General features: G+C 35.4%; 1 protein-coding gene across 1 annotated transcript; it reads left to right on the forward strand.

Moving 5' to 3' along the window:
• Positions 1 to 29,688: 29,688 nt before the first annotated feature.
• On the forward strand, positions 29,689 to 121,683 carry LOC307187651 (sodium channel protein type 2 subunit alpha). The gene is made up of 27 exons (XM_079924027.1): positions 29,689 to 29,890; positions 31,583 to 31,900; positions 32,778 to 32,896; positions 43,434 to 43,523; positions 44,255 to 44,383; positions 44,772 to 44,863; positions 45,934 to 46,206; positions 49,159 to 49,222; positions 50,782 to 50,923; positions 51,065 to 51,271; positions 53,054 to 53,341; positions 58,285 to 58,632; positions 64,380 to 64,512; positions 68,766 to 69,004; positions 74,879 to 75,052; positions 76,961 to 77,317; positions 82,873 to 83,352; positions 93,032 to 93,152; positions 101,474 to 101,628; positions 103,219 to 103,392; positions 107,112 to 107,234; positions 108,232 to 108,513; positions 109,811 to 109,864; positions 112,870 to 113,011; positions 113,376 to 113,473; positions 118,235 to 118,505; positions 120,241 to 121,683. Exons 2-27 carry the CDS (start codon positions 31,634 to 31,636, stop codon positions 121,434 to 121,436), a joined length of 6,018 nt encoding a protein of 2,005 aa, XP_079780153.1. The 5' UTR covers positions 29,689 to 29,890; positions 31,583 to 31,633; the 3' UTR covers positions 121,437 to 121,683.
• Positions 121,684 to 138,749: the final 17,066 nt, after the last annotated feature.

Here is a 138,749-nt window from a genome sequence, read left to right on the forward strand (position 1 = left end):
TGCTTTTGTTGCTTGTGCTTTTAGTGTCATACTGCCTAAAAATTGTTGCCAAGATGACTATCAGAAAGATTTTTCCTATTTTTTTCTAGGAATTTTACAGTTTCAGATCTTTTTAAAAATTTATTTATTTAATTTATTTATTTTTGGCTGCATTGGGTCTGTGGTGCTGCACACAGTCTTTCTCTAGTTGCAGCAAGCAGGAGCTCCTGTTCATTGCGGTGTGTGGGCTTCTCATTGCGGTGGCTTCTCTTGTTGCAGAGCACGGGCTCTATGCATGCTGGCTTCAGTAGTTGTGGCACACAGGCTGAGTAGTTGTGGCTCGCAGGCTCTAGAGCGCAGGCTCAGTAGTTGTGACTCACGGGCTTAGTTGCTCTGCAGCATGTGGGACCTTCCCGGACCAGGGCTTGAACTTGTGTCTCCTGCATTGGAAGGTGGATTCTTAACCACTGCACCACCAGGGAAGCCCACAGTTTCAGATCTTATGTTTAACTCTTCAGTCCATTTCAAGTTAATTTTTGTGTGTGGTGTAAGATAGGGGTTCAATATCTTCTTCTGCATCTGATCATCCAGTTTTCCCAGCACCATTTATTGAAGAGACTATCCTTTTCTCACTGAGTGTTCTTGAGTTTTTTGTCAAATATTAGTTGGCCTTATATGTGAAAGCTTATTCCTGGGCTCTCAATTCTGTTACAGTGGTCTAGTGTGTATTTTTATGCCAGTGTCATACTGTTTTGACCATTGTAGCTTTGTAGTATAGTTTGAAATCAGGAGATGTAATTCTTCAGCTTTATTCTTCTTTCTCAGGGTTGTTTTAGCTATTCTGGGTCTTTGGCATATGGTGCTTCCAGAGAGGTACTTTTGTTTTTGGATAGATGCAAAATTATTTTTGTTGTGGGGGAAGGGAAATACAAGGGACATCTTATGCTGACATGTTGCTGATGGGGCTTCATTAAACCAGTAGGATTTAATTGAAATTACCCAGTTTAGCTCTCCTAAAGTGTCTTCATGCATGTATTCTAAATCTCAGCTTAGGTATTTGTTTTTGTTAAATGCCTAGTATATGTCTTTATTACTTTATTTATAGAAAATTCTAACATAAATATGCCAAATTTCTATTAGAAAATGTATGTTTTTCCACTTAATCATACTGAAAAATATTTCCACTGAATATATTTCTGTCCTCAATAGATTCCAGGTTTCCATTGAAAAAAACAAATTTATAATATTCCATGCTTCAGAAGATATATGTGAACTCTTGTCCTAATTAGATCTAACTCAAATGTCACTTCCTTTATAATGCTGTCTCTGATGTTTTCACATACAGCGTCACATTTTCTTCTGTACTTCCACTGCATCCTGCAGCTATCTTTACACTTGTCATAATGTGGACTAGCCAGATATATGTGCACCTGGGTCATCTCTCATGTAAAATTGTTTACTGTTTAAGGACAGACATGTGTATTATTGATCTTCCTCACACCATGAGGGGTTCCTGCTATCAGCATGACTTGTTACTGATGATGGAAACCTTGATCACTTGGATAAGGTTCAGCCAATAAATTTAATCTCTGGTTCCATGTAGTTTATCATTTTTCCATGAGCTTCTGCTTTCTCAGATTCCTGACCTTGGTTAAGTCTTCAGGAAAATTCTGGTCATTACTAAAGACCAGAAAGAGTTATAAATGAAATAAAATATGATTTAATAAATCAATATAATACATTTTACAACTCGAAACATTCTAAGAAGATTTGAGTTGATTTAGGCTATATTTCAGTAAATACCATCTTAGTTTTTATGACAGTGTTTCTAGCAAATCAAGTGTTCTTTACAACAAGTAACAGAAAAAGACTAACAAAAATGTTAGCAAGGGGAAAAAAGGGAATGTATTGGCTAAGTATAGGGTAGTTCACAGACATAGCATAAGAAAGGACACATACTGGGATGTTCCAATATATAGATGGTAAGAATCAGTGGAACATTAGTAATTCTGGAAGGGGGTAGCAATGGCTCCGGACGTGCAGGCTTAGCGGCCGTGGCTCACGGGCGCAGCCGCTCCGCGGCATGTGGGATCCTCCCGCACCGGGGCACGAACCCGTGTCCCCTGCATCGGCAGGCGGACTCTCAACCACTGCGCCACCAGGGAAGCCCAGGATGTGTATTTTTACATTTAGATTTTCAAAGAAAGCATGACATTTTGTCTCAGGAATTTTATGCAAAGTGCTGCATGTGTTGGAATGTTTGGTGTCTTCCACCCCAGTGATTCTCTTACCTTGCATTGCGTAAATTAATCCATGACCTCATAGCTTAGGAAATGAAAATTGATCTAGATTGAATAGAGAGATTAACTTCTCTAATGCATTTTTTGAGTTATAATATAAATTAATATGTTATTTTTACAGTTAGTGGTTCCTGGAGAAAAGAGGGCAGATTAAAAGGAGAGAGAGACAACTTGAAAAGTCCATGGTTTCTAGTATGTGATTTTCAGTTTGTAAGCTACGAACTTTCATAGCCTTTTATGGTACACTGTATAATGACTCCAAAGGTATCCATGTCCTAATCTCAGGATTCTATAAATGTTACCTTATATGGCAAAAGGGATTGCGGATGTGATTAAATTAAGGATCTTGAGGTGGGAAGATTATCCTGAATTTTCTGGATGGACCCTAAATATAATCACAAGAGTTCTTATAAGAGAGAGGCAAAGGGAGATTTGCGTACAGAAGAAGTAGGAGATGTGGGAATAATGCAAGGTAGAGTTCATAGAACCAGGAATGTAGGTGGCCTCCAGAATCTAGAAAAACCTCTGGAGAAAGTGTGGCCCTCCCAGCACCTTGGTGTCAGCCAGGTAAAACTCATATCTGACTTCTGACCTTTAGAACAGTAAAGGTGTAAATTTATGTTGTTTCAAGCCACCAAGTTTGTGGTAATTTGTTACAGCAGCCATAGAAAACTAATACACTTTATTATTAAGTATGAAATGACTAGGGCATTCAGTAGATTAGAATCTTTAATGCCAATAACCTGTATTTTTTTTTTCTATGTGAGTCAATTTTTGATGATATAAAGGAGGGGAATACATCAAATATTACCAGAGAGCATCTGTTATTTATTCCTTAAGGGCTAATTTGAGATGCATGTTGTCAACTTTATAGACAAAGGAAGACTAATTTTCAACTTTATCAATGGCTATCAGGTGAACTGAAGGCATAGGTTGGGTTATTCATAATCGACTTTCTTACTGTCAAGAAGTAAATTTGGGGCATTTGTGGTTTGCAGTGGCAAATAGACATGGTAATGATAAGTCATAGTCACACTTCTAAACAAAAAAGATTGCTTGAAAAATGATGATGGGATAGTTGCTGTGCTGGATACATATCATTTGTTCCTCTACTCTTCTAAACCATGCTTTGAGACCTGGGAGGTTCTTTGCTGGCACTGTATCAAGAGGCACACTTGGCCTGTGGCTTCTGGCAGGGATGGCCAAAGATGGGCACCAGCAGGGATTGGAGAGTTGGAAGAAAATGAAGTTAGGGTGTTTATTTCTCACATATCTCCCTGTCAGATTGCCATGGTAGAATATGAAGGCCATAGCTCTTGCCAAGAGGCCCCTACTCCCTCTTGATTGCAGGAATCACTTCCTTCTCTTGCTTCCTACTGCCCCTAGCCCTGCGGTGGTGACCATTGCTTTGTTGGTTTTCCTTAACCCTAACATGCCTTTGTGAATAGTCATTTTTTGTTTTAATCTCTTCAATTAAATTCTCTTATGCCATCTATTATTCTGTCAAGAACACAGGCATACCTCAGAGATATTGTGACTTTGGTTCCAGACCACCATAATAAAGTGAACATTGCAGTAAGGAAGTCACATGAATTGTTTGGTTTCCCAGTGCACTTACAAGTTATGTTTACACTACATTGCATTCTACTAAGTGTACAATAGCATTATGTCTAAAAAATGTACATAATTAAAAGCAACTTTATTGCTGAAGAATGCTAACCATCATCTGAGCCTTCAGTGAGTCAAAATGTTTTTGCTGGTTTAGGTCTTGCCTCAGTATTAATGGCTGCTGACTGATCAGGGTGGTTGTTGCTGAAGGCTGGGGTGCCTGTGGCAATTTTTAAAAATAGAGACAAGTTTGCCACAGTGATTGACTCTTCCTTTCACAGCTGACTTCTCTGTAGTAGGCAATGCTGTGTGATAGCTTTTTACTCACAGTAGAACTTCTTTCAAAATGGCAGTCAGTCCTTTCAAACCTTGTTGCTGCTTTATCAATTAAGTTTATGTGATACTCTAAATCCTTTGTTGTCATTGCAACAGTCTTCATAACATCTTTACCAGGAGTAAATTCCATCTCAAGCAACCACTTTCTTTGCTCATCCATAAGAAGCAACTCCTCGTCCACTAAAGTTTTATCATGAGACTGAAGCAATACAGTCACATCTTCAAGCTCCACATTTATTTCTAGTTCTCTGGCTATTTTCACCACACCAGCAGTTATTTTCTCCACTGAAGTGTTGAATCCCTCCAAGTCATCATGTGGCGTGAAATCAACTTCTTCCAAACTCTTGGTTATGTTGATATTTTGGCCTCTTCCCATGAATCAGGGATGTTCTTAATGGTATCTAGAATAGTGAATCCTTTCCAGGTTTTCAATTTAGTTTGCTCAGATCCATCAAAGGAATCACTATCTATGGAAGCTGTAGCCTTACAAAATGTATTTCTTAAATAATACGACTTGAAAGTCTAAATTACTGCTTGAGCCATAGGCTGCAGAATGGATTTTGTGTTAGCAGGCATGAAAACCACATTAATCTCATTGTATATCTCCATCAGAGCTCCTGGGTCACCAGATACATTGTCAAAGAGCAGTAATATTTTGAAAATAATCTTTTTTTCTGAGCAGTAATTCTCAAAAGTGGACTTAAAATATTCAGTAAACCATGTTGTAAGCAGATGTGCTGTCATCCAGGCTTTATTGTTCCATTTCTGGAGCACAGACAGTAAATTTAGCATAATTTTTAAGGGCCCTAGAATTTTTTAAATGGTGAATGAGCATTGGCTTAAAGTCACCAGCTGTATTAGCCCGTAACAAGAGAGTCAGCCTGTCCTTTGAAGCTTTGAAGCCAGGCATTGACTTCTCTTCTCTAACTATGAAAGTCTTAGATGTCCTCTTCTTCCAACAGAAGGCTGTTTCGTCCACTTTGAAAATCTGTTGTTTAGTGTAGCCACCTTCATTAATAATCTTAGCTAGATCTTCGGGATAACTTTCTGCTTCATCTTGTAATTTGATGTTGTGATTATAACTTCTTTCCTTAAACCTCATGAATCAACCTTTGCTAGCTTCAGTCTTCTCTTCAGCAGCTTTCTCACCTCTCTCAGCCTTCATAGAATTGAAGAGAGTTAGGACCTTGCTCTGGATTAGGCTTTGGTTTAAGGGACTATTGTGACTGGTTTGATCTATTCAGACCACTAAAACTTTCATCATATCAGAAATAAGGCTGTTTCACTTTCTTGTCATTTGTATATTCACTGAAAAAAAAAACCTTTTAATTTCCTTCAAGAACTTTTCTTCTGCATTTGCGACTTGGCTAGTTGGCACAAGAGGCCTAGCTTTTGGCCTGTCCTGGCTATCAACATGCCTTCCTCACTAAGCTTACTTATTTTTAGCTTTTGTTTAAAGTGAGAAACGTGATTCTTCCTTTCACTTGAACACTTAGAAGCCATTGTAGAGTTATTAACTGGCTTCATCTCAATATTGTTCTGTCCCAGGGAATAAGGAGGCCTGAGGAGAGGGAGAGAGACAGGGAACCATCGATTGGTGGAGCAGTCAGAATACACACAACATTTATCGATTTAATTCATCATCCTATATGGGCGTGTTTCTTGGTGCCCCTAAAAAATTACAATAATAACAGCAAAGATCTCTCATCACAGATCACCTTAACAAATATAATAATAAGGAGACAATTTGAAATATTGCAAGAATTACCAAAATGTGACACAGTGGCACAAAGTGCTGTTGGAAAAATGGTGTCAATAGACTTGTTCAACACAGGGTTGCCACAAACATTCAATTTTTGTAAAAAATGCAATATTTGTGAAGCTCAACACAGCAAAGCATAATAAAATGGGGTATGCTGTATTTACTATAATATAGGCACTAGTGAAACAATTCACATAAATCAGATTATTTTATTCTCACAATGATCCTGTGAGTTAGGCACTATTATGACCACATTTAAAATATAAGGATTCTGAAAAACATAGAGTTTAAAAAACTTGATGGTCACATAGATAAGAAATGTGTAAACCAAAATTGAATCTAGGAAATTTGACTCCATAGTTGAACTTAGATGTGGTAGTAAATTAATATGCTTTAAAAGATAATCTCGTATATTTGGTATCTATATAAATCCCATAAACAAGAATAAGTACAGAAAAAAATAGAATAAATAGAAACAAGACAGGAGATTTAGTTCATAGGTAATAAAACTAAACACATAAGACACAGAGATATGGATTTAGAAATAGTCTGAACACGCTCTGCATATCTGAATGCTTCAGGATGTTATTCAGTATCTTAATTTTTTTGAAGAATGGAACTGGGAAGGACAGCCTTTTTTACAGTACACAAAGAAAACCTTTTATTAATATAAGTGTATCATAAAATTAATTGAAATAATGTATTTGCTGTCTGATTATTTTTTCAGTGATCAAAAACAGATGAATTAAAGGTGAAAAAAACTACTTAAGTCCCTAAATATTTGTAAATGTAAAATCAGTAAATGCATTTAACTTATTATCTCCCCAAATTCACACTCCCTGTTTATATATACATATACATTTATTTATTTTATTTTATTTTAATTTTTTTTAATTGACATAGCCTCTGACAGTGCTGTCTGATCCGCATAATACTTATCTGAGTGATTTGTGGTAATACCACTGATAGTCCACTTATAACCTATATCAGGGGTCAGCAAACTATGGCCTTTTATAGCCTCTTTTGTTTAAAACAGTTGGGAAATAGAGAAGAATATTTTGTGATATGTAAAAATGATATGAAATTTGAAGTTTAGTGTCCATTAATAAAATTTTATTGGAATGTCCATGCTTATTTCTTTATATATTTTCCATGGCTGTTTTTCATGCTACAAAGACAGAGTTGCATAGTTGCAGCAGAGACCACATGACCCACAAAGCCTGAAGCATTTACTAAATGGCCCTTATAGGATCTGAGCTGCAGACCTCTTGGCCTATATACTCACATTGCCGTCCAATTGCAAAGTGTAGGTGTTTGATAGTATTTAAACTTTTGGATGAATGATCTTATACAGTGAAATGTGTTGGTATACCTGTATTACAGATATAACCTACTAATTTTACCATTTTTACAGTTGCTTCTTTTAGCCTAAGTATATAATTTTGTCTGTAAATAATTATGATAATTATATCTACTCTTTTCCAATACTTCTAATCAATGGTTGCTCTATTTAATTCTAAATATTGTTTTCTTCTAATTACTATTGGCAGATTATCCTGGCAAAAATTAATAGTGAAAATTTCTAGCTTTTTCCTTACTTTGAAATAAATATTTATAATATTTCATCACTAAAATATATTGACATCAGTATCCATAGTGATGTAATTGTATTGATGCAATTTTGATTTGAGACAGATAGACATTATCATGTAAGGATGTTTATTTCTCTGACAAAAAGAATTTATAATAATTTACAAGTAAATGTGAGACATTAAATGCCATTTTAGCATCTGGATATAGTTCATATTCTTTATTGATCCCCTGACATAATATATTTCATGAATATATTTTCTTATATTATTTTTAATTGCTATTTTTGATGTTGTTTTTTGGTGTGTTATTAAGTAGCTGATGAATTTTATTTAAGATTTTTATATCTGTATTCATTAGTGGTGTTGGTTGTAGATTGCATTTTTGGTAAAGTTTTACTATCAAGCTTATATTTGTTTCTTAAATCTTTTGAGTAATTTACTGCTTTTCTATGCTTTGAGTCAATTTAAAAATGTGGAAATAAAATGTTTCTAGATACTGTCAATATTTATTTTCTAGAGGATATCAATAACTCTTCTGTAAAACAACACCTTAATTGTTATTTTAAAGTAGTTTTACATATCTGTTCAATTAATTCCTTTACAATTTGCCTGGTCAAGTTTTCTACTTCTTACCTTATACTATTTTGACAATTTCATTTTCATACATGATAAACATTTCGTAGAGGATTTTAACTATTTATAAATTTTAAAATAAGTTTTAAAAGTTTAATGTACTGTAGTCAAGGAATGTCGGTTAGGTCCACAAATTCTACCTTCTAGAGTTTGTTAAGGTCAGATATTTTGGCTTGTATAGTTGCTTGTTTGTTTTTTGTTGCTTTGTTGCTGTGCAACTGATCAGTTTAGGAAATTATAAAAGAAATTTTTCTCTGTACAGTACAAGGTTTGGTACCTAGTTATTAAAATAATTATTTTATTCAAATCTTCAATGCCTTTATCTTGCTTTTATACTTGATCTCTCAAAAACTGAGAAATGAATTGATGTCTTCTAAAATTGTGTTGAATTATGTTGAATTTCTAACAGTTCTGCATAATAACGTACTACTATTAACTTTACAAATTTATGACTAGTATAACTTTATTGGAAGATTTACCTTTATAAATATAAAATTACCTTATTTATCCATTTAAGTTATTTTTGCCTTGAAATATATTTTGTCTCAAATAACATTGTAAAACCTACATTTTTGTTTGTATTTGCCTGATATATTTTTGCCTATTTTTTAGTTTTAATTTTGGCAATTTCTTCTATGCTTCTTTTAAATAAACAGCATCTGTTCAGCTTTTGCTTTGTGATCTAATTTGGTTCTTTTTGTTATTTAATATGAATAAACCAATTCACAACTTACTATCAAAGTTTTAGGTATATTTGGTCTTTCTTCTGATAACTTGTTTTGTGATTTCTACTCTTATTCTTTAATATTTTTCCTGATTTGTCTTTTGGACTGTATCAGCTATCATTTTTACTTTTTTCTTTTTTTCTCCCTCTTGTTTTTTTTCTAGTTATTTGGAATGTATACATGGCCTTGTTTTCATTCCATTATTTTAAAAGAAATTGCCAGCATCATGAATGAAACAGTATCTATTAGTTACTTCCCTGTATGATAAAAATATTTATTTTTCCTTCCCTGTACAACTATTTCCTAGTGTGTTTTTTAAAGTTAATCTGGTATTTTATACAAATTTACAGAAATGTTCTTAATAAGTGTATTGTTTTATATCCATGTTGACATGGATATACATATAGTGATTTACATATAGCCCTGTGGTTTAACTCTGTGTCCTAACTGAGAGTTCTTTTATACACAATTTTGACATATTTTTCGCATCATCTTCTGTAGAGCTGAAGTGTATCTTAAAATCATCTTTTCATGAAGGATACATTGATGATATATTTTCTTACCTCTCGACGTGTGAGACTGTTTCTCATATAGGCATGACAATTTCAGTTGGTATACAAATATTTTTCCCTATAATATCTTGTTCTTTTATTCTCTGACATCTAATGTGGGGAAGATAAGATACAGCCAGAATTTTGCTAGTGTTTTTCCTCTTCTTGCAAATTAACCATTTTTTCCTACCAGAAATTTGAAAGATTTGTATCTGTATCTTTTAACCTTCTCTAGCCTAACAGAATATGTCTAAATTTGGGTTTATTTTCATTAATGTATGTGTTATTTGCTGGTCCCTTTTAATGTTCGGACGCTTTTTGATATAAAATTTTCATTCTTTCTTGAGATTAGAAATCGTTGCAACTACCATGTTTGCTTTAGTTTCTCCTTCTGAATTGCTAGCTTTAATTATATCATCTTCTGGGCTTTTGTCTTGTACATTTTTTATATTTTTAATAATCATTTCTATCTCATTTTCTCCTCGCTCTTAAATCTGTGGAAATTTTTTGAGTTTGTCTTTTATTTAGTGGATTTAATTTTCAGCATTTTCAAATCTCTTGTTTATTATTCATATTATACATATAAATTTAGCTATTTTTGGAAGTATCCTTGCAGTCTCCAATTGGACTCTCTTGTTGTTGGCTTTACTTTCATATTTAAATTGTCCTCTTAATTATGGCTAATATTCCATTGTATATATGTACCACATCTTCTTTATCCATTCATCTATTATTGGACATATAGGTTGTTTCCATGTCCTGGCTATTGTAAATAGTTCTGCAATGAACATTGGGGTACATGTGTCCTTTTGACTTATTGTTTTCCAGGGTATATGCCCAGTAGTGGGATTGCTGGGTCATATGTTAATTCTGTTTTTAGTTTTTTAAGGAACCTCCATACTGTTCTCCATAGTGGGTGTTTCAATTTACATTCCCACCAACAGCGCAAGAGGGTCCCCTTTTCTCCACACCCTCTCCAGCATTTATTGTTTGTAGATTTTTTGGTGATGGCCATTCTGACTGGTGTGAGGTGATACCTCATTATAGTTTTGATTTGCATTTCTCTAATGATTAGTGATGTTGAGCATCCTTTCATGTGTTTGTTGGCCATCTGTACATCTTCTTTGGAGAAATGTCTATTCATATATTCTGCCCATTTTTAGATTGGGTTGTTTGTTTTTTTGATATTGAGCTGCATGACCTGCTTGTGTATTTTGGAGATTAACCCTTTGTCAGTTGCTTCATTTGAAAATATTTTCTCCCAGTCTGAGGGTTGTCTTTTCATCTTGTTTACGATTTCCTTTGCTGTGCAAAAGCTTTTAAGTTTCATTAGGTCCCATTTGTTTATTTTTGTTTTTATTTCCATTTCTCTAGGAGATGGGTTAAAAAGGATCTTGCTGTGATTTATGTCACAGAGTGTTTTTCCTATGTTTTCCACTAAGAGTTTTATAGTGTCCAGTCTTACATTTAGGTCTTTAATCCATTTTGAGTTTATTTTTGTGTATGGTGTTAGGAAGTGTTCTAATTTCATTCTTTGACATGTAGCTGTCCAGTTCTCCCAGCACCACTTATTGAAGAGGCTGTCTTTTCTCCATTGTACATTCTTGCCTCCTTTATCAAAGATAAGGTAACCATATGTGCGTGAGTTTATCTCTGGGCTTTCTATTCTGTTCCATTGATCTATATTTCTGTTTTTGTGCCTGTACTATACTGTCTTGATTACTGTAGCTTTGTAGTATAGTCTGAAGTCAGGGAACCTGATTCCTCCAGCTCCATTTTTCTTTCTCAAGATTACATTGGCTATACAGGGTCTTTTGTGTTTCCATACAAATTGTGAAATTTTTTGTTCTAGTTCTGTGAAAAATGCCATTGGTAGTTTGATAGGGATTGTATTGAATCTGTAGATTGCTTTGGGTAGAAGAGTCATTTTCACAATGTTCATTCTTCCAATCCAAGAACATGGTATATCTCGCCATCTATTTGTATCATCTTTAATTTCTTTCATCAGTGTCTTATAGTTTTCTGCATACAGTTCTTTTTTCTTCTTAGGTAGGTTTATTCCTAGGTATTTTATTCTTTTTGTTGCAATGGTAAATGGGAGTGTTTCCTTAATTTCACTTTCAGATTTTTCATCATTAGTGTATAGGAATGCAAGAGATTTCTGTGCATTAATTTTGTATCCTGCTACTTTACCAGATTTGTTGATTAGCTCTAGTAGTTTTCTGGTGGCATCTTTAGGGTTCTCTATGTACAGTATCATGTCATCTGCCAACAGTGACAGTTTTACTTCTTTTCCAATTTGGATTCCTTTTATTTCTTTGTCTCCTCTGACTGTCATGGCTAGGACTTCCAAAACTGTGCTGAATAAGAGTGGCAAGAATGGGCATCCTTGTCTTGTTCCTGATCTTGATGGAATATTACTCAGCCATGAAAAGGAACGAGCTTGGGTCATTTATAGAGATGTGGATGGACCTAGAGTCTGTCATACAGAGTGAAGTAAGCCAGAAAGAGAAAAACAAATATTGTATATTAATGCACATATGTGGAAACTTGAAAAATGATACAGATGAACTTATTTGTAGGGCAGGAATAGAGACGTAGACATAGAGAACAGACATGTGGACACAGCAGGGGAAGGGGAACGTGGGGTGAATTGGTAGATTAGGTTTGACATAAATACACTACAATGTGTAAAATAGATAGCTAGTGGGAACCTACTGTATAGCACAGGGAGCTCAGCTCGATGCTCTATGATGACCTAGATGGGTGGGATGGGGGTGGGGTGGGAGGGATGTCCAAGAGGGAGGGGATATAGGTTTACATGTAGCTGATTCACTTCATCGTACAGCAGAAACTAACACAACATTGTAAAGCAATTTTACTCCAATAAAAAAAAATTTGTCCTCTTAATCTTAGAGTATATTTCAACATTAGCATATCCTCTTTTGTAGTAATTTTGTTTCATAAGGAGGTATCTGCACCGATTATTACAAACATACACCTTACTTTAAACAATTATATGTCTGGAGATTTTTCTCTGTTCATTCATCCTTACAGAGAAAATTCTATGCTGTATAGTATTGGAATTTGTGATGGTTCTATCAAGTATTATTGGTTTCCTCTAATTATCTAGAGATCCTTTAGGCAGAAGAGAAAGCTTTAAATTCCCAGTTGTTTTAACTTTGCCATTTGAACGGTCCAGTGGCCCAAGGAAAACAAGAGCTAATCACAGCAGGGACAGTGTAAGCTTGGCAGCCAGGATCGAATCTTGGGAAATAAAGCATTATTTCCTGAATTCAGTTGTCTTCATGGGGAGCAGTATTCCTGTTATTTGTCTGGCATGGCTGCCTGCACCTGTTGTAAGCTGTGCAGAGACTTTGCCATCCAGTGAACATCCCAGAAATATTGGTGAACTCTGCAGTGTCCTATGATTGCTACAAAACCTACTCTTCCTCCAACCTTTGCCACAGGCTCCAGCAGTGATGATGCTGTTCTATGGACACATTTTTCATTTATTTCTGAGTGAAAACTGATCTATCTTATGCCTGCAGTTCTGCATATGTTTGGCTTTCCTTCAGTCTGCTGCTGGTGGTCTATATCTAGAAAGACACTTATGGCATGTGCAGATCTGTCTTCCTAGTTTCCAGAAATGATACACATTTTCCCTCTTCAACTCGTCTCAGAGTGTGCAACGCTCTTTTCACTTGCATCTGACATTTGAGAGGGTGGTGCATTGAAAGGAGAGGAATTCTGTGTCTGTGATTGAGAGACTGTTTCACCCAAAGTAAGTGCCTTCAAAACCTAAGATTAGTCATGAATAAAGGAAAGAGATATAGTAGAAGTATTCACTGACTCTAATAAATATGTATAGTTTCATTAATAGAAAACAATTCCCATTTTTATTATTCAGTTCAAATAACTTTTGTTCCTTTTCTTTTTAAAAATCTCATAGCTTGTTTCTCTTCTTTAGAGATAACAAATCATTACCAGTGAAAAGAGGACTGGACTGGGAATCAGAAAAACAGAGCTCTGGGCCAGATCTGATACTAACTACCTATACTCTTAAATTCTATAAGCTTCAATTTTACCACCATTAAAGTGAAAAAAAAAATGGACTACATTCTCTCTGAAGTGCTCCATAGTTCTTCTAGTTCATATTAATAGAACCATTGATGATGACATGTTCAAAAAACTATAGAGTTATAGGTGGACAAGGTTATTTCTTGTTTAGAAGACACGAGGTTCCTCTCAACTCCACGTCTGGAATACTAGTAAAACAGAAGTTATGCAGTAGGTAAACAGAGTGCTGTAAATGATTTATACTTGGCTTTCCCCTACTAACTTTCTCGGTCCTATTGATTTTGTATCACTTGCAAAAATAAAGTATGCTGAATTACCTGAAGTAGGGGTACATCTTTGAGGTGAGAGTGATTCGGGGGATACCTCATATGGACCTTTTTTTTGCTGCAAATTATCCTTAATAGAGAATATTGCTATGGTTCCTTCTTCACATGCTTGAGCATCCCATCATTTTATCACTCTGCGTCACTGCGTATGATGTTGAATGTGTTTTAGCTGTTTGAAAAAGAGAAAAGTTATGATCTTTCCATCTTACTAAAGTGTTGATTTGTAATAAATTGTAATTTACTATCACTAATACTGTTTCTTTGGGTATTGCTTAATCTGTACAATGAAAAGTGGCTTTTGAGTACTATAGTTATCTCTCAAATGGAATGGCTTCTGTTTTTTTTTTTTTTGCGGTACGCGGGCCTCTCACTGTTGTGGCCTCTTCCGTTGCGGAGCACAGGCTCCGGACACGCAGGCTCAGCGGCCATGGCTCACGGGCCCAGCCGCTCCACGGCATGTGGGATCTTCCCGGATCGGGGCATGAACCCGTGTCCCCTGCATCGGCAGGCGGACTCTCAACCACTGCACCACCAGGGAACCCCGGCTTCTATTTTTTTTAACTGATAACGAAAAATATTGCAAGCGAAAAAAAAAAGTTGCAGTTCAAAGTCTTAAAGTCAACTAGTGTTTTATCCAGATGGCTATCCTGTTTGGAAATGGTAAAAATGTACAGACTACGGTTCACAAAATACTGAGGTCTGGATGTTTTGCTTTTCTGTGTGTATGTCTTTTATGTTCATCTCTAATAATGATTGGTACTCTTTTAGCATGCTCTTCCACCTTATCCCTTAATGATGAAGCTGCATTTTGTTGAATTTTTAAGTATTGGTGGCTTTTTTCTGTTTCATTATTGGCCTCTTTGGTGAAGCTTTAACTCAACTTTCCTTTAAATGAAAATTCCTTTATTCACTTTTTATCTTGATTGACTGTTTAAAATATTCTTTCTTAATTCTTTCTTAATATTCTTTCTTAATACTATTTTCATGTTCAGCCAGGCTAACAAAATTCAAATAAAGGAAAAGGTTATTTTTTTACTTTTTTGTTACATTTCATTCTACTATAATAATTTTTTCAATATTTTATATTAGTAAAAGATAAATCTAATTTTTCAACTCCTTTTTCTGGAAGACTATTGTTTTTTTCCTTATTATAGAAAAAACAGTCTATGATAATCTAATGAACTGTGGAAATATCCACTTACTCTTAAAAAACATATGTATCTTATATTAATAAAGGTTATGTTTATTAATCATTCAAACTTCACTCAGTTTTTTTTCTTTTATGAAATAATAAGAAATATTCATTCTTCACAGTTCAATATCCAGCTGACTTGGATTTCTTCCTGCAAAAGATTCCGCACTAGTATCCTTGATTTTACTCTTCCTCTTTCTCCAATATCTCAAAGCTGAATAATTTTTCTTTAATAAAGCTTCCATTCTTTTTCCTCTATAAATTTGGGATGGCTTCACGTGCAATTAGACTTTAAAGATGAAGATTAGTGAGGGCTGGGAAAACCAGAGAAGTTGTCTACCTCCTGTGCATCAAGTCCCCTGGACAAGAACCCTGGAGTCATTTTGAGCTTCTGCAGTTCTCCTCCACCAATGTGAAAACTTAAAGCTTTGCTGAAGTAACCTCAGAAATGCTCAGATCATCTCCTCCTGATCCCATCGCTTCTGCCTCATTTTGACATTCGTTTTCTTTCATCTGGGCGCTTACAATAGGCTTTTGTCTTACCTTGCGCCCTAAAAGGCTTCACACTCCAGACCTCTTCCACACTATCAGAATAATATCTAAGAAACAAACCTGGTTGGGTTGCTTTTCTGAATAATGTTCCCCAAGAATTCCTGTGCCCTTAGTATAAAGTCCAGATTGCTTAACTTGCACTTGAACTCCACCCCATGGACTTTATACTCCAGTCCATATACATCCAGTTCTACTGGATACAAAGCCTGGGGAGATGGCAATGGTCACAGTCTGACCTGGTATAGTAGACCTAAAATAAAATTTTGAAATCTTAACACTGTAGCACGAAATAGAGCCATGGCTAACATTTTACAGTTTATATAGATGATTTTAGTCAGCGTGCATGGTTAAGAACTTGGACTCAGACATTAGGTTGCCCCAGTCTAAATTCTGACTTTTCTAGTTAGTCATCTGTTCTTGGGCAAGAAATAAACCTCTTTGGACTTCCTTGTGTGAAATAGTTGTTCCTACCCCATAGGTTATTGTGAAGATTGAATTAAATAATACAGTGAACATGTAAAACATTTAGAACAGTACTTGTCCTTAGTAAGATTTCAACAAGTATTAGCCTTTTTTGACTAATTTTTTTAAATGTTGGTTATTATGATGTTCTATTGTGTTACATTTCTGGAGAAATCAGATAGTAAATTTTTCCTAATTTTAAGCTTAAATTCATCTCACACAAGGACATCATATCCTCTTTTATTCAAATGGGGAAAAATGCTAATATAATAATGACACTATATATGTATGAATTATTATCTAAATTTATGTTTTTTAAAAGTCTCCTCCATTTCTCTATTTTTATTATTATATCTTATTTCTTTTGTAAACAACCAAAAAATCTGCTTCTTATCAGTGATAATTTAAATGACCTTATTATTCTTCCCTGTATTTTCCAATCCAAATCTTTTCTTCTTTTTTTAAAATCAATATCTGCACAGGACTTTACTCAGAAGATTGAGGTGATCAGATGAATTTGATCTTCTCTGTTGTCAATCTTAATTTAACTGTATTTTCATCCATTTAATTGGACTTTTCCCCATACTTAATGTTATTCTTCTTGATTTCAAAGCTTAATGATTTATTCTTTGTTCTTGACCCTGTCCTATCCTCATATTCCAAGAGAAAGTCCCCTTAAGCAAGTACTCTCTCCATATCTTTAATTTCCTATTCTTCATTAACTCCTTTTGTTCTGCCTTCGAGCAAGCATAGCTCTCTCTTACATTGAAAAATGATGTGCTCTTTGGTTCTATTTTGTCCCTGTTTTTCTTCCCTTGAAAGTGAATTTCTTAAACAAGTTTTGTGTACCAATTTCCTTTATTTCTTTATAACATACTTGTTGCTTATCTACTCTCACTACTGTACTAAAATTGTAATCTTACATGTGTATTAGTTTAGTATTTTCATATTAATATTTTATAATATTTAAGATATTTTATAATACACACTTTTCTTCTTAATATTTCATTTTCCTTCTTAAAAACTTCAGCAAATTGCACTGACCTTTGACATTCTATTTGACACCTTCCCCACTGTCGCCTCTAATATCCTTCCCTGATTAGATCTGCAATTTGATCTAGGCAAGACCTTCCACTTCAGTTCAATTGATCTTTTCATTTGCTATTGCCCTGACCTGTCTTGTTTTCTCTTGTAGGTCAGAGCCAAGCCCTGCTTAGGGCTGAGCCTTTGATTATGATTTCCCTTCCCATAGGAATGTCCTCTTCTTCTGGTACAGCTTTTAAAGCTTAGCCTAAGTTCCACCTCATCTAAGAAGCTTTTGTTGATCACTTCAGCCCTCAATGTCTTTAACCTCTTATAAACAGAGAGGGATATAAAATGAATTCTTTTGGGGGGAGAGTCAAAATATGTAAGTTGCACTCTTGCATCTGTTGTGTATTTGCTGTGGCCAGTGACATAGCTGACTAAAAACTTTAGCTTCTTCATCTATTAGATGAAGTTATTCATACGTCCCTGATCTACCACCTAGGGTTTTTGTAAGTGATAAATACATAACATATATACAAACATTTTGTTAAATTAAAAAAAATCTGTCACAAACAAATCAACTTGTTAGCTGTATTGTTTTTGTACATTTTTCTCTTATACTGTTACTGTACTCAGTACTGTCATTTAAATTTCCATGTGTTTATTTGGACTAAATTAGGTTTCAAATTCTTTGGGCGGGGCTGGGGGGGCAAGGAAGATTGATAGTGATATGATCAAAGACCAAAAAGAGCCAACTCCCAATGATCTTAGAGCTAATTATCTTAGGTGCATAATTGGCTTGTACTTCCCTTTAAAGTGTGAATCCATGTCAGAGGAGCTTATAGTCTTATCTCGACCACATGGAGAGAGTAAATTGAAGATACCTGATAGAAACACTCTATCAACTGAAAGAGGGTCAACAAGAGAGTGAACAAAGATAGTTAGCTTGCCTCAGCTCACCCAGATCTGGCTTGGTGTAGTCACACAGACTTACTGGAAAACAGGAGGTAGAAGAAAGGCAGTAGAACTTGGGCTCATCCCATTTTCTTTAGTTGAAGTATAATTTGCATAAAATAAGATATGAATTAGTTCAAGTCTTGACAAATGTATTCCTTGTGTAACCACCATCTTGATCAAGATGTAGAACATCTCTATGCCCAGAACATCCCCAATGCCCTTTCCTGGTCAATTCCTTCTGCCTCCAGAGACAAACACTGTTCTGATTTCTATCACCATATCTTAGTTTTGCCTGCTCAAAAACTTTACATAAATGAAACCGTGAAGTATGTGGTGTTTTTTTCTTGGCTTCTTTCACGCAACACAGTGTTTTTTTAGATTCAGACATTTTGTTGCATATATAAGTAGTTCATAACATTTTGTCAAGTGGTACTCCATTGGATAAATACACCTTTATTTATTTTTCATTAACCTATTGATGGATATTTGAGTTGTTTCTTAGTTTTAGCTATTATGAAAAAGGTGCTATGAACATTCCTGTATAGGTTTTTTTCACTTCTCTTGAGATTCTCAGCAGACTGGATAAAAAACAAGATCCAATGATATGCTGTTTTTAAGAGACACATTTTAAGTATAAAAATACAGACGGGTTGAAAGTAAAAGAATGGCAAAAGATATAGCCTTTAAACACTAAGCAAAAGAAAGCTGAAATGCCTATATTAATATCAAATAAAGTAGACTTCAAGACAAGGAATATTAATACAGATAAAAATGGTCATTTCATTGGGATAAAAGGTCAGATTTGTAACGAGACATAGCATTCTTAAATGTGTATGACAAAATCATAACATTCTAAAACAGAAGAAAAAAATGACAGAACTAAAGTGAGAAATAGACAAATGCACAATTATTTTTAGAGATTTTAACAATCTTCTTTCAGTAATTGATAAAACAAGTAGAAAAAAACCTGTAAGGACATAGGAGACAAATAGTATAATCAATTACCAAACATGAGGCTCAAATTGACAGTTATAGAATATTACAGTCAACTACAGAATATACATTCTTTTCAAGTGCACATGGAACTTTCACCAAAGATCATATGCTGGGCCATAAAATAAGTCTCAATCTATTTGATTATTTGGCTACAGTGGAATTAAGTTAGAAACCAATAACAATAAGACATCTAGAAAAAGTCCTTTTTTTTGAAAAATTAATCAACTCACTTTTAAGTCAATCCATGAATCAAAGAAATCATAAGGAAAATTAGGAAGTGTTCTATACTGAATGACAGACTACAACATGTTAAAAGTCTGTGTGTTTATGTCTTTTAACTATAATGTTGTCTCAGGAACTGATTAATCAAATTTACATTTTCTTCAGAAGAATTGGGGAAGAGAATGGGCAGAAAAGCAGACTAAAGGCTTAGAATTATAGGGATCAACCCACCATCAGCCAGTGGTTTTTTTTACTACAGTTGTTATTGAGTCACTGTACCTTGATTGAACTAATAGGTAATATCCTTTCAGTGTCAATAAAAAGAATGCTAAATAAATGTTTTGGCAATTTCACCCTGATAAATCCCATACTGAGATGTGTATGGTGCTTCCATTTCCATCCAATGAAACACTAGCAGAAATAGTCTGGATAGCGTTAATATTAACAGATTATAACTAAAGAGTAAGTTAGATGGTGATTAAAGAGTTGAATAGACAACCAAGGAAAATTGAGAAATCTCTGTTCTGAGATCTGAGACAAAGCCATCTGTCTCTGATTTTAGTTCAATCCTTAATGAATATAAGTAGTCTGACTAAATGATCTCTTGGGAGGCCCCCTTCCAAACACAAAACCTATGATTTTAATTAGCATTGGTTATGGTGCCAATACAAGGAAAAGAATTTGCTCAGTGCCATAAAGAAAGTAGGGGTTTAATTCTAAATATAAATCATATCTTCTAATTTGCAAATTCTTTTATTTGGAAGAACATTTTCTTTATAGAACTCAAACCATTCTCTCTCTCTCTCTCTCTCTCTCTCTCTGTATCTTTTATGAGAAACCAAAAGAACATTCAGTTTGCAATTTGTGATCATGATTCGAACTTTTAAAAAAATGTGTGTCATTTCTTGCCCTTTGATAATTTCCAAGTGATGAGGCTGCTTTTACCAATCGGTCCTTGCTTTTAATGATTTCAGTATATTTTGGTTGGGAGTGAGAAAAATAAATGGGAAATGTCATTCATGAATATGAGCCTGGAAGTGAATATGTAGAAGGCAAATGATCACTTTATTGGGGAGAGGCTGTATGTTTTCCTGAGGCTTTTGCCCTTTTCCCTTTTTAAGCCTGCTATTTTTCCTGTTTTAGTTTGCAGATGAAACTGGTACAGCAATATGGTGGGAGGGAAATCATGTGACCTGACATATGTGGGCTTCTGCATCTATGTGCATGGATAGAGAGCTGTTCAAAATCTAACCATCTTATGAGTTCTAACCATACTTTTATAATTCACATACATGGAGTTATATAGGGAAACTTTTAAACATAGAACGTAAGTGGTCATTTCTTTTTGTTTAAAATACCCTTTCTCCATTCATTTCTACAGGCAAATTTAATGTTTTAATAATATGAAGAAAAATAATAAAATGAGTAAACAATGTTATAGGGCTCTACAGTTCAAAAAATGGTTTACTTTAAATAATCTAATTTCATCCCAACAGCAACCTTATGGATTTGATCAGGACAGGAATTATCCTTGTTCTAAAGAGAGGGGGAAAAGAAAGAAGAAATAGAAATAAAGAAAGAGAGAGAGAGAAGGGAGGGAGGGAGAGAGGCAGGAAGGAGCCCTTAAGGCTTGAGGGAGGAGTGGCTAATTCTCTATTTGTTCTCTCTAAAATGTATTAGGAGTGATTAGAAGCCAGGGAATATGCTAATGAAGATAGCTGCCACCATGTTGAGTAGACAAATGCATTAGCAGCACACTTTTCATACATAAAAACAAACAAACAAAAAGTTTTGTAAGCAATACCTGTTTCACAGCTGTGATTTTAATTGGTGCTATATCTTTTCATTGGTCTATTTTAAAACTGCATCACAGTCCCAAAGGAATATCCCTTTTCTAATCTTTTAAAATTTCAACAAATATTTCTAGGCATTAAGGATAGGCAGCATTTTGCTTTGCCTGCTTCTCTGATGTTGAGCTGTTTCTAGCTGCTAAATTTGGCTCCTGTATACTGCGTTTCTATCCATAAGGCGGTTCTTGGGTCCACTCTGCAGACGGCCATCCAGGTTTAGATTTTTCTCAGGCACCGGGCATGGCTATCCTGCTTTTAACATCCCCATTTTGTGCTCAGGCTAAGGACATTGAGTGGCAGTGAGCTTTCCTTCATTTCTGGTATGATTGTTGCTTCTCAGGTTCTGGCTTGGGCTCTGATCTTGACATTTATGTCACAGGTGTCCCCGGTGAAACTGCTGGGAAAGCAGATGGCAGGCCTAACTGAGGTTGGCAGCATCTGCTGCTATGCTCACTGTCCCTGCTACCTGCTCCACTTTCTTCTTCCTGTTGATATGTGTTGCTTTGCATGGTCATTTCATTCCTTCAATGTTATTTACCTTTCTTTAGGCCTTTCCAAACCTGAATACCTTTTTGCAACTCTCGATGCATTTGCTTTGCTTGCGACCCTGTCGTCCAGGAAGGCTCATGACATGGCTGGCTTCTGTGAGTCCTTCAGGGATTTTGCTTGAATGTTACTTCCTCAGCAAGACTTTCCTTGACCACTCTATTTCAAATTACAACACACCCTTCTTCTCCCTCACTCTCTACCCTGTCTTTTTTTTTCTCTCTCTCTCTCTTTCCTACGTTATCTTTTTCCATAGCAATTACCACCACCTGCTATATTCTATAATTAATTTTCTTGTACATAATCTGTAGTACTAGGATACATAAAATATAAGCTTCATGAGGGCAGAGATTTGTCTGTAAGCATCTGGAAGAATGCTGGGTTTTAGTGAGCGCTTAAAAATTTTTTTGGTAAATGATAAACTGGATTGTAAATAGCAAAAGATCAGACTTCTAGCTTTATATTTAGTCTTATTTATTCTGCTTCATACGGTGTTATTTGTAAGAACTTGAAGGGGTCCTAGCGTCTGTCATACAGAGTGAAGTAAGTCAGAAAGAGAAAAACAAATACCGTATGCTAACACATATATATGGAATCTAAAAAAAAAAAAAAAGGTTCTGAAGAACCTAGGGGTAGGACAGGAATAAGGACGCAGACGTAAGGAATGGACTTAAGGACACGGGGAGGGGAAAGAGTAAGCTGGGACAAAGTGAGAGAGTGGCATGGACATATATACACTACCAAAAGTAAAATAGATAGCTAGTGGGAAGCAGCAGCATAGCACAGGGAGATCAGCTTCGTGCTCTGTGACCACCTAGAGGGGTGGGATAGGGAGGGTGGGAGGGAGATGCAAGAGGGCAGGGATATGGGAATATATGTACACATATAGCTGATTCACTTTGTTATACAGCAGAAACTAATACAACATTGTAAAGCAATTATACTCCAATCAAGATGTTACAAAAAAAAAAAAAAAAGAACTTGAAGGGTATAGGAAAAAAATGGAATAAGTAGCATCTTCTGTGTGTGCTGGGTAATTTACTTATCATCTTCAATCCTCATTATAATTCAAGTACTTTGTTCAAAGAACCACAGCTAGAAAGTAGCAGAGTAAGGATGCAAACTAGTTCTGTCTGGCTCCAAAGTTACTGCCTTTTCTTCAGAAGCCTGGTGTACACCAAATAATAGTAAGTCAGTTAGAGCTCCTCAAAATGAGTGATGTTGCATAAATCAAGAAGGTGAGTGCCAAAAAAGTTTGGTGGGAAAAAAAAGAACCTTAAATTAGCTCCCTAGAAAATAAGCAACAACCCCAAAAGAAGGAAATCCCAAACTATTTAGAGCCATAACCCTCTTGGCTTAAGTGCCTGGACCTCCAAGGTAACTAATTTTTAAAAGGAAGACATGTATCTGGACACATATTTGCTGAAAATATATTTTTTACCATGTGAACTCAACAAAGACAAATAGATTCATTCTTTATCCTAAAAAGAGGCAAGAAAAACTTCTACCATTGCTTTTCAGTGTTTTCTTATTGCATTCCAAGAAGCAGTAATTGATTGTATTTTTAAAACAAGCCAGATTTTATGTTAAGATCCTTTTTTACTGTGTCTTCTTTCTGACCTCTTTTGGTCTAGTTATGCAAATGCAAATTAAGTCTCATTTTTAATTCAGTTCCACATATTTATGGAGAAACCACATGATGCAATAAGCACTGGAGAAGAAAGTGGTTAGCAGGTCCAGACAAGTTCCCTGCCCTCATGCTGCTTATTACCAAGCAGCGGCAACCACTGATCGGGGAGACAAAATGTTTTTATCACCATCTTCTGGATATTGTTATCTCTAATCCAGAATTTATGTAAAATACCATAATAACTAATTTAATTTTGTCTCCATTTTTCTTACTTTAGTAAAAGATAATTTGATGCTCTGGTTTTTAGGCAATCATACAATCTGGAGGTTGGAAATATTTTTGGAATTGTTTATTCCAATTATTTGCCCAGACAAGCATCCTTTCTACAGTATCAGCTTGAATATCTCTGGTAACTGAGAATTACTTCTTATTAAAGAGTAGCTGTTTTGCTTTATGCAGGTCTAAGAATTTGAACATTATTATTTATATCGAATCAGTTTTTTTCCTATGACATTCACATGCATCTTAGATCTGTTCTCTTGAGTCACAAGAGCCTGTTGTACATCCAGGCCCCCTTCAACATCACAGCTTGTTCAATACTGTCTCTTTGAGATCTTTTGTTATTCATTTCTTTTATTGGGTATCTACTTTGTGCAAGGTATTGCTTTATGAACTTCAAGAGTTACAAAGAGGAGGACATCATCCACTTATCTCAAGGCAGTTACATAAATACAACAAATAGTGTGTAAAAAACAAGTGTTATTTAGCTCAAAAAAGTGAAGAACATAACAGGATGGAAGGATGTGGAAGTATTTATGGAAAATGCAGTATTTGAGATTTAAAACTGCTATTGTCTCATCAGGTTGAATTGGTAATATAGTGAATGTCAGGTCGTGCAAACGGCATAATCAATTGCTTGGAAGTGAAGGTACAGAGATCACAGTGCAAGTTTAGGAAAACTTGAACAAATTATTTTGTCTTTATGACAGGTAGGGGTAGGGGTTGACAGGATGTAAGACTGGAAAGAAAATTTGGAGCGTCCTTTAAATGTCAGGCAGGGGAATTTGTACTTTATGTGGATGGTAATGGAGAACCCTTGACGATACTTGGATGAGGATGACAAATGTAAGGCTCTAGTTTCATTAAAACTGACCTAGAAATAGTAATTTAGGGACAAATTAAAGCAAAGGAAAATGTATGTAGAGGTATGCATTAAGAAGTAAATACTGCACTGTTTTTCTACCATAAATATAATGGAAATTCAGAAAATGAAGAAGAAATTTCTTAACGTTTTCCAGAACAATGGCCCGTGAAGAATTGATAAGATTGTGAAAAGCAAATACATGAATGTTGAACTTCCTGGGCTGATGAAATAAGCTAGAGAAACAGAAACAAACATATCTGTGTATATGTGCACAAGTGTGTGGTGTGTGCATGTGTGATGGAGAGGAGAGGCAGTGACGATAGTAGTCTGACTTTAGGTTAAGGGCACATATTAGGAAAGGTGAGGTCAGCTCAAACTATAGAGGTGCCATAAATATATGCGGTCACGTATAAAGTTCTATATAACTGAAACAACGACCACAAAATCAGAAACCTAGAATTAGTTGGTGTCATGACACATAAATTATCCCCAAAAGGAAAGAAAGTGTACTCAGTAAAAAGACCAAGAAAGCTCCTGAATAAATATAGGGTTACAACTGTTAATTCGTCAGTGATTTACTGAACGGTTTATCTCAGGTGAGTACTATGCTGGACACTGGAAACCACAAACAAAAATGGGATAAGATAAGGAAGATGGGATAATGGAGAGAGAAGCTTTACAGAAATAACTTTAATAAAAATTTCAAATGACAAACAACAGCACTAAGGTATCTCTGAAAAAAGGAAAAGAAGCCAGCATTTACTAAGCATCTGCTATGTCCCAGTCATAGTGCTTAGTTTGTTCTTATAAATTTATTTCATAAAACTCAAAATGAGCCTTCATGTCTACTGATGAGAACACTGAGGTTCAGAGTTTAAAGCTTATTCCAGCGGAAGTCAAGCGAACCCCACAATAGCAAGATTATGAAGGGGAAACTGAATTACCCTAGTGGGTCACCAGTTTGTTTAATAGCAGTGAGCTTAGTGTACCCTACAAACATCTTAGCTATAGATGGGGATCCAGTGACTTAAAAAAATCAGACTTATTTCACATTACCCTTTTCAATTTGTGTATCAATGGTACATTTCTCACTCCTGAGGCAAAATGGGACAATGAAGTATATTTGAATTTGAAATCAGACACATGTGAGTTTAAATGCTGGCTCTGTGTGACCATGTCAGGTCACACAGCCTATGTAAGCCTGGATCACCATCACATTAGAAAAGTGACCCAATACTACTTCCTTAACAAAATATTACAAGAATTAAATGTGGCAACTAATAGCAAGAACCAGGTAGAGTGCCAGAATTTAGGTCATGCTAACATGATGTGAAGAAACAAATCCATGGTCTCTTACGCACTCATTCTCATTTCCAGTTCTTTGTCTCTCTGAGGCACACACATGTGCGCGCGCACACACACACACACACACACACACACACAGGCATGCACAAATTTTGTATATAGGACACTTTGGAATGTAGCTATCTTTTGAGTATCGTTTTTCATTCCAAAGACCTGCTCCTGGATCTGCCTGATTGTTCTCTCCTGGGGAAGATGCCCAGACATTCAGATTTACTATCCCACTTACGAGGTTAGAGGCCACTTTTTTCTCCCCTATAAAAAAGGATGAGGGCTGAGGGGGACAGTTTTAGGTAGCAATCCTCAGTGAAACAGAAGGAAGGAAGAAAACTGAGCTGGAAATATTCAAGCCTATGGAGAACATGGAACTGTCTCACTCTCATGGGGAGGACAATACCTTAGGAAATTTCCTTCTTTAGTTGACTCTTAAGATCCAGAAGTAGAATTCAATGATTCTAGTATGATCGATCCATCAAAAACAAACTAGTATGTAATCAGATTAGAGGTGAACTTCCAGTTGATAAGTCATTTTGGCAGGGTTGAAGTATTTCACGGATGTGAACATGCATTTAATATATGTGAAGATAAAGAAAGGATGTAGAAACAAGTTGCCACCCTACCTGCAATAAAATGAAAATGCTTGTATAAAAATGGAGGCATGTTTTCATATATAATTTATTTTTTCCCAGGAAATTTGATGAAAGTGATTATTGTTACCTTGAATGATATTTCCCAGGGATCACGATAGCACTGGAGTACATCTCTGTTAAAGAAAAACAAAATGTGTTTAAAAAGATAACAGTCATTTAAAGGAATATCTATACTTCTATAAAGAGTGTTGCTCAACAAATATCATATGATTATAAAATATTGAAAATAAGGTTTTTAAAAAGTGTTGTAACTAAAACTAGCATTTAAAGAAAAATGACATTTTATCTGAACAGTACGTACTGAGCATATGTCTTTTATTTTCTGTTATGCTCTTTTTCTAATCTGTAGTGAGAAAACATGTAAGTCTGGTAGTTCAGAACTTTCTCACTCTTACGGAAATTGTTAGTTATGGAAATGAGCTAGTGGATCAAGGTTAAAGGAAGAAGGATATGCAAAAACACAGTAAGTGACAATCAAAAAGTTCATGAGAAAATAGAGTCAAACCTATAGATTAAGGAAACTAGAAAATACAGAAAATTAATCTCCAGGTAATACTTAGCAAATCTTTCCTTAGCTTATGTTTCCAGTATTACTTTAATGTGCTGAAGAAAATTAAAAATTACAATTGTAAAATAGGATTAAAAGATCACTTTCAGAAAAAGATATTCCTTAGTCTTTCTCAACTTTCTTAACTCTTAGGTACAAAATCGTCTAAGGTTTTTGAGCACTTATCCACAATCATCAATTATAAACTATTTTATAGTTATTTCCTTATCCATAAAATGTAATAAGCCACTAATTTTCTTAGTATAAATTTAATTTTAGAGTACTTATTAATATAAATGTGAATCTTTGTGGAAAGGAATTGAGTCATATACTATTATTTCTTTGTTTTGTTATTGCTCTTTCATATCACTGTAATACACCTTTTTGTAGATATCAGCATGTGTAATAATATCGTTAATTTTTCTTTTATATTTTAATTTAGAAAATTAATGTTCCTCTTTTATAAGTGAGACAAATTTTAAAAACAAGACATCGAAAGGAAAACAGAAATGTCATTGGAATTTAGAAATCCAATTCTTAATATTCTTTCTAACCACTTAAAATTATATTGCTTGCCTTTCCCATTATTTATGGGTCTTCCAAATATAGTGTCTGGCCTTAAAAGTTGTAATACAAAATCTTCTGTCTGAAAAGTAGTACAACTGAATGAAATTTAAAAACCATGTAACATATGTCATTTAGCATTCTCATAAAATGTCAGCATGATGTTAACAAGGGTCAGGGCAAATGCAAGAAAAACTAATATGTTGACTTCTGAAAATGTCATCCTGGGAAATCAGAAACAAGAGACCATGATTCTTATCTATATTTTACAAAAGACATTTTGAGACGGAAAAAATAGTCAGGTGTTGTTCATCGTATGTCTTGGATGTTTTGGTAAAATATTTTGTGTTCACCATTTTAAATATCCTAAGACACATTCACTGGCTAGGATCAATGGGAGAGAAAAGGGTAACCCTACAATTAATGTAAATGCACATAGCTTGGTGTGTTCCTGTTACTGAGTGATTCCATGATTCCACAACCCTGACTGTTCATAGGTTTCAAGTAGGATTTCCTCCCTAGTCCAGGATGAGGCATTGACTTAGGAGAAGCCAATCAAAGCACAAAGCATTGCATCACCCTGCACAGCCTGATTACTTCAGAATGAGCATGTGACCCAACTGAAGCCAGTGAGATGCGCTGAGAGTTTTTCTGGGTCTTTGTTCCGATTGGATTTAAATCTGGGAGATTGGGAGGCCAGAGATGCTATAGCATCTTACTACAATGAGGAATGAAAAGCTATCACCATAGAAGTCAGAGCCAAAGGATGCAGTATGATTAGGTGCTGGTAACATCAATTGGGCATGCCTATAGCTAGCCCTAAACAATAAACCTTGACAATGAATTCCCACGTTGCTTTCCTTTCTTTCTTTTTTTTTTTTCCTTCCTCCCTTCCTCCTTTTCTTTTTCTTTCTTTCTTCCTTTCTTTTCTTCCTTTCTTCCTTCCTTTCTTTCTTCCTTCCCTCCTTCCTTCCTTCCTTCCTTCCTTCCTTTCTTTCTTTCTCTCTCTCTCTCTCTTTCTTTCTTTCTTCCTTTCTTCCTTTCTCTTACCTAAGCCACTTTGGATCATTCTTTTGCTTCTATAACCAAAACAGACATGCTAGAATGAATTAAAAAATTCTTTTTGGCTATATCTTATTCTTGCTTGTTTCAATCAAATACCTTTTCTAATGAAAATGGTGAAGCTAGAAAATATGTAATAAATATATTGACTTAATCATTATGACTGTTTCTGATTATAATTGATGCCACTTACTGATTTTTATTTAATCTTTATTTTAGGATTTAGTTCCATGAGGAGTTTTCATTCTTTGTTTTTGTTTTTATTTTGTTTATGGCTGAATAAAGCTCACAGATTTTAAGTTTGAATCCTGCCTGTGTGATCTTAGGTAACTTTTCCTAACCTCAGTGTACTTCCTTTCTTCAGTTTTCAAATAAGGATCATGAAAGCCTTTATCTGATGGAGTTACAGGGATGATTAAATGATATAGTGCATACAGACTCAGCCCGGTCAGTGACAGGCACATAGTTAGCCTGCAAATCTTAACTATGTTATTAAACTAAGTATTGGCATCTAGTATCTCACTGGCTTTCATTTTTTTCTGGTTTCTTTTCAGCCACTTAAATTAGAGATAAAATAATATTGGTGTCCCATTAGTTTAGTTTTATTTCTAGAGAAAGTTAACTTAGATAGCACAAAGGCCACCTCTTTGTTGAACTATCAAAGCCCTTTATTAGATTTCAGATACTCTGGGGCTGAGGCTAATGTTAAAGTTCATGTATGTAAGACTTTCATTAATATAATTGCTGTGTTATGAGTTTTTATTTTTAACCCTTCTTTATTTACTTTCTTTTTACTTTGAGTTATTTGTGTCGATTCAGTTTGGCTTAGCAAATAAAAAGCATGAATGGAAGCATTATCAGTTAACAAAATTAGTAATTCAAACCAGCTAAGTCTTAATGTTCTGTTCTAAGAAAAGCTTGTAGAAGATTAGAGCTCCATTACTGAGAGCTTTGGGCTGCTTCAAACATGCTTCTGTGTGTACACTGAGGGGTTTCTCTTCACAGTTCCCCGCCCTCTAGTGGTAGTTATAATAATGCCATTTTGTAGTCCCCGCACAGGAAATGCCTGTTCTTACTTCAGTTACCAGAATCCTTTCACAGGAAGTTAGGTGTGGTCTTTGAAGGAGAATTAAAAAAAAATGAAAAAAAGAAAAAAAGCATGATGGAATTTTAGCTGCAGTCTTCATGGTGCCAGCTTATCAATCCTAAACTCTGGGTGTAAAAGATTCTGCAGGGGTAATGTTTTAATATTCTTATTATGCTTATTCTCTGTGATGCTTCTTTACCTTTACAGTAGAATCCTTGGGGGAATCTGCAGAGGACCACTTTCATTTTGAAGCTGCTGTCTGCATGTTTTAGCATGTCTCTTCTATTAGAGCATCCAGGCATGGCAGGTTCCTCCTTGAAATGTGCAGGGACCTTCTTCATGCCTATGCCTGTCACTAGGCCTAAGGGTCTCTGGGGATGGGTGAGGAAAATGAGGGAGGTATTGGAGGCTCTGTGATACTGAGAGGGCAGTCTTCTAGCTGGTGGCTGAAAGGTCCTGGTCTACTTCAAAAAAAAAATGTGGAAATGGTACAATAACTTATGTTATTTTAGATTTCCCTGTTTGATCTAGCATATCTACAGAAATGATCTGGATGTGAATGAATTTTACTTTTAGAAAATGCACCTCATGTAATTAAATGGTAATTCTCATTCCTGTAGGGTAAGGGTTAAAATGGATTGATATTTTAAAAGAAGGAAAAACAGATAAGTGATTGTATATAGATGGCATTCTGGAGTCAAGATTTTGGTTGTATTATTTCAAAAAGCATAGAAACTCTTGCCACTGATTCAGAGATAACGTTTGAAATGATTGGTGTGCTCTCTTGAGCTATATATGTTAGCCCAGTAAAATATGATTAGAATACAGTAAAACTCCATTTATGTTATCACAAAGACCAGCATAATAGGAGTTCATGTAAAAGATAAACTATCTTAAACTTACTATTTTTTTCAAGTCCAAATCTGCTACGTGGATTCTTAAGAAATGGTCACTGTTTGAGAAAATGAGCTATCTCTACAGTATTTCCTAAGGTACTGCAAATTTGTTAATCTAAGAAGCAATTACACTAGCTAGCAGCAGGTTGCTAAACCAGGGGGTCCAAGCTCCAGACCTCTTGACGTGGGTGACTTCCTGCCTGGTTTGGCAGGAGCTGGGTCCCTTCCTGTGCAGCTTCCGAGCAGTTCCAAATGCAATCCGGCATTCCCTGCTCCTTCCCGCTCCCTTGCTTTCAAGCAGTATCTACCTATGTTTCCACAGCCTGGCATTTCAGGATTTCCAGAGCTCTTTACCAGGTGCGTTGATTTTGAATAAGCTCTTTGAGGTGGAAAAGTAGGCCAAAGGGAACATGGAAAAAAATGGAGAGATACATGCAAGATCTTTGCACAGCCCAGGTTCTGCAATTTTTGATAATTATTCATCTCTTGTTATGGATCTCGGATATTTTTTTCAGAAGGGATGCTGAAAAAGATGGCTGCCAAAATATTCACACAAGTGAAACAGCAAGCACAAACCAGTATTCTCCATTTCTGAGCTCTGAGTTGGATATTTTCACTTAAAACATTTTGGGAGTGGGAGATTAGATTACCTCATAGACACCTACTGAATGTGAAAGATAGATCTCCATGCAAGCAGATGAATGCATGCAGGAGAATCCCCCGAGTGCCAAGTGCAGCTTCCTTAGTAAAATATTACAGATAGCTTGGTTTATATATTTTATCTCAGTATCATGTAATTGGCCACAGTCACATTTTATCCTAATGACCGTTGCTTTTTTTCCCTTTCTCTGTCTCTCTCTCTGTCTCTCTCTCTGTCTCTCTCTCTCTCCCTCTCTCTCTGTCTCTCTCTCTCTCTCTCTCTCTATCTCTCTCTCGTTTCCATAGCACTTTCTTATGCAAGGAGCTAAACAGTGATTAAAGGAGCAGGATGAAAAGATGGCACAATCAGTGCTGGTACCGCCAGGACCTGACAGCTTCCGCTTCTTTACCAGGGAATCCCTTGCTGCTATTGAGCAACGCATTGCAGAAGAGAAAGCTAAGAGACCCAAACAAGAACGCAAGGATGAAGATGATGAAAATGGCCCAAAGCCAAATAGTGACTTGGAAGCAGGAAAATCCCTTCCATTTATTTATGGAGACATTCCTCCAGAGATGGTGTCAGAGCCCCTGGAGGACCTGGACCCCTACTATATCAATAAGAAAGTGAGTTCTTAGTCAAGTTGCCTTTACTTCCCCTACTTCCTAATTGCTTCCGGGCTAGGGCCAGGGATGTCAGGTGAAGAATGTTGCGCCTCCTCCCCTCTGTCTGAAGTATCATTAGGGTACTAGGTAGGCTTGACCATGTAATGGCCCCATTACCCTAGAAGCCTTTTGGAAGCACTCATTTGAACCCATGTCCAGGACAGGCAGAGAACTGAAGGGGCATGCTGCAGTGGGGGAAATGAGGAAGGGCAAAAGTCTGTTTACCTTACAGTGTGGTGAAGCAGAAAGTTAAGACAAGGAGTATATTTTTTTATGCATTAAAAATATTTCCAGGAGTAGTATCCAAATTCCTCTTTACAATATCTAGCTCTACATAAGGTACTTTGATCTTCAGCAGGTTTATTCCTTCACACCATAAACTTTGCCCATTCCATGGCTCCCCCCAGAAGAAATAAAAGCAGGTGGCTTTTAAGTGCCCAAAAAAGAGTGTGATCAAACAACACCTCTGGAAAACCCTGAAGTTCCTCTGAGAAAATATTTATCTAACTGAAAAACGAATCAAAGCCTCATTTTTGAGCTCTTTGTGGATTATAATTACAGTTTTAAAATACTGATATTAAAACTTGATAAGGATGCTAAGTATTCCTATGGCAGTGACTACAGATTTTCTTTATGTTCTTAAATCCTCATATCACTTATGAAATTTAGGAGAGTTTATAGAGAAAGTACACAGCATCATGTCATATGTTGGTAATTAGTATATTATTATTTTATAAGACAATATTTCTAAAAAGTTGTCTCACTTTTTTCTTAAAATATTCTTAATTTTAATACTAAGATTCTAAATTCTGTTTTATGTGTTTGTTTTCTTTTTCAGACGTTTATAGTATTGAATAAAGGGAAAGCAATCTCTCGGTTCAGTGCCACCCCTGCCCTGTACATTTTAACTCCCTTCAACCCTATTAGAAAATTAGCTATTAAGATTTTGGTACATTCATATCCTTTTTTCAAATAGTCATTTAATATGATTTTGCTCTTTGACTGACTTATTGAGTTGGGAATTTTTCAGAAATATGCGTGATTGGCAATGTTATGTGCTCTTTCTTTCTTTTTCCCTCTTACTCAACAGTTCGCATTATTGCAAAATGGGATCATAGGTAAGTGAAACACTTTGCCCCATCTTCCAAGTATTTCTTCTTTCCCTGACTTACTACTTCTTTCTTTCTTCTTTCCTCCTCTTCTCCCTCTGAATTACCTACTACATCCAAGACTTCTTCATTAATTTTGACAGTATTACCAGGCTCTCCTTTTATAAGTCTTCAAATTTTACAAGGTTATCTATATAATGGGTAAATTCTGTGAGTTAATTTTCTTCACTACTTTACATTTGGAAAATATATGCATAATCTGAATTATACAATTTTATATCTTTTTCATCTGAATTTTACTACTTTCTGCTTTTCATTTTAGCATTTGAAAGCTTTGAGTTATAAATGTTTATAATTGTGATGGAATACACATTAGCCTTTCAAATGTCACTTTTTTGGGTCACTTGTTCCTATGTTTTATTCAAGTCTCAGGTCCTGCTACAATTATCTCTTTCCAAAGGTTTAATTTCTATTTATACATATACATCCTCATTTCATGCTTCATTCTCCTCATGAAGTATCTACTTCCTAGAGATGGGATTGATGACGCCTTGGTGGGAGATGGTGATTTGATTTACTCCTGAAGGTAAATAGAGTAGTTGTGAATGAGAAGTTTTATTCCAGGCCAGGGACAGTGATCTGGCTGACAGCCAGCCCTGCAACAACCAAGGAAGCAAAGGTTTGCAAGACTGGCTGTGCTACGCAGAGGCATTTACAGGAAGCGCACAGAAGCCTTGGGATGAGGAACTGATATATATCAGGACCTAGAGGTAAGGAAGGGGAAACTGAAAGTTAAGCAAAGTCTCAGGTAGGACAACTTTAAATTTTGTTTCCTAATTAGAAAGAGTCATTGCCTGCAATTTACAACATGGTCAGCCCAGGGCTTGGCTTTAAGGCTTACAAAGTAAAAACTTAACTTCCTCTAGCAGGCCCAGAAAATATTTGAATTAGATATGGTAGGGAATTAGAAAAGATAAGGAATTCAAGAGATGGGATAAGCTTGGTACAGGGAAGTCATCTAATTTCTGGGTGGAGGGGCTGTAAAGCATGTCCCCAGACTTGCCTGGCATTGTGGCAAATGATGTCTTTAGAAGCGTGGCATTCTGGAATTAAGTTTCCTTTTAACCTCTAGGTCATTCCTTTTCCACCCCCGCCCCCAGTTTTGCATAGACATCAACATATTTTAATTTCATACGTTAATTTCATGTTTTAACATTTAATAATTTCTTGTGAGTTTTTTTTAAGCAATAATGATTCCTTACTTCTGTTTTTCAAGTAAGAGAACCCAGTTGTACAGGGAGAAAAAATGCTTTGAGTTAGCTTTAGGAATGAATAATGAAATTGAGATTCAGATTTGAGTCTCTTGAAGTATAAATTATGGTCCATTATTATGTTTGAGTATTTATAATCTGGGCACTGAATAAATCTTTCCATAAATTATTTATTATATTTGAAAATAATTGTACATCCCTATATAATCACAATTTATACATGAAATTATGTGGAAAATTCAGACTTAGCCCAATGCTCTGTTCATAGTAAATACTGAGAGAGTACATATTGAATAAATAAGTGACAAATGAGTCAAGAGGTTAAATAATTAGATGCAAAACAAGTGACAAAATGGAAGGTTTGAAGAGGTCAGAAAAATCTGTTTTTCTTGAAACTGAATGATGAAATAAAATTAAGAATGCCCAATGTTAAAGGAAAAGGCAGGATTTTTTGTTGTTTTAAAACTTTTGTGGAGAGATGGTATTTTTTTTGAAAATCTATAATCTCCACTCCAAAAAATTCTATATTAGGAGACCCAGGAGCCCTAACTTAATGCCGTTTGGGAAAAGAGACTTCCAGTGGTAGAGGATGAGAGCAGTTTTAGAAGTTCTGATCAGAGACTCTGGGCATTGAGGACCAAGTTTATGGTGGTGGCTATTCAGGAATCAAGATACAATTTAATTTGAAGGTTTGCACTTGCTTCCCAGTAAAAAAGAAAACCTCCAAGGGGCAAAGTTGTTAGGAGGCCTGCAGTGGTGCAAGTTGAAATGTGAAGGCAGCCAGGTAAATCTAAGATTTGCCAAACTGAACGGTTGACTCTCCCAGAACCTTACAAATGGCATATAGTTACAGATTTCTTCCAACGTAGAAAAAGTAGATTCTTAAAAATCTCTGATTGCCTGAATTAAAATACTATATTTCAGATATCTCACCTTGGAGTAGAGATATGAGAAAAGGCAGGTAGACTGATAGACACATTCTTCAGTCTTTTGGTGATAAGGCACATTTGCCTAGAGATCCTAGTAAACTTTGATGTAAATAATACTGTACAGTTTGCAGGTGATTTTCCCAGTGATTTTGTCTTATTCCTCACAACGCAAATCCTAAGCTCAAATCCTGGTTTTCTGACTTCAAGTGTCTTTTGCTATAAGATAACAATGCTTGGGGTTGGTAATGGTGGGTCTTGGGCAGAGTTAAGAGGTTGTTGTGTATTTATTATCATTAGTTTATAATCCAGAATATGGCCAGTCACAATCAAGAAATTTGTATTTTAAACCTAGATTGGTATCTCTATTTCCACCGAAAATCCTGACTTATTTCTTAAAGAGTTGTTATCTTCATTAGGAGCTGTTGCATATCAAATTAGCTTTGTTTCTTGATTTTGGCAGAAAAATCTTAGCTTACTATATTTTTGTCAGGGTATATTTTGAAAACTGAAAATGCTGTTGATGTGCCCATTACCTTGTTTCAATAGTTAAATAAAATATGGTTATATTTTCTAGATAGTAAACAAGTAAAAAATAATCCATATTCCTAAAATTCCCTATCAGAATTTTCATTGTGTTTCATGTCAGTTTTTATTATTTTACTTTAATAAGCACACTTTCCTTTACTTTGCATTTGTTACTCATTCATTTGTTCATTTGCAAATATTTACTAAGTACCTACTTTGTGGCAGATGTTCTTCTAGACACTGAGATGCAACATAGAGCCACACCTAGTCCCTGCTCGCATGTGGTTACATTCATGTGTATGTGTGTGTTTGAGAGGAGAGAGATAATAAAAATAAATCAGCTAGTGATAAGTGCTATTAAGAAAACTAAAGCAGTGTAAAAAGAGAAGAGTGGCAAGGTCCTGTTTTAAATCATATGATCAGGGAAGTCCTCTCTGAAAAAAATAGCATTTGAATAGAGAGCCAAAGGAAGTGAGGGAGTGAGACATGGAAATCTGAGGGGAAAAGGGAATAGCAAATATGAAGGCAAAGGATAAAAGTGGAAGTGTACCTGGTGTGCTCTAGAATCAGCCATGAGCCCAGAGTGCCTGGAGGAGAGTGGGAAAGGCAGAGAGTAGGAGAGGATGAGGTCAGTGAGAGTGAAGGTCGGAGCTGAAGTTGTAGGCTGTGGTGAAGACACCAAATTTATGCTGCATGAGATGGGGAGAGATGACTGGAGGGTTTTCAGCAGAAGAGTGTCATCACCTGACTCAAATTTGAGAAAGATCACTCTGGCTGCTGCGTGGAGAACAGGCTGCCTGGGGGGAAAGAATGGAAGCAAGAAGATAGATTGGGGGCTTACTGCCATTATGAAGGCAGGGGACACCAGTGGCTTGGCCTTTGGTGGAAACAATAAGGGTAGCAGATGTCATCAAATTCAGATGTGTTTTTCAGAAGAGCTGAACGGGATATGCTGAGCAGTTGGACATGGGGTGTGAGGGAATGAGCAGAGCTAAGGAAGACTCCAAGTGTTTAGTCTGGTCAAGAAAGAAAAATGTAGTTACTTGAGCTTGGGACAACATTAGGTGGAGGGATATGCTGGGTAAAATCAAAAGTGTGGATTTGAACATATATTTTTTTTTTTGAGGGGTCTATTAGACATTCAGTGGAGGAGTTGAGAAGTTAAATGGAAATACAAGTCTGGAGTTCAGAAAAGGGTTGGGCTGGAGGTATAACTAGAGATGTCAGTGTATGGATGGTATTTAAAGTGATGGCAAAGACCTGAAACACTCCAAATCACACAATAATGCAGAACTACCTATCATTCATAAAGGGTAGGAAAATACACAGCTTTTGGTTTCAGAAAACCTGGATTCAACCCCCACCTCTGAGATTTACTTACTGGCTCCATGACCTTGGGCCAAGTTACTCCAACTGTTTTGAATCTCAGTTTCTCCATCTATAAAACTGCAATCGTTATTTATACATCAGTAATAATAACTACATAAGTACCTGACACCATGACTAACACTTGGTAGGAACATGATAACTGGTAGCCAGGACAGCTATTGTTGGTAGTAGTAGCTACAATTCTAGGAGCAGCTGCTGCAAGATTAGCAAAGGAGCACTCTCATATTGTTTAAGGAATTCCACAAAGAATTCTGTACAAATCTCTACTGTCTTGAGGCTTGATTTTGCAAACAAAATGTTTATACAGCACCAGAGTTAGGAGCTGTTAATCGACCAAAACATAATGGGGTCAGTTCCAGCCTTCTCATTTTGCAGATGAGTTCATTGAAGCCCACACATGTTTAGTCTTTTTCTAAGACTACATTTTATATAAGTGGCAGAGCTAAAATTTCAGGTTAGGTCTTTTGCAATTTCCATCTAACAGAAGAAAACTGATTTCTGAACCCTCGGGTATAAATAATGTACTAGGGGCATTGCCAGTATCTCTGTCTCTGTGTATTTCAAAGGTTATTTTCAGTGGCTCCAACTTACTATTTCATTAAATAGGAAGCGAGCTTTTTAGCTCATCCCAAAATTATATGGTATCTATGTAGAAATTAAAAAATCATGGTTTTCATCTATGTAGAAATCAAAACCCCAAAATTATATAGGTCTAAGGGAAAGGAGGGTAAACAGCTTATGATTTCTATTTTTCCTGCTTTAATGCTCAAAAGTTATCACATAGTTAGGAATTTGTTAATAACAAAATTAACTCAAGAGTTAACATTATGTGTGTGTCACATATATATGTGACATTTAGTCAGTATTTCTGCTGTCTCACAAATACGCATCAATATGTAGAAAGGCCTGTCTTACTTTGCTTTGAATTCTCCATTTTTATGTTAGAAAACCTCTTACATAAAACTATCTTCTACCTCTAGTTCGTATATATTTTAAGTTGAAAATTTCTCTGCAACTTCTCTGGATATCATGTATTATTACAAAGCCCCTGGACAGAACAAACGATGTCTTCTCCTTAAGAATAACAAAGAAAAAAAAGAATAACAAAGAAACGCCCTACATTTTTATGTTAAATAAACAAATGATTAATAGTAATAAAAATGACTGTATCCTCTAAGAAAAGTATTAGTACTCTTATCTGCATTTACACAAGAAAAATGAGCCTTAAAGAATTAACTTGCTGAAGCCCATGTGTTTGGTAAAGGATGCATCTGATCCACAGTTCATCACTTTAAAACTCATGCTGCTTCATCCTACCTACATGGATATAGGGGTGGACATCTAGTTTCCATGTCAAAAGTTACATAAACCATTTTCAGTATAAACTTGAAGTCTTTCCTCATCTTACACACATAGGAAATATTTTAGACTTGCCAACTGACGGGTTAGTATCAATCAAAAGGTTAACACATTTTTATTAATACCTGGTATAGAGAAATTAATAGATTTTAAAATCCTTTTTTTCCTGATATTATATGAGGTTAACTACCTCTATTTTATTTTATATACAAAGTCTCTTAAGGAAATACTATTCTAGGATTCATTGTTCTTTCGAAAAATGTACTTTAGTTGATGTCATGGAATATATATTTAGAAAATAAATATATGCATTTTGTTACTAGTTCTAACCCCTTGAAATCTACCTTGACATGGAGTTTCTATACTTTTTCAATGTATGGTATCACCAATACCATGTCTACATTTTTTTCCATATTTGTATATTTGTTATCATTATCTGAAATCCTACTATTTCAATCACTCACAAACTCGGAGAATCTTAAAGATATGTGACTGATAAAATACATTTATAGTGATTTTAAAAAGTAATGGGTTTTGAAACTCTCTATTTAGAGATTATCTATTAAACTAATAGCATAAAAACCTGACTCTAGTTATCTCTTATTTGGTTTAAAAGCAAAATAGTTTTATTTGCTTTCCTTTTTGAGCATCTGTCAGGATCTTTAACTTAAGCATATTTTTATTATTAAAATGATAGTCATACAATGTGAAAAACATGAGTTTGAGTGTAATGATTTATTAATTTTGACTTACTGGGTAATATTCACTCTTTCTATTATTTATTAATATTTGAATATATTTTTTACGTTATTATATGTACTTAATTTTTACCTATAAGGAGTAAATATTTTTAAGGGTCATAAAACCATGGCTTAGTCTGTTATGTGACATAAATCTCATGAGGCTATCAATTTCCACTTTATATTTATCCAGTGTTCTCTCTTTCAAAAAAAGTGTAGAAACTTGTGAACTTGATATATGTGAAAACAAATTTCATGCTGTATTTCTGATCCATATTAATAAATATATCATTAAAAAGGGAAAATTTACTTCACTTAGTAATAAACAATCTTCCGAACTGACATCATTCAATAGTCAACGGACACTGCAAAATGGCAAGGGTATGGTGGTGAACAATAGAGACATGGCCCTCGTGAAGTTGACTGCCTAGCAGAAAAAAAATCAGTGTTAAAATTAGTCATTGGAGGAATGGTATCAGGTGCTACAAGTATGTATTACTGATAGACCTAATCAGGAAATGTGCTATTGTGCACAGCATTTCACTGAAAATAACTTTTAATCTGAGTGCTGGAGAAAAAGTTGGAATTGGCTAGGTGAAGTAGAGAGCATGTCCAGGGAAAAGAGGTGATATTTGCTAAGATCCTGACTTGAAAAAGAGCTTATTTAATTCCATGACCTAAAACAATTGCAATAATATTGGACTGAGGAGAGTGGAATGAAGAGTAAAGAAGCTGAAATTGGAGAAGTAGAGAGGAGTTAGATCTCCTAGACCCTTCACTCTTTGTAAGATATTTGATCGCCATCCTAAGGTTGTGGAAAGCTATTGAAATTACATTTACAAAGGTCATTTGGTACAGTATGCAGAAAGGATTGAAAGGAGTCAAACATGGATTCAGAAAGACCAGTTTAGATGAAATTGCAGTAATCTAGGTTAGATTTGATGGACACCTGGGCTATGTAGTGATATGAGGATTGGGGGAAAAGTTCACTGAATCCAGGCATAGCAGGTAGAATTGACAATATTTGGTGTTAAGTTGAATGTGGAGGTTTAAGGAAGAGAAAAATGCAAGATCACTCTTAGGTTCCTGGCTGGATCGTGAGCCATTTTCTGTGATACAGAGATGTCAAAGGGGCAGTATTTTAGAGGAGCAGAGGAATAGGATGGAAAGATTTTTAGTTTAGTTTTAGAACTGAAAAAATTTGAAGTGTCAATGAAATGAGTAAACATAAATGCAGATGTAATATGTACAGTTGGGTACCATGGACAGTTGAGTTCAGAAGAGAGGGCTAGTCTGGAGAGAAATACTTGAGATCAGTGGGCATGTAAATGTACTTGGAGCTATGTATGTTGATGAGCTTTACTAGGATAAATATAGCAGGAGAGGGAAAAATGGCTTGGATATCCGATGTCCTTTTCAAAAAGGGAAATATAACATTTCAAAGGTTACAAAAAAATTGTCCATGAGACATGAAAAATCAAGGGATTGGGACTTCATGAAAGCAAAAATAAGAGAACATAATGAAAGGGGGAAGAATCATGCTTGTCAAATGCTGCTGAGAGAGCAAGTCAAATAAGAGCTCAAAATTATCCTTTTGTTTTCAGGGACAAAACATGAAGATGTTTGTCTTATTTAGAAAGAAAACTGGTAGGCTAAGGAAGTGATAGATAAATGAGGGAAAGTAAAGATAAACATCTCTTCCAAGAAGTTTGGCTGTGAAATGGAAAAGAGAAGTAGTTAGTAGTAAGTAGTTAGAGGATTGTGGGTTATAGGAAAGTATTTTCTTTTTTTCCTCCAAGATGAGAGAGACTTAAGCAAGTTTGTGCTGATAGGAAGAGGTAGATAGAGTGGGAAGTGTTAAAGGTAAGAGAAGGAAGAGATAAGAGATTTCTGAAGTGTTCTGGAAAGGTAGAAGGTGTCCAGAGTATGAGTAGAGGGATTGAAAACTCCCCCCATTGAAACAAGAAGGAGGAAAGGATCTTATTACAGAGAGGTTTGTCAATTTGGGGGTGGGAAGTAAAGATATGGCATTCTGATCCTATCTCTTCTCTCAGTGAAGTAGGAAATAAGGTCATGAGTTTGAAACGGGGAGGGAAGGAAGAAGATTGGAGATCAGAGAAGAGTGGAGAATATTTGGAATTGTCTTTGCAGAGTAGGAGGTGCAGTGAAGTGGAGAAATATTTAGACTGTGTTGAGTGTGGGTGAGGCTGGGAACCATGTATTTTGAATGGCGCCAACCGACCAAGGGGAGTCATTTTCTCCAGTAGAGCTTAGCAGCCTAACAGACACAGAGGATCCTCTAGTTTTATATACTAATAGCAAGTCATCTTTAATTTTGTCTTACTCTTTGTTTCTTTGTAGCAATAAAGGAAAAATGTTTCTTCTTTGAAATGGTGTTTTTCTGTGTTCTCTAGGTTGTAGTGCCCTCATGTGGCTGATCCACACCATTCACTTATGACTGTTTTCATGTGGATGCATTTTAACAAGCTGAGAATCAAGCATGTGCCTTGCATCACTGCCAGTCAAAATGAAAACTCAATGATTGCTTTGACTAAAGTCAGTTGCGGGTGCAAAGAAGCTTCCTTTATAGATTAACACATAATACATAACACAACATATAGATAACACAACACTATTCTATTTTACTACACTTAAAATCGTGCTGATATTTTACTATGTGTAAGTAATGTGAAGATTTATAATAAAAATAAAGAGTGAGGGCTTCCCTGGTGGCGCAGTGGTTGAGAGTCCGCCTGCCGATGCAGGGGACACAGGTTCGTGCTCCGGTCCGGGAGGATCCCACATGCCGCGGAGCGGCTGTGCCCGTGAGCCGTGGCCGCTGAGCCTGCGCGTCCGGAGCCTGTTGCTCCGCAACGGGAGAGGCCACAACAGTGAGAGGCCCGCGTACCACAAAAAAAATAAATAAATAAAAATAAAAATAAAGAGTGAGAAGTGATATTAATAGCATTTATTCACTGGAATTTTTATACAGTTTCTAAATCTATATTGATAAAGCTCTTGTTTTGCATAAGTACAGCTGAATCCTTCTTGTGCTTTTTATTAACTATGAAAGAAAGTTATTTCAAGTATTACTACTGAAAGTTTTCTTAAAGAGCTTTTGTTGCTGTTTTTCAGTATAAAGGAGAGTGAACTGCATTGGCTATGTCTACACAGGCAAAGTGGGGTAGAGTGAAACAAACCACATGTTTCTTATAAGTAGTGTTCTCTATGATTTAGGAAATTATGAAAGTAATTTATTGAGTATCTACCATGTACAAGGCACATTAAGTTGTAGGAGGTTTAATATATTTTAACTAATTTGATCCTGACAGCAATCCTGTGGAATGGTTATTCTTTCTCCCTTTTATAGCAAAGTGAACCAAGGCTTAGGGAAATTATAAGTAATTTGGCCACAGTTACAAACCCAAGAAATGTCAGTACTAACACCAGCCATCTTCTCTTACTATTCAGAATTTAACGAGCAATCACTGTATATTATATATTCCACTTAGAAAGAATTTTATTGAAGATATTCCACTCAGATGACCCTTAGGATGGAGTTATAATGCATTCAGTTACAGTCGGCCCTCCCCATCCATGGGTTTCATATCCATGGGTTCTACATTCGCAGATTCAACCAACAGTAGGTGGTGTACAGTGTTCAGGATCCATGGTTCCTTGAATCTGAGGATGCAGAAACCATGGATACAGAGGGCCCACTATGGGACTTGAGCATCCGTGGATTCTGGTATCCGCTGCAGGTCCTGGAACCAATCCCCCACGCATACTGTGGGACGACTGTAATTATTGGTATTCTCTTGTTGAATTTTTGTCAGAGTTTTCATACATGCTGAGCTTGCACTTCAGTCGTTGAGTCTGTCGTTAAAGAAAGAAAAAAACTTAAATTGATAAATTACTTACCAATGAGCTAATTTCTTTCATTTAATCTTTTTCATTACTAAAATCACATAGGTAGCCTCCAAATAATTGATGGCTTGGCCTGACATGACTTGGTTATGGAGTTGTTAAAATTACAGAAATGGAAAAAGCAAACTCAATAATAAAATAATAAGGGCATAAAAGTTCTAAACTTCATGGTGGTGAAAGACATAATGGTGTATGAAAGTGAAATTTTCCACTGAATTTTGTCTTCCTTGACGGTATTCTTCTACTTTATTCAATGTGCTCATTATGTGCACTATTCTTACCAACTGTGTGTTTATGACCATGAGTAATCCTCCAGACTGGACAAAGAATGTGGAGTAAGTAGAAGATTTTTAAAAAATCTTGCAATATTGTTGTCCCTTTATGTGCATTTAACATCTTGAGACCTCATCAGTTTCTTTAGCAAATCATACTAGCTACTACAAACCAGTTAGACAGTGATTCAAGTTCATTTCAACCACTGATTTTCTGTAGGACAAAGCTTGCACTGGCTCATTAAGTTGCTCCAATTACTGCACTGATTTGACTGCCAATATTTGTAGCTCTTTATCTTCCTTATGAGTCTCACACTCTTTCAAAGGTAATCAGTGATTACTAATATCTGATGATAAAAATTATACCTAGTTTGTATGTTCTTTTCCTCATGGCTATCACCTTTCTATGTTTTATTAGTATATATTTCATTGCTGTTAATGATGCACATTTTATTAGACAAAAAAATCTTCATTTATTTTTGTTAATAACTATTTCCTTAAATTTGACCAAAACTAGTGTATTTCGGGTAATATTTTCATATAGAACCATATTATTTGGGCTTTCAGATGAATTAGTGTAGCAAGTACAATACTCATTTATAGTCAATGAGAACGTCTTTCAGAAGGTAATGTTTCTTTCTTCCTTAAGTACTACCTAAGGTCTACATTATAGGGAGACCAATATAGAACTATATGGAAGCCTCTAATTTGTATTTGTTGTTTTTCTCCTTTAAGATATGTACATGTAAATTACCTACTAGATCTTTAATGTGGGCTTGGCTATTTTCTCTCAGGTACACCTTTACAGGAATTTACACTTTTGAATCACTTATAAAAATACTTGCAAGGGGCTTTTGTTTAGAAGATTTCACATTTCTACGGGATCCGTGGAATTGGTTGGATTTCACAGTCATTACTTTTGCGTAAGTATCTTAATACATTTCCTATCCGGGAAGAGTAAATCATTAGTGGGAGCCTATACTGTATTTCTCCTTGGTGGTTTCCCTTAACAGATCAAGCATTTTTCTTGGTTATTATGTGAATTTAGGATATTTTTCTTCCAATCAGATTGTGCACTTTGGAGAAATTAGGGACTATCATAGTAAATTACATGGCTTTGATTTCAATTAGTGCTGTAAAGCAATAAAATAAATTTCCCAAGTAACAGAGATTATGATTGATGACAGTGCCATTTTTCTCTTAATTGGGAAATCTGATGGCAACACTCATTGAAGCTGAAAGATCTTGATGAAAGACCAACTTAGACTTAGATTTCCCTAAATTCTGAATAACTCTGATTTAATTCTACAGGTATGTAACAGAATTTGTAAACCTAGGCAATGTTTCAGCTCTTCGAACTTTCAGAGTCTTGAGAGCTTTGAAAACTATTTCTGTAATTCCAGGTAAGAAGAAACTGGTATAAGGTGGTAGGCCCCTTATATCTCCAACTGTTTCTTGTGTTCTGTTATTGTGTTTGTGTGTGAACTCCCTATTACAGATATGTGACAGAGTTTGTGGACCTGGGCAATGTCTCAGCGTTGAGAACATTCAGAGTTCTCCGAGCACTGAAAACAATTTCAGTCATTCCAGGTGAGAGCTAGGTTAAACACCGAGGCTGACTTTAGCAGCATTGGTGCTACAATCACAGCTTTTGTGCGTAAGCCTTGTTGCTTCTCACCTATTGCAAATAAATTTGTAAAAAAGCAAGAATCAGTACATCATATTTTGGGTGGATTTGATTCTTTGCTTTTACTAGTTGCTTTCTTTAAAATGATCTGTTCTAAATCAGCCTTTGAGTTTAACAAGTTTTTGCATGAGGCATTTGCAGTAACAGGCTACATGGTTTGTGTCCTGTAACATCAAGCTTTCTGCATAGAAGCTAAACTGTAAGGCATTCAAACTGCTGCAGATTTGACCAGTTAGGTCTAAAACTGGTAATTTTCTTAACTTCAGATAAATGAAAGAGCAAGGGATAGCATGAGTGCTGCATGGGGCTCAGTTTTCAGATGTCTTCCTTTTTTAACCCATACTCAAGCTTGCAGAATTCACAAATATATAACCTCATAACTCAGTGACTTCAAGATTTCTTACTACTTTATTCATATAGATTTTTATAAAATCAATAAGAGGTTAGGGAGTAAGACATCTGCAAATAAAGGCAAAAAATTTATACAAGGTTGATGTTTAAGCATGAATAACAAAACCATTTCTTTTGCTCTAAGGAGTATTTGGAAATACACTTTTGGTTTATTTCCATTCACGGTTTTCTAATGAACGTACAAATTCTGCTTTCATTCATTTTCACCGGCTAGCAGGCTTTTCATGAAAATGTTATTCGATCACAAACATTAAACTAATATTGTTGGCATTCTGCATGACATCTTTATTTTCCAGGACAAGCTCATGATGTTTTTGTCTGTGAAGTAGCTGTCGAATAGTATATTTAAATTCCTCCCTTTGATTTTATGTGTAGGCCTGAAGACCATCGTGGGCGCCCTAATCCAGTCAGTGAAGAAGCTCTCAGATGTAATGATCCTGACTGTGTTCTGTCTGAGCGTGTTTGCACTAATAGGATTACAGCTGTTTATGGGCAACCTGCGAAACAAATGTTTGCAATGGCCCCCAGATAATTCTTCCTTTGAAATAAACATCACTTCCTTCTTTAATAACTCATTGGATGGGAATGGTACCACTTTCAATAGGACAGTGAGCATGTTTAACTGGGATGAATATATTGAAGATAAAAGTAAGATATACTCTTTTGACCATTAAGCTGTTTAGTCCTTTAAATATTAAAATATATATATAGTGAAAATTGTCTCAATTTTGATGTGAACCAAATTACTTAGACCAATTTAAGATAATATATATGATACAGAAATCAAATGGTATCTTACTCCTTTTTCCTTATCTTTCAATCAACGCGATAAAAGTTACCATTTGAAGATGTGTTCTTTTCCTAAACCAGTCTTGACAGCAATACAGTATAATGCTTTATAAACAAAAATATTCATTTGTTGGGGATTGATCAGGAGTTTTCAGTCATCTTAATAAATAAATCAGTAGTTTGAACTATTCAATGTATTTTGCTGAAATGGATTATTAAGAAGACTGAGGAAAAAATAATCTGGCCCTATTTGGTTTGACTCAATGTATGTATTGAGTGCATATGATGTATCTGGAAATGGAGAAACTAAGATGAAATCTGAATTTGTGTACTCATCAGAAAGTTAAGCAACCTCAGTCCAGCAAGTTACTTATTGATGAGAAAGTGTAAACCCAAAGCCTACCTTTATAATATTCTTATTCCAGTTTATCTCTTTGGTATTAATCATTGTGTTAGAGTTGTTTATCAATACAGTTTGATTTTATTTTATAGATGGACATCAGAATATACTTATGATTTAGTATAACTTCTTATCATTGAAGCCTGCCCCTCTGTCATTGGAATGTCCAAGTCCCTCCCTCTCTTTTTTTTTTTTTTAAATTAATTTATTTTATTTATTTATTTTTGGCTGCGTTGGGTCTTCGCCGCTGTGCGGGGCTTTCTCTAATTGTGGAGCACGGGCCCCAGGTATGTGGGCTTCAGTAGTTGTGGCACATAGGCTCAGTAGTTGTGGCTCACGGACTCCAGAGCACAGGCTCAGCAATTGTGGCATATGGACTTAGTTGCTCCGCAGCATGTGGGATCTTCCCAGACCAGGGCCCGATCCCATGTCTCCTGCATTGGTAGGCGGACTCCCAACCACTGTGTCACCAGGAAAGCCCCCCTCCTTCTCCTTGTGCAATTAGCTAGCCTACTTCCATTGATCTCTTGATTATCAATACTCCATTGGGATACTTAGTCTGAGGTATCCTTCATGGTTTTTAGAACCATGTGAAATTTTATCACTTCTCACATTATATTAATGTTTTATGAATTAGTATTCTCATGAAGATTTTTACTGAAGAGATTAACATTCTTTGGACAAGTGAATAAATAAAACAAATGATTTCATTATTTATGAAATTTCCCATTTATTAATGTTATAATAACAGCACAGTGACAATCTTTGCACATAAATCTTTTCTCTATTTCTGATTGTTTCCTTCAGATAGATTTCTATTAGTAGAATTTTGGGGGGTTAAAGGGTATGACGACATTAAGGCTAGGGAGACATAGTGTCATATTGCTCTCCAAAGAGGTCAGACCACTATATACCTCCTATAGCAGTGGCCATCTTACTGAATTCTCATTAATATTGATTATTACCATATTTTAACATCTTCTGATAGAAGGAAAAGTGTATCCTCTTTTTAATTATTAATGTAGTAGAATCTAAAATTGTTTATTAGTATCATTAGCAAGTTATATATTTAATGTAATGTGAATTATCTGTTGACATTTTTACCTGTTATTCTATCAGGTGATAGTATATTTTGGGAAATTCATAAGATCTCTATAATTTATCAAGTATGTTAACATTTTGACTTTTTTTGGCGAATATATTCTCCAGCTTGTTTTTTCTTCTTATTGTTTGTTTTTGATCCCTAAGTGATTCTAATTTTTAGGCAATCAAGTCATCAAATTTGTTTTCTTTTTTTCTATAGTTAATATTATAAAATGCTTCTGGATTCAGAAATAATAAAAATTTTCACCTAGATATTCTGCATGTAAAACAGCCACCTATATATTCTGCATTTAAACAGCCACCTGTATAGTCTAGATTGAAAAGAAAACCTACATATTTTTATATTATATTAATGGACTTGTCTTTAAATCTTTAATCCCTAAATATCTAGAATGATTTTTTGATATATGTTATGAGGTAAGGATCTAAAATTTTTTGTGAAACTATGACCCAGATTGACCTACATAATATATTAGGGTATTCCTTGAATATAGGCTTTTAAGTATTCCTGAAAACTATAGTAAAATTTTTTTGTGGGGGTTATGTGTGTGTGTGTTTTTTTAATATATATGTGTCTGTATGTTTTTGTATGTGAATATGTAAATATGTATGTTTATATATGTGTATGTTTCCTGAGATCATCTTTGCAACTTATTAAATTTATATATAAGGTATTCCTTAAGAATAAAAAAAGTATACTTAGAAAATACATATCTCCAAAGAAGCAAATTTATCTTGAAAGACAGTATTCAAGCCAAAACTCAAAGCAAAACACTTACTTACAGTATCATGGAAAGAGCAAACAGCTCAGTCCACTTTTCACAAGAAATTAAGTTAAAATTGGTAGGGAAAACAAAGGTCTGAATCTAGTTTGGGTCCAGGCAAAGCATAGTTGTAAAATAAAATGTTATTTCATGGCAGCATTTAGAAGCAACAGGGCTTTCCTATCTCTCACTTTTTGTGCCAAACAGCCTTAATTTGACAGCTATTTTTTGAATTATCCCAAGCAATTTGAGTTTATATTTGCAATAAATTCTGATAGAGAAATGCTATAATAGTTATTCCTTACCAAAAAATTTTTCTAAATCAATTTTCTAAACATTTGTTTAATCAAAAATGTTTTTTGATATTTGTTTAATATTCAATTATTATTAAAATATTTTCATTTAGCCCTATATGCATTTATCATTTTATCAATTTCATCATGGTTTAAGAAAAGGTAAGCTTTGTTACCTAGGCACAATGGCTGAAGTGTTTTGAGGTGTTTTTTTTTAATGATTCTTTCTATTCTTTGCTCTTTTAAATAGGTCACTTCTATTTTTTGGAAGGGCAAAATGATGCTCTGCTTTGTGGCAACAGCTCAGATGCAGGGTAAGTGATGTTTTGTGTTGAGTCTCAGTCCACACTGTTGCATCGGCCTTAATAACCTGCTACCTTCCACCCATCCAGCCCCCGCTTGCTCCTCATTCAAAGCCCTGCGTAAATTCCACTTCACGCTGACTCTCATAATAGCTGGGATAAGTGTGGATTCTCACCTCCTTCACACACTCACTCATACGCAGCAATTATTTTTCCATACTAGGTCACAGCTAATCTTGCAAATTAGTTCAATGGAAAATATAGGGAAAAGCAGTACATATACATAAGAAGCTTAAGTTAATAGAATTCATAAGCATGTTCTTTTATAAGTGTGATATTCTATATAAGCTAATGTGGTCTCCATGGCATAAAATGTAAGATATCTGAAGATAATGTCAATATCTGAGGTGTGGTGAGTACATGTTTAGCATATTTCAGCAAAGCGGTTAACAGCATAGACTGGAGAGTTTACATGAATTCAAACCCAGACTTCATCATATAATGTCACCTCTCCTTGCCTTGATTTCCCCATGTGATAAATAGGAATAATTATAGGGTGGCTGTGAGAATTAAATGGATTAATGAATGTTTAGCTATTACAGCATTCAATAAGTACTTTTAATTATTATGATTGGCATCATGTGAATGCTTATTATTAAGAAGTATTGTACCTGGAGCTAAAGCAAGGAGGAAAATTCAGAGAAATAGTTACCTTTCTCTAGTTGACAAGATTTTAGAATCATAGACAGAAATCTAATGTTCTTTCTGTGGAAGATGATATTGTGGACATTAGTAGCTAATACCTGTAGCAAAATTCCCAATGGTATCAGCATCAGGCTTTTTATTTGGCTCATGTGATAAAGATTGTGCTGCCTTTATCTCCAGATCTTATAAGTAAAACAGACTGATTTTAACTCTTTCTCTGTACTATATTAAATGTTTTACATATGATATCATATTCAATGATTGTAAGTTTGGGAGGCAGGTTCTGTTATTAGCCCTTTCTTACATATGAGGGTTCTCCAAGACTAGCAAGTGTGGGAAACTTGCCCAAAGTCTCACAGCCCAGAAGTGTCAGGCACAATATTGAGGCCAGGTCAGCTTGATCATTAAGGTCATACTATGAAATCTTCACTCTGCAGACTCATTCATTCCTCTCAATGTGCCCCCACCATCTTTTCTTTAGCCCTCTTGCCTACCTCCACATTCAGCACACTTCTGCCTCTAGATATCTTCAGTGAAAATCAAATTTTTCCCTGTAGACTTATTTTTCTGCTCATGTTCACAAATCCCAGAAGATAGTAATCATAATATGATTGCTTTTATATGGAGACATGATAAATATAATAATGACAATCATGAATCACAGAGGAATCCACAAATAGATTTAGCGGATTCTGTTGTTATGTAAATCAGTCCACTTAAGTGCTGGGTTGAGCACTGGCTAAAGTGAGAGAAATCTGCTTTCCCTGGTGTCTCATAAAATGGATATTGGCGTCTATAAAAACAGGAAAGCCAGCCATCCACCTTATAGTTACTGACTTCCTTTCTTTCCTTTAACCTAATAACAGCCAGTGTCCAGAAGGATACATCTGTGTGAAGGCTGGTAGAAACCCCAACTATGGCTACACAAGCTTCGACACCTTTAGCTGGGCTTTCTTGTCCTTATTTCGTCTTATGACTCAAGACTTCTGGGAAAACCTTTATCAACTGGTGAGAACAGATAAAATGATTCTTCTGGGAAGCATGAAATACTGAGATCAAGAGAATTGCTATAATATACTTTATTACTTAGAGTGTGAGCTCATAACATCCTGTATAAAATTTAACAAAATATCTCTTCCATTTTTGCAGACATTACGTGCTGCTGGGAAAACATACATGATATTTTTTGTGCTAGTCATTTTCTTGGGCTCATTCTACCTTATAAATTTAATCCTGGCTGTGGTGGCCATGGCCTATGAGGAACAGAATCAGGCAACGCTGGAAGAGGCTGAACAGAAGGAAGCTGAATTTCAGCAGATGCTTGAACAATTAAAAAAGCAACAAGAAGAAGCTCAGGTATAGTAGCAAACTTCGAGCCTTTTTGTGTTTGTTTATCTCAGCTCTCTGACCACACTGTCGAGATCAGAGTCATTTAACACACAAAATCAGCAGTGGTAACTGATGTTCGAAACAAGTCATATGTATTTGGTAAGTGTTAGGAGCCTGTTTGGTTATTAGGAGATTATTATTTTGTTTTGATGATTATTTACGGTCAATAGTAATGGCATCCAAACATGATGAATTATAATGAACTTTGTTGACCTTTTTTTCTCCCTTGTGACCTTTTATTCACTCAAGCTCACAAAGTAGTTATACCTACATGCCTTCAGTCGAAGTATTAATCTTCTGAGGAAGCAGAATTCAGTTATAATTGCTTCTTCGTTAGTGTTGCTAGAGGTGGGAAAGGTCAGAAAACCAGGGTCAAACTGAGAAGATTATTTCATAGAGTCTGGAAGAAAGACAAAGACCTATTTAATATTTATTTTCTATTTCAAGTGTTTAAATGCAAGTTTGTGGATTGCATAAGGAAAACACTGGTACATAAACATACTAAATCATTACATTCTTTGCCTACCACTCTGTAAATCCTATAATTTGGACTGTTGAGGCTTCAAAATAAGGCAAGAATTTCTCTAGTTATGTTTGTTTGACTTAATGTCACTAATCCAATTGCCTATATTCGTCTTTTCTTGAATGTAGAGTACAGTTCCCTTTTAACACAGAATATCCTGAATATCAATATGTAATAAAGATCAGATAAATAAAATATACGGGGCTAGCAGCAACAATACTGAGCACTTTATCTTTCCAATAACTGAACTGTTGAAATTTACAATATCAATATGTAATAAAGATCAGATAAAATATACTGGGGTAGCAGCAACAACATTGAGCACTTTTTCTGTCCAGTAACTGTATTGTTGAAATTTACAAATTCATTCAGATGCCATGATCTGGGATTTTCTTATATACAATCTATAATCTGCTTTTGTTGTGCATTTCTTAGTGAAATAATCATTTTAAGTCAAAGAGAAAAAAGGTTTATTGAAACGAAATACTTGACTGAATTAAATTTAATAATTTAGACTGGCACTAAAAGTCATTGTCAAGTGGAAGTGTGATGGATCAGGTTAAAATAGGAAACCTTTAGGGCTTCCCTGGTGGTGCAGTGGTTGAGAATCCGCCTGCCAATGCAGGAGACACGGGTTCGAGCCCTGATCTGGGAAGATCGCACATGCCGCGGAGCAACTGGCCCCGTGTGCCACAACTACTGAGCCTGCGCTCTAGAGCCTGTGCTCCGCAACAAGAGAGGCCGCGATAGTGAGGCCCGCACACCGCGATGAAGAGTGGCCCCCGCTCGCCGCAACTATAGAAAGCCCTCGCACAGAAACGAAGAGCCAACACAGCCATAGATTAATAAATTAATAAATAAATACAATTAAAAAAAAAGGAAACCTTTAGTTCTTAAATTCTTTCCTTATGATATTGTTTAAATCACAGAAAAAATCATTATGATATTTGAGTATCGTATTTATCTTATTAGATAATTAGAAAGTGTAGTGTGAGGCTACAGGTTGAAGATCTTCATTAAAGTCACATGTATCATCTTCCACTTTTCTTTTCATTTTAATTCTTTAATCGGTCTAACGACAATGCATTGTTTTACAAATACATACTAGAATGGAGAATCATTTTTCAAAATCACATATTCATGATACCAAAATTAAAGTAAGCAGTAACATAGATAGAGTTTTTCAAAGTGTATATACAACTACCATCTCCCTTGAACCCTTCTAGGCAGCAGCTGCAGCAGCATCTGCTGAATCAAGAGACTTCAGTGGTGCTGGTGGGATAGGGGTTTTCTCAGAAAGTTCTTCAGTAGCATCAAAGTTGAGCTCCAAGAGTGAAAAAGAGCTGAAAAACAGACGGAAGAAAAAGAAACAGAAAGAACAGTCTGGAGAAGAAGAGAAGGAAGATGGGGTCCACAAATCTGAATCTGAAGACAGCATAAGAAGAAAAGGTTTCCGTTTTTCCTTAGAAGGAAGCAGGCTGACATATGAAAAGAGGTTTTCCTCTCCACACCAGGTAAAAATATTAGATTATGTAAATTGCATTGTCATAACAAACACAATTCTTTTAAGATTTGCCAGAATTTGTTTAGATAAAACTGCCTTCTTCCTGGATGGCACAATGCTTTCAGAATGGTAATGATCATTGAGTGTTTTGGTTATTACCTCAAGGAATTTGTGAGTTTTACGACTTTTTGGAATTCAGGAACGCATTTTTAGAGCATAGATCCCACTGGGCTTGGGAAGGCTTGTGATTCTGAGACTTCTCAGGGCAGTTTTCTACATGAGGAATAATCAGCAGATGATTACTGTCCCTTCTTAGCTGTGGTGCCTGGACCCAGTGAATTGTAGGTTTTCTGAGTGACAGGTTCCTAAAAGTGAAGAGTGGATTCTTTCAGACCATCTGTGCAGTTGTTCCCCTGCATGTGTGAACTTCATATGAGGAGTGTATTCTTCGTGTCCTTGTTTCAAGGGAAACCGAAGCAAAATTTTTCTAAAAATGTAATCAAAAATTTTAGGTAGACATGCACTGAAGAAGATTTATGACACTAAGTAAACAGTTGTGCTTAATTGCTCTTGATTATCTTTGTCTCATGTTTAATGAGACTTGCATGAAAAGAATATCTTGGCTTACATAGTGTAGAAAATGATATCTAGATGCTTCTGGCTTATGTACCAACACAAGCTGCTGAAACTTTGAAATTTAGGATCCTTAATTGTCTTTGAAATTACCAAGAGAATTACCAGAAATACAGTTTTTCAGTAGTGAAAGCTTAATATCCATACAGTTAACAGTCACAGTTTGAACAACACCGATAACAGTGATAATAGCTAACACCTAGGTGGTGCATTTCTACTTGAAGCCACTCACTGCAGCCCTAGGGTGGTACTATAATCTTCATCCCCAATCTGCAGATGTGAAGACAGGGGAAGGCTGGTATTCTTCGCTGAGTGCCTGTTTTGTGCTTGGCATTCTTCTTACTCTACCATAATTAATGTTAACAGCCCTGCATAGTACTACTTTCACTATTTTTTAGGCTCAGTGAAGTTAAATAATTGCCCAATGTCATCTGGTTATTAAAGGTTGAAGCGGCATTCGGATTTGGCCTGACACTGATACCCTTGAACTTTCCACTGTATCAGGCTGACTAGAAAGAATACCTTTAAAAAAAAATCTTTTTTTTCCCTGGCAGTCCAGTGGTTAAGACTTCACCTTCCAATGCAGCCAGGTGCAGGTCCGATCCCTGGTCAAGGGACTAAGACACCGCATGCCATGTGGCATGGCCAAAAAAATTTTTTTAAATAATAATAATAAAAGAAATTAAAATATTTTTAAAAATCTTAAGAAACTGTTGAGGAAATTTACAATTTGATTTCATTTAAAAGATATGTATATTTAGGATTATACATGCTCTTTGTACATTTTTTAGTATACACAGTCTCACATAGCCTTATGTTTAATACATATAAATTTTTATGTCAGCCTGATTCATTCCAAGTCCAGGTAACATTATAAGATAGGATAAATTAAAGGCTTAGTGAGGTTGAATTCAAATTTGAAGTAGAATTTGTTTTTAAATAAATATCAACATTTACTTACCCCTATTCATGTTGTTGTCACAATCATTATGATTACATTAGTGGAGATACTAATCTTAATAAATGTGAATTTTTAAAAATCAAATCCCCTTTTTAGAGCATTGTTTATTTTGAAGGAAGGGAAAAGGAGAAGGAGGGAAGGAGGAAAGAAGGAAAGTAACTTACCTGAGGAAAAACTACCTAAATCTGAACTGCAAACCAACAGATACCACAGAGTTATTCCAATTTGCTTCATTTCAAGTCCTATAGAACTAATCCTAGGCAAAATAGTAAAGTCTGAAAATGTTAGGCTCTATCCCATCTGTTTCTGTAAATTTTGTCCAAAGACGTAACATTTTCCCCATACTGTCTTCTTAAAACCTCTGCTTCCTAGTTGGGCATTATAGGTGATCACTCATACAACATGTAATATCTGGCTCAAATTGATATTTGTTTCTGAAGTGGTGTGTGTATAAAAATAGAACTAAAGATTTTTATCTGATAAAGAAGTAGACAAGTAACTAAGAAGATGGAGAGGGCAATGGAGAGGCACAGAGAGAGAGAGGGGTAAAGGAAGAAGAAGAAAGGGAGGGATGCTGAAATCATATTAATCCCACTTTGCAAGACCCTGTAAGTACTACTGAAAATAGTGAACCAGGTTCTTAACCTGGGTACAGTGATGAAGGGTCCATAGCTTTTGTTAGATTTTTCAAGGGCCTAAGGCCCCAAAGTATTAAAAACTATTGTTTTGTAGTGACATGATAGGCAACTGTGTTGGTAACCATTTCTACTTTCATATTGAAAAAAATATAATGTATACTTTTATCATAGGATTATAATTTTCTCAGTAGAGTAGGTGGATTGTATGAAATATTTTTTAGACTTCAATATGACTTGTTAGTGTGGGAGAAGGGAAAGAAGAAAGTCAAGATTGCAATCTCTAATGACGTCTCAGGACAACCTGAATATTTTATTTTGAAGCCTTTATAAGATACTGTTGACTTTCTGAAGTTATTATTTCCCTCCATATTTGTGATAAACAAGGAGTTTTTAGAGATCCATTTGGTATGGCAGATTTTTTTCTTACTGTCCATCCTCTATTTGTGGCATAGCATTTGATTGCTATGGATTTATGTAATCAATGTAAACAGTGGAAGTTGATGCTAACGGATGGGAAACAATCATTTTTCATATAGCTGCCATATGTAAACTATGCTCTTGTGTGGCATAATTCACCTTTGAACTTTGAGAAACACTGTGTGCAATTTAATAACATTTCTCTCCAGCCCTTCTATTGGCTCTAATTGAGGGGAGTACTTGTAGTTAAAATAAAAACTCTTACTAAGAGTGGTACGTATACATAATTTCTACTTTATTTCTTATTGCCAAGCATTTCTTATCTGGCTTCTTTTTGAGGTAATGATAACCAGTAGGTCAGAAATTCTGTAACTGTTATGTCCTTATAGCGAATTTAAAGTCCCTTGTGAAGGGAGAGAAAGGAGACATGAAAGAAATTGGATAGTGTAGGAGAAGTTTAAAAAATACTCATATTGGGGACTTCCCTGGTGGTCCAGTGGTTAAGACTCCACACTCCCAATGCACAGGGCCCGGGTTTGATCCCTGGTCAGGGATACTGTGTGCTGCAACTAAGACCCAGCACAGCCAAATAAATAAATAAATATTAAAAAATAGAAAAAAAAATAATACTCATATGGAAACAATAAAAGAAAAGAATAATGAAGTTGATAACAGGATGATAAAACATGGGTATAGGAAAAGAAGAAATAAGTTCTGCTGTGGGAGCAGATCCGTATTCTTAGATGTGTTTCTGTAAATAATGAATAAGATCATATAACATAAGATAGTGTTTAAAGATCATAGACATTTTATAGATGTTTATAGATGTTATTGAGAAAATAATTCTTTAGCTGAAAATAAAATTAAATGTATACTTATTAGTCAGGGAATGTTAAAAATATATAGGTACAAAATAATAATTTTAGTTAGCTTTAAATCCTTTGGAGATAAAAAGATGAAACTAGTAATGGTTAAATGATAAAGTTGGTATTCTATTAATAATCATAGAAATCCAACTTAAGCCAGCTTAAGCAAAAAAGAGGATTAAATTATATAAATTATATCAATGAGTAGCTTTAGGCACAGCTAGATGCAAAGGCTCAAAACATGTTATCAGGGCCAAGTATTACTCCACATCTCCAGGTTCCTCCAATATGCTGATAAGATGCCCACCATGGCTCCAAACTTACATTCAATATTTTTTAGCAACCTCAATCGAAAATGCACCTCTTTCTCAACAATTGTACAAGAAATTGGTGGCTGTCAAGGGACCATGCAGGGTCTCCTTCCCATTTTCAAACCAGGCTCTATGGCCAGAGGCATGGAATACACTCATTGACTAGACCTGGGCCATGGTCTTGCCTGGGGGGCAGTTCTTGGAGATAATCGGGGTACTGTCAACAGAAAAAGAACAAATGGGTATTGGACAAACAGAAACAAGTGCTCACTAGAGTGAGGTTGTAAAAATAGACTAGTAATAAACAGGAAATGATTCGTTGTGCTCAATGGTACTATGTTTGAGAATCAAAGTAAACTGAATGATAACAGTGACATTGTAGTCATCTAGAAAATTGTCAAATGGTTTTGACCAGATACTTAGTGAAGACCAGGTTTGTAAATATGGTGCTCTTTAGATTTCTTGAGACAGAAGAGTGAAAATCAGGGAATGAATCGTACAGTTCTTTCAGCTAGATTTGTTTAAATTATTCATGAGGACTGTTATAAAATATGCAAAGGGAAGGAGAGAAGTTGCTCCTTGTACTATAATTAAACAGACCTACTAGCAAGATTGGTTTTATTTTCCTTGGTGGTGAGATCTGCATCTGGGTGTGGGCACTAGTGAACTCTTACTGGTGTAGTTTTGGCTTCAAAGGATCAAAACTTAGTTGTGTACTTAATTGCTTTCCACTGGATTGTTAAATAAGAATAGTTTCTAGAGAAGGGTCTAGCAAAGATTTCAGTTCTAGGTGCCAGAAATGAGACAAAACAGTCTTTGGGGGGGGTACTTATGACTATCTGAAGTCATGGGTAAAGTAGAAGAAAATGGTAGAAAATGAGAGCTCAGAAGATGAAAATCAAGGAAAGGAGGAAAAGGGAGAGCAAAACAAAAGACCTGTACCTTGTAGAAAGTGCCAGAACCCCACCAGCAGTTGCCACAGGAGCCCTTGCTTCCACCTGTCCAATGCCTTACCTTTGGTGAGTCAACAGCTATGAAATGAAGAGTCCAGGCTCATATTGTTCAGGACACCAGCACTTAATTCTATTCATCTGTTTTTTGTTTGTTTCCTTTCTTGTTATTGATAGTCTTTATTGAGCATCCGTGGCTCCCTTTTCTCTCCAAGACGCAACAGTAGGGCGAGCCTTTTCAGCTTCAGAGGTCGAGCCAAGGATATTGGCTCTGAGAATGACTTTGCCGATGATGAGCACAGCACCTTCGAAGACAATGACAGCAGAAGAGACTCTCTGTTTGTGCCGCACAGACACGGGGAGCGGCGCCCCAGCAACGTCAGCCAGGCCAGCCGCGCCTCCAGGGTGCTCCCCGTTCTGCCCGTGAACGGGAAGATGCACAGTGCTGTGGATTGCAACGGCGTGGTCTCCCTCGTCGGGGGCCCTTCTGCTCTCACATCTCCCGCTGGACAGCTCCTGCCAGAGGTGAGGCCAGTGAAACCTGCAGCTGTTGGCGAGGGAGCTGTGGCTGGTTGCAGGCAGGAATGGGTTTCGATATCCACACGTGTGAATTTTACGGAGTCTAACGTTCAAAGGCCGAAATAAGTTATGAACTTACTTTGTCAAATTGTTCAATTCAGACTTTTCTCAAATGAATTAAAAACGTAGGTTGGGTCTCATAGACTATAATTAGAAGTATTCCTTCATCATTATTACTACAGAATGAAACTTGCCAAAAAGTATAGCAACAATTTATCATGCATTATGATTAGTTAATATAAGCAAAGTAAATGCAAGAAGTGATATAAATACTTATCTTAAGGATCTTGTTATCTCTGTTCCTTTAAAAGAAGAACTTGATACTTCCACTTGAAGTAGATAGTATTACTAAATACATCTAAATCCTGCAATGCAACATTCTTCCTCTTGGAAGGTCAGAGTGCTGTAACATTTTTCGCACCCAGATGACCATTGTACATCTGTGTGGTAAAGAAGCCACTCGAAGTACCTGGTAAAGTCATGTGTTGTAATTGTTAGGGCAGATTTCAATTTTTATATTACCGTCATGAATTTTTTAATTAACATAGTGGCCCTAAATCATGCATATGAAAAAGGGTTTCAACTAAATACCAGACACTTACAGGGATATGTTACTGACATTTCCTTTGTAAAACATAGGTGCTTTTTAAGTTTGGTATTAAATAAGATTTCATTTACCAATATAAAAATATTCTAGCAATGTCATTAGTTATACTTTATAGCTTACAGAGTCATATTAAAATCTTCTCAGTATGATTTTTTTTTTTACACAATTCTACTCATTATAGTTGGACGAGCTCTTTAAGCTACATTAAAATCATATGGAGTCAGCTTTCAGTCATCTAACAGAGGAGATTCTTACCTTGGATTATAGACATAGCCACTGATCTTCACTTTTTTCACATAGCCTCTCCCCACCACTTTCTCCCAGAGAAATGTCCAGGTATCCTGGAGTCAGGTCAAATCATGAAAAAAGTAGAACTCTGTTGTGAAAGAAACTGGACGAATGCAAAGGGAATGTCAACTTCTCTTAAAAAATAATCATGGCTAACTATGTACTAGATACTGTCCAGAACACTTTACGTGCATTAATTCATTTAGTTCTCACAACAGCCCTTTATTGTAGTTACTAATATTATCCTCATTTTATAAGGAGGAAACTGAGGCCTGTGCATGGTGGAGCTAGGGTTTGACCCCAGGTATGCTGACTACTGAACCTACATTCTATGCGTATTGCAATATTACCTCCCATTAATTTTCTTAAATGGAAAAGAAGACATGGCCAAGGAAACAAAAACTTTCATTTTAACCCAGTGTATCTCAAAATATATTTCATCCTCAGACTACTTACATCAGAATTCCGTGGGATACTTTTCAAAGTGGAAATTCCTCATTTCCCCCTCCCTCCACCCCTGGCAACCACCATTCTACTCTCTGCTTCTCTGAGTTTGATGACCACAGAGTCCAAAATTTCATTTATGCAAGATAAATAAATTCTGGATATGTTACTATATAGTATAGGACCTAGAGCTAACAATACTGAATTGTAAATTTAAAATTTGCTAAGAAGGTAGATCTCATGTTAAGTGTTCTTACCCCAAATAGCAACAACAACAATAATACGAGGAGTGGAAGGAAACTTTAGAAGGTGATGGAAATGTTTATGACCTGACGGTGGTGATGGTTCATGGGTGTATACTTATCCCCAAACTCATCAAGTTGCGTACCTGAAATATATACAGCTTTTTACATGTTGATAATACCTCAATAAAGTGGTTTAAAGAAAGAAATGGAGATTTCTGGGCCCACACTTACTCAGACCAAAAGGCCGAGGAGAGCAAGATCAGAAATTTCTTCTGCCTTGAAAAGTATCTCACATGGTTCTTACACATAATAAAGTATGAGTATCACTGATCTTGATAAAGGTTAATTGAACAAACAAAAATAAATCCACAACTTCTTTGCATAAATACAAAGAGAATGTAAGTCTGTCAGAAGATATTTAGCATTTATCAATAATTACCAATCAGAGAGGGTGGGATAAATCTCTGAAGGCAAATTGGGGCAGTTTGAAACAAAGCCTAGTGTGATCTCTATTTCCTGCTGCCTTGTGTCCATCCTTCAGTGCTACAGTCAGGTGTGAGGCAGGGCACTGCAACATGAGCTGCAACATATGGTGTCACATGAGCTGAAAGTGCAGGCCAAAGAAGGGACTTTGCAAGACTGCAGAGAGGAAAAGAGAACAGAAAATAAAGAGCTGCAAACAAATGCCACCCTCCAAAGCACACAATATCCTACACTTTACACATAAATTCAACTGAAGCAATGTAACTTAAGAAAGAATTTCCTTGGTAATATCATTAGAGATTTTGGAATCTAGCACTAAAAATTAGACAGATATAGGATTACACATATAATTTTATATAGAGCAGAAGTGACTAGATGACCTTTAAGCGACCCTATTTTTTCTTTCTTTCTTTCTTCCTTCCTTCCTTTCTTTCTTTCTTTTCGTTTTAACATCTTTATTGGAGTATAATTGCTTTACAATGGTGTGTTAGTTTCTGCTTTATAACAAAGTGAATCAGTTATACATATACATATATTCCCATATCTCTTCCCTCTTGCGTCTCCCTCCCTCTCACCCTCCCTATCCCACCCCTCTAGGTGGTCACAAAGCACAGAGCTGATCTCCATGTGCTATGCTGCTGCTTCCCACTAGCTATCTATTTTACATTTGGTAGTGTATATATGTCCATGCCACTCTCTCACTTTGTCCCAGCTTACCCTTCCCCCTCCCCATATCCTCCAGTAGGTCTGCATCTTTATTCCCATCTTGCCCCTAGGGTCTTCATGACCATTTTTTTTTTTAGATTCCATATATATGTGTTAGCATACAGTGTTTGTTTTTCTCTTTCTGACTTACTTCACTCTGTATGACAGACTCTAGGTGCATCCACCTCACTACAAATAACTCAACTTTGTTTCTTTTTATGGCTGAGTAATATTCCATTGTATATATGGGCCACATCTTCTTCATCCATTCATCTGTCAGAGGACACTTAGCTTGCTTCCATGTCCTGGCTATTGTAAATAGAGCTGCAATGAACATTGTGGTACATGACTCTTTTTGAATTATGGTTTTATCAGGGTATATGCCCAGTAGTGGGATTGCTGGGTTGTATGATAGTTCTATTTTTAGTTGTTTAAGGAACCTCCATATGGTTCTCCATAGTGGCTCTATCAATTTACATTCCCACCAACAGTGCAAGATGGTTCCCTTTTCTCCACACCCTCTCAAGCATTTATTGTTTGTAGATTTTTTGATGATGGCCATTCTGACCGGTGTGAGGTGATATCTCATTGTAGTTTTGATTTGCATTTCTCTAATGATTAATGATGTTGAGCATTCTTTCATGTGTTTGTTGGCAATCTGTATGTCTTCTTTGGAGAAATGTCTATTTAGGTCTTCTGCCCATTTTTGGATTGGGTTGTTTGTTTTTTTTGATATTGAGCTGAATGAGCTGCTTGTAAATTTTGGAGATTAATCCTTTGTCAGTTGCTTCATTTGCAAATATTTTCTCCCATTCTGAGGGTTGTCTTTTCATCTTGTTTATGGTTTCCTTTGCTGTGCAAAAGCTTTTAAGTTTCATTAGGTCCCATTTGTTTATTTTTGTTTTTATTTCCATTTCTCTAGGAGGTGGGTCAGAAAGGATCTTGCTGTGATTTATGTCATAGAGTGTTCTGCCTATGTTTTCCACTAAGAGTTTGATAGTGTCTGGTCTTACATTTAGGTCTTTAATCCATTTTGAGTTTATTTTTGTGTATGGTGTTAGGGAGTGTTCTAATTTCATACTTTGACATGTAGCTGTCCAGTTTTCCCAGCACCACTTATTGAAGAGGCTGTCTTTTCTCCACTGTATATTCTTGCCTCCTTTATCAAAAATAAGGTGACCATATGTACGTGGGTTTATCTCTGAGCTTTCTATCCTGTTCCAGTTATGAATATTTCTGTTTTTGTGCCTGTACCATACTGTCTTGATTACTGTAGCTTTGTAGTATAGTCTGATTCCTATAAGTCAGGGAGCCTGATTCCTCCAGCTCCGTTTTTCTTTCTCAAGTTTGCTTTGGCTATTTGGGGTCTTCTGTGTTTCCGTACAAATTGTGAATTTTTTTGTTCTAGTTCTGTGAAAAATGCCAGTGGTAGTTTGATAGGGATTGCATTGAATCTGTAGATTGCTTTGGGAAGTATAGTCATTTTCACAATGTTGAGTCTTCCAGTCCAAGAACATGGTATATCTCTCCATCTATTTGTATCATCTTTAATTGCTTTCATCAGTGTCTTATAATTTTCTGCATACAGGTCTTTTGTCTCCTTAGGTAGGTTTATTCCTAGATATTGTGTTCTTTTTGTTGCAATGGTAAATGGGAGTGTTTTCTTAATTTCACTTTCAGATTTTTCATAATTAGTATACAGGAATGAGAGATTTCTGTGCATTAATTTCATATCCTGCTACTTTACCAAATTCATAAGTGACCCTATTTTTTCCTTCCAACTTTGCCTTTCTCTGACAATGCAAAATATTTTAAATTCTGAGAGGCAATTTTTGATTTAAAGAGCTTTAGTTTCAGAGAGGGGTTATTTCTTTTCTCATTAATTTTACTTTGCTTTCACAGTAAAATTAATTTTAGGGCAACCTAAATGAATGTTTATTCCCATTAATGACAGTCCTATCAATTGAGTGGAAAGTCTGCTTTTGATATGTATGCATTAGAGGCATGCAGGTTAATAAAATAATGTTAAATATTCGTAGCACAATAAAGTAGATGAACAGGACTCATATTACTGTTTTAGAAATAAGGAAACTCCTCAGAGAACTAAAAGTGACTTCTTATTTATTATTAGCACTCAGACCCACATTAGGAATGCTTGAGTTTTGCCCTTTTTTCCTGTGACCATTAACTTCATTATTTGAGCTCCTAACGTAGGAATAAATTTCTGCCCATATTGAAATTCTGTTGAGTTTATTTTGGAATAGAAACATGTCAAGTCATTACAACATTGCTAAAAATCAAAGACCCTCCCCCCCCAATTTGATGTTTTGCCTTAAATTAGAGTTTCAATGCCAAGGATGGGTTGTCTTGTAAGTGTAAGACAAAGTTATAGATAGTTCTAAAAATTAGTTTTATTATTAAGGATGTTGGGAAATGTTACCTGTCTATAATGAACAGAAGCATTTTAAAGTGGAATTCTCATTTTAGGAGAACATATTAGGGAAGCCTTTAAAGTTCTTTTCATACATTAAACCACATGAATGTATATAAATAAAGATCTAATAGCTCAACCTGTGAGTAAATCAAGGAGTGATATGCTTCAGTATGAAGTCCTAGATAGGACTGGCTGAAATGCTAAAAGGTTATCTATCCTGTAATAGGCATGATCCCTCCAGCCCAAAGCTCCAACATGGAAGAATTAGAAAAGTCCATCTTGATCACAAACCCAGGCATCCCTGAAAGCTGAGAATATCATGGGCTTTTAAACACTTCCAAGAATGGTGATTCCAGCAATGTCTTAATGAGCTGTTTACATCTGAGAAAGCATGGTGAATACTTAGTTAAGTAACACCTATTACAGGAACACTTTGGATTTTGCTACCCTTAAAAATAATAGTTATTTCATATGAAATTTTTTTTAGGGCACGACTACTGAAACGGAAATAAGAAAGAGACGGTCCAGTTCTTATCATGTTTCCATGGATCTGTTGGAAGATCCTACAGCAAAGCAAAGAGCAACGAGTATGGCTAGTATTTTGACCAACACCATGGAAGGTATGTCAAAAGTCTTACAGCACAATTACTTTGCGGTGCTCTGGTAATGATGAAAAAGCTCTCATAAGTTCCAAGAAAATTCTTCCTGACTTGACACCAAATCATCATTATGTCTTTTACTAAATAAAAGTAAAATCCATGTACAACACATGGATTCTATTGTCTCATACAGATTTTTACATTTAGCCTCCAGGAATCTACTGCAAATTCGAGGTATACTTGGAATACCACTTTGGTAGATTAAGTTCTAAGTTGTTGAAGCTTCTTATGTGCATGACATAAAAAGGAATGTAATGATAAATGTTTATTTTTATGGTGATGCTAACCCATTTAAATTGTATTGACTGCTTGAGACTCAAGCTATAAACTCTTTTGATTTAACCAGATGTATAAATGAAAAAATGAGAATTAGGTTTTGATATTAATGTCTTTGAAGCAAAGTTTTCAAAATTTTGTAAAACTACTTTTGTCTCTCTCTGATCAGATATTACAATATCTCAGCTTTCTCTTTAGTTGCAGATTATACGTGAGTAGTGAATATATTGTTTAGAGGTCTGGATCTTATAATTCCAAAATAAAGACTTTGAGGACAGCTTGATTTGCGATCAATCATTGGCTCTGTGTTAGCTTGAGACTCTACACTTGTTTCTTCATCAGTAAAGTGTGGATAATGACGTTTAGATTAAAGTTGTTGTAAAGATTAAATAACGCCTCATATATAAAGTACTTATGTATGTAGAAGCACCTGGCATGTAGAAGACAGTCAATAAATATTATTATTGGTTGTTTTATTGTTGTTTTGTTAATTCACGTGTTTGTGCCTTTCCATACTGTAAGTGAATTCAAACATCATCCACTTCAGCTACTTGGGAAATACTTTCATGTAAAATATATTCTATCCTCCTCCCTTGCTGTCCTTTCCCCTTCTCTCCTTTTCTCTTTTATAACCCCTCCCTTTTCTTCCCCTCCGAAGTGTGTGTGTGTGTGTGTGTGTGTGTGTTTGTGTGTGTGTGTAGATGTGTCAAAGGAAAAAGAAAGATGGAGAATGAAGGAGAGAGCGCGAACATGTGCTTATGCCTTTCTTCCTGTTAGTTATAGTTTCTCTTGACACTGGATAGATTCTTGCAATAATTATTTTCCAGTCTGAAGGCAAAGATCCCGTGATACTAATATCAGTACCAAAAGCCTAAAAGTCACAGCTAGGAAAATCTCACAGTGTAGATGGCCTTACATATCACAGCCATGTCAGTTACTGCAGGACCCAATTTTCATAACGTCCTAATGCAATATCAGAAATCTTTTCACTGATTTCTATGGAATATTAAACTCAGTACGTTCTTCCCCAACCTCGCCTGCGTTAGCTTGCACTCCCTCTCCTCCCCCAGCTGCCAGTAGCTTGCTCCTCCCTGTCCCTCCAGGTAAATCTTTTGAAGATTCTCTGGTCTTCTGCTCCTTGCCATAGCAAAACCACTGAGAGGAAGCTGCCAGTGGTTCTGCTACCGATGTCAGCAGCATGTCTGCTCCCTAAAGCGAGAAGTAGAGAAGGAGACAGGGTAAGTCTAAATTAACAGTCCTACTTTGAACTTCTGATAGCATTAAGTTTGGGCTAACTTAAGAAATTACTTAAAAAACATCAATCCACCACCACAAGATTGGACTTGTCCACTAATTAAGATACGGAGTTAAAAATGACTGCACCCACGTCGCCCTCCATGCAAATGTGTCTCATGGACTTGCTTAGAATGAAAAGGATGTCCTAGAGATAAGTGTAACTTAGGAAGCAGGAGACTGAGTGTTTGGTTTTAATATCTGCAGAGCTTTTAACTTTATATTTATGTGGGGAAAAATGGCTGAGTTTTCATTCTGTTTTTCATTGGTTGTGTAGAATGCAAACATTTTGAATCTGACATTAATCAAGGCTTGTTGTTAGCAGTACATAGCATATACATGCAACTAGAGCTGTCTTTAATATAATCCTTTTTTGTTCCTAATAACAGTGGAAAGGTGTCTTAGGTTGACATAATCTGTTTATTTGGAGATCCTTCCTTCTATGTCTAATCATGGTTTAGTTCACCTTTCCTTTTTGGAACCAGGCTTGTTGATCCAGGCTGGCAACTTTTGTTTTCCTTCTTTTGAACTACAGCTAAGTCTCCATTGTCCAGGCAATGAATGAATGGCCTCCTACTTAATGACACTGTAGGAGATAAGGAAAAATGAATTGTTTGCTTTTCAAGTTTTTTTAATGCAAAAACCATATGGAAATGTTTCCAGGTCAAATCCTTGGGAAGGTGGTGGGAGGGTGAGGTACAAGCACTGAGGAATTGAGGGGAGCCAGCAAAAGATCTAAACTGGGCTGTAAATGATTTTCAGTGTGGATAACCCACCCAGGAAAAATGGAGACGTGGCTGTAGTTCTCCCTGAGTGCTTTGTTTTGTTTCAAAGTGTGATATTCTTTTTTATTTTTTAGCATGAATAATTGAATGATTTTATTTTAGACTTTAACAACTCTGCTCCACTTTTTCCTGGTGTCAAGACGAGCAACACTGGCTGCATTTTGAACTTTTCTCTGATTTACTTTTTTCCACACAGTTTCTATTTGCTTCTCTTTATCTGCTAAATTACAAGTAACATTTTAAAAAATACTTACTCTGACTGTACACAGGCAAAGAGCTTTTTCAATTCTCTTTTGTTATTTACTGTAAGTAGTAAAGCCTTTTTACCTTCAGTATAAATATGAGTTTATTCGGGAGTCTTAAAAGTTTCTACAAAACAGTGCATAATAACTATATTTATATTTTTCTTCTGATTTACAATTCAACTATTGTTTACTGTTTACAAAATTACATTTAAGAGAAAAGGAAATAAGCTGGGTACTTGAAGAATTTCAGTATATAAAGAGACAATTGAAGAATCTACATCTCATGGAATTCTGTTAAAAATAATAAGGAAATTAATTTACTTTAGGGAAATAGTAAACTTTATAATATTGGTAGTGAATGTTTATCAGCAAAGCAAAAATCACTACCTATGGTCATGTTTGTCCATTGCATAAACTCTCTTGAAAAGTTTAATTCTTAGTAAACTGTACCAGGTTTGGAGGGATAGTCCAGTTGCCACAGTAGTAATACTAAAGTGACCAACCAGAGTCATGCTATGGATGAACAAAGAATCTTTTCCTCTATTTTAGTGCTAATCGGTGATGGTCTTACATTTGGCAGAGCAGGTAACAGAGTGCAGCAATGATATTGGCAGAAAACAACAACTTCTGAATTCTTTTCTCACTCAAGAGTTGATTAAGAGAGAAATATACCAAAGGAAAAGAGCAGATAATTACCCACTTCCTAATTCTCCCAAATTCTTTGCCATTATTTACTAAGTTTCAGTATTTACAGTATCACCTTATAGATCTGTGCATTTCTGTCTTTTCTCTCCTATTATTTAGTTGAAATTCTTTTTGAAATCATTGTATTTTTTAAAAATAAATGTATTTTTATATGAAATCTTATATCATAGGTTTGGTGTGATAGTTACACATTTTAATATATTAAAATAAATGCATACCATTAAAATTTATGAATTCTACATATGTTCTACCTAAGCTCCTCTTGTATTTTACCAGTAGTACATAAGTCCCATTTTGTGAAACAGTGAAGTTCTCAGTTTCTTAGGTTTGATATTTCCTCTTCTTTTGTGCCATCTAGTTAAATTAAGAATACTGCTGAGTTTAATATACAGGCCTATATCTAATTAGGCTTAACTAGAAACTTTTTAACTAAGACTGGTGACACTGACAAAACTATCTCATTAAAATACACAAAGAACATATCTAATCCAAGAAACTGAGATTCAGCATGACTGATAAAGGTTTTAAAGACATCTCCTGAGAGGTGTTCTTTGATAATATATGTCTTGCTCTATCTGGAACATAGATGAGCTTTAAGTATACTTAACACAAGTTCTACCCATTAATTTCTGATAGCCTTAAAGATAATTAGCAGACTATTTAATATTGTAGATAGAATCTTGGAAACCATGTTTAACCAAGATAAATTTGGAAAGTTTACTAGCCTTTCTGTGCCCACACTTTTTATGACAGCTAATCCATTGTAAGTGCTTTCCTGCTCAACCATCAGATTAACCCATAATGCCTTTTAACAACTTTAGATTTTTTAAAAATCACTTTCAGTTTAAACCAAAGGCTGCTTAATAGGAAGGAAGCAGTTTTCATAAGTATTCTAACCTTTTTCTTCCAGAACTTGAAGAATCCAGACAGAAATGCCCACCCTGCTGGTATAAATTTGCTAACATGTGCTTGATTTGGGACTGCTGTAAGCCATGGTTAAAGGTGAAACATCTCGTCAACTTAGTTGTGATGGACCCTTTTGTTGACCTGGCCATCACCATCTGCATTGTCTTAAATACCCTCTTCATGGCCATGGAGCACTATCCCATGACGGAGCAGTTTAGCAGTGTGCTGTCAGTTGGGAACCTGGTAAGGCTCACTGAGGGTTACTCTACCCATTGAAAGAGTTCATGATTGCCTTAATGAATTTCACATATCAGTCTCAAATTAAATATGAATTAATTGTCGTATATACCTGGACAGCAAAAGTTCAGCATCACTTTTTTATAACAAAAATATACTGCTACACTTTAGCAGTGGAAGAGATTCAAAGATTTTATGTATAGTTTGATTTAGAATTAAATATAAATTGCCCATTCATTATAAAGATTATTATGAATTATGGAGGATATTGATTTATGATAAAATCCTGATGTGTTTCTCAGGTATTTAGAATAGATTCCTTCAGACATGTCTACATTTGCCAAACAAATTATAAAATACGCCAAGTCAGATAATTTTGAAATATCATCTGTTCATAACTGAAGATGGATTTTTAAGAGAGGAAACATCATAGAGGTTATTATTTCTGTTTGAATTTGTCCTATAAATTTAAGAATTTATAAATGATTAATTTTTGCATACATTTTTACTTAAAATTTTGTATTAACATTCATGGATACATGGTAGAATGATAGAAATGAAAGTAAAGTGGTCTTTTACAGAGAAACAAAATGAATAAATTCAGGCAACAAAAGTATATTAATATCAATATGAGGCTTATTAAGTTCTCATGAACCTCCCAACTTGATAAATGAACATATAAACAGGTTCTATATAGATAGTAAATAATATATTCTGAAGTATAATACACAATATTTTTAGGCTCTGAAGTAACCACTATTTTTTTATTATAATCCAGATAGCTCTTAACTGATAAAGTTAACATATATATGCTGACCACTTATTTTGTACCAGGCATTGTATTAAATGGTTTATGTAAAATCCCTCTCTCTAGGTTTCCACAAAGTCAGTCCTCAGGTAGATACTATGAATGTCTGCATTTTACAGTGGGAGAAACTATACCCATGAGAAATTCACAGAGCAATGGAAGCTCTGAATACTGTATCAGAGACTCTAAAAGATATTTCGGAGACTATTTTAAGCTCTGGCCCAAAATCACAAAACTTTAGGAAAGAACAATAACATTACCTAGTCCAAATTTTTTCACATATATAGGAATCACTTCAACATTATCTATAAAAAGTGAGCAAGAGATCAAAGAAGCGTTATGGAGGTGGATATTAGGAAACAACTCAAATGGGCTTAAGCAAAAATAAAGATAATTCATTACTTCAAGTAACTAAAGTCCATTTGGGCATAGATCCACATTTTAATCTGGCTAGATTCAGGTTCTCAGTCAATGTCATTGGGAGTTAGCTTCTTGCCAACTTTTTCCCAGTATGTTTTTTCATCTCTGGCTGGGTATTCTATTGATGGCATCAGTCTACCAAGTTTTATCCTGACACAGCTCTTTAAGCAGAAGGATTGTGCCTCCTAACTAGTGGTTCCAACAAAAGCCCAAGAATTGAATATCATTGGCCTGGTTGGAGTTACATGACCATTTCTAAGTCAGTCAGTTAATCTGATTCTAGGGTTAGAATGCCCTATTTGGCCAAACCAGAACCATGTCCTATCACTGGAAACAGAGTAAATGAATACAATTATGAAGAAGAAAATTAGGTCTACCATTATCAGAAGAAGAGAGAGTGGATGCTGGAAAGACGTAAACAACAAATGGACAGTTCAAAATAGGACTTGTCTTATGTGTTAAGGAAGATAATGAAATAGTAGAAAATATATAGACAGGATTCACATTCTTCTCAAGTACATATGGAATATTCCCCAGCATAAGCGATAGGTAGGTCATACAACAAGCCTCATTAAACTTAAAAAAATTGAAATCAAAGTATTTTTTCTCACAAAAATAGAATGAAATTAGAAATCAATAAACAGGAATTTGGAAAATTTATAAATATATGGAAATTAAAAGCAGACTTGTAAATAACCGATAGGTTAAAAAAGAAATCACAAGAAAAATCAGAAAATACTTTGAGATGAATGAAAATGAAAACACACCAAACTGAAATAGTGCCTAGAGGGAAATTTATGCTGTAAATGCCTATAGTAAAAAAATAATACTTCAAATCCATAATCTATATTTTCATCTTAGGAAACTAGAAAAAAGAAGAGCAAACTAAATCTTAAACGAGCATAAGAAAGGAAATAATAAAGAATAGAGTGGAAATGAATGAAATAGTGAATAGGAAAACATCAGAAAAAAATCAACAAACCCAAAAGTTGATTTTTTGAAAAGAGCAATAGAAATGACAAATCTTGAGCTATACTTACCAAGAAAAAGAGAGAAAATTCAAATTACTAAAAGCAGGAATGAAGAGGGGACATCACTATTGATCTTACAGAAATAGAAAGGAGTATACAGAGTACTATAAATAATTGTACCAACAAATTAGATAACCTAGAGGAAATGGAAAAATTCCTAGAAAGTAACAAACCACTGAAACTGACTCAAGAAGAAATAGAAAATACGAAAAAACTTATAACAAGTAAAAATTGAATTAGTAATCAAAAAATGTTCTCACAAAGGAAAGCCTAGGCCCAGATGATTTCTTTGGTGAATCCTACCAAATATTTAAAGAATTAACACCAATCCTTCACAAATTGTTCCAAAAAAAAAAAAAAGAGTAGAAGGAAATACTTCCCAAGAGTTTGGAATTTAAAGCTGACCAAGATGGAGAAATTGAACAAAGACTTTGGGCTTTCCTTTAAAACCCCAAAGGGGTTACACTTAAGGAGTGAAGGCTATGTCAGAGAACCAGAAGATTCAACTAGGACAAAGAGCAAACCAAAATAGCTGTGCCCTACTTAAGTATTAAACCTAACTACCATAAGTTCAGAGTGGCCAACCTATAATTTAACTTCCTGCTAGGACAAAAATCAGTACTTTTTAGAGGAAAATAATTGAATCAAAACTCTCTACAATACATTATTCACATCACATAAAAAATTACATGATATATGAAGAAATAGGAAACTGTAACTTGAGAGAAAAAAATACTCAATAGAAATAGATCCAGAGATGGCTGAATTACTAAAATTAGCATTAAAGGACTTTAGAGGACCTATTATAAATACATTTAACAAATTGAAGGAAAAAAATGGTCATCAAGAATAAACAGATGGAGAATATGAGCAGAAAAAATGGAAACTATATAAAAGAATTATCTAGACATTTTAGAACTGAAAAGTACAAATTCTAAAATGAAAAATTCACTGGATGAGTTTAAAAGAAAATTGCAGATGTCAGAAGAAAGTGTCAAACTTGAAGCAAACCAGTAGAAATTATCCAATTTGAACAGCAGAGAAAAACTTACAGGAAAAATGAACTAAGTCACACTAATCTGCAGAATAACATCAAGTGGTCTAATATTTACATAAGGGAGACTCAGAAGGACAAAAGAGAGAATGGAACAAAACAAATATTTGGAGAAATAATGGCCAAAATGTTCTCAAATTTGATGAAAGATATTAACTTAGACACCTTAATATTAAATTGTAAAATTTCAGTGAACATCAACAAGGATAAATATAAAATTAACTACATTGGGCACATCTTAGCCAAGCTGTGAAAGCAAAAGAAACTTTTAGAAGCAGCCAGAAGAAAAATATATATTATATACAAGGGATTAACATCTCGTCAGAAACAGTTCAGGCCATAAGAAAGTGGCCTGATGAAAAAAAGAAGTTAAAACATTATTCTATGGTGAAACTATCTATCAAAAACTAGTGTGAAATAAAGAATTTTAATATAAACAAAACCTTAAAAAAGTTGTTACACCTGAATTATGCTGCAAGAAATGCTAAAGGAAGTTCTTCAGGCTGAACGGGAAGAATGTATTAGATGGAAATTTGAGAATGATGGTCACTAGAAATGAATAAATGTGGGTGAATAGAAAATACTGTTTTTTTTCCCTTATCTTAATTTCTTGAAAAGACAACTGATTATTTAAAGCAAGCATTTATAGCATATGTAAGTATAAAATATATGAAAATATTAGCACATGTGATTGGGGTGGCCAAGATTTCTTGGAAAATAGACAAAAAGTGCTATACATTATTTAAATATTTATAGACTATTCAAACAATAGAATTCTACTCAACAATAAAAGGAGGAAAAACTGGTAATACATGCATGGGTGAATGTCAACTTTAAGTATTCAAGAGATATTTGGAAAAGTTAGCAAGACTCTCATGTTTCTGAGCTGGCCACCGAGGTAGAGAGCCATTCCATTTACTGAGTTAACAAATATCAGAAGAGAAGCAAGGCTGTGCAGAGAAAGTGATGAAATGAATTTTGGACCTGTTGAATTTGAGGTACCTGTGAGACAGTTATCCAGTGGAGATGTTGAATAAGGAAATAAGGATGTAGTTCTGGAATTCAGGGGATATGCTTGAATGGGAAAATAGATCTCAAAATGTAAAGTTATTGTAAAAAGAAAATTAGATTAAGAAGGTTGAGGACAGAAAGACCTCTGAAAAAATCCAGTGTTGAATGATTTGTTGGAGGAGGAAAAGCAACTGAGAAGTATCCAGGGAGATGTGGATCACTGAAGCCAGGACAGAAACTATTTTAAGGAACAAGGAACAGACAACGTTGTGAAAAACTCCTAAAGAGGCAAGCAAGATAACTATTAAAAGTTCAATTGAATTTATCAATGGCAGTTTCGGTTATGTTGGTGAAATTGGTTAAAGCAGTTTATGCTGCTGGCAGGTCAGGGGGGTAAGTTAAAGAAATGGAACTAGTGAGTACAGACAAGTACACAAACTCTTAACGAAGTTGGGCTATGAAGAGAAGACAGATGGTGGTAGCTAATGGGGGAAGTAGAATACAAGGAGAGTTTCTTTTATGATGCTGGTGGTAGTTTTAAGGTGGAGAGGGACTGAGTATCTGTTGATACTTGTAAAATCCCAAAAGGAAGCAGTCAGTAGCAGGAAGAGGTAGAAACTACAGGTTAATTGAGAAAGTGAATTCTTCAAGAAGTCCAAAGAAGATACATAATTGCAGCTGCAGAAATTAGAGCAAAGCAGTGACATGTCTTTAATTTTTAACAGGAAAAGAAAAAGCAAAGTATGGTGTGGATGTAAGTAGTTTGGTAGATATAAGGAAACTGAGTAAGTTCAGGTTGACTGACTTCCATTACCTCTGAGATGCAGAAGTACTGAGAGTGGAGAATAAAGAAAAATCGTTGAAGACACGTGGAAAATTTAAAATAGCTGTAGAGGAAGAAAATGGAGAATAGAGAATGCTGCTTCTCTTTGGCCAGGAAAATAATTTTTGTTTTTAAAAGCATCCTTAACATCTATAGGGCTAGTGGTGACCTTGTTTATTACAGCCAATATAAAGCCTTTTTAGCACCAGCCTTGCCTGCAGGGCCAAGGGAGGGAACCAAACTATTAGGTAATTATTTGGTGAGTTTTTGGAGGGCTAGGGAGAAGAATATTAATTTTATTGTCTTAATTCTTTATCACTTGATAAACCTTAAATATAGTAAACAATTAAATATTGATTTGAATACAAACCATTTGAGTATACTAATTTCCTGGACCCAAACCAATTTTTTTGTGTGTGTGTATGGTACGTGGGCCTCTCACTGTTGTGGCCTCTCCCGTTGCGGAGCACAGGCTCCGTACGCGCAGGCTCAGCGGCCATGGCTCACGGGCCCAGCCACTCCGCGGCATGTGGGATCTTCCCGGACCGGGGCACGATCCCGTGTCCCCTGCATCGGCAGGCGGACTCTCAACCACTGTGCCACTAGGGAAGCCCCCAAACCAATTTTTAAAACTCAGAATTGAATTGTGATTTGTTGGGACTAAATTAAATTGCTCAATAGTTATTTATGTTTTCAAGAGTTTTCACTTGTGTAATAAACATTTCTCCCTTAGGTCTTCACTGGGATCTTCACAGCAGAAATGTTTCTAAAGATAATTGCCATGGATCCATATTATTACTTTCAAGAAGGCTGGAATATTTTTGATGGTTTAATTGTGAGCCTTAGTTTAATGGAACTTGGTTTGGCAAACGTGGAAGGATTGTCAGTTCTCCGATCATTTCGACTGGTAAATTAACTGAGAGTAAACATAATGTTTTTATAAATAATTTAATTAGTAGTCACTCCTTTCTAGAAAAAAATTACAAGATTTCCCATAGCTTTAATATTATTTGAATATACTTCTAACAAAGCAGGTGGTAATTTCTTCTTCCTCATAGTTTTAATGCATAGATTAAGTTTATTCAAATGAACAGGAAATAGTTCTGTCCTTAGTAATTGAATGGCAAGGCTAATGGGGAGAGAGAAAATGGAGGTCATAGATAAACGCATATCAAATTAAACAACACAATATGTACCTCTCAGCTATATAGGGTTTGCTTACCCATGATAAAGCTTGGTTGGGGCTTTGGGTGGGCTCATCTTTCTACCAGAGGCTAAGGGATCATGGAGTTGCCCACTTTGGCCCCGTAGAAGCCAAGACCCGGGACTGGGTACAGTGTACAGGGAAAGAAGACAGAGCTCCTATACATCTGCTCCTTCAGCCAGGTCAGGAAGTCACCAAATACACTCTCTGAGAAGAGTTGCCTGTGTTATACTTTAATTTTAAAGAAAGGGTCTTTCATTTGATCTTTATATTTCAAAGTTTATGGATCTTTTACAGATGAGACAAAATATCACTTGACACATTGCCATTTGAAGTTTGGTATGTTTTATTGTGCTGTTTATTTGAGTTGGCTCTAACTTTTTGTGATTTATTTTGAAACAACAGAGATTGTATATAGTTAGTAAAGACAGATTCTTATAGGCAACTTATCTTAACAGTGATTAGTTTCAAGACTTTGTTGTGAAGTCTGTTTAGAAACTCCCTTACCACTTTCAAATTTGTGTTAAGATCCTTAGAGCTGTGATTTCCTTTCCTAGTCTTCATGGATAGCTGTAGATCTTAATTTGAAGCTAGAAGGATGCAAAAAAAAAACCAAAAAAAAAATTAGCAATGATTATATAACAAGTAAATATGGGCAACTACTTTTAAGAAGCTTAGTAAATCTTTGTGATAATGTGATGCAGTTTGGGGAGATAGAAGGCATAATATCATCAGTGTCTTGCTTAGTGTATCAGGCCCTTTTGCATTAATTATTCTCTGGGAATAAACTAAAATTTTTGGTTCTTATATCTGCTCCTTTGGGTCACTTAGTTGCCATTAAATAATGCACTACTCTTGACCTGACATTTACTGAAGCATCGGAAATAAAATGCTGCTGCTATTTAATGGTAAATGGTACTCTAGAGGCTTCTAATACAACCAATGTGTCAGGCACAGTAGTGGAGAGCCATTCACACTATAATGAGTTGATTAATTAAATCACTGAAGACATAAAGGTTGACAAAATACAGCTTTTTACTCAAGTCCAAGTATTTCTTCCTTGAATATAATAAATCTCCTTTAAAATACAGCCTAATATTACAACAAGCTACAGATATAGCAGTCCAGAGATTTAAAGAAATTAGTTGGTTTTTCTCTTGTACCTTATATAAGTGTTGTTTGCACTTGTGCATTTCAGCATTATATTTCAAGTACACTGAAAAATATATCCACTTTGGGCTTTTAAATAATGAGAGCCTCTACGTTTCTGAAAGAGTCTTTTCTAATTAATCACCACTAATGTTAGGTATCTCAGTTCCTTAGAGAAAAACAAAAAGAATAGTATAAATGCTTATGTAAGATTCAGGAATATTTGGTGAATCTTATTCTTTGAATGCTGATGAAAAACTGTATAATTATTTTATTTACAATATAAACTATTTCAAAATGAAAAATATCCCATGGTAACAAACTAATACATTTGCCAGATAATAGTTTGGCACATGAATAATCCATCACCTAAAATTGAGACACTGTAGACTTTTCCTACAAACAAATATGCAGATTCTTCAGAATGCAGAGCAGTAATGGCCTTCTTGCTTTTGTTTCCAGCTCAGAGTTTTCAAATTGGCAAAATCTTGGCCGACTCTGAACATGCTGATAAAGATCATTGGCAATTCAGTGGGGGCTCTGGGTAACCTCACCTTGGTGTTGGCCATCATCGTCTTCATTTTTGCCGTGGTCGGCATGCAGCTCTTTGGTAAGAGCTACAAAGAATGTGTCTGCAAGATTTCCAATGATTGTGAACTCCCGCGCTGGCACATGCATGACTTCTTCCACTCCTTCCTGATTGTGTTCCGAGTGCTGTGTGGAGAGTGGATAGAGACCATGTGGGACTGCATGGAGGTCGCCGGTCAAACCATGTGCCTTACTGTCTTCATGATGGTCATGGTCATTGGAAACCTGGTGGTATGTGGTAAAACATTTTTCTCATTTTCAGTAAAAGACAATGTAACCATGAAAAAGTATGTTCAACTGAGGAATGTTTTGAATGTTTTTTTTTTAAATCATTCTCAATTTTCATGATGGCAGGAGTCAGGTGTAGCTCAGACTATTGAAATCCACATGAACTCTTTTAAAATATTTCCTTATTCATTATTTTTATTTTTTCCAGCAACGTAAACTCTTAAAATGTCTTTTGAACCAAAGCTGTTCTTCATCTCTGTACCTCTTATTGATCATGGAGAGGGCCAGTTTTGGCTTTTATATTTCAGTTCTTGTACTAAAGCATGGAAGTGCCATGAAGAGCAGTCATTCATTTTATTTATAAGTACTAATAATAGTATCACTTGAAAATGTTTCAAATTTGGGTTCTCTACAAGTTGGAGTTTAAAAAAAATAGTGATAATCTCAGTCCATTAAAAGCACATAAGGTAATTGTTGCCTAGAAACTACAGTATGAACAAGTAACACTGACTCAAGAATCACTTGTTTATCATTTCTGTGTAAAATGAACCATGTCCAACATATCTCTGCTGAGTCCTGGAGGCATGGGAAAGATGATAGGAAGATATATATGGCATTGTGATATGACATTTACCTAAACAGGAGTAAAAATAGGAACTAGTAAGTGAAAAAATGTGAAAGTGAAGTGTTATATGTCAAGTTCACAAGATGGAAACTTTGCTTTACAGTGGCAAGGATGATCAGGCAAGGCTTTGTCAAGGAGTTCAGACCTGAAATATCTTTACTGAGATGTAAGATTTAGCTCGGTAAGAAGAAAGATAGACTGTCCCAAGCCAGGGAACAGTGGACCCAGTGGTTGGGGAAGAAAGGACAGTAGATTCTCTAAGAGGGATCAGGCTCTTATACTTTAAATATAAAGTTATTATACTAAGGTGCTTGATTAAGCCCCAGTCCAGTGGAATAGTCATAACCAATATTTTAAAGTATACAATTTATAGACTTAATTTCCTTTCACATCAAAGCAACTTCCAATTCCCCAGAGGAAAAGAAAAGGGAGGGGGGGAAAAAAGCAAAAGATTATCATTTATTTCTATTTATCCCAAGATTTCAACCTCCTCAGTATTAGCTTAGATAATTCTGACCTCTTCTTAAAATAACAACAAACATGAACAGTGTACAGTCCAGAAATATGAACAGTGGCCTAAAACAATAAACATTTATTAATTGTTTCATAGTGGGTCTGAAATTTGGGGGCACCTTATCTGGGTGCTTCTGGCTTTGGGTCTGTCATAAGGTTGCTGTCAAGATGTTGGCAGGGAATTCAGTTATCTTGACTAAGACAGGAGGATCAGCTTCTAAGAAGGCTCACTCTCATGGCTATTGGCAGGAGGTCCCAATTCCTCTTTGTTGGCTGTTAGTAGAAGGCTTCAGTTTTTCTCCACATGTATCTCACCATAGGGTTGTTGATTATTTCATGACATGGCAACTGGCTTCTCCCAGAGCAGGTGACACAAAACAAAGGGCAAGGAGAAAGCTCTCTTTATGTTCTAATCCTGAAGTCACGTACTGTCACTTCTGCCATATTGTATTCATTAGAAGCTAGTCACTAAAAAGAACTCACACTTAAGAAAAAGGGATTAGGCTTTTACTTTTGAAGAGAAGAGTATCAAATAATTTATATACATAAATATATATATATATATTTTTTGGTTTTGACCATGCTGCATGGCATGCAGGATTTTAGTTCCCCAACCAGGGATCAAACCCGTGCCCCCTGCAATGGAAGTGTGGAGTCCTAACCACTGGACTGCCAGGGAATTTCCCTGTAGATTTACTTTAAAGCCACCACAATTCCGAATACAACTTGCTTGCTTTCAGAAAAGTGCAATATTGCATAGAACAGAAAGAAATGGTCATAGGGTTAATAGAAAAGAAACAAAGAAAAGGTCATAGGTTTGATTTTAGATTTGATTTGATTTCATTTATATATTTGGCATACATTGGAAGAAAAGAATAAAAGGCAGAGAACAGAACCCTTTATGACAACAATGAGTGAGCAGATCAGACACAAGCAACAGGGAATTCATAGTGGGAGTAGTAGAAAGTAAATTTGGGGCCAAACTGTGTAGAGTTTAATTTATGAAAAGGCTGACTTTGCATAACAAAATTGGAGTTTTTCTGTAGGCAATTCAGAGCTACAGATGGCTTTTTATCAGGAAAGTGACAAAGAGCAAGTGGGATTTTGGTAGAATTCATGTAGCCAGAAAACACAGAGTGAACTTAAAGAGAAGGAAACACAACATATCACATGTCATCTATTAGTTTACTGAAATAAGACACATGTCTCTAACTGTACGGAAGATTCAAGTTGAAAGAGAATTTCAGGAAGTATCCATACCTATGGATGACATTTAATATTAATTTGGATGGCTGTATATGCATAAAAAGATATAGCCTATAAAATAATAATTTCCATCTATTGGCATAAATTTAAATTCTGTACCTTCAAAAAATTTTTTTTTTATTTTTGGATGCATTGGGTCTTTGTTGCTGTGCACGGGCTTTCTCTGGTTGCGGCGAGCCGGGGCTACTCTTCGTTGCAGTGCACGGGCTTCTCATTGTGATGGCTTCTCTTGTTGCGGAGCACGGGCTCTAGGCACACGGGCTTCAGTAATTGTGGCACGTGGGCTCAGTAGTTGTGGCTTGCAAGCTCTAGAGCGCAGGCTTAGTAGTTATGGCGCATGGGCTTAGTTGCTCCACGGCATGTGGGATCTTCCCAGACCAGGGCTCAAACCCATGTTCCCTGCATTGGCAGGTGGATTCTCAACCACTGTGCCACCAGGGAAGCCCTAAGTTCTATACATTTTTTTAAAAATTAAAGAATCTCCCCTTTTTTTTTTTTTTACTATAAGTTAAAAAATAGTCCTCCTTTTGTGATATCTTGGATATTTTTTCTGGAGTAACTAGGTAGTAATAGTATCTGTCATGTTTACCACTATTAAGGAAATGTGTTCATATCACATTTGCTTAAATAAGACTGACTGAAACTGATGCAGTGCCTCCTACAATCCTTCCTTCTCATCCTCACCAGAAAGGATAATGTCTGCCAAAGACAAGCTGACATAACTTCCTGTTAACACATGTAAACTTCTGTATGGTGCTCCACCACGAGAAGTGTGAGTAACCACTGCCTAGTCCACAGACAAGACAGAGGTTTGGCCACAGACTGCTTTTCCCCAGGCTATTATTCTTGGTTTGCTAACACTGTGGCCAGAAATCCTTTTATAGGTTCAAGGCAAGTGCTGCAGAAGGAAAATACGATTTTTTGAAGATTACCACTTCTAGAAGTAGCCACCGCAGTCTCGTCTGTGTCTAAGAGAAGGTGGAGCATTAGCATACAGGAGGGATGTGAAAGTTTTGGGTTCTTCTCACCAATTAGGAATCAGGATGGAGGGACTTCCCTGGCGGTCCAGTAGTTAGGACTCCACATTTCCACTGCAGGGGGCACGATCCCTGGTTGGGAACTAAGATCCTGCGCGCCCGTGGTGCGGCCAAAAAAAAAAAAAAAATAGAATCAGGATGGAGACAGTATTGATACGTGCAATATATTTCAATCCTGAATCCCAAATGGAAATTATTATTCCAAGAGACTGGGGGACATGTGAGTCATTTTCACTCAGTGAGCTATCAGGTCTGCCTATGACCACGTGTGAGACAGGTTTCCAGGTTTCAGTCCCTGAGTAAGCTAGTTGAACTGTATTCCCTTAAATTGCCTTTGATCACAACCAACACCTTGGCCAGTTGTTATGCAGATCAATCCCGTGGTAACAAAGGAGCCCTAGAAAGAGATTAGCTTGCTCACACAAACATTTCCAAGAAAAAAGATAAATTGAAAGATAGTATAACAGAGGGTAGGTTGTATCGTAGTATTAATAACAGTGATAATAACAGCTAAACTTTCTCAGGGGTTTACCATGTGCCAGCAGCTTTGTGAGAGCCACATGGATTTTCTAATTGAATCCTTACAACAATCTTGTAAGCTTAGCACTGGGAAAATTGACAGAAACTGGATTCTTACCCAACATTATAATTCTAATGAGAAAGGGGAGCAGGCCATATAGATATAACAGTAAATGACACAAGTAGATACCTGTTCCAATGCTTTGAAGAGGAACTATAAGTTGGATCTCACTCTGGGAAGGTTGATTGATATTTGTCAAGAAAAAGTTCCTAATAGAAAAGTTCATTAATAAACCTTAGGAAATCAAATCTAGAAAAAAAATTATAGTACCAAAATTGTTTTATAATGGATAAAACCCAAATGTAGCATTTAATTTTTTTCTCTTGCATCTGTTTTTTCATCCAAAAAGTAAATTCAAGGCAAATCACAATAAAATATAACTTTATTGGTAAATTTCTGATGTGAAGGAGCAGGTCTTAGTATGAATACTAGCAGACGTGGTATAGCAATTGAAAGATGTCAATATAGACTCACAGAATTATGTGCAGTCCTTGTTGGGTCTTATAGGTTTTTACCTTTCTTGCCACAATTGGTTAGACTAACTCGTACTGGTTAGACAAAGGAACTCTGAGCCTCATTAGCTTATTGGAAAGATAGAAATATAGCAAGAATGCAGCATCCTTTTCATTGGAGTTTTACTTAAAATTTATTCTGGGATTCCTCTTCTGTACTATTTACTTTTTGTCTTTGGATCCCTTCAGGGCCATATCCTTCTTTTTTGTTCTGTATGCTTGAATAGTCAGGGACTCATGAACATTATCAATCAAATTCTGAAAAAAATTATATTACTTGGTCTTGTGCCTATGGGAGTACTCTGTTCCTTAGTAAATTACCTCTTTTTGAGTGTACACAGTGGGTTTATGGTCACTAATCTTTTCACTCACTCATATCAGTGGGTCCTATTTTTGGAGACCCAAGTTATAGACTAATTAGTGGTCTCGAACCATTTCTTTATAGTATTTCCAACCACTGTATAAATCTAGTGGCCATTATTTTCTGAACCAAAAACTGGGAACTTTGATCTAGCAGTAGGTATATATATTTTTTTAATAGACAAGTTATCCAAAATGCAAAAATCGGTACAAACACATAAAAATAAAATCATATTTAAATATATTGGAATCATCTTTGGCTTCAGGAATAAAACTATAATAAATTATCAGTGTCCTGGAAAACCCAAGTTACATGGGGAAAATTCTTAACATCCCAATAAAAGGTTTTTTCCTTTTTCACTGTATAGATATCTAGATAGCTAAAATTTTAAATTTGGAATTGAACTTAATATAGAAGTTTTATGCAACAGTGGTTTCAGTAATTTTGCAATGACTAAAAAGGAATTAGTGTTAATAGTATTGTTTTATATTGGCCAGGTGTTTATTTCATTCACCTTTTTTTTTTTCCAGGATAGTTTACCATAAACTAGAAAGAATACCTATCAGCAAAAAGTGAGGTGTAAGAACAGTTTTGGAAAATTTGTAGTTCAGAGCAATAGAAGCAACAGAATGTTTTGATCACCAATTTTCCTATTGTGTTTTAGGTTCTGAACCTCTTCCTGGCCTTACTCTTGAGTTCATTCAGTTCTGACAATCTTGCCGCCACTGATGATGATAATGAAATGAATAATCTCCAGATTGCTGTGGGAAGGATGCAGAAAGGAATTGATTATGTTAAAAGAAAAATACGTGAATTTATTCAGAAAGCCTTTGTTAGAAAGCAGAAAGCTTTAGATGAAATTAAACCTCTTGAAGATCTAAATAACAAAAAAGACAGCTGTATTTCCAACCATACCACCATAGAAATAGGCAAAGACCTCAACTATCTCAAAGATGGAAATGGAACGACCAGTGGCATAGGCAGCAGTGTAGAAAAATATGTTGTGGATGAAAGTGATTACATGTCCTTTATAAACAACCCCAGCCTCACTGTGACTGTACCAATTGCTGTCGGAGAATCTGACTTTGAAAATTTAAATACTGAAGAATTCAGCAGCGAGTCAGATATGGAGGAAAGCAAAGAGGTAGGAATTTCTACGTCAGAAGATATTTTGGTGTTATGTGTGCTTTAAACTATCAGACTTTTAAAAATTATATTTTCTTTCTGTAAGAAAATAGGAAATATCTATTGACACAATTTCTATGGCAAAATTGGCGATAGATAAATTGACAGTACCTTAATATATAACTAGACAAATGATATGTTGACTCATTTTTTCAAATATTCACCATTTTGAATTATTGATAATATGAATATTCAGATTAATATGAATTTTTGCAGATTTTAAATAATTTTTGATTTGTGAACAGTGCCTCAGTTTATACACTTTCTTCCTTATAATTCTCTCACAATGGTGGTTTTTTTGTATGTACTAGAACAATACTTGGTGAGAGGGCAGTTCCAATTCTCATTTTGCTACATTCTTGGCTCTTATGGAATAATTTATAAACTGTGATCTTATTTAGTTTTCACAGGCATATTTATTAATGGAAGTATGATTGGGATATTACTTGATATTTACATATAGTTTCATGTTTCCTGAAGTAAATAATTTTTTAAAGGAAGTGAAGATAGTGATGAAGAATCAGGTTGAAAATGTTTTTAACCCTACTGAACCCGGTACATGCTCTCTAAACAAACAAAAAGCCTTGATACATTATAGAATGTAAAATTCTAAATTTACCAACTACAGTTAAGAGTCTTGGTAGTTTAAAGAATTCTTTGATTTACTAGAAGAGTATAAATACCAGGATATGTTCCTGGTTTGTTTATAGGTTAATAAGCACAGAGTTGGGAATAAAGAGAAGGAATTAAAACCTTGATGTTTAACTACACAAAAATGAAGACAGAATTCCCAACAATTAAAGCTTGCATAAACAAATAAAAATAACAACGAAAAACAAAGATTCATTCTTTTTTTGTCATTTGAAGTGATTGACAGGGAACAAAAATACCTCTATTATTATTCTCATCCTAAGAAAGATGATTTGGGGGAGTTTGAGATGCTGAAGGGTACAGTTTAAGTAGTGCAACAAAGTCACAAAAATTAGGGATCAGTTAATAAAATTATGAGCAAAAATATATTTCTAAGAAAGGAACCTTAGATATTTCAATCAGTATTACTATATTTATTCTATAAGATTACTGAAGAAGACGCTATTTCCATTTATTCTTGTTTGTAAGATAGGTAGTATTGCTAATTCAGTGATTACATAGAAGTAGATGTTAAATGTGAAATTCAGAGAAAGTTTAAATATAGGTACTAAAATTAGCATATAGGTAACAAGGCCATAGCTACTAGTTTCACAAAATAACAGATGAGATTAAAGGGGAAAATTTTAAAACCTTATAGCCTTGGACAAATAATTGCTGTAATTAGTTGAACTCAATTGTTCACTAATAAGATCATTATTTTAAAACTGACTAACATCTTAAGATCTAGTTAATAAAATGTTGGATAATAAGCATATTTGATTGGGCTATGCTGAAAGGGTGGGAACTAACTTCTGGCATTGTATATTACTAGAAACTAAAGTCAGCATTTGGAAGATAGAATTTGGTCATTAAATTTTAATATATATTCCCCTCTCATTATTTTGACATTATACCTAACAGCAAATAGCTCCCTTACAGTATGGAAGTCAATTTTTATTTTTAGCTAGTAAAAAATGTATTAACTAAGAATGAATTATGGAGAATCAAATGTTGAAGGCATCAGTCAATTTAAACTTCTGGCTGAGGATCTTTTGAGGTATGGTTAACTCATCATCCAGTCTTCCTAATTTTCAGAAATTTTAAAGCCTCAGACTTCTCCAAAGGAGCATGTATTTTGCCTCATCTCAAACCATTGTGTTTGACATTAGAGAATTATCTAGTTAAGGTGGGGCTTATAGAAGGAAAAATCCAAACTCTTCCCAGTTTCTCTTGTTACCATTGAGCTTTTTCATCTGTTTTCTGTTTGAGTTAGGTACTCCAAAGTAATATATGTGAAGTCAGTACTTTGGAATTGGAGGCAGAGAACTGATCTGGCAGTTGAAAGTAGACAGCATTATTTTATTGCTTTAGCTGTAGAGTCCTTTCAATACTTTCCCATCATAGTGATTGTTACTTGTGTGCTAAAATTTATTATTTGGTGAAATTTTTAATTATGGCTTTATATCAGACTTCCTAACTATAAGCTCATAGACAAATAAAGTATTAGAGCAATAGTCTAGGAAGGGACTATGTGCATGTTTTAATTTTTTGGTATTTTACCTTGTAACTCTACACTAGAAAACAAAAGAGAACTGACATAATTATTCAAGAATTGCAAATATTCCCACCTCAGATATCTTTTTAGTGTTCTGCCTTCAAGTTAGTTTTGTCTGGTCATTTTCTTAACTGGTAGGTTTGGATTGTGCTGTTAAATATCACATGTGGAGTATTAATAAATGGAATAAGGCTAATTGACATTCTTTTCTAAATGATTTGAAAAATTAAAGGAAAAAAACGGAGCACCTTTTAATTTTTGGAATGCCTAATGAATTCCTTTTTATAGGGCAGACTAACCAAGTGGACCCAGAGGTTGTTTAGGTGTTTGAACTAAATCCTCTTCTATTTTATCTTTGCCAAATTTGTGTGATTCTTTGACAGCTTTCTGTAGATTCTCTAGAGTATATTATTTTAAATTCATATCTTAATTATATGTTTTAACTCATGTTATTTTGACTATATATAATGTAATTCCTTTCATACTTTGTGATTTTGAATGATTGATTTTTCTTATAGCGTTTTAATAATGTTGAAGCCGCAATGATTATTTTTCAAAGTGAAATTTACTAGTGCAATATGGTGACCTTCACTGCTTACCGTTCTTACTTCTCACAGGGGTAAACTCAAGCTGGAGCCATCAAGAATGCAGCTCTGGTGTTTTTTAACCAGCCAGAGGCTCGTGCCACCACTTTTATCCAGGTTACCTAAGCAAGTTGTACATATATAAATATAATTAGTTTCTAAATGAATTTTGACTGGCCTGCATGTTACTCAGCTACATTCCTTGCCCATCCATTGGCAGTAAAATAAAAACATGCACAGCTGCTCTTATGCTGAGTCATAAAGCATGGTCAGGCAAGTCTGGCAACCCTAACTTTTTTTAAAAAATGAGTTAGCTGCTAATTTTCTTACATAGATTTTTATAGAAATTACATTCAGTGAAAAGTAAAAGTGCATGCCTTTATGAATTATTTAGTTACCATTTAACATTACAGAGTTTTGAACGTGCTAAGGGTCTAAAAGGAGAAATATAAGATACTCTTTGAAAAACTCTTGCAGAAAGCTTTCTCTCCCCTGCCCTTTCCTTAAATAAACAAAGCCCCAATGAGTGTACTTTGTTGGTATTTTTTTGTTCAGTGTCATATTAAATTTTTCTGAAGGGTAATCTGCAAATTAAAGCAATCCCTTATTCATGTGCAAACTTCCTAAAGGATGTTTTAATGTGATTAGAATGTAAATGAATTGGAATGTTATGTTTTGGCTGCTACCAGCATGGGTACAATTTTTATCTGCTTCATTTCAGAGAAAATGCCATCTCCCTATTTAGCAATTTACCAAAAGTTCTTTGTATTTAGAATACAATTCCCTTGGAAAATCTGTTGATATTTACCCCTAAAACTCTTGAGAATGAAAGAAAAGGAAATACATTTTATACACCAAAAGAAAGGAAGGAAGCAAGGAAGGAAGGAAGGAAGGAAATAAGTGTTATAGGTGGTATATTCATTCTGAAAAGAAATCTGGAATCCACTTTCTTCATCGTGTTGCTCCTCTGTACTTGGTGTTTTTGTCTCTCTTTTATTTCATCCAGACCTGCTGGGAAACTTTCTCTTGAAGAATATTATTTAAATATATCATGCACTGCAAGTTCATATAGGAAGAGAATCAGTATGAGCTTTTGCTCCTTTCGTGTTTATTAAATGAAGGGACCTCCTAGTCACGCAACTAAGGCGGTGAATGTAACACCTTTCTATGGGCTCCATTTGGAGGACCTTTCATTTCCTGATGTTGAAATCACAGTTTTGTGCTAAAATATGTTAACCAAATTGCTCAACCCAACTTAGTTATTTTCAAGAAATGTTAATTAAGTGTTTTGTCACTTAGATGCAGTTTCCTCTCCTTCTACCATTAAAATCATAAAACAACCCTAACATAAGCATATTTGCCTCTTTGGAAGGAGCAATAATCATGCCATTTTGGGAACATTCTTTTATATCTTAGAACAAAATATTCAGTCACTGGCACTCTACGTTCATGAAAGATAATGCCTTATATTGGAGGAATGAAACCAATATCATTGGTCATATAAAGTGAGACCCAAGGTAAAAAATGCTCACAACTAAACACAGATACATACTAAAAACATATACACAGGGACTAGAGAGAATTATTTTTTCCTATTATTTGTTAATTCTTCAGAAAAGTGTGAGATTTGACTCCTTAGGATAATGGCTTGTTTTTCCTAGTTTCTTAGAAAGAGGTAAGTTAGTTTTCTTATTCTCTGAGTATCATTTTCCAAGTTCCTGTGTAGAGAGGTGTATGAGGGAAAGTGACAATCAGGAATATCAACTACCAGTATTTAAGAGATTTAGCTGGAGTAAGTGTGGTGGAACACAAACTAAGTAGAACTGATGCAAGTGACTTCATTTATTCTCACCCTCACATTATTACACTTTCCAACTTCCTTGAATATGTCTCTGGCCAGAAAACATTGTCTGCTCCCTAAAAGAGTAGTATACTGAATTCCAACACAAGGGGTAGGAAGGGAGAGAAGGATGTGTAGAGATGGTTGGGTAAGCAGTGGTAGAGTGGTTTCAATAGAAACCCATCTATAATTTTATACTGGAGAATGTGCAGTCTTCAAGGGAAAGTTTTCCAGTGGGATAGTGATTAAAGGATAAAAAAAGCTCTAAATATCCTTAATGTAAGAACAAAATTGACCAAACATGTGTCTTTGGGGCACTGTTAATATGCTGAGGGGTAGGTCAGCACGACATAAGGGTTCCTTTTGCCATCCCAAGATATATTTAAGACCCTGCTATTTATGGATTATAGAATTTTATAATGTATCTATTATAGAGACAAAAATGATTATCTAATAATATAGTATGATGATAATGATAGTTTTGATTTTGCCTTCTTCCTTATTAAGAAGAGCAGTTCCTTTCTAGTATTAATGTATCACTTTGGCCTTAGGCCTATCCCAAAGTAAGCATAACCATCACTTTCATTGTTTCGATGTTAAGATTTTTCATGTAAAATGACCTAGAGTTCTTTAAGTACAGATTAGGATCCATGTGGAACAAAAGATTGCCATTTGTGGTGACCAAAATAGTTAGATATGGAATATTTGATTTAATCTATATTTGAATTATCTCTTTTTAAAAAAATTCCAATTTCTTTTATTAAGTTTAGAATATACATTTTCCCCAAAATATATACAATATTTACTAATTACGTTTTCTCAAAAATATATCTTAACTTCATAATGAGAAAAAAAAGTTGCCTTTGAAAAACTTAACAAGAAGTGACGTTTTCTCTCCCTTTTTCTGTTGTGATTAATTATTTTCAAAAATACTTTTACTTTCTGAAAGAAGGACTATGAGTCTGGCATGTAGATGTTTAACAATAGTTTGGAAAGTAAAAGTTAGAAGTATAATGTTTAAAAACGTGAAGTGAAATACTGTGTGTCTTGAAATTTATTTATTACATCATTAAGCAAAATATGATTCTGCCCTGTTTAACTCCTATGATTATAATTCCCCAGCACTTAGAGGAATCCAGCAGATTTTCAATAGTAAGAGCCCTGTAACATGAAGCTTTCACTAAAAAAAAAAGTTCAGCTAATATTTTCATCTGAAAATAAATGATTGTCAATGCCAGGCATAGCAAATAACAGTTTGTTATTCCTGTTTGATCTCTTGACTATCCTGACATTGAGGGAACATCCATATTTTCTTAAAGGTTGAGTAAGGAAGGGCTGTTCTAACAACATCATTCAGTCCACTTGTCTTCCAGCAAATAAGCACAAATAATAAAAAAGGAACCTAAAAATCTAAATTTTACCAAAGGGAAGAATAGAACTTGAAAATAAAAAACTGGTTCTATTTCTAAGTAGTTAATATATTGGTCTCTTACTCATGTGGCATTTTACAGTGAATGGTGCCTAGATTGGAGAATTTACAAATAATCTTTATTTGAAAATTCTTCTTTTAAGTATATGAGTACTAATAATTCCATAAAATGATGTGTATTTGATAATTCTAATTGGTGAATTTGCACTGTAGTTAAAATTAATCATAATTATAACCTTATCTGAAGCTGAAGAGTTTTATATTCTTAATTTGATTCATTTGGTTTTTATTGGCTCTTTATACATTTTAACTGTTTTCGTCAACATATTTTATGATATTTGCCTCTTATGTGATTTTAAGGAAGTCATTGAATTGATGTTATCAAGAAAGATTTTATAAATCAGAATTTCTTGCCTATATCTCAGGCTTATTGTTTAAAGTAAACTTTTGTTTATAAAATATCCCAACATATGTTTAGCTTCATTCTACATTAATACATATAAAGATATGAATATAAGAAACCAATACTAAGTTCATGGTCATGAAACATGGGAATCAACAGTATCCCAACACTATCTTGAACCTACGATGTTTAATTACATATCACATCTACTAAATGTTTTAAATTGATAAAGATTGGCTTAACTTATGGATCATCAAAGAAATTCTCTAGGGAATCCTAGCAAAGTGGGGTACAGAAGACCTAGAGTCCAGCTACTGACTCAGTATGACTTTTGACAAGATGATTAAAGCCACATTTCCTTCTCTAACTAGACACTGGATTGGTTGGTGTTGAGGATTAATGTGTACCCTAGATTTTTTATTTGTAGACCAAATAAAGTTATTCAAGTAATAAATGTGACAGGTAGATCCTGTGCTGTTCCACATCAGGGAAAAGATGGAGGAGGATGAGATATTGCCTTTCCTTAGAGAGGTTTCATTCTTTGCTGGGATTGTAGATCCATGTACATAGAGTAGAAACAGGAAAAACATTGTCAAAATGAGTCAGTTTTAGTTTTCCTGACTCCAGAGTTAAAGTACAGTTTACTTCGTAGTTTCATCATAGGTCTGGTTAATTGGAAGCCTGATGTTTAGACAGCACTTCAGATTCTAAGGGTTGTTGGTCATTACCTACACAATTTAGAATCTTGAAGGATTTGTGTTTCTCTGTACTTACATGAGAATATTATATGTATTCCCTTGAATGTAAAAGTAAGTATTAGATAGGAGGTGTTAGAAGTAGTTAGTGGTAGAATAAAATAGTGCATGCATTGGTCATTCATTCATTTACCCAATAAACATCTATTAAACACAAACATTGTGATGGGTCCTAGGGATGCAGAGGTGGCAAAAGCATGATCTTTGCTTTGAAAGATTGTCTGGTGAGATACATCTTCTAGAAAAGCAGAATACTTTTATGTTGTACTTCTGAAAAAGTAATGATTTGACCTTTAAATATATAAATGTTTGGCTTCAATTAAAAAGATATCTATTAATTCTATGTCAGTACTAAGGCACTGCACTAAATGAAAGGCATTGTAGTTGATGTTACAGAGATCCTCTGGAAACTTTTGAACCAAGATTCCCTGGAATGTGTTGTCTGGTGACTTCTCCCAATCACTGTCAAGGACTAGCCTTCATTCTGTTATGAAGAAGTTCATTCATTCATTCATTTTTTAAAAATTGTTGAGTACCTGACGTGTAATATAGCCAGCACTGATGCAGGCTCTGATGCAGTCATTTGCCAATGTGGACACCTGAATATGGATTCTCATTTATCCCCAGGTCATCCCCCAATCTGTAATTGCAGTATTATCCTTTTTCCTAAAAGGAATGTTTTCCATTTGTTATTGTGGGCTGTTTGTAGTTAGATTATATATGACCAAGCTTCACTTATTCTGATTACCTATGTCATGTTTCAATATCCAGTAAATGATAAGATCAGTATTTTCAGGTCCCTAATGTGTAACAGCTTTATGTGAATCAGATGGATGGGATTGGTAGGTTAATTTAGCCATTTCTTAGTCAATTACATGTTTATAAACACAGCTACACTTATCAAAGAAAGAGTCTAATCAAAAGATGAAGGACAGGAAATGAGAAAAAGTCATATAATATTTCATTTAAAACAAAATATATTCAAATTTTAACAGTAAAGATATTATAATTGAGTGTCTAGTATTGTGATATACTTGGTGAGTAGAAAAAGAAATCAAAAAACTTCAGGCACCTTATAATATATAATCCTTGATTTAAGTAGTTTGGTTAGATTTAAAAATAATTCTGAACGAGTTCTAAATGAGGATACATATATATTTATGCTTCTATCATTGGTATTGTTTAATTACACACACAAAAGCATTTTCAGTCTTATCTATAGCTTATATAAATATTTTTACTTTATCAGCACCACTATGCCAAGGAAATATTTTATATAAAGAAAATTATTTTCAGGAAATAAGGGAACCAGCTTCTTCTGGAAATCCATAGAATCCTTAGCCCAAATATAATGTTTCCAGTACTGACTACAACATCTATTTTAGAGTGGGTTCAACATATTTCAATGTGCATTTTATCATATGCTTACCTCATCCCCTCTATAAAGTAGCTCCTATCAGCTCAGCCATTTCCTAATGTTATGCACTAATGGTAATAACATTGTAACAGGTCCGAGAATGCTGTGGCCCAAACTACTCTGATTCCATGTGGCACTCATACCTGGCCCTGTGTCATTCCTGCAGCATTTGAAGACCAGGTTAAAGACTGGATCCCTTCATTTATACTGATCCCATGAACGACCTGACCTGGCTAAAGTTTGTTGTATTTCAAGATTTAAAACAACTTCTTTCTATTATATTTTTCTTTTGGTGGTATTTGATTTAACCTAAAGGAAAACAAAACAACAACCAAAGATTCATTTCTGCCTTTATTAACCGGAGAGGTAAGAGTGCCAGAGTAACAAGTAGTTTCCAAATGCACAATGAAACACAGGAGTGCATTGGCCAAAGAGAATGCAAAATATCAGCTCTTGCTATAAAGCTAACAATGTGCTGCTCTCTTCAGAATTAGAAAACTATAGAATATATTTAATAACAACAAGTGGTATATGTTTTCATGTCAATGAAAAGTGGGTAAATTTAGATTGTTGCTGTTTATGTGCATCTGATCAAATCTTTTCTGCATTTGACATGAAAATACACTCATACAGCTTTTGTTGGTTGGGTCACAATTTTAGAATAAAACAAACTAGACCATTTGCAAACTAATTTACAAAAGCAAGATCACAGACCACAATACTACTCTGGCAGCTTATGTAAGCTCTCTGCATGATTTTATTTCAGAATCTCTCTCTATGCAGGAGCTTAATCAAAAATTATTTAAGTTGTTAGCACCATATTTTTAAAGGAAAAAATTTTGTGGTGCTGTATCTAATCTTGTGACCCCCACTTCTACTAAAGCGGACTGGCATTATGTTTAAGATATTCTTAAATTACAGATCAAGGAAATGAATACAGAAGACTTAAGGGCACGCCTTTGAAATTTTTATATTGTAGATTAAAGAAAATATTTTAAAAGCTTTTCTGTGGAATTGATTTTCAGAAGCTAAATGCAACTAGTTCATCTGAAGGCAGCACTGTTGACATAGGAGCTCCCGCTGAGGGAGAACAACCTGAGGTTGAACCTGAAGAGTCTCTGGAACCTGAAGCCTGTTTTACGGAAGGTGAGGAAACAATGTGTGTACGCTCATTAGACTTCTCTGATCTAGCCATCTATTCTCTCCCTCCCGGGCTTGCTCTAATCGTCCACATCTATCCAACAACTGTTCCTTTACTTGTCTGTTCGTTGCTTTTTCTATATCAAAACACAGATGATTTTTGAAAAGGTAAGATTTAATTTATGTAATCAGATATTCTATTTTTGTGAATCCTGTTCCACTTTAAGAAATGCTGTTAACTATCTGGGTTTTTTGGTGGCCTTCTAGAATCTTTGATAGGAGAGAAAGCCAAATCATACATCTCTCTCTTTAGCTTTAAAAGGAAAAAGAAAAAAATTTTAAATCAAAGAAGTAATTTATTGTTTACTGTTTTGTCAGGTCATAATGGGTATGAATTGATTAATGTATATTTCAAACTGTCCATGAATAACAATTACCTGTATCTGTCAAGGTCAAATATTTTTTATTAGCTCCAAATGATACTAGATTGTAGATAATGAAATGCCAAGATATACTGAGCCATATAATACAGGGCTCCATGCCATTGGAGTAATACTAAGAGGATTTTGTGAAGAAAACTAAAATTATGTTATTTGAGGTATGCATCAGTTATCTCTTGAACAATAATGTTGTGTATCAAACCACCCAGAACTTCTTATCATATAACAAAAAAACGTATATTTTTGCTCACAAGCCCATGGCTGGCTAGGTGGTTTTGCTGATCTTGGTTAAGATTAGTCATACGGCTGAGTTCTTAGATGAGACTGCTGCCTGACTCAGCTCCATCCACACACTGGCCCAGGCTTGTTCTCATAGCGAAAGCAAAGGAGCAGGAGAGGAAGCCTAAATGCCAAGCACTTAATCCTCCACTTACATCAGGTTTGCTTCTGTCCTGTTCACCAAAGCAGTCACCAATCCAGATTCAATGTGGGAATGCGCTACATACAAAGAGGCGTAAAAAATTAGTGCAATATTACAGAGTATGAAATTCCTTATATTTCTTATATAAATCACTATTGTAGGTACAGAACTTTTTCTCTAAAGCCCTAGGAATCACTTCATTCTTAACTCATTTTTTTAGTTAACAGCTATTTAACAATTCATACTATGTCTTAGACCCAGATTCAAAAGTAATTGCTTAAGCAAAAGTTTATTTTAATAACAATGACTGTAGTAATGCTATTTAATTACAACTAATTCTAAAAGTGTTTCATTCATTTTCATTTTATTTAAGAACGTTAAAGCAGTTTTAATTTAGACTTAAGCTAACTTTAAAAATATGTGATTATACAAAGTTAGAAATCAAAATTGAGGTCAATAGATTCAAGGCTTTTGCAGATGATTATGTTGCATACACCTATTGCTTTTGGACTTAAATGCATTGGAGAAAACAAATATTTATATATTAATTGTCAATTTTTAAATTATTTCAGAGAAAGAGCTATTTGTTCAGCATAAGTTATGAGGGAAGCCACTTTTCTTCACTATTTCCTCCAAAATTCTGCACACATTTCAGTGACGTTGATTATGAAAAAATTATGACTTCACAAAACATTTAAGTGGCATATCACAAAAATAATTTCTGTAGCATTAGTTATTACTCCTTCCCAGACCATTAGCTTATTTTTAGGGTCACAATATATGCATAATAATATTTATGGTAGTATCAGCATTTGTCTTTTGTGAAGTTAAAAAAAAGCATTTAAGTATGAAATGTCACCAACATAACATTATAGAAAACAAAAATAATACATAGACACCCACCAACCAACTTTAACAATTTGAATATTTTTGTAATATTTGCTTCAGACTTTTTATTTAGGAATAAAACAGATACAGATTTGGCCCCTTTTGTACCCTTCCAGTATCCCATTCCCTTGGTTTTCTCTCAGAAGTGAATCAGTATCCCAAATTTGGCATTTATCCTTCCCACTAATGTTGGTCTTTTTATGTTAAACAGTGTTTTTTCATCCCATATCCTCTTTAGGGGAAAAAAAACCCCTTAAATCCAGTTCCATTTAATTCATTACAACAAATATTTTCAGGGCATGTAATTCTTCTTAATCCTTTGGGAGTCAGAAACGTGAGAAAGATCTTGCCTCAAAGAAACAAGAAATACAATGCTATTTCTTTCTTTCTTGAGAAACTAATAACATTTAAGTGGACTTCATTAAATTTTCATGAAACAAAGGATATGATCTGGCTGACATTATAAAGTAGCATCTGTTAAATATTTATGCATTAAAATATTAAGCTCCTTCAAAATGAGGTTTCCATTTTTCTATTCATTGAAGGAGAGCTCTCTGTCATGGTTAAAACTCTATGTCATGACTCCTCTCTCACACCCCAGCTCCCCAATATACTGTGTGCTGCCAGGTCCTGTCAACTCAGCAGTATCTTTTGATTCCTGACCACTATCACTAGCATTACCCTTGCTTTCACTTTCTTTAATGTTAAGTTGATTGAATCTCATAGACTCTGGACTCCTTTTCCATCTTCTCTCTTCTAGTCATCCACTGCCTTGTGCAGGTAAAGATCATTCTAAATCAGTATTCTTATCAGGTAAATCTCCATAACTCCCAAATAAATCCTTCAATGTTTTCCCCATTATATAGCACATAAAATCTAAGTTCTCTAACTGAATCATTCGAGTCCTTTTGAGATTGGCTTTCAAGTGTCTTTTCTAGTCTTGACTCCCAATTCTCTGCTTCATACAATTTCTAGACTTTTCCATCACCAAGTTTTATTAATATCACTTTTTCTGCATTCCTTTACAGCTCCATGTACTAGACCTGATTCTTACACATCCTTCAAAGTCTATCCCCAAGTCCACTTTTTCTGTAAAGCTCAGTATTAGAAATTTATTTTTTAACATCTTTATTGGAGTATAATTGTTTTACAATGGTGTGTTAGTTTCTGCTCTATAACAAAGTGAATCACCTATACGTATACATATATCCCCATATCTCCTCCCTCTTGCGTCTCCCTCCCAACCTCCCTATCCCACCCCTCTAGGTGGTCACAAAGCACCAAACTGAGCTCCCTGCGCTATGCATCTTCTCCCCACTAGCTGTCTGTTTTACATTTGGTAGTGTATATATGTCCATGCCATTCTCTTACTTCATCCCAGCTAACCCTTCCCCCTCCCCGTGTCCTCAAGTCTGTTCTCTACATGTGCATCTTTATTCCCGTCCTGCCCCTAAGTTCTTCAGAACTTTTTTTTGTTTTAGACTCTCTCTATATATATGTTACAATACAGTATTTGTTTTTCTCTTTCTGAGTTACTTCACTGTGTATGACAGATTCTAGGTCTGTCCACCTCACTACAAATAACTCAATTTCGTTTCTTTTTATGGCTGAGTAATATTCCATTATATATATATGTGCCACATCTTCTTTACCCATTCATCTGTCGATGGACACTTAGGTTGCTTCCATATCCTGGCTATTGTAAATAGAGATGCGATGAACATTGTGGTACATGACTTTTTTTGAATTATGGTTTTCTCAGGGTATATGCCCAGTAGTGGGATTGCTGGGTTGTATGGTAGTTCTATTTTTAGTTATTTAAGGACCCTCCATACTGTTCTCCATAGTGGCTGTATCAATTTACATTCCTACCAACAGTGCAGGAGTGTTCCCTTTTCTCCATACCCTCTCCAGAATTTATTGTTTGTAGATTTTTTGATGATGGTCATTCTGACCAGTGTGAGGTGATACCTTATTGAAGTTTTGATTTGCATTTCTCTAATGATTACTGATGTTGAGCATCCTTTCATGTGTTGGTTGACAATCTGTATATCTTCTTTGGAGAAATGTCTATTTAGGTCTTCTGCCCATTTTTGGATTGGATTGTTTGTTTTTTTGATATTGAGCTGCATGAGCTGTTTATATATTTTGGAGATTAATCCTTTTTCCATTGATTCATTTGCAAATATCTTCTCCCATTCTGAGGGTTGTTTTTTTGTCTTGTTTATGGTTTCCTTTGCTGTGCAAAAGCTTTTAAGTTTCATTAGGTCCCATTTGATTATTTTTGTTTTTATTTCCATTTCTCTAGGAGGTAGGTCAAAAAGGATCTTGCTGTGATTTATGTCATAGAGTGTTCTGCCTATGTTTTCCTCTAAGAGTTTTATAGTGTCTGGCCTTAGATTTAGGTCTTTAATCCATTTTGAGTTTATTTTTGCACATGGTGTTAGGAAGTGTTCTAATTTCATTCTTTGACATGTAGCTGTCCAGTTTTCCCAGCACCACTTATTGAAGAGGCTGTTGTTTCTCCATTGTATATTCTTGCCTCCTTTATCAAAGGTAAGGTGACCATATGTGCATGGGTTAATTTCTGGGCTTTCTATCCTGTTCCATTTATCTATATTTCTGGGGTTTTTTTTCGCCAGTACCATACTGTCTTGATTATTGTAGCTTTGTAGTATAGTTTGAAGTCAGGGAACCTGATTCCTCCAGCTCTGTTTTTCTTTCATAAGATTGCTTTTGCTATTTGGGGTCTTTTGTTTTCCCATACAAATTGTGAAACTTTTTGTTCTAGTTCTGTGGAAAATGCCATTGGTAGTGTGATAGGGATTGCATTGAATCTGTAGATTGCTTTGGGTAGAATAGTCATTTTCACAATATTGATTCTTCCAATCCAAGAACATGGTATATCTCTCCATCTATTTGTATCATCTTTATTTTCTTTCATCAGCGTCTTATAGTTTCCTACATACAGGTCTTTTGTCTCCTTAGGTAGGTTTATTCCTAGGTATTTTATTCTTTTTGTTGCAATGGTAAATGCAAGTGTTTCCATAATCTCTCTTTCAGATTTTTCATCATTAGTGTATAGGAATGCAAGAGATTTCTGTGCATTAATTTTGTATCCTGCTACTTTACCAAATTCATTGATTCGCTCTAGTAGTTTTCTGGTAGCATGTTTAGGATTCTCTATGTATGGGATCATGTCATCTGCAAACAGGGACAGTTTTACTTCTTCTTTAACGTTTTGGATTCCTTTTATTTCTTTTTCCTCTCTGATTGCTGTTTGAAAACTTCCAAAACTATGTTGAATAACAGTGGTGAGAGTGGGCAACCTTGTCTTGTTCCTGATCTTAGTGGAAATGGTTTCAGCTTTTCACCATTGAGAACGATGTTGGCTGTGGGTTTGTCATATATGGCCTTTATTATGTTGAGGTAAGTTCCCTCTATGCCTACTTTCTGGAGGGTTTTTGTCATAAATGGGTGTTGAATTTTGTCAAAAGCTTTTTCTGCATCTATTGAGATGATCATGTGGTTTTTCTCATTCAATTCGTTAATATGGTTTATCACATTGATTGATTAGTGTATATTGAGGAATCCTTGCATTCCTGGGATAAACCCCACTTGATCATGTTGTATGATCCTTTTAATGTGCTGTTGGAGTCTGTTTGCTAGTATTTTATTGAGGATTTTTGCATCTATATTCACCAGTGGTATTGGCCTGTAGTTTTCTTTCTTTGTGACATCTTTATCTGGTTTCGGTATCAGGGTGATGCTGGCCTTGTAGAATGTGTTTGGGAGTGTTCCTCCCTCTGCTATATTTTGGAAGAGTTTGAGAAGGATACGTGTTAGCTCTTCTCTTAATGTTTGATAGAATTCGCCTCTGAAGCCATCTGGTCCTGGGCTTTTGTTTGTTGGAAGATTTTTAATCACAGTTTCAGTTTCAGTGCTTGTGATTTGTCTGTTTATATTTTCTGCTTCTTCCTGTTTCAGTCTCAGAATGTTGTGCTTTTCTAAGAATTTGTCCAGTTCTTCCAGGTTGTCCATTTTATTGGCATATAGTTGCTTGTAGTAATCTCTCATGATCCTTTGTATTTCTGCAGTGTCAGTTGTTACTTCTTTTTCATTTCTAATTCTATTGAGTCTTCTCCCTTTTATTCTTGATGATTCTGGCTAATGGTTTGTTGATTTTGTTTATCTTCTCAAGGAACCATCCTTGAGTTTTATTGATCTTTGCTATCGTTTCCTTCATTTCTTTTTCATTTATTTCTGATCTGATCTTTACGATTTCTTTCCTTGTGCTAACTTTGGGGTTTTTTGTTCTTCTTTGTCTAATTGCTTTAGGTGTAAGGTTAGGTTGTTTATTTGAGATTTTTCTTGTTTCTTGAGGTAGGATCGTATTGCTATAAACTTCCTCTTAGAACTTCTTTTGCTGCATCCCATAGATTTTGGGTCATCGGGTTTTCATTGTGATTTGTTTCTAGGTATTTTTTTATTTCCCCTTTGATTTCTTCAGTGATCTCTTGGTTATTTAGTAGCATATTGTTTAGCCTCCATGTGTTTGTATTTTTTACAGATTTTTTCCAGTGACTGATATCTAGTCTCATAGCGTTGTGGTCGGAAAAGATACTTGATAAGATTTCAGTTTTCTTAAATTTACCAAGGCTTGATTTGTGACCCAAGATATGATCTATCCTGAAGAATGTTCCATAAGCACTTGAAAAGAAAGTGTATTCTGTTGATTTTTGATGGAATGTCCTATAAATATCAATTAAGTCCATCTTGTTTAATGTATCATTTAAAGCTTGTGTTTCCTTATTTATTTTCATTTTGGATGATCTGTCCATAGGTGAAAGTGGGGTGTTAAAGTCCCCTACTATGATTGTGTTACTGCCGATGTCCCTTCTTATGGCTGTTAGTATTTGCCTTATGTATTGAGGTGCTCCTATGTTGGGTGCATAAATATTTTCAATTGTTATATCTTCTTCTTGGATTGATCCCTTGATCATTATGTAGTGTCCTTCTTTGTCTCTTGTAATAGTCTTTGTTTTAAAGTGTATTTTGTCTAATATGAGAATTACTACTCCAGCTTTCTTTTGATTTCCATTTGCATGGAATATCTTTTTCCATCCCCTCACTTTCAGTCTGTATGTGTCCCTAGGTCTGAGGTGGGTCTCTTGTAGACAGCATATATACGGGTTTTATTTTTGTATCCATTCAGCCAGTCTGTGTCTTTTGGTGGGAGCATTTAATCCATTTACATTTAAGGTAATTATCAATATGTATGTTCCTATTACCATTTTCTTAATTTTGGGGGTTTATTATTGTAGGTCTTATCCTTCTCTTGTGTTTCTTGCCTAGAGAAGTTCCTTTAGCATTTGTTGTAAAGCTGGTGTCATGGTGCTGAATTCTCTTAGCTTTTGCTTGTCTCTAACGGTTTTAATTTCTCCGTTGAATCTGAATGATATCCTTGCTGGGTAGAGTAATCTTGGTTGTATGTTTTTCCTTTTCATCACTTTCAATATGTCCTGCCACTCCCTTCTGGCTTGCAGAGTTTCTGCTGAAAGATCAGCTGTTAACCTTATGGGGATTCCCTTGTAAAAAATATGGAACACTTCATGAATTTGCCTGTCATCCTTGTGCAGGGGCCATGCTAATCTTCTCTGTATCATTCCAGTGTTTTATATGTGTTGCCAAAGTGAGCGCAGTATTAGAAATTAATCTGCTAGTAAACTCTCACAATACCTATTTTGCTTTCTATAACTGTAATATCTGTGGGCAAATCTCCCCTACTCAAAATACACATTCTTTTCAGAACAAGGCTGTGTTTCACACATTCTAGTTTTATAATTTGTCCAATATAATTCCTTGAATAAACAGTTATTCAATAAATATTTGTTGACAAGCCTTTGATATAGTAGACTGCAAAGGTGTCTATTACATTATTGCTGATAATAGCTAGAGTTAAAGAAACATAAATATTCAATAATAGGTGGTGTGATGACTTGGGAGACTGGGATTGACATATGTACACTAATATGTACAAAATGGATAACTAGTAAGAACCTACTGTATAAAAAAATAAATAAAATACAAAAAAATATTCAATAATAGTGGAATCTTTATATAAATTTTGTTTATGTCTGGTAATCTTATTTAGAGAAGCATGTGAAACCTTTCAAAATTCTATTTACTTGTAACAAAAAGGGAAATGTTTATATTATACCATTAAGTTAACTAATTAGAAATCAAATATATATAAAGTCTGTATATGAGTGGAATCATACTCATAGGATAAGGATAGGATGGAAATATCAACTTTTGGTGATTTTACTTCTTTCTGTTGTTCTATAATATGTTTTTATAATGCAATATAATTCATTATAATAGTCCCATAAACACTAAAAAATGTTGAATGAATGAGTAAAAAAAGTATAGATGATTTCTATTTCTACAAGTGAAAGCCATATTAACAACTAGTTATTTACAATATATCAGGTAATAATGTAGATGAATCTCACACCAGCACAAATATACATAATCAAAGAGTAATTTTTTTCTTCATTTACTTTGACATATTTTAGACTGTGTGCGGAAGTTTAAGTGTTGTCAGATAAGCATAGAAGAAGGCAAAGGGAAACTCTGGTGGAACTTGAGAAAAACTTGCTATAAGATAGTGGAGCATAACTGGTTTGAAACCTTCATTGTCTTCATGATTCTACTCAGCAGTGGGGCACTGGTAGGTGAAATATGATTTGCTCTTTTACTTTTACCTGAAATCCTTCACCTTTCCCCTTAATGAACCTCCTCTTACATGTTTTTACAGCAAGGTGTTTGTGAATATGAGAGACATTGTATGACATTTTTAGCACAGTACTTAAAGAGCAATTTTCATTGTTCTGGAATAGGCCTCAAACTGAATCAAATTTAGATCAGTATGATTTTTTGTGAATATTTAAGGAAGGATCTTTTTTTTAGTCATCAGAACCAGTTCCTGTTAAGAATGAGTATGTAGACATGATATGGGATTATCAGCTAAATATCAAACTGTTTAACATAAGCTCCATTGCTACATAAAACCCACCTGTCTTGTTCATGCTGATTCACTAGTGCCAATCGCATTGAATGGCAAATAGTAAACTAACTTAATTACCAATGAGTAGCAAAGTGAAAGCATTACAAACTTATTTTATATCTGATTTCATTCCACAGAATGGTCAATTTGGTCAAAATATTGATTAATATAATGAAAACAGTGTGTCCCGTTTTCCATTTGTTAATGTAAATGTGGTTACCTTTCTTTTATTTGTTTATTTTTCTATTAGTTGCTAGTGTTTGGTGAGTTGATTTTAGTAGGAGGATCATGGCATTATATCTGGAGGCCTCAAAGCCCACCTCTGATTTGATTAAGGATTCTGCAGCCTGTCATGTACTTGGAGCAAAGAAGGTCAGCTCTGTGTTTTAATGCCAAGTAGAGAGGGAACTGTGACATCTTGTCGGTGACTAGTGCCCTTGCTGTAGCAGCTCACTGTTATCAATTACACCCAGTCAGAGATCACCAAAATGCACCAACATGCACAAAGGCTGGCTTCTGAGGGGCTTCTAGCTTCAGCTATAGATAGAGTTGAAAAGCATTTAGGCCCTTGTATTGAGCCCCACTTACAAGCCCAGATCCCCCTTTTCTCCAAAAAAAAAGTAAAATTCTCCTTTCTTCTTGATCCAGACCACCAGGTTACCCTGATAGTTTTTCTTGTAAGAGGACTGAATTAGATAAATGCTCTTTTCATTCCAGAAGGCCTAGGGACTCCGGCAAATGAATTCCCCCTCCCTTTCCAAAGAGCTCTGCAAAATAAGGAGGTTCTAGATATACACCACACACATGCCCAGATTGAGCAAGAGAGATAGAGGAGAAAGCTAGAGATCATAATCCATTCCCCTTTCCCAGGCTAAGGGGGCTCCTTGCCTTACATTTGCATTACTGAAAGGCTACAGTCCACAACTCTGCACTGAACAAAGCAGATCTGCTTGCAGATGATTTTCTGCCTCCTGCTGTAGAGAGAAGCAGCTGGCAATGTCTCAAAAATTTTAAGCTCTTTTGGGGTACCCTGATACCAAAATTTAAAAATTATTTGAATTAATTGGTTGATAAATGCTCAGTCAACAGTCATTTGCATATAGATAACTATAAAGCAAAGTGCAGCTCTGGGAAGCACAAAGTGTTCCACCCTTAAGCACCTGAGAACAGGCTTGCAGCATGTTTTTCTCTAATAAAATACCAATTAGAGACAGTTTATGAAAATGAAATTCAGTGAAGCTTTTTCACTTACAGGCCTTTGAAGATATATATATTGAACAGCGAAAAACCATTAAGACCATGTTAGAATATGCTGACAAAGTTTTCACTTATATATTCATCCTGGAAATGCTTCTCAAGTGGGTTGCATACGGCTTTCAAGTGTATTTTACCAATGCCTGGTGCTGGCTAGATTTCCTGATTGTCGATGTGAGTATTCTGCACATTCTTGATTCATTCTGTTGGCATGTGAATGATATGTGCTAGCAATGGTGCCTGGCATATAAAAGGCACTCAGTAAGTACTGCATGGCCCCAAATATAAATGATGGTTCCCATCTTCCCAATAAGAAAATGCCCCAAAACAATTTTTTTGCTGGTTTAAATGTATATACTTTCAGAGATGAAACAGTCAAATGGAACTTATTGTATGTATTGATTTAGTTTAAATTAATATTTAAGATTCCAAGTTATACAAAATAATATATTACCATAGAAGTTTTGCTTTTATCACTCTCACATTTCATACAATAACTGTATTTAAATTCTTCAAGGGCATCTTTGATGTTACTATATTCATCATCACCAGAGCCTGTTGCAAAGTGTTTGTCCCACAGGTGGATTACTAATTCCAAAAAATTTGAAAGTCCAAATAGCAAGAGACACTTCTTGATTTGTATGATGGCAGAAACAGATTGGCTATTGGACCAATTATTTAAAAGTTTAGTGAAACCACGATGGTGTTGAAAATAAAGATGCAGTATCAGAATATGAAGCTTTAAAAATATGAATATGAGGTTATTCCCTGATTTTTGAGGGAAAATTCTGAGGAAGATCTCACCTTTTTTAATGCATATAATATCTTAACTAAAAAAAAAAAATTTAAATCACTTTCATTTAGTTTTGGAGATTTACTTCTTAAACTCCTTTTAAATTAATAGTCCATTTTGAAAGACTAGAAAGGAACTTAAAGGCCTTTTGTCTAGAAAAGACTAGGCGAGCCAGTGAGAATAGGGGACAGAACACCTGCGGGGAGGGGATGGGTGATGCTCAGAGCTAAGGGAGGAGGAGGGCTCTGGAATTTTCAGGAAAGCACAATGTGTTAAGTAGTGTACTTTACAGATAATATTCTGTTGATTATAATAATTCCTTGGCAATTAAAGATGTATTTTGAAATATAAAATTTACATATGTTGCTAGCAAAGAAAAAAACGGACCCTTTCATGGAGAAAATTATTTTTTACAACTTCAGGTGAAAAATATATCAACTTTTAATTTAGTAGGAGTTTTCTGATCACCAAACAGAGGAAAAAATTTGTAAGAGACAAAGAGAATTCTTTGAATTTAAGAGACAAAAATATATTTTTTCCCTTGAATCTGCCTAAAGCAAATCTATTCTTAAATAACATATAGAGCTACATGAAGAATTATATCAAAAGTTTACTGGCAATGAAATAAGACAATAACTAATACTTAAAACCACATCTGTGTGGACATTACAAACAAAGGAAAAATATACCAAGACAGTACCAGTTATTTATTTGTATAATGAGATTATGGATGATACTTTTCTTTATTTTCTGTATGTGGTTATGATTTTTAATAATAATATCTGGCATTTAATATATCTATGTGATAATAAAGGCATTAAGTCAACACTACCTAAATATGAAGAAATTCTTAAGAGAAATCTAGTTGAAGTCTATAAGCTGCTACTCATATTACCTAGCATACCCTGATATTTACCTTCTTAGATTTAAGAAAACTATTATGATAATGCATTAAACTAATCCATACTTTGCTTTATGTCAAATATATTTATTGAGCATCTATTTTGTTATGGAAGAGACAAATATGAATGCCATTTTTCTGGGCCTATGGGAGCTTACAGACAACTAGTGAGGACAGATAGTATACAGCGAGAAGATGACATCTATATTAAAAGTGCTATCTGCTTCACTGAGGAAGGAGCAAAGGCTTCATGAGGCCAGGGCAGTGTGAGCTGGCTTTTGAGGGATGACATGTCAGCAGGTACAGATGAGGGGAAGGACACCAAAGTCTTAAAGACACTGATGCATGCCAAGCAGGGCTTGTTCACAAAACAAGTGAGGGAAAGCGTTCTGTAATTGGATGATAAGGTAAGAAAGGTAAGTTGGAGAAGAGGTTGAAGGACCTGAGATGCCATACAAAGAGATTTAGATTTATGATTTAGTAATGAAGCCACTAAAGAATTGTCTATGGAAAGTGACAAGAAAAGCTCGCTCTTTCAGGGAGAGAAATTTGGTGGAGGTGTCAGTGATGGAATAGAAGGAGATTACTATTTACAGGCCAAAGACCAATAAAGATCAAAAAGAGAAGAGGGAGCTTCCCAGGTGGCGCAGTGGTTGAGAGTCCGCCTGCCGATGCAGGGGACACGGGTTCGTGCCCCAGTCGGGGAGGATTCCACATGCTGCGGAGCGGCTAGGCCCGTGAGCCATGGCCGCTGAGCCTGCGCATCCAGAGCCTGTGCTCCACAATGGGAGAGGCCACAACAGTGAGAGGCCCGCGTACCGCAAAAAAAAAAAAAAAAGAGAAGAGGGTCTACAGGTATCTCCTTTTCATATTCAGCTACACAAGACATGTAAATTTGAATATTTTACTACTTCTTTAGCCAATAAATACTGCCCCGGTTCAGAATTTTTTTTCTTATGTCTAACTTTTATCTTTCCTCCTTTAATTTATGCCTATCTCTTTTTCATTTTGTCTTTAGAGAAGATAAAGTACTATAGGTCCTCTTGTTTTATATGTAGAAGATCTTCACAACAAATGATAATTCAGTAACTATTTTTCAGTTATCTGTGAAGAGGAGACTTACAAAGTCTAAAAGTTTAGATTTTAGGAAAAATATAAAAACCACCTCAGAAATTTTTATAGATTAATTTTTTCTAAATTTAAAGGTTTTTCTATCTCAGAGGACATGTGCAAAATTAGTTCGAATAAGTCAAGTTTTGTTGTAAAAATTTTCTCTGTGCTTCACTTATTTTTCTTAAAAAGTGTATTTTTTAAATATACACTAACACCATATTCTTAAAACCTATATTACACATCTGTTTTCAGTTTTCTACTTTTGAAATTCAGGTGCACTTTAGGAGAAAATATCTTTTTTTAGTTTATATGGCTTTAATGAGTTTTCTATGTATTTTCAAAGGAAATCAGACATTTCTGTGCCACCTATGGCAGTTGTTCTTTTCCTTTTTAGCTGAGATTTTAGAACTTCTATCAACTGCATTTGTCATCTGTGTAAATGACTAAAGAAAACATTTTTCTGACAATTTCTAATTAGTTATACTAAAATCTCAACATTTTTTTAATGAATTATTTTAATTTTCCCTAATTAATGATCTTATGCCCTCACACTGACATTTACAGGAAGACTAAGCCACTGTTTAGAAACCTAGATCTTTCTGAATGTGTTTATATTCAGAGTCAATAGTGGTTTGCGTAGTTTACTTGCATACTTGTACTAAGTTTTAATTTCTCTTTCAGGTCTGCTCAGTAATATGAGGAATGATAAAGTTTTACAGATCTATAGATGAAAATTTCATTTCGGTGTCATTCTTTTTCTTGCTTTACATTTAATTTTTAAAAATTTTCTTGTCAAGAATCTTGAAAAAAAACACATATAGCTTCTTCTTTTTCATAAGTTTATAGCAGTGGTTTTCAAAGTGTGGCTCACAGGCCAGTATCATTAGCCTCACCTGGGAACTCGAAGAAATGCAAATTCTCAGGCCCTACCTCAAACCTTGGCCAGCGATTTGTGTTTACAGCAAGCTGTCCAGGTGATTCTGATACTAAAGTTTGAGAACTACTGGTTTATTACATAGAGCAAGGTTGAATTGTATAAGCATTTTTATTTGTAAATGAGAAAACTGTGTTGCTTTTTCTGTATAGGTCTCATTGGTTAGCTTAACTGCAAATGCTTTGGGTTACTCAGAACTTGGTGCCATCAAATCCCTCAGAACACTAAGAGCTCTGAGGCCATTGAGAGCCTTATCCCGGTTTGAAGGAATGAGGGTAAGACCAAATGCTTTAGAATTTGTTGGAATTAGAATTGAGAACAAACTGCTGCTTTGAACCTTAGACATGACAAATCCATGCTGAATTTGTGTCTTCTACATTCAGACTCACATAGCCAATCAATCAGTAATATTTGCCAGACATCCATAAACTTGACATTGTTGGAGGCACTCACAGAACATAATGCCTGAATGGTTGCTTCTAATTAGAAACAATTAGATTGCTTCTAATTAGATTTGTTCACTCTGTGGGAAATTTCTAGCATGTTGTATAGGCTTCTGATGTGAGTCAAGATTAGTTATATTCCTTCCATTTATAAACGTGCACAAAATCCCACTCACTGTAATTTGAAACCACCACATCGTTCCTCATCATTTTTCTTCCCTGTTCCATATGATGTATCTTGAGCCTTTTAAAGTTCAAATCTGGCCTTTTAGCTTTCAAACGAAGGCTGAGATGGCTAAAAAGTAGGTCAGCTGTGGAAATCTAACACTCATTTAGAAAGGTGGTACAAAAGAACTCAGAGGAATTTGTGCTGCCGTTTGTCATCCCCTGGGGCACAAAACCTGAGACCACATACCCTCAGCACTGAGGAAATGGTGATGCCCTGTCTCCCTACATTTAGCTATTCAAAAAAGAACTTTTAGATGCTTTTTTTTGTGATATTTTAAAATAGTTACTTAGGACTTTCTCTGAATGTTGCAAAAACAACCAGAAGCAGATGATGTGTGTAGGTGTGTGTGCTCCTATGTTTGTATGCACATGATTGCATAGAAAGGAATGGCTAGCTCTTAAATTCTTTTCACTTTACCAATTTAAAATCTACTGTTTTTGAAGTAGCTGTTTTAATTTTTTAAAAAGAGAATCAAACTTTCAGTACTAGAATGATTTTCATATTTTCTATATCAAGTTTGCATATATAATGACCTAAATTCCTAGTCCTTCCATAGATCTGACTCTCTTCACTTCTTTTTCCATCTCATTTCTGTGCCAGGTTGTTGTCAATGCTCTTTTAGGAGCCATTCCATCCATAATGAATGTACTTCTGGTTTGTCTGATCTTTTGGTTAATATTCAGTATCATGGGAGTGAATCTTTTTGCTGGCAAGTTTTATCACTGTATTAACTACACCACTGGAGAAATGTTTGATGTCAGCGTGGTCAACAACTACAGTGAGTGTAAGGCCCTCATAGAGAGCAACCAAACTGCCCGGTGGAAGAACGTGAAAGTCAATTTTGATAATGTGGGACTCGGGTATCTTTCTCTACTTCAAGTAGTAAGTAACCACCTTATTATTCACTGTGATGTATTATGAAAAGGAGTCCAAAATTCTTCTCAGTGTTTGCAAATACATACTTCCTCAAGCCCATTTGCCTAGATTCTTCCTCAGTCATGGCCGAACTGTCTTTTCTGTGCCATGTTGAAAACTGGACAGCTCTACAAAGTTTATAGTCTCTCAGACTAAGCCTTAGGTTCCCAGCACAGGTCTTTGTTACTGAGATTTCTGTGTAGGTTCCTACTGTTTTCCCCCATCCCTAATCTGAGCAAAGTAGAGGCAGTGGCCTGAGGGTGGGGTTGGAAAGGTGGTGGGGAGAGGCGTGGTAGATTTCTGTCCTCCTTCTCAGGTACCAGACAGTCTCTAAACCCTCGCCAAGTCTCCACCCGCCCAACCTTCACCAACACCGTAACCAAATGTACCCTCACACGAACTCTACCTTGATTCCCCTCTTCCTTCCTGCTGCTTGAATGCTTTCAGATAGGGAGATTGCTCTCTTGCAAATGAAAACCTTCCTATCAAGTCTACTATGTCTGCTATAATTTCATAAAAATCCATTCAACTTCTCAACTGACCACTCTAAGTCATGTCCACATGCTCCCTGAGATGATCCACCTACACAATACCCAACACTAGGTAAATATTGCAGGGTCCTGTAGCACTAAGGAACTGAAAAAAAATGTACAAGACTTGTCTTCAGGATTACTATGCCCACACAAACACACAAAACCAAAATATTTTAAAAAGTAAATTGCAATTAAATATAATGTTTGCTTCAGATTATAATGCTGCTTTTTATAGAATAACTGCCTCAAAATAGTATATTTAGCAATACTGAGGAGAGTTTCAAGAACAAACCATCATGATTGATGGTTAGTGATAATACCACTTAGAAAGGGATGAGCAGAAAAGAAAGCATTAAGATCAAACAACACAGCATATGTTTTCATTTGTCTGAAGGTAGTACTATATACGTGAAATTATTTCATGTTATATTCTTTAGATACAGCAGAGTCAAAAGTTATTGATAATTGCTTTTATGATAGCATATAGTTGTAATCCATCATGATTTCATTATAGATGTTAAAGTTGCATAAAAAGATGTTATAGAAGAATGCAAAGGAAGAGTTTTCAATGCATATGTTATAAAACTTTGCCCAAAGAGTTTAAATATTAATTCAAAACTATTTTATATACCCGTTTTGAATGAATCTTGGTCAATCAATCTGATATTTAATCTCTTTTTAGAATTATAATTTGTGAGGGAAAAAATTAAATGATGTGACTTTTTTTACAGGCCACATTTAAGGGATGGATGGATATCATGTATGCAGCTGTTGATTCACGAAATGTAAGTCTGTTTAGAGAGAAAATTGTTTAATTTGATCCAGTGAATATTTCTGAAGTGTTGTTATTTAGTGATATTGTCAATAAAGTGAAATCATAGGTAAATTTATAGATTACATCTATATTAGAAAAATAAAATATTCAACCTTATATTACACTTTCCAAAATTTGATTTAAATGTATTTCTCTACTCACTGTGAATCTTTTAACATATCTTTCCTAGTAGCTAGCATGGTGCCTGGCACTTAAAAATTTGTTGACTCTATTTGTAAAATGAGACATCTTATTTTTGGTTCTGATAGTTCTGGCCATGAATTAAAAGCCTGCACAGGCACTTTCTTCATCTGTCACAGTTTTCTTCCAGCTTTTGATCTTTCCTCTGATAGGAAGGATCTGACTAGTGGTGAAAAAAGCAAACAGAAAGCAAAATAAACATATAAAAAAAATCCTGGGCTTCCCTGGTGGCGCAGTGGTTGAGAGTCCGCCTGCTGATGCAGGGGACATGGGTTTGTGCCCCAGTCTGGGAAGATCCCACATGCCGCGGAGCGGCTGGGCCCGTGAGCCATGGCTGCTGAGCCTGCGCATCCGGAGTCTGTGCTTCGCAATGTGAGAGGCCTGCGTACCGCAAAAAAAAAAAAAAAAAAAAAAAAAAAAAAAAAAAAAAAAAAATCCTAATGGTGTTTCTCTCTGGGAAGTGAGATTTTTGTGGTAGAAAAAGGGGCTTTCATAATCTACCTTATACACATCAGCACTTTTGAAATTTTTTGTATAATCTCCATTAATTTCTCACTAACAATAAGGGAGGAAATCACATTTTGAAAAAGAGATTGGCTTCTGATATATTGCCAGAGTATAGTAATTAAGCTCAAAATATTATATCCCTGACACCAAAAACCAGGTGGTAACTTAGAAAGAATTCCTGATTTTTTTTCACCTTATTTAAAAAAAAAAAAAAAGAATGAAAGCGCTTAACACCCTGCATTGTATCTATTACTGTCAGGAATCCCAGTTATGGGTTTTTTTGAATAATAGTTACAATTTATTATGTATTACCACTCACTGTGCTGGCTTTCTTACATTACCTTATTTTTTGCAGTGGTTTCCTACCTATTTGATTAATTCATTTAAAATTCTCTCCACCTTTCTTATCAATAACCTACATAACACACAACTTGCTTTCAGTTTCTTCCTTAATAACCTAGCATACACTATCTGCTATGTAACCCCTCAGCATTCAAGCACTTCACAAAAGATGGAGTCCAATTGGCCACTATAATTATGACAGGTTATTCACTCTTACTCTCATTAGTTAATAGAGAAATGCAAATTTAAACCAAAATTAGATATTACCTACAAACCTTCCTGATTGGCAATATTAAAAAGTTTGACAGTACCAAGTGCTGCTAAGAATACACAGCAGCAAGAACTCTAGTATGCTGATTGGGGGGAAATGGATAAATATTCCTTTAAAAAAGTTGAGTATTACCAACATTATTCATTAAAGTTCAAGATATTCTTTAACCCCACAATTCCATTTTTAGCAATATATTCTATAGAAACTTATGTACATATATAGGAGAATCTATGTATAAGAATGAGCATAACTTTTTTTCATTAGTGAAAAACTGGAAACAACTCAAAAGTAGTAGAAATAGGCAAATATTGAATATTAAACAGTATTGAAAATGATATATGAATCCAGTATACATAATGCAGATGAATCTTAAAATGTAACTGTTATAACAAATGTGTCTACTAGACAAAATGTAGACACAACTAACCTTATTGTTCAAGAATGCATACTTAGGTTCTAACTCTAGAGAAAAAGCAAGGAAATAATTACTGTAAAAGTCAGGATAATGATTACCTCTAGCAGGGATGGTAGAATTTATGTTTGGGAAGGATATACCAAGGGTTTCTGACATCTTGGGTTGTAAAGTTCACTTTAAAAGAGTTTATTACATCTAACACTTATGTACTGTGCACTTTTGTGTTTACATAGTATTTAATTTTAAGACATTTTAAAATATTTTATATCACTGTCCACTACACACATGCATAAATAAAATAGAAGTCTTATCAAAGAATAGGCAGTTTTACAATATTTCCAATATTTTCTATTTTACCCTATTTCATTAGGAAAAAAAATTCCATGTTGGCCATTACCCTCTAAATTGATTTCATGACACAATGGGTCATTACCTGCATTCATTGTCACCTGTGACTAGTTAACTGAGTTGGTTAGAACAATGTCCTGTGAGACCTGAACTACAGATTACAGCCAAAGCTTAAACCAGCCATCATACTTTTTTCATCAGAACTGTTCTGGATGAGAGAGGGCATCATTGTTACAAAAACAATGCCTAAGGCCTGCAGAATAGGATGAATCAATAGACTCATTTTCAGAATGGAAAGGTCCTACTGATGTACCTATGTCCACACGTACAGTAATAATTCTAGTCTATCAACAGAAATATGTACTAGAAATCAAACCTTTACTCTTAACCTTTTACTATTGACCGGGTGCTGTTCTAACACCTCTCATATACAATAGTAACATTTAACCTTCCCAACTACCATATGAGGAGTAGGCTCTATATTTTTCCATTTTACAGATGAAGAAGCTGAGTCAGAGAGGGTAAAATTTGAAAGTTTTTAACATAGAACAGTGTGACTACAACACCTCTTCTGTAGGAAGAGGAAATCCTCACTTTGCATGCCCCATTGGGGTCTTGAAACTGCATTGCAAGTGCATTCATAATCTAGGCATTTATTGGGTGAAATTAATTTTAATTATTCAGACTTTTCTATGAGTTGTTTCATTTTCTCAAGTCAGTGAACCTTATTAGAGACTCTTCAATAGGTGTTAGATTTGATGTTTCATAAAATCTGTTTAATTTTTTTAAATTTCCAGTGATAGAGACATGCTTTGAGAATCAAAAATTCACTGATGTCTTTTTTATGAAACATGGAGTAGGTCTAATAGTTATCATTTTTCATATTTTGTAGGTAGAATTACAACCCAAGTATGAAGACAATCTGTACATGTATCTTTATTTTGTCATCTTTATTATTTTTGGTTCATTCTTTACTCTGAATCTTTTCATTGGTGTCATCATAGATAACTTCAACCAACAGAAAAAGAAGATAAGTATACTAAAACTTCATCTTTGCTCTAAAATGTGAACTAAACATATCACACCGTTTCCTTTTGGCTCCAAATGCAGTCAACAAAAAGAATATAAAATTCAGAAATTGTTTTGAGAGACTTAATCATCTATGAGTTTTTAAGTGATTGATAATTCAGATAGCATGTACTGATATTTCCAGTATAGAAATCTGACTAATATGGCATAATTTATGCATTGAATATATACATCTCTAAAATACATATATTAATTAGTAGCATTAGAATAGAATGTGGAGCCATTTTTCACACAATTACTAAGATGAATTTTGTAGCTAGCAAAGAACGTGATTTTTACAAGTTTTTCTTTCATTTCTTTACTTTGGAGGTCAAGACATTTTTATGACAGAAGAACAGAAGAAATACTACAATGCAATGAAAAAACTGGGTTCAAAGAAACCACAAAAGCCCATACCTCGACCTGCTGTAAGAATAACATACTTTCATCATCAATAAAAGCTACGCTATCTATCACTTTTACAGCCCAAATTGCTAGATACTAATTTTTGTGCATTTGCAAAACAAAGTTTTTGCCTTAGCAATGTGACTAGCTAGCCTAAATAGCCTAAGTATTTGTAATTTATATATACATACTATGTAGAAATTATGTAATATATTTTATATACAGACATAAAATACATATTAATAATAATGTTCAGACTTATATGCCAATATTATTCCATAGGATTGATGTCATTGAGGAGCTTCTAATAATGCAGAGAAGAAAACATATTCATATATACATAGTGTGGGAATATTGAACGTTCTCAGAGTGCAGTGGGGACCAATTGGGATAACTGGTACCTCTTGGATATGCCCCATATTCTGTCCAACTTTGCAGATTGAATGGAATCATTAATGGAAAAAGTCACAGTTCTTGTTTTTTCCTGGTTTTTAAGAAAAATCTATTTCCTCCTAGCATCTTGCCCCTAAATCAGATGACATCATTCTTTAAGACTTTTCATGGCTATTCCAATTGTATATTTGCCAATGGCTACTGGTTCTGTTTGGTTGCTTCAAGGAATTGTTGTCAGGAGAGTTCCTGAGTTTTTCTATGTTTCAGAAGTCCTCCCCCAAGGTATACATGGTACAAGGCAATCCAGTGTTCCCAAGGAATCATGACTCTATGACTCCATTAGTGACGATGTAAAACTGGCCAAGCTAAAACTGGCCATGCCCATGTTTTGTTTGTAAGTTAGCCAAAAGCTCAAAGAAAGTGGATAGTTATATTGGACAAAACATTAGGAATGGACAATTTGAGCCTACTCTTTGAGAAATAATACAACTTGAATGGATGGGGAGTAAAGCAGAGTAATGCCCTATATAAAAAAACATATACTCCAAAGCCATGGAAATAAATATTGCAGTGGAGAATAGTGATATATTTGAAATAGTGAGTAGTAAACACAAGGTTTTCTGGGTTAAATGAGTCAAGGTTACCACTATGAGTCTGAAGAAATCGATCTTAATTAAGCCAAATGAAAATATAATATAGTTAAGTGAACAGCATAGTAATGTGAAGAAAAAGAATTTTAGAGACTGGCGTGAGAAGATATTAGAGACAAAATAGTGCTGGGCCTTGGACAAGAAGATGAGTCCACAATATGGGGTCATGCCAGTAGGACTGGAACATAGGAAATAAATGAGCCAACAAGAAGACTCAGTGGGATGAGGCAGCTATAAAATATAGGAAAAGAGGGAGGATTATTATTATCTACATTTCATTATGTAGATAATGAAAAATGTAAAACAGTTAATGTTTTGTGAAATTACTGATTGCACTAACAAAGTCTTATAAAGGCATTTGGAAAAATTAGGTCTTATGAATATGAGACAAAGATTTTAGAGTTGTCATTGTCAGACATAATTCAGTTGAGCTCTGAAGCTTAGATTCATTTTTGAAAGATAATTAGAATATATATTTTAAAAAAAAGACCCAAAAAGTTCTGAGCATGAAGCCTTGGGCACTTCACCATTATAGGAAGAGGTAAATCAGTGAAGGAGTGAGATTTATCAATAGGCAACATATATATGTAGATAAATGATTGAGAAAGAAATTTTTAAATGGCTGTTTAATTACATCAAATGACATAGGTTTACCTGGACAGGGACAGGGATGCACAGGAAACGATCAGTGCACTTAACTAGACTATTATTGGCAACAATTTGGCAAATTAAGAAATGATTTGGTAAAATCCATCCTTTCAGTCATTCATTAACAATGTACTATGCTAAACATTTGGATTTAAATATCGAGCAATAAAGAGTCTATTTGGTAATCAAACAGTCACCCCAACAAATATAGAAATATCCAAGAAGGAAAGATCCATTTGGCTATGAGAGCTGATAAGAAAGAGGGGACTGATGAATCAGGGAAGTTAGGGAAGGCTTCACTGAAGCATGAACTGAGGCATGGAGAAGAATGAGGAAGCGTCAGTAGGCAATGTGGGAAGAGAAGAGGAATGTATATGTGAAGGCTCTGAGGTAGGAAAGCCAGTGAATTGGAGTGCAGAGGGTGGGGGTTCATTTGGGACATGGGGAGAATGAAAAGGTTAGGATGGTCCACACTTTTCTGGGCTTCATAGGCCATGTTCAAGAGTAGTCTTTGTCCTTAGAGCAATGGGAAGTCATTGAAGGGGACCTGGTCCGTTTGGGTTTTGTGAATATCACTCAACCAGCACTGACAGAGGCAGTATGTGCATTGTAGACTCGTTTTGGAACTATTTCAGAGATGATAGGTAGAGTGGTGTGGAGATGAATAAAATGGATGGATTTGTAAGCTATCACAGGAATGAAATTAAAAGGTTTATTAATTGAATATGAAAGGTGAAGAAGGAAGCAACAAAGATGACTTATGAGTTTCTGCCTCACACAACTGGATGAATAATGGTGTCATGCAGAATATGAAGTAGGGACATGAATGGAGAAAAAATTGGGGATGCTAGTTTACAGAATTTTACAATCAAAAAGGGAGTCTGAAAGAGAATGAATGTTTAGAAGAAGTAGTAAAATAAAGTTTCTAAAGATTGAGAGATTAGGTGCAGAGCAAAGCAGGAGTTCTGAAGAAGAAGAGATTGAAGAGAAAGGGAATAAATATAGAATAAAGTTGCGCAGGATGTGGCTCAAGAACAGTGTAGTCTAGGTTAGAGAGCAAAAGGGACTGAGTCCTCCAATGAATTTGGAGTAATATATAAAAAAGATAGGTGTGGGAGACAAGATAATATGAAATGAAAAAGGAAGTAGAAGAGTTTCTTTACACCAGTTGACTTTGGTGTTCTCAAAAAAGAAGAATAGAGGGCAAGAGAATGGGAAATTTCTGAGAAGTTTGAAATTATCCTGGGACCAAGTGAGGGACAAAGGATTGCTAATCATTGTCAAGGGCCAAGGTAAAGTGAGAGAACATAAATCTTTGGTGAACAAGGCCTCCAAGGTTATATAGCTTCCTCCAGCATATTCTGGGATTTAAATTGGAGACAGTGATCTATAACTGGGAATTAGAGTTGTATGTTGAGGTAATCCACTGGAAAACTAAATGGACAGGGAATCTAAGGAGCTTTTTATTGATCATGCTGATACGAAAATAAACACCAAGTTTCTGATTTTATGCAATTTTGAATCTACTACACTGTAGGTGCTATATCTGTGGAAGAGAAAAAGGTTTTAATTAAATAAGAGCAATTGATGTCATAAAATGTCATCACTTTTATGACAAATGTAAGCACAAAGTTTTCTGAGATCACAGAGTGCTTAAAACTTAAAACTGAGTTAGGATTCACCAGACTGAGAAGAGCTGTCTGATAATATCCCTTGACAGAGGTGTTAGGACAGAGGAGACAGATAAAGAAGATAAAATGATATGGTACAAGAGTGGTAGGAAGTATCAGAAGGGTAGAAATAAGGGGACCATAACTAGCCTTGGAAAAGTAAACTTCAGTACACAAGAGCTAAGAACGAAGTGTTTAGAACTGGAATTAGATGCATTTATTAGGTTGAAGAAGGCCCTAGAAGGACAGACCCAGCTGAAACAATGTAAGTCCAACCCAGCAGGCTAAATATGTATTCAGAGAAAATAGCAAAATATAACAAACAGGTGGTGTTTGATGTCCCAGAATTTCAATAGGGAGTAATGGATGCTTCTACTAGGGAGAGGACAAAACACTAACATAGAGAATCCAGACCAATAAATGTGTCGATCTGGGAAAGCAGACTATGAGCATAGAGGTAGCAGAACGTCTGTAGTTCTAGTTGAGAAGGTAGAGGACAACCTAGCAGAGGTAAGCCAAGGCCCAAGCTCTAGAGTGCCTCAATACCAAGCAGATAGGGACAAAAAGGAAGAAAATAGGGTCCAATGGGCTTAATTGGTTTACAAGATGAGGACTTAATTTCATAAACAAGACGTAAGGCCAGTTAGTGCTTGGAATAAGGTCCAAATTGAATAGGGCAGAGTTTGAACATTTGAATTGTGAACTGTAATTTTTTAAAGATAATTTATTCTTATAGAAGAGTTACCTCACAAAATCCTCACCCTACTTTCCTTTATTTTAACCTCTTACATAACCATAGATTGGTTAGCAAAACTAAGAAATTAATCTTGCTGTAATACCATAAAATAAAATGTAGAATTTAACTGGATTTCACCAACTATTCCACTAATGTCCTTTTTCTTGAACTATAATTCTAGAAACATCTTCTCAACTGAACCTTGAGGTAGAATTAAGGTAGAATTTAAGACGCTTTGGCTTTGCCGGGGGTTGGGGGGTATATAAAGGGAGAAGCTAGGGGGGGAAATGACAGGAAAAGCAAGAGAAGTACTTATTCATTAGTTCTTCAAAGTTAATTTTGATGCTCACCCCCAACACAGGCAATAACAAAGACTCATTATAGTGGCAAATATTTACTAACTGTCCATTGTACACATGGTGATGTTCTGGGCACTGAGAACTTAACAGGTGGTTCTTAACATAAAATCAGTTTATAAAATCTGGTATCATGAACAGTATAAATAAAACAAATACATTTGGAAAGAGCTGGATATTCCAATATACACATTTTCTTCCAAGTGTAAAACAAACGTAGTGTTTTTTAATAAAAGCTACATTTTCATATTGCTATATTAAAATCAGATAAGTTGAACTTGATTTTTTTTTTTTCAGTTTCTAAGTGAACTTTACATACTCTTTGTTTCAGAACAAATTTCAAGGGATGGTCTTTGATTTTGTAACCAAACAAGTCTTTGATATCAGCATCATGATCCTCATCTGCCTCAACATGGTCACCATGATGGTAGAAACTGATGACCAGAGTCAAGAAATGACAAACATTCTGTACTGGATTAATCTGGTGTTTATTGTTCTGTTCACTGGAGAATGTGTGCTGAAACTAATCTCTCTTCGTTATTACTATTTCACCATTGGATGGAATATTTTTGATTTTGTGGTGGTCATTCTCTCCATTGTAGGTAAGAAGAGCTGCTTTTACTCAGTTAAGGAATTTAGTAGTGAAAATTTGTGTTTTAAAGCTTTAAAGTTTTTTTCGCTAATCTTACTCATTCACCCCGAAATTTCAAATAAAAGTCTAATTATTAGTCCATTTTCAGCTTGTCATTTCTCTAATTGCATGCTGTGAATGAAATGATGTATAAAAAAAGGAATTTATATTCTGCAGGTTTCATTTATCATCTTGTCTCATTTCAGAAGAAAATAACTGCAACTTTAGCATAATACTCCTGTCCTCAGTCATACTCCTGTAGTATAGACAAGTATTGTTTTGAATAAACAATTCACACACACGTACACATATAAATCCTTACAAGTAGTCAAATAGTCCATAAATAATTGTCCTTGATAATTGGAATATCATGTTGTGTGTTTATATATATTCACACTCATACAAGCTTCATGTTATCTTTGGGTTCAGATAGTTTTCTATGGTGTGTAATATTCTTTTTCACAAGTACATATTTTGTTCAAAAATTCAAAGCAAATTCATTTCATCAATACGTATTAAGTGTTTGTGTGTAGGACATTAAATCAGGTGCTAGAAGTAAGGTTCTGCTTGTTTGAGGAAAGAGAACATATACATAGAGAGACAAATAGTATTCGACTATTTATACACTTCTGCTGGTTAAATAGAAAGACAAGGTAGCATTCCATTTGATCCTGACGACTGTGATATGCAGGATAATACAGTGATTAAGGGATGAGACTCCTGGGTCATACAGACCTGACCGAGCGCTTCCCTATTTTCACTACTTACCAGCTCTGTGACCTATGGCAAGTACCTCACCTTTCCAATCCTTAGTTTTCCAAGGAACATTTTTGTGAAGTGGTGTTATGAAGATTAAATGAGATTATGAAAGTAAATGCACTTAGCACTGTGCCTAGCACAAAGAAAAGACTTAGTAAATGTTAAGCCTAACAACGACAACAAAAGTAGCTATTATCATCACTTAGCAATGCATAAAATCATTGCCAGGATTCAGTCCCAAGTATGTCTGTCTTGAAAGCCTGGATTGTCTCCAATACGTTGTGCTGCCGCCTCCCAAATAAGATGGATCAAAACCATCTCAGAAGAATAAGAACTCTCATATTCCTGATCCAAAAATCATATGCTTTATCCATTAAATCTTATGCAAACACTAGAACTAGTATTTAAGAAACATAAATTTCTTGGGCTTCCCTGGTGGCGCAGTGGTTGAGAGTCCGCCTGCCGATGCAGGGGACACGGGTTCGTGCCCCAGTCCGGGAAGATCCCACATGCCGCGGAGCGGCTAGGCCCGTGAGCCATGGCCGCTGAGCCTGCGCGTCCGGAGCCTGTGCTCCGCAACGGGAGAGGCCACAACAGTGAGAGGCCCGCGTACCGCAAAAAAAAAAAAAAAAAAGAAACATAAATTTCTGTGCTTGGCTGCCATATACATTGTGTCCTTTATGGATGCTTTTCTTGAACCAGAAAAAATGACCATTAGTACCTTCAGTTAGTATAAAGGTGTTAATGTTATAACACTAAACATACCAGTTTCATTTTGCTAAACAAATATTACAGATTGTGTGTATGTAAATGTGTGTGTGTATGTGTATACCTAATTCTCATGTCCACATTTTGTAAAACTAGTTAGTGCTTATCTTAGAAATGTAAATTTTCATTTGCTGCCATTAAGTATAACCTTATTTTTGTTTTATCTTGGCTTTCCATAGGTATGTTTCTGGCCGAGCTGATAGAGAAATATTTTGTGTCCCCTACCCTGTTCCGAGTGATCCGTCTTGCCAGGATTGGCCGAATCCTGCGTCTGATCAAAGGGGCCAAGGGGATTCGCACGCTGCTCTTTGCTTTGATGATGTCCCTTCCTGCGTTGTTTAACATCGGCCTCCTGCTCTTCCTGGTCATGTTCATCTACGCCATCTTTGGGATGTCCAACTTCGCCTATGTTAAGAGGGAGGTTGGAATTGATGACATGTTCAACTTCGAGACCTTTGGCAACAGCATGATCTGCCTGTTCCAGATTACCACCTCTGCTGGCTGGGATGGATTGCTAGCACCTATTCTTAATAGTGGACCTCCAGACTGTGACCCTGAAAAAGATCACCCTGGCAGCTCAGTTAAGGGAGATTGTGGGAACCCATCTGTGGGGATCTTCTTTTTTGTCAGTTACATCATCATATCATTTCTGGTCGTGGTGAACATGTACATCGCTGTCATCCTGGAGAACTTCAGTGTTGCTACTGAAGAAAGTGCAGAGCCCCTGAGTGAGGATGACTTTGAGATGTTCTATGAGGTTTGGGAGAAGTTTGATCCTGATGCCACCCAGTTCATAGAGTTCTCCAAGCTCTCTGATTTTGCGGCTGCCCTGGATCCTCCTCTTCTCATAGCAAAACCAAACAAAGTCCAGCTCATTGCCATGGATCTGCCCATGGTCAGTGGGGACAGGATCCACTGCCTCGACATTTTATTTGCCTTCACAAAGCGTGTTTTGGGTGAGAGTGGAGAGATGGATGCCCTTCGAATACAGATGGAAGAGAGATTCATGGCATCCAACCCCTCCAAAGTCTCCTATGAGCCCATTACAACCACTTTGAAACGCAAACAAGAGGAGGTGTCTGCTATTGTTATCCAGAGGGCTTATAGACGCTACCTCTTGAAGCAAAAAGTTAAAAAAGTTTCATGTATATATAAGAAGGACAAAGGTAAAGAAGGTGATGGAACACCCATCAAAGAAGACATCCTCACTGATAAACTAAATGAGAATTCAACTCCAGAGAAAACCGATGTGACACCTTCTACCACGTCTCCACCTTCCTATGACAGTGTGACCAAACCAGAAAAAGAAAAATTTGAAAAAGACAAATCAGAAAAGGAAGACAAAGGGAAAGATATCAGGGAAAGTAAAAAGTAAAAAGAAACAAAAAATATTCCATTTTGTGATCAATTGTTTACAGCCTGTGATGGTGATGTGTTTGTGTCAACAGGACTCCCACAGGAGGTCAATGCCAAACTGACTGTTTTTACAACTGTATACTTAAGGTCAGTGCCTATAACAAGACAGGGGCCTCTGGTCAGCAAACTGAGACTCAACAAACAAACCAGAGAAACAACATCGACAGGAGGTTTCTGTGTTCACAACCAGCTGACACTGCTGAAGAGCAGAGAGTAATGGCTACTCAGACTCTAGGAACCAATTTAAAGGGGGGAGGGAAGTTAAATTTTTATGTAAATTCAACACGTGACACTTGATAACAGTAATTGTCACCACTGTTTATGTTCTAACTGCCACACCTGCCATATTTTTATGAAATGTATGCTGTGAATTTATCACTTTCTTTTTAATTCACAGGTTGTTTACTATTATATGTGACTATTTTTGTAAATGGGTTTATGTTTGGGGAGAGGGAGTAAAGGTAAGAAATTCTATGTTTCTCTACTGTATAACTGGATATATTTTAAATGAAGGCATGCTGCACTTCTCATTCTCACATGAAAAGAAATCACATCACAAAAGGAAAGAGTTTACTTCTTGTGTCAGGATGTTTTCAGATTTTTGAGGTGCTTAAATAGCTATTCATGTTTTTAAGGTGTCTCATCCAGAAAAATTTTACTGTGCCTGTAAATGTTTCATAGAATTCACAAGCATTAAAAAGTTGTTTTATTTTTTCATAATCCATTACATGTACCTGTATATATGTATATATGTATATGTGCGTGTATATACATATATATGTATACACACACCACACACACACACACACACACACACACACACCCCATTACATAGTCATTCAGAGTCCTGGCAGCATGACTTTAACATTTTTGATAAGTGTCCTTTGGCATAAAATAAAAAATATCCTATCAGTCCTTTCTAAAACCTGAATTGACCAAAAAGCATCCCCTCCCATCACTTTATAAAGTTGATTCTGCTTTTTCCTGCAGTATTGTTTAGCCATCTTCTGCTCTTGGTAAGGTTGACATAGTACATGTCAATTTAAAAAATAAAAGTCTGCTTTGTAAATAGTAATTTTACCCAGTGGTGCATGTTTGAGCAAACAAAAATGATGACTTAAGCACAGTATTTATTGCATCAAATATGTACCACAGTAAGTATAGTTTGCAAGCTTTCAACAGGTAATATGATGTAATTGGTTCCATTATAGTTTGAAGCTGTCACTGCTGCATGTTTATCTTGCCTCTGCTGCTGCATCTTATTCCTTCCACTGTTCAGAAGTCTAATATGGGAAGCCATATATGTCAGTGGTAAAGTGAAGCAAATTGCTCTATCAAGACCTCATTCTTCGTGTCATTAAGCAATAGGTTGCAGCAAACAATAAAGAGCTTCTTGGTTTTTATCCTTCCAATCTTAATTGAATACTCTACAGTAAAAAGTCCGATGTACAAACATGTTGCAAGCTGCTTAATTCTGTTGAAAATATATGGTTAGAGTTTTCTAAGAAAATATAAATACTGTACAAAGTTCATTTTATTTTATTTTTCAGCTTTTTGTACATAAAATGAGAAATTAAAAGTATCTTCAGGTTGATGTCACAGTCACTACTGTTAGTTTCTGTTCCTAGCACTTTTAAATTAAAGCACTTCACAAAATAAGAAACAAAGACTAACATGCAGTGTAGGTTCCTGCTTTTTTTTATTAGTACAGTAAACTTTGCACACATTTCAATGTGAAACAAATCTCAGACTGAGTCCAGCATTTATTTGCTTTCAAATAGTGATGCCTTATTATCAAAAGAGGCTTAAGGAACGATCAGTTGTTATTCTTGGCATCGCTTGAATCAGATGTTTCCACCTAGTCTTTTTATTCAGTAAATCATCAGTCTTTTCAAGTGTTTGTTCACACAGGTAGATCTTATTCTTACTGACCCATATGGCATTAGAACTTTATCAGATATGATATGAGGTCCAAGCTTTTCTTTTCAACAAAAATTATATAAGTGAAATTATATTACCAGTTACAGCAAAACACTTTGTGTTTCTTTCACAAGCAACATTAAATGTAGATTCTTTACACTAAGGCTATTGACTTGTAGTATGTTGGTGAAATGCATGCAGGAAAATGCTATTACCATAAAGAACGGTAAACCACATTACAATCAAGCCAAAAGAATAAAGTTTTTGCTTTTGTTTTTGTATTTAATTGTTCTGTCATTGTTTCTATCTTTGAAATGCCATTTAAAGGTAAATTTCTATCATGTAAAATGATCTGTCAGAAAAAATGTAAAAATACACATTGAATATAATAATTCATCTTTAAATTTTTTCGTTTAATGGAAATTAATTAAGAAGAGTGTACTGGATATCTAGTTTTAATATTGGCCCAAAACCTAGATATGGTATTGGATAGAGTAGTGGAAAATTACAAAAATTAATAAAAGATTGACTAGCATTTTAAGTTGTGCATCCTTTCTCCTTCCCGTCTACCTACTGCTTTGTTTTGTTTTGTTATTCTCTTTTCCATTTTGGTTCCTTCCCTATGTATTCTTGATGTACTTTCTATATACTTTTCCATCACTTCCTTGGGCTCTCAGTATTTTTCATTAAGGGTATTCTCATTTTTTCTTTTCTGTTCACCAAATCTCTTGCTTATTATAGTCTGTAGACAACAGATCTGTACACTTAGGCCCCTAATAATCTGCTGCACTAGAAAAAGTTCATATAATATCTTCATATTCATTTCTATAATTTTGGAAGCAAAAATTCCAAGTGAGCTTAGATCTCACTCTTTATAATATATAAACAAAATTCCCCAAATGACACAGATTTGGTTTTTCCATTTAATTATGAGAAGTTTGAAATGTTTTTGAGTTCTGATTACCTATTAGAAATACCTGAGAAGCTTTAATAAATGCCAATGTTTGAACCAAAAGCAGACCAATTGAATTCATATCTCTGGGGATGAAACTTAAGCATCTAATTTTTTTAAGGCTCCCTATTGATTTTGATTTATACTTAGGGTCGAGGACCAATGAGTTAGGGTATCCTTGCTCAATATGAAAAAATGTTCTGCAGAAAATGCACCTGTTCCCTTCAGCACTTCATTGTATAAGTCATCATATACAAGTTGCCGATATGATGGCTTTGGGGGTGTTTATCTTGCAGTGAGAGAGGTGTTTATCTTTTTTTTAAATTTTGTTGAAGTATAGTTGATTTACAATCTTGTGTTTAATTTTTGCCATACAGCAAAGTGACTCAGTTATACATATATATTCTTTTTCATATCTTTTTCATCATGGTTTATCACAGGATATTGAATATTGTTCCCTGTGCTATACAGTAGGAGAGAGGTGTTTATCTTTTTTTTTAAGCTTTTTTTTAAAAAAATATTTATTTATTTATTTATTTATTTGGTTGTGCCGGGTCTTAGTTGTAGCAGGCGGGCTCCTTAGTTGCAGCTCCAGGGCTCTTTAGTGGTAGCTCTCGGGTCCCTTAGTTGTGGCATGCAAACTTTTAGTTGTGGCACGCATGTGGGATCTAGTTCCCTGACCAGGGATCAAACCCAGGCCCCCTGCATTGGGAGTGTGGAGTCTTACCCACTGCGCCACCAGGGAAGTCCCAAGAGGTGTTTATCTTGAAGTGTGACATTGACCCATTTGTATCAGGGGTTCTTTTCTAGGACTGTAGTTGGTGGAAAGGGAATTCTATCAGAATAGTTTAGAGATCTTCAAATTATACATACACACACATACAAAATGGCACCCCAACTATCCCTAGTGCATATGGGGGTGGTTTAAGAAACAGTATGGATTCATAGAAATAGTCCTCCAGATGCCCTGTTGGGTAAGAACCATTAAATCTGGACAATGGGAGGCAGCTTATATAAAACATTCATTTGATTTGTCATTGTCAAGTCACATCTAAACAGGAAAGGCTTCCATTCTTATCTTGGGCACTCCTCATCATCACTTGTTTTCCTAAGCTCTGGTATAATACAGATCAATGTACAAAGAGAAGGGAGGAGTGAAAAAAAGAAGGGAGAGGATGAAAAGGGAGAGGAGAAGGAAGACGAGGGAAGAAAAATGGGAAAGTCGAGGAAAGGAAGGGAGTATAAGAAATAGGAGGGGGTGCTTCATGAATTATCCTCTGAAAAAAAAGTCTTTTGTTGTTAATATGTACAGCAATAGTGGGGGAAGAGGGAAGGAAGAGGTGTGGGTGAAAGAAATTTTGCTTGGTTGTCAATATGTCAGATCCACAATATAAATGTGATTCTCCTCTCTTTTTTTAAAAGAAAAAACACCTACGAAAAAGTTGAAGAGGACATTATGCAAGTAAATGTTATGTTTGCATGAATCGTGAGTTTTATTTATTTATTTATTTTTGGCTGCGTTGGGTCTTCATTGCTGCACGTGGGCTTTCTCTAGTTGCGGTGAGTGGGGGCTAGTCTTCGTTGCAGTGCACGGGCTTCTCATTGTGGTGGCTTCTCTTGTTGTGGAGCACGGGACCTAGGCACACAGGCTTCAGTAGTTGTGGCGCATGGGATTAGTGCTCCGCGGCATGTTGGATCTTCCCGGACCAGGGCTCAAGCCCGTGTCCCCTGCATTGGCAGGCGGATTCTTAACCACTGCGCCACCAGGGAAGTCCCTCGTGAGTTTTTTTATTTCATCTGAACTAAATAAATATTTGAGTGTCTACTACATATCAGCTTTATGATAGGAGCTGAGAGATCAAACATGAACTTAACTGTCCAAAGGAGGGTTGTAGCCAAAGGTGAAGAAGCTTGAAAGTTATGCTAAAGAGTCTGGAATTTATTCTGTTGGCAATGAGGAGTGATTGATTGCTCCAAGCAGTAGAATGAGCAGTGAAATCAGATACATCTGTACTTATTTAAGCTGATAGTAATAAGGGTACCTTGCCAGTTTTTTGCTAATATTTTACAGAGATCTCATTTTCCCATCTCTTTTTTTTAAAGGTGTCTGTGTTTTTATCTTTTTAGTACATATTTTTAAAAGAATATACCTAGCTTTTATTTTATAAAACCCAATTTGATATTTTCTATTAATAGCCTATCTTAATCTACTTACATTTATTTTAGGTACAGATGTATTTTATTTTATTTTTATCACTATTTTGTGCTTTCTATTTTTCAAGCTTTTTTCTTTGTTTCTTCCTTCTTTGCTTTGTCCTCTTTTGCATTAATTTTGTTATCATCATTTTCCCCCCATCTCTACTATTGTGAAGATGCACATTATCTTCCTTCCTTCCTTCTTCCTTATTTCTTTTTATAAGTGATTACTTTTAAATTTTAACATGTACACTTAATTAGTGAAATATAATCAATAGTTGCACCCTTATCTGGAGCAATGAAGTTCCAAGACTGATTTCATATCATTGCTCACTTCTTGTGTTATTTTTGTCTACTATTTTAATTCTACCTTGTCTGGCACCCAATGAATTAAACAGTATTATTATTGTGGATTTATGTAGGCAGTGCTTTTTTTTTTTTTTTTTAGATGTTGGGGGTAGGAGTTTATTAATTAATTTATTTATTTTTGCTGTGTGGGGTCTTCGTTTCTGTGCGAGGGCTTTCTCTAGTTGTGGCAAGCGGGGGCCACTCTTCATCGCGGTGCGCGGGCCTCTCACTATCGCGGTCTCTCTTGTTGCGGAGCACATGCTCCAGACGCGCAGGCTCAGTAGTTGTGGCTCACGGGCCTAGTTGCTCCGCGGCATGTGGGATCCTCCCAGACCAGGGCTCGAACCCGTGTCCCCTGCATTAGCAGGCAGATTCTCAACCACTGCGCCACCAGGGAAGCCCGGCAGTGCTTATTTAGACTTATTTAGATGTTAATTCATTTCTTTCTTTAAATTTGCTTCTTTTGCTTACTTCTTCGTTTTGTGTTCTATTTCCTTCTTGAAATAGATGAGGAATTCTGTTAGCAAAGTTTGTAGAGAGCAAACTCACTCAGTTTTTCTTTTCCTGAAAATGACTAGTCAGCCACATTTTTAATACATTAGCTTATATTATAATTATTTTTGATGTTTTTAATTTTTTGCATCATTATAAAATTACTTTTATTAATCTGACTTAGAATTTATGCTAATATAATTTGAAGATATTTATTAGTATCTTTAATTAAGATAATTTCAGGAAAACTCTTAGCTTTTAGCATTAGAAATATTTTCTCATCCCATACTTTTCTATTCTCTCCATCTGGAACTTTTGAGGATTACATGTTGAAATTTCTAAATCTTTCTCCCATGTCTCTTAATGTCTCTCTCTTATTTTTAGTGCTTTTTCTGGATAATTTGTCAGATTTTTTGTATCAGGATAATGCTGTCTTCATAAAACAAGTTAGGAAGTGTTCATTCATTCCTGAAAGAATTTCTGTAAGAGTGGAATTATTTCTCACTTAAATATTGATAGAATTCACTAGTAAAGCCATCTGTAACTTGAATCTTCCTTGTGCAAAATTTTAACTTAAAGATATTAATTTCTTTAACAGATATGGGGCTACTGAGATTTTTTTCCTTTTTTTTTTTCCTTTGATAAGTTGCATTTTTCTAAGAATTTCCTCATCTAAGTTATTGCATTTATGCATAAATTATTCAAATCACTCTCTTTTTATTCTTGTAATGTCTGTGGCCTCTCTAGTCATATCCCTTTTTTCATTTCTGATATTGAAAATTTGTAATTTATCTCTTTTTCTTGATTAGCTTATCTAGGGATTTCCTCAATTTTATTAATGTATTCAAAAATACTAACTTTTGGTTTACTGATTTTCTCTACAGTTTTTCAGTTTTCTGTTCCATTGATTTCTGCTCTTTTCAATTCTTCTACCATCATTTTCATTTTCTTTCCTTACTGGACTGACTAGACATCCATTATAACATTTAAGAGGTATGATGATAATGGTTAGCTTGTTTACTTTTGATCTGAGTATGGGGAAGATTTTAATAATTCACTATTAAGTATGCTGTTTGGTGTAGGTTTTTAAAATAGCTATCCTTTATCATCTTAAAGAGGATCCCTTCAGTTCCTAATTTTCTAAGAAGTTTTAAAACCACTTATAATACTGAATTTTATTAAATTTTTATTGTATTATATTTAGGTATTCATACTGTTTTTCTCCTTATTTTTATATTGCAGTAAATAACATTCATTGATTTTAGAATGTTAGATCTAATTATTTTCCTGGAATTGAATTCAGTTTGGTCACTTTCATTATGAATTTCATATATTGCTGTGTTTCTTTTTTTCATATTTTGTTTCATATTCTTACATCTATTTTTGTGAAAGAGTTTGGCTTGTAATTTTTCTTTCTTTTAATGTGCTGGTTAGATTTTGATTTTAAAGTTATGCTAACCTCTTAAAACAAGATGAAAAAGGTTTTCACCTTTTTGTTCTCTGGTAGAGATTAAGATTGGTATTAATTTTCCCTTAACTGTTTGGATAATTTACTAGTGAAGGCTTCTGGGGCTGAGTTGGTTTTGTGTACAAGTTTTTAGTTTTTTTCTTTAATAGAGAACCATTCAGATTTGCTGTTTCTTGTTTCAGTTTCTCTAACAAATTTTTCAAGGATTTGTCCATTTCAAATGAAATTTCAAATTTATTCACATAAAGTTGTTTATAACTTTGTTATCTTCTACAAATCTGTAGAATCTGTATTAATGACCCTTTTTTGATTCTTGATATTGGTATTTTGTGACTTTTTTCTTTTTATTATTCAATCTTTCAAAGAACCAACTTTTGGCTTTTGACATCTTTTCTACTGTATATCCTTTTTATTTCATTGGGGGTTTTTTTTTGCATTTATATTTATAACTTACTTTCTTCTATTTCTATGATTTTTATTTTCCATTATTTTCTAAATTATTGAAACTGATTTGTAGCCTTTATTTTTTTTTTAGTAAATGCATTTAGGCTATGTATTTCTCTCTAAGCATGACTTTAATAACATCTACAAATTTTGTTATATTTTATTTTGTTACCATTCAGTTAAAAATATTTTCAAGTTCTATTGTGATTTCATCTTATCTTATTGGAAGTTTAGAAGAGTACTGCTAAATTTCCAATACTTCAGGAATATCTAGATATATTTGTTTTGACTTCCAATTTAATTTCTGTTTATTCAGATAATATACCCTGAATAATTTTAACCATTTAACATTTGAGAGGAATTGCTTTTCAGCTCAGCATCTATCAAATGTAACATAAGTTTCATGTGTAGTTGAAAATGAAATGCATTATTTATTTATTAGATGCAGTGTTTTATATGTTTAAAAGATCAAGTTTATTGGCCTTCTCATTCAGAATACATCTTTATTGATTTCTTCTGTCTGTTTCTTCAATCATTTACCAAAAGGGTATGTAAAAATCTCCCAATGTGTTTATGAATTTGTTTGTTTCACTGTTAAGTCCTGTTAACTTCTGCTATATATTTTTTGATTTTTATTTGGTTATTTGATATTTATTAGCACCTAAAATTTATAATTGCTACATTTTTGTAGTAGATAGACCCTTTTATCATTATGAAATAGGCTCCTTAATTTCTAGTAATAATAGTCATAATAATTGCTAGTAATAATCTCTAGTAATTGCCCTAAATTCACTTTGTCTGATATTACTATATCTACAGTGGCTTTCACTTAGATGGCGGTTGCATGGTATATCTTTTTTCATTGTTTTACCTTTAATGTTTCTGTAACTTCATATTCAATATTGAATATGGATGTTTTATTTTGTATCCAGTCTGACAATCTTCATCTAACAATCTTTCACACACACACACACACACACACACACACACACACACAATACATTTGGATTTAAATTGATGACTTCTTTTGGATTCATTATTGGTATTTTTTTTTATTTTATACATTTTGTTATTATATTGTTTTTAGCTACCCCACCAACTGCCACATGCTTCTGTGACTTATTAAATTCTAAAATAAATTAGGGGGGTACCTTCAAGATGGCAGAGGAGTAAGAAGTGGAGATCACCTTCCTCCCCACAAGAACATCAAAAATACATCTACATGTGGAACAACTCCTACAGAACACCTACTGAACGCTGGCAGAAGACCTCAGACCTCCCAAAAGGCAAGAAACTCCCCACGTACCTGGGTAGGGCAAAAGAAAAAAGAAAACATAGAGACAAAAGAATAGGGACGGGACCTGCACCTCTGGGAGAGAGCTGTGAGGGAGGAAAAATTTCCACACACTAGGAAGCCCCTTCGCGGCCAGGGACATGGGCTAGGTGGGGGTTGGAATCTTTGGAGCCTCGGAAGAGAGCACAGCAACAGGGGTGCAGAGGGCAAAGTAGAGAGATTCCCACACTGAGGATCTGTGCCGACCGGCACTCACCAGCCCGAGAGGCTTGTCAGCTCACCCGCCGGGGCGGGCGGGGGCTGGGAGCTGAGGATCGGGCTTCGGAGGTCGGATCCCAGGGAGAGGACTGGGGTTGGCAGCCTGAAGGGGGCTAGTGCACCACAGCTAGCCGGGAGGGAGTCCGGAAAAAAGTCTGCGCCTGCTTAAGAGGCAAGAGACCATTGTTTCCTGGTGCGCGAGGAGAGGGGATTCAGATCACCGTCTAAATGAGCTCCAGAGACAGGCACGAGCCAAGGCTGTCAGCCTGGACACCAGAGACAGGCATGAGACGCTAATGCTGCTGCAGCAGCCAAGAAGCCTGGGTGCAAGCACAGGTCTCTATCCATACACCCACCCTGGAAGCCTGTGCAACACGCCACTGCCAGGGTCCCGTGATCCAGGGACAACTTCCCCGGGAGAACACACGGCATGCCTCAGGCTGTTGCAACGTCACACCAGCCTCTGCTGCCACAGGCTTGCCTCGCATTCCAATTATAACTACCATACCCCTCCTTTCCCCTGGCCTGAGTGAGCCTGAGCCCCCTAATCAGCCGCTGCTTTAACCCCATCCTGTCTGGGCAGGAACAGAAGCAACCTACATGCAGAGGCGGGGCCAAATCCAAAGCTGAACCCCAAGAGCTGTGCGAACAAAGAAGAGAAAGGGAAATATCTCCCAGCAGCCTCAGGAGCCCTGGATTGTATCCCCAAAATCAACTTAATGTACCCTGAATCTGTGGAATACCTGAATAGACAACGAATCAACCCAAAATTGAGGCAGTTGACTTTGGGAGCAACAGTAGACTTGGGGTTTGCTGTCTGCAACTGACTTGTATCTGATTTTTATGTTTATCTTAGTATAGTTTTTAGCGCTTGTTATCATTGGTAGATTTATTTATTGGTTTTGTTGCTCTCTTTTTTATTATTATTATTACTTTTTAAATTGTTATTTTAATAATTTTTTTATACTTTTATTTTATTTATTTATTTTTCTTTCTTTTTTTTCTCCCTTTTCTTCTGAGCTGTGTGGCTGACAGGATCTTGATGCTCCAGCTTAGTGTCAGGCGTGAGCCTCTGAGGTGGGAGAGCCGAGTTCAGAACGTTGGACCACCAGAGACCTCCTGGCCCCACATAATATCAACTGGTGAGAGCTCTCCCAGAGATATCTGTCTCAACATTAAGACCCAGCTCCACTCAATGGCCAGGAAGCTCCAGTGCTGGATGCCCCAGGCCAAACAAGTAGCAAGACAGGAACACAACCTATATTTAAACTCTGAAAGGCATTATTGTTACAGCCAATACTCCCTTAGATTTCCCATAATATTAATGCTTTTTATTCCTTCTTGAATTTCCTTACTTATGAATCATTTGTCTTCTGCCTGAAAAAAAACCTCCCTTTAGTATTTTCTTTACTGTGGGTCCACTCTTATTGAGTCTCTGAAGTTTAATTTGCCAAAAAGTGTTTCTTTTTTATTTTCAATTTTGAAGGATATTTTCACTAGATATAGATTTCTAAGGTAATATTTCTTTTTCTATTTTAGTATTTTGAGGGTGACATTATTTTCTGTAAAATGATGATTTCCCCCCAAAACACCTAAAACCATGTCTCTCATACAAATTTTTTAAAAGTCCAAGATTTCATTTAACTCCTTAATTAATGAGAAAATCCATAAGAACCCAAACAGCAGGATCAAGTGAGGACTGACTTACAGAGATCTATGATCTCTATCTGACAACACTGATTTGCTTTGCTATGAACAGGAATCATTTGCTGGCCGCAGATGGATTTCACATGAACAGAGACACTGCAGTTTCTTGATTCAAATTCCCTCTTTTCCACATAGTGCCTCCAGATATCTCTGATCCACTGTGCTTTTGGCTCTTTCATACTTCGCTTTCTACCTCTCCCATGCCAGAGCTCCAATGAAATTCTGGGTCCTCGTACCTGTTAGGAGCAGACCATGTGACATTGTAACCACCCTCTTGATTCTTCCTGTACCTACAGGACAGCACCACATTGCTCCCAGGATTTGCCAAATGGGGTCATCTCTAAACATCTTTCAAATGTCTTAGGCTATGTCCTGAAAAGTGCAGAATATGCCCTCTGCTTGAGAGTCACTTAAATCTATCTTTGAATGGTAATGGTCTACCACCACCACCTCCAATATTAGTTTCAACTATGAGGTGGGAGAGAGAATCAGGTCACTCATATCTAATCCCCTTCTCTTAATTTTTTCTCTTCTTTTGCTCCACTGACCAGTAACAGGAAATGTTTTCCCTTTCCTGTGAGACAAGAACTTCCCTTATATAATAAACTATTCTTCCCATTCTAGAGCCTATACTGTATTCAATTCTCTGAACTTTGAGTCTTAATATGCAAAAACTCAACATTACTATAAATTTATAAATATCAAATTTGGAGAGGAGCAATGTTTTTTCCCCTCCAAATTGTTGTAATTGATATATGAATTCCTGTTATTTGAAACAAGAAAATGTCATGTTTTTCAGATAGAAAGGATTCAAGAAAAGGAGAAAAACTTATTTAGAAGACAAAATGCAACAGGAGATAACTCAAACATCTTGGTATACATAAATAATCATATATATTTTAATTGATAACTCTTATAGCATATCATTGAACTCAGTCTTCATGGGGTAAGAGGGATTATAACCACATGCTCAATTCTAGAAAGGCTTTCTATAAAAGATTGGCATTATTAGAGGGAAATATAAGTAGCTATAACTATTGCCATTATTTTCCCCACTAGCAAGCATTCTCTTGCAAAACATGCCAATATTTTAGGAAACCATATTCTGATGTGTCTTTGTTGGCCCTTTTTTTTTTTCTTTTTGTGGTTCCTCAAAAAGTTAAACATGGACTTACCATATGACCCAACAATTCCACTCCAAGGTATTTAGCCACAAGAAATGGAAATATATATTCACACAGAAACTTGTACACAAATGTTTTTAACAGGATTACTCATAACGGAAAAAACGTGGAAACAATCCAAATTTCATCATTGAATGAACAGGTAAACGAACTGTGGTATATACATACAATGAAATATTATTCTACAATAAAAAGGAATGAAGTACTGATATAAACCTCGAAAACAATATGCTAAACGAAAGAAACCAGACACAAAAGTTCGCATATTGTATGTTTCCCTTTATGTGATATATTCAAAATAAGCAAATCCATAGAGACAGAAAGCATAATAGAGCTTACAAGGGGATGGGAGGGCAGAATAGGGAGTGATTACTCAATGGTTATGAGTTATTTATGGAGCAATTAAAAAGTTTTGAAACTAGCAAGAGCTGGTGGTTGCACAACATTGTGAGTACACGAAATACCACTGAATCATACACTTTAAAATGGTTATATTATGTGAATTTCACCTGAAAGAAAATTTGTTTTTTAAAAAAGTTTGCATTATTGAAACTCTATCCACTAGAGGACGCTGCTTCCATTGAGAAGCATGACTAGTTTTTGATGGAGTAGAAGGAGTTAGCCTTGCAAAAACATTTTCTGCTTATTTTCCTTCTATTTTAGGTGTTAAAAGAAAAAGTAGCCAATTTTTTCTAGGAAACATTCCTGGAAAAACTATGAATTTGCATTTGAATATACGTCTTCAAGAAAAAAAGTTTGTGAAACGTGTATTAAGAAAATATTTCTTTCCTTGCATATAGAAGACCTCTTAGTTCAAAAATTAAACCAACATGAATAAATTATGAAACTAAAGAAAAGGTTAATGGAAAGCATTTCAGAGACTCATATAAAACTTAATGAACAAAGTGTCCAAGCATTCTTATAAATACAAAGTTTCAAATACTTCTTCATTATTACTGTAAGTACTTGAGAGAGTCTTGAAAGTGTTTATCCATATTTTCATGAGCACAGTAACATTTAGTTATCCAACTCAGCTCATGTCTTAACTTCTTTCTCTGATTCATGAAATACTTCGTCATGTATTAAAATTAATAAAGCTACATTTGTGGAAGTCATATCAGGAATAAAATAATTAGACCATAATCTCCCTGAGCTACTGTGGCTAGGGCTTTTAACAAAGTAACACAGGAAATGTCATGTATCCACATGTGTGGAATATTTATTTTCAGCTCCAAAACCACACAGTAAGTTACTCTTCCTACAAAACGAAAGTCTTCCTGCCACCATACACAACAACTTCCAATTGCAGCAGGGAAAAATTAGCCCAAGAAAACGAGTCCACAAAGTAAATCTGATCCAAAGGGCTCTGATTAGTACCATACAATTATAGTATTGTACAGCCATTGTTGGGTTAATTTATAAAGTGGGCAGTCAGCCTTTTCCAAGGCATACTAACAGGAAGCAAAGACTTCCTTGGAAATCAGCTGATAAACACTATAAAGACCATGCTCTGAACAAAATCAGAATGATACTAAGTCCTCTATGAAACAAGAAGCAGGCATATCAGTATAGACAGTTTGGGACAAGACTCAATAGGGGCCTGGCTAAAAAAAAAAAAATCCAGAAACATAAGCTTAATCATAGGCCTTTAGCAACATCTGGAAATATACCAGAATCTACTCTATAATCAATATATAAATCATATATAGATTTTCCTAAGGTGTTTCAATTCAGTCATTCTAAAACCAACAAATGGAATATCTATTTGTCATCTCCACCAAATAACTTTCAGATATACATACATATATATATATATATATATATATATATATATATATATATATATTTTTTTTTTTTTTTTTTTTTTTTTTTTTTTTTTTTTGCGGTACGCGGGCCTCTCACTGTTGTGGCCTCTCCCGTTGCAGAGCACAGGCTCCGTACGCGCAGGCTCAGCGGCCATGGCTCACGGGCCCAGCCGCTCCGCGGCAAGTGGGATCTTCCCGGACCGGGGCACGAACCCGTGTCCCCTGAATCGGCAGGCTGCCTCTCAACTACTGCGCCACCAGGGAAGCCAATTTTCAGATACTTTTATGATAGCATATTAGTTTTCAATTTCTGAGTAATAACCACAACATGGTGGTTCAGACGTGTTTATTATCTCCCAGTTTCTATGGATCAGGAGTTTGGGGACCGCTTACCTGGATCCTCTTCTTAGGACATCACAAGGCTGTAGTCAAGGTATTGGCCAGGGCTGAGGTCTCACCTGATGCCTGAGGTCCTCTTTAAAGCTCATGTGGTCATTGGTAGAATTCAGTTTCTTTTAGCAGTAGACCCATGATGGCTTGTTTCTTCAAGGCCAGCAGAAGAGAGTCTTTTCTGCTTCAAGTCTCTGAGTTCACTCTAATGACAGACACATGTCATTTTACATTTGTCCAAACCCACAGAACGTAAAACACCAAGGGTGAACTATAATGTAAACTATGGACTTGGGTGATGATGATGTGTCATGTAGGTGAATCAATTGTAACAAATGTACCACTCTGGTGGAGGACATTGATAATGAGGGAGGCTGTGCATGTGTAGGGGCAGGAGATATATGGGAAATTCCTGTCCCTTCCTCTCAATTTTTCTGTGAACCTAAAAGTGCTCTAAAATAATTAAGTCCTTTAAATAAATTTAAACCAGTTGGATACCTTCATTACATCTCCAAAATGTAAAATATTTTATGAGACACATATTAATAGTATGCCCTATGATGAAACTCACCTGCTTTAGAATTTAAAATTGGATTGATAATGTATTGCTGATTCTTGCTTTTCATTGCTAAAAAATATAAGTCCATATAGGCTACAGAGAATGGTTAAAAACTAGCAATTGTATGCATTTCTGTTTGAAGTTATCATTGTGTTTAGTACTTAGTCACTGGGATAACAATTACTGATATCACTGAAGCACATGCCTCGCCCACCTGCCGTGTTGCTGTGGCCACGTGAGTCTCTCTGCCTCAGTTCCTGTGTTGCCCTCCTGGGTAGCAACCCTCCAATGCTTATTGCTCAGTCTCGCTCTACTACTTTTCTTCTGGTCCCACTTTAGCTCAACACAGAGGAGTAATTCAAGTCTCCTGTTGTCATTCATTTCTTACGCCAAGCTCACTGGTGAAAAGTGGCAGGGTACACATTCATACACGTAAATTGGCAGTGAGTCCAAACTTCAGAGTCTGAGATCGTGTCACCCCTGGGTAATCATCTGGGTTTACAGGCCATGTTCACTCAGCAGCTTAGAGGCAGAGTAGACCCAGTCCTGGGGAGAAGCTTGGCTTCCTGCTATGAACAAGTGAGAGGAGCTCTTCCAGTTAGCTAATGGGAAACATGGAAATTATTTGTTCCCTAGACAATCTGGGTCTGACATTATGTCCTCTGGGTAGCCTTCCTAATGTCTCAGGATTAGAAGTCTGGCAATCCGTCTCTTGGAGTCTGTGCTCTTGGCCGAAGAGTGGCAGCAATAGAGTCAGAGAAACCAGAGACTTACAGCTTGAGAGATATCTTATCACCAGGTAGGTAATGCTATACTAAGCAGAGAGACAGTGATGTTCACTATACCCAACAGAGAAGCAGGAAACTCTAACTATGAAGTGGCACAGAATAGAACAGCAACAGTTGGGGACTGCCACGTGGAACAGTGGCAGTACCAGCGGGAGTAAATATGAGCACGTATATGTATTTATGCAAAACACAAATTTGTGAAAATTGGGACCTCCTAGAAATATTTGTAAGGCTGGAGACCATGTAGAACAGGAAGAACAAAAACTAGAAATATTTGGGTAGCTAAGGTGATCAACCATCTAGTTTACTTGAGAATTTCCTGGTTTTAGCACTGAAAGTCCCATGTCCTGGGAAATCCCTCAGTCCCAGGAGAAGGGTTGGTCACCCTAGTAATAACTCTTACTGTGTTTCAACTTGTCCTATATTCTGGTTAGACCTGGGGAAATTTGGATCATACATTTTAAAATTATATATACATTTTATTATTTTCTTAGTTAAAAATTCTAGAAGTGAAATTGCTGGGCCAGAGATTGTAGTTAACTTTGTCATTTTTGACACACATTTTCAAGTTGCCCTTGAAAGAAAAAGAATTAACCTCCTACCAAATATTAAGGCATTTTCAAAGCTATAGAAACTTAAATCGCTTGTACTGGCACAGGAATAGATATATCAATGCAATTATATTCATTCAAATCCAGAAATAGATTTAAATATGTATAGGATTTAAGATATGATAGATGATATTTCATATCAGTTGGGAAAATATGGATTATTTAATGCATATAGTTGGGCAGCTGTATAGTCATCTGAAAGAGAAATGAATCCCAATCTCCCTCCTTATAACAAAATAAATTCTAAATTTACCAAAATTTAAATATTAAAATAAAAACATAAAAATATAGAAAAACACGTCATTTTTTTAAATTATCCTTGAGTAGAAAATGACTTTCCAAGTATACAAAAATCCGCAAAGTCCAAAGCAAATGACTGATTCTCTTGAACAGGTATAAATATTTTTTAAAAGACATGCGTATTCAGGATAACATTCAATAAAGAAATCAACAGGAAAAATAATAAAGTGGAACAGTATTTTCAACACAAATGACAAAGAATTAATTTTTTTAAAAAAGAATTCACAGAAAACAAAATTCAAATAACCAATAAATATCTGATGTTTGGCATCACTAGCGCTTGAAAATGCAAATCAAAACAGCACATTTTTAACCATTATATTGGCAAAGATGAAAAAATTTGATAATATTCCGTCTAACATGGGTGTGGGTAAACAGGCATTTTTTTTTACAAGATTCTTGTAAATTGAAATAACATTTTGGGATGGCAATTTCACAATATTTATGACGTTTTAAATTAACATATCTCCTTTACCCAGCAAATCCATTGGTAGGTGTTTATCCTTTAAATATATTTACTCAAATACACAATGACACAAAAAGAAGAATGTTCGCT

Source organism: Stenella coeruleoalba, assembly GCF_951394435.1.
Source record: "Stenella coeruleoalba genome assembly, chromosome: 6".
Lineage (NCBI taxonomy): Eukaryota > Metazoa > Chordata > Mammalia > Artiodactyla > Delphinidae > Stenella > Stenella coeruleoalba.

Coding starts and splice junctions, on each gene's coding strand:
- LOC307187651 (XM_079924027.1), top strand. CDS start 31,634: ATGGCACAATCAGTGCTGGTACCGCCAGGACCTGACAGCTTCCGCTTC. Junction 31,901..32,777: donor CCTACTATATCAATAAGAAA/GTGAGTTCTTAG, acceptor TTTCTTTTTCAG/ACGTTTATAGTATTGAATAA. Junction 109,865..112,869: donor CAGCTGTTGATTCACGAAAT/GTAAGTCTGTTT, acceptor CATATTTTGTAG/GTAGAATTACAACCCAAGTA.